The sequence below is a fragment of the Pholcus phalangioides genome, unplaced genomic scaffold, assembly GCF_987345545.1.
Source record: "Pholcus phalangioides strain wild (caught in Gottingen) unplaced genomic scaffold, Ppha-v1.0 ptg000021l_1, whole genome shotgun sequence".
Classification (NCBI taxonomy): domain Eukaryota; kingdom Metazoa; phylum Arthropoda; class Arachnida; order Araneae; family Pholcidae; genus Pholcus; species Pholcus phalangioides.
In genome coordinates, this window is record NW_028301614.1 from 10,460,964 (window position 1) to 10,585,857 (window position 124,894).

Sequence of the window (124,894 nt, forward strand, 5' to 3'; positions counted from 1 at the left end):
GTCCCCCATCGAGGGGTTAGTGCACGAATCTCTCGATGAGTATAAAAAACAAGCCTGCCATTCGGAATCGGCAATAAATTGTAGGTCCCGGTCTAATTAGCCCTCGTGTGCAGAAAATGACCGTGGTGCGACAAAAATGATCAAATGAGAATAAAACAAATTCTTGCAATAATTTTGGGACCCTGTATAATTCAGGTCTTGTTTGCCAATCTGTTACACAATACCACTGTACATTGCATTAAGTCTTTGTGAATCTGTAAAACTAACAAATAATTCTGAATACCACAGTATGACTTGGTGGCCCCACAGGCTTCGTGGGGATTTTTTTTTTTTGTAAATTTAAATTAATGAAACTTAAAATAATTTAAATTTTTTTTTCCTTACAAGTATAATGTACAAGGTGTTTCGAAAAGAATCATCCGATTTTAAAAAATCATAACTATTCAGCCTTTAATCCGTTTTGATCGAATAATGTATAGGTAATTTATCAACCGTATAGACATATGCTGTGCATCCTGAGGTGGACATATTGAGCACCTTTAATTTCGTTTTTAAAAAACTTTGATTTGCCATGTAATATAAAATTAATATTAAGTGTCTATGTGTTCAATATTTTTCGTAATATACAAATTTCAAATCAGGTGATTCTTTTTTAAACACCCTTTTAAACACAAATTGAAGGGTTCAGTAAAATAATGGTCTGTGTGGTTTCTTAAACTTTAGACTAGACACAATAAAAAAACATCACATCATTGAATTAAAACGTTTTTTTCCCCTGGAAAAGTAACATAAACCGTTATTCCATGAAACTCTTATGGCAGTAACATTACTTATGTCATTGTTTTCAGGGATGGAAGCTACATAAAACTTTATTAAGTTAAAAACAGATTTTGCAAAAAATATAATGCAGCTTGTTATTCTGCCAAACTCTTCAATTATGTGTGCATTTTATCTACATAAATACGTTCCTACTTCCATCATTGGTTTTTTTGTCATTTTACTCTTTATTATTATTATTTTTTAAATAATATAAATTTTCTTAAGCTGGGCAGTGAACTCGGCAAAGATCTCGGTCTAAGGGCCTGCTCCGTTATGTGTACACCAAGATTGTTGCAAATTTTTCAGCAAGGCGCTCTATAATGAAATCGTATTGTACAGGTATCTTATATGCAAAAAAGGTTAGCTTCTGATAGAAATCACTGGGATGAAGCAATCAAACATACCTAGTGTATTACAGCCACAAAGACTTGACAAACAGGTGTCAATGTTTTGTGACTTTTTTTAAAACCAGAAGCAATTTTACGACTTTGCTATTCATGGGCTATTTAAATGTTGTTGCCCTTCTAATGTCTAATTTAATGTTCTTGACCACCAATTATTCAAATTTGCCACCCTGGGCTATAGCCCATTTTTAACTCCCCCTGCCAATACGCCAATATCTTCAACTTCAGTAATAATATTTATTCACCTAAAAGTTAAAAAAATATGGTTATATAGACATAATATTTAAAGGTATAAGAAAATAATACATTTAAGAAATCAGATTAAAAACCACAAAACAACTTCAAAAATGCAAAAACTCTGTGACATAATTCTCTCTTTCTTCGCAGTCAGATGTTCATCTCTAATCTTTGAACTCTCTTCAGGAACAGCAAGTGTCTCTTTCTAGCCTGGAGATTTCCAATTTTGTTATCTCTCTCTAATTTTAAATTCTGTATCATGACCTCTATATCTTCAATTCTGTTGAGATTACATCCAACTTCTTCTTTTTCTTCCTCTTCTCGCAATCTATTGAGAAGCTAGAGAAATAATACACTAATCACTCTTCCAAAGAAACAAGTTTCAAATGCAGTGAATTAAATTGATACACAATATTTTACTTGACCATGAATGGATTAAAACAGTATACTACTGATCGTGTGCATGCTTAACACTCTATGGTTCACTCCCGTAAATATGTATTGAAAATATTTTTTTTTAGAAAATACAGATGTAAATGAGTTTTGTTAGAATATTTTTAATTGAAAAGATACGTCAGCACCGAATTTAATTAACTAGATTGGATTTGTAATTAGCCAAAATGGTTAATAAAGGATAAAATATAAAGTTTGCCTTGATTTCAATGTTAGTTACAGATAAAATCTTATTCGGCAAAGTTGAATATAGTTTTGATTGAAATTTATTTTCAATCCTCTCAATTTGGTGTGATTTTATAAATCTCTAAACATGTAGAATTTCAGCAGTTCATAAAAAATGACAAGGAATCAACTGTTTCCAGATATAAAAAGATTGTATTTACATAGCCATATTTTGTACTGAAATGACACTAAAGATGTACTTTTTGAAGTACCAAAAAAATTGAGAAAAGAAGTTGGTATAATGCTTTTTTTTACCATGTGTTTGTCATGCATATTCAAATATGCATGGGCATAGAGGGTTAACTTATTTTTTCAAATGAAAATTTGTCTGGACTCATGCTCATGAACAGATGTGAACATGTGTGTTATTAGAATTCTATACAATTTCTTAGAAACATTGGTAAATAACATGGCAAAAAAAGGAAAAATATTTCTTTTTTTTTAATTATTTTTCCTTGAAAATCATCGCAGTAAAAATTTATGAATGTATAAATTGCAAAGCTATTTGCACTTTCAAAAACAAAATAGCAGGGGCTCACACAATATATCAGAATAATCTTAGGTAAAAGAAAAATTCATTAAATATGAAAAGTATTTATTAAGTATTATATGGGAAAGACCAGTTTTTAAAGCTCCTAACATTAACACTAAACTACAATAGCCCATGGTTAATATACAGTAGACTCGCAATAATCTGGCCCATCCAATAATCCAGCGCTTTTCCTTCAAGCCACAGAAGAGGAAAACATGTCACTGCATATCTGTGCACAGAAGTTTATACAGTGTGTGCAGTTTAATGTGATCACACCAAGACTCAGGAATTTCAGATAACAATAACAGAATGATAACTATATCCGAAAGACATCCAAAAGCAAATACAATGACCATACCTTCAGGTTAACCAAACAAGATGAATGAAAATGGGACTCCAGTTTTTCTTTTCCACAAAACTGGTTGCAAAATGTATTCAATCTTGCCATTTTCTTTTCCATACCGTTCTTAAAACAGGATTTTTGCTTCAAGCTAAAATCCTGTGATTATTAGTATTATTCAGTCATTATGAAGAGTCTGAATGAAATCATCTAATATGTTTTCAGAAAATCATGATGATAATTTTTTTTTAATGTACAGTACATTCCATAGGTAAGCTAAGGAATCGTGGTCGGCTGAAGTTGGTTTTCTGTGGTTCCCAACTTCAAGGCGCAAATGCGATCCGATCTCCCCGTTAAAAAGTCTCGCCACAGAGAGCAACAGTCCTACAACGAAAAATCATTCAATCATAACACTTCACTCATAGTTTGAAAAACTGGTGGCAGATGGCAGCACTACACATAACAATAAAAAATACACATAACGCACACTCCCGCATGTACCGATTCGTTGGGGGTTCCGCGGGGGGTTGTGGGCGGGGTGCATGTGTGGTGTAGCAGTAGTAGGTAGGGCTCGTAGGTAGGGTAAAAAAGGGCTCGGGGATCCATGATGTTCTTAAGTCAGCCACCTCGTTGGGCAATTTGCCTGTTGTGGTGTTGTATTTGTATTTGTATAAGTCTTTTGGCCAAGTAACTGTGAATCTGGTCTACCAAAAGAAAATGACCATGAACTGATGGAAAGGGTTTTTGTTTTTACATTACATTTGTCTCCACTATAATTGGGCCATTGCAAAATGAATTTCATGTGTACACTGATTACAGCGGCTACTACTGACCAAATAGGGCATTTGCAACCGAGTACGAAAACAATTATTGACAAGGAAAGGGTACACCTTCTGACCTCCCACATAGTCTTGCAGGTTGATAATGATGATTTACCAAGAAATAAAGTCTGTTTCAACCTCATCATTAAAATATATAAAACTACTTTTGGCTGGAAAAAAATTGATAACATAAATCGAAATCCTGATAACTATAAATGAATTTCTTCCCATTTTATGATAGTGGTCTATTTCCTATTTTCCAAAAGTCATATTGATACCCAATTGATTCTGATAAGTGGTGTCTCCTGAGTTATTCAGATGGGCTTTTTCATCTAACTATTTTCCACTAATCTGGCACACCCTGGTCTGATATGAGCTGGATCAGTGAAAGTCTACTGTACTTCATATAAGATATTCATAAATCCACCTGTTTTAGCTGCATCAAAATATGACACACCCATAAATCATGCCAGTTTAAATGAAATTTTGAATGCTTACAATGCATGTATGTGTATATCTGCACATGCACTCTTCATTCAGAATTAAAAGGCTGATTTATGGAACAAAAGGTTGAAGATAAAGTCCTTTTTCCTGCCACATCAAGGCACAAAAAAAAGAGATGAAAACACAGGATTCCTTCAAACTTAAAAAAAACTATTAATATTATTTATTAAGGCATATGCATTATACCACTAATAATTGATATGGCTTCAGATATTTGCAAATGCTTAGTTATACAGTGATACTTCGGCTAACAAACACCTCTACTTATGAATTTTCCGTGCTGATGAGAAGATATATGTATATACTATACTACCTGCCTTGACTTTAACGAATACAGATTCAGATAACTACACATTTGTTGATATAGATGCACATGCTAACTTAACACCCTTGTTGTGAGCTGAAATTTTGTCTCAATCATCATAAGAATTTCTGTCACTCAAGCCTGGTTATCCCATGTTCACCTCCATATCTTTTCCAGATGTGCCTCCAATTCTCTTTATAAAAGTTTTTGAGGCATTTCATGTAAAATGAAACATTCAGCTAATAGAAAATGCAATAAAAGAAGAAAAAAAACAGCTTACATTTTCAGAACTTTCGTTTTTTCAGTGCAAGACTCTTAGCATCAAACCAATCAATCTAGACATTCTCTAGGAGCTTATCTTTCCCCTCTGCATGTATCTGACATAGAAATGAGCTGACCAAATCACAAATAGATGGGGACACCTACAAACTCTATTAGGTTGTCTCAATGTTAGGTTGTCTTTAGCAATTTAAAGCTGGTGGTTATGTGCATAGTGTAAAATAAAAAAAAAAGATTTCACCTCATCTTTTTGTAAATTCTCATTTATCCGAGTTTGAAACTGTTCATTTTAGCTTTCGGCCTGTTTTTTCTTTTTTATAGTGCTCCATCATGTTTTAAAAAGTTTTTTCTAAATTTTGGGCAGTGTGTGAACAAATGAGATTATTTTCATAGAAACCTATGGGACATTGCGTTTCAGCTAAATAAAGTTATTCCAGAATGAATTATCTTCTTTAGCTAAAGTATCACTGTACTTTGCATACATACATGGTGAGAAAAATTTGTGACTTACATTCTTGTGGAAAAAGACTTGGTGGTAAGTGAGCTTTTTTTCAGCATATCGAATTTTGACAAATCCAATCCCCACACTATCCCAGACGAATGCATAACTGAGATTCAACATCAAAAAATGGGCCATGTATCCAAGTATCAAGCTGCAATATGGAACACCACAAAGTATCCAGATGAGAAGGCCAAACTTCTGCATTTTATAAAAGCTCCCTTTTTTCAAACGAGTACCTGTTAATAAATTTTGTATTTACAAATTTTCTTTTTACAACAAAAAACAATATGCATATGAATACTGGTTTTAAACTTAGAGAAAACTTCAGAGGCATCAGACATTTCAATCTGTCAATTTTTTTTGGCTTCTCTTGGTTGAGATAACTCAAATTTCAATCTTATCACTAAATAACGATAAGATAATCATACCCTTTCTGTTTTGCATAAATTTCCCTTTAGCTCATCTAATTTTGCAAAAACTTTTAATTTTAAAGTAATTGGAACAGATATATATACACAAGAGCTCAATATAATTTTAATGGTTTCAAAAGTCCCCCTGCTATTTATAAGACCAGTTTTTAAAAATCTGAGCCGATGGAATAGGGATTCTTTGCTAAACTTTCCTGTGTTTAACGTCTTTAACATCATGCTCAAGAAGGGAAGGCATTTAATTTTTTTTACTGGAGGTTTTCCTCCCACCTCCATTCATTTTTTTTTTCTTGGAAGTGATTCATAACTGATTTGTTGAAAGGTATGGACTAGCGTCTGAGAGGGCGGACGATGCCTAATTGACCTTCAGAATAGAAATACAGTTTGAACTTGATAAACAAGACAAGCGAGGGCTTAAATATGCTATTATAAAAAAAATATGTATTCTGCATTCAAGATTGTACATAAGATGTCCACCAACGGAAAAAATCTTACTTTGTAGACAAACAGAAAATCCTGAAAGATTTGGTAAATTCAAATTTGTCCAAAAATTGCTATTTCAAAACAATATGGCATTCCTAGAAAATCTTTGAACACCATTTATGAGACAATTAGAAAAGTTGGTTCATAGTGTGAAGCTTGCAGAGAAGCGTGATCATGCATAACAGATTTCTTTAAATAGTGCTGTATAACATAAGTTGTAATCGTTTCATGACTACATATCTCTTCATTTTTTTAAAATTAAATATCACAACCATTTTGGCACAAATTGTCTGCTTGTTTGCTATTTAAAAAGTTAAAAAAAAAAAATCTTTATAAATTCTAGACTTACCAGCTATTTCTGTGCACAAAACGAAATTTCCTATGTAAGTTACCAGAGTGCACATTTACTTCTGAAATCATGCATATATTTGTTGTTAAATCGCCCCAGTTATAAAGTAACTTTTGTTCGGTTCCTAGAGATGACGCTGTACACTGACGTCTTACTATACTTAATATATACAGAATTTGTAATACATCAAAACTGATCAGCAAATTCAAACATGGAGCTCAAATGCAGCTAATAAAACAGAAATGTCCCTGAGCGGTGGAACACAGATGAGAGTCAAACAAGAAAATTCAATCAACTGTTAGATTCAGATATTTGAGAGTAACCTTTCTTTCAAATACCAAACCTGACTCAGGCTCTATCAACTTTAGTCATCGTCCCTATTAAGGGAAGAGGGGAGAAACTGTGTCGGAGAAAACTTTAATAAATAATTAAATATATACATGAATGTAATACACACACAATGAAGTATATATACAAAATACTGATAGATAAAACTGGGTGCACAAAAACAATGCAAAATACAAAAAGATAAATGGAATATGCCTTGAATATTTCGCATAAATTGAAAAACACTGTTCACAAAAAAAGGGGAAAACTACAAAAATATGTATACATTAGTGTAAATATGTATATATCGGTGCTCTGAACATCTTGCATAAATTGAGGGAACATGGTACACACAAAATGCAAAAACAAAAAAAATATACATAGACATTTCATATAAATTGAGAGATCATGGTACACATAATATATATATATATATACAGTTTACACTTTGAACATTTCTTATAAATTAAGAAGATAGAGCATAGTTTCCCAAACTTTTTGTTCCATCGCCCCCTTTTCAATTTTTTTACCCCTCTCATCGCCCCCAGCTCAATCGAAGCCATAGGATCCTATGTTATACTCGTAGCTTCTACCGCCCCCTTGGACCATTTCATCGCCCACCAGGGGATGATATTGCCCACTTTGGGAAACACTGAGATAGAGTATGCAAAGAAAGCAAAACGACAATGTGCAACTTGTACAACGGTTTCTTAACTGTGGGTCCTGCAAAGCAATTTTCAAGGTGCGAGATGGAAAAAAATTTAAACATGTCAACTGTCTTTTCAGGGAAATTTAAATGATGAGAAGAATTGAATTGACTTTTTTTAATTCTTTGAAGAATATGGATCATACTGAAATTTTGGCACCTCATTTTTTAGATTTTACTTGTCGAAAAAAAAATGAATCATGTATAATTTACATAGGAAAAGTTTCTTTTCACCCAAAATATTTTGTGGTTTGTTTACTTTTCTCACATGTTATTAGCATGCAGCACTCTGATTCAATACTATAGTGAGCACTACTCACGAAAAACATAAAACATTTATCAAGTATTAAAAAAACATACATGTTTGCTCCAGCTAGAATCAATAAGTGAAGAACAATAAATCTTTTACAACATACCTTTTTCTCTCGAATTTCAAAAATGTTAAAAAGTAGGTTATAAAAGAAATTAAAAATGTGTAAAAGAATTCATAAAAACTAATTAATAGATGATTTATGTTATAGATTACAAAATCCTAAATTTTACAACATATGGAAAACAGAAAACACATTATGTAATCAGGGTGAAGGAAAGTGAATTGTATTGCACTGGAGCTGCAGTATTGGAAAAAGATTAATAACCACTGAACTGGTATTTTCTAGCATGCCTGCTAATACAAAGAATACAGTATGAGCATATCCACAGACAAGTTACTGCTTTAAAATTTTGGCAGTAAATAAAATACACAGTTTTTATATACATATATGCAGTAGCGTACACAGGATTACTTTTAACTTTAAAAAACAGTGTTATCTCAGCTCGGGGCACCACCCCCCCCCCCTCCCAAGGCACAAAATATATAGAGATTTCATCTAGAATGATTTTTTTTTCTTCTAATTTTTAAATCATAAAATTTTTTTTGGGAGACCTTGATATTTATATATTTTTACACTCCCTACAATATCATCAAATGGCAGACTAATATATGGTATTTCATATTTCAAAAATAATTTGAAAATCAGTATTTTTAGATTTAGCTTGTAGACTTGGTAGAGAGACTTGTTAGATTTAGCTTGTAGAGAGCAATGTAGGTATGTGTAGTGCTTTCAATGACTTTTTCGCATAGGTTTTTAATGGAGATAATGATATTCAATGTACGGGTGTTGCATGGGGTAATAAAACCCTCAACGATATTCAAGTAGAAGACGTGGAGGTCCTAAATCTTCTAAGAAATGTATGTGCAAGCAAAGCACCAGGACCAGATGATATCTATCCCAGGGTCCTCAGGGAATGTGCTAATGAACTGTTGGGACCAGTCGCACAGATATACAGGAGTAGTGTTGCTGAGGGTATCGTCCCAAGAGATTTGAAACTTGCTAACGTTGTTCCGATATTTAGTAAGGGTAGTAGAGAAGCTGTGTCAAATTATCGTCCAGTGAGTTTGACGAGCTCCCTCTCGAAAATTTTGAAAATTATCATCAAAAGGCAGTTTGTGAAGTGGATAGACGAGTATAATGTATTGTCGGATAATCAGCATGGGTTCAGGAAGGGGAAGTCATGTGTAACTAACCTCCTTTGCTTCTATGATCACGTGACTAAGGTTTTGGGTAAGAGCAAAAATGTAGACATTGTTTACCTTGATTTCCAGAAGGCATTCGATCAGGTCCAACATGGCAAACTCTTGAAGCATTTACACGAGATTGGAATTGGGGGCAACTTGCTGAATTAGATAGAATCGTGGTTAAGAGATAGGTCGCAATGAGTTATGGTGAACGGGGAATTCTCTGGTTGGACAGAAGCCACAAGTGGAGTTCCTCAGGGAAGTGTCCTTGGCCCCATACTTTTTTCACTTTTTATCGATAAACTCGATCAGGGTATCGATGGGATTACTAGCAAATTCGCAGATGATGTCAAGCTAATGGGGGTAATCGGTAATGAAAGCGATAGGGAATTGCTCCAGACCAACTTAAACAGGATTGCAGCATGGGCAAATGAATGGAGCATGACGTTTAGCCTTGATAAGTGCATGGTCGCTCATTTTTGTTCGAACAACCCACGGTTCTCTTACGAGTTGAATCGTGTCTCTATCCCGGATGCAACTAGGGTCACCGATTTGGGAATTCTCATTGACGAGCGACTTAGGTTTTCTGAACATTGTTCAGCGGTGGTCAAAAAAGCAAATAGAATGCTTGGTCTCATTTTCAAAAAGGTCTCTTCGCGTTCTCCTAAAGTCATTCTTCCACTTTTTCGAGGCTTAGTTCGTCCTGGACTGGAGTATGCTGTAAGGCTTTGGAGACCATACCTACAGAGGGACATAGACTTGGTTGAAGGGGTGCAGAGAAGAGCTACGCGTGTCCTTATTGGCACACAGGGCTTGAGTTATGAAGAGAGACTTCATTTTTTGAATATGTTTACATTGGATGAACGCAGGTGTCGAGGAGATATGATCGAAGTGTTCAAAATTTTCAATGGGATGGATAGGATGGACCAACACCGCCAATCGACTGCTTTTACAAGGGAACACCAGTATCGATTGGTGAGGGACAATGCAAGGTTATGGTGTCACAGGGAATTTTTCTCTAATAGGGTTGTTAATAAATGGAATAGCTTACCCCCGGAGGTAGTAAATTGTAACACAATTGACACGTTTAAAAAGAAATACGATAAACATGTTGGGGTAAATCTAGAAGCTATCCATACTTAGAATAAGACAACCATAAGTATTCTTTATGGGCTTTGTATAATATTTTATCATGTGTATATATTGTTTATAATTTGTGTTAATTGCATTTTTAATTGGGTTGCTGTATTTTTGAAATATATGACATCCATATTTTTATGGGCATCTTCTTATCAGCCACCTCGTTGGGCATTTTGCCTGTTGTGGCGTTGTATTTGTACTCATTAGAAAAGTAATTATTTTGCTTGTTTTTGCCGCTGATGCAAGTCTATAAGTTGTGCTTTTGTATTCTTCAGTTTCAAGCATTTTTGAACATTTTATCCTGCTTCTTTTACCAGAATTTACCCATTTTATGTTTAAAATAAGTGTTTCTGTTTGAGTTCACTCTTGACCATTACCTCAGTCTGATTCAATATACTTTGAGATAACTTCTTTTGCTGGGTCCTTCTTAGAATATTTATTAGAAATTCTAAGAAATTGAATAGTGATTAAAAACTGTAAACTTAAAAATGCTTTTTAACTTACCATAGTAGTTTAAACTATAGAATTAAATTATTTTAAATTTAAACTATAGAAAATAATGATTAAGCTATTAGGAATTTAATAGAATGATTCTATTTTCACAAAAAATCCAATCTGAGTACATCTGTTTTCATTCCCTATTTTTTGCTTATTTTGTGACCTTTTTCTTAAGGGAAAATTTTGTTTTTGGCACAAGATGGTGCAGAATTGAAGAATTTCAGCATTTTTGTAGCAGAAAGTTGCAAACAACAAAAATTGTATCAAACGTCGGAAATTGTAGCAGCTTGTAGCAATTGTAGCAGATTTTCCACCCCATTAACTCTTAAAAGAAGTCAAAAAAAGACATGGTGAGCAATAAAAACAAACTGACCAGATACATAATCCCCAAATCCAACAGTTGTAAGGGTAATAAAGCTGTAGTAGCATCCACCCATGAACATCCATTTCTCTGTGTACATGAAAGTGACAGCTGGAATAACTATGAGCCAAATCGACCAACAGAAAACATCCCATAGCTTGAAGACCATTGTAAGCAGGCTCGAATACATAGACAGAATTGCTGGATCATTCAATAGCTGCCTGCACCTTCTGCCATGCAGCTCTGATATGTCAGAAAAAACTGCCATATTCAGTGGTATTCCAAATATGACATAAATCACACTAAATAGAAGACCAGGAGTTGTTGTGGGAGCAAAATTACCATATCCTGAAAAAAATATCATATTCATAATCATTATGAAGATTTTAAATCTATCAAATTTGCATATGTGTACTGATGATGATCTAGATATGAAGTAAGGTAGAAGTAATATGAAACCAAGTAAAAGCATATAAATTATCTTAGATTCTCAGCATGTTCTACAATTTTTGCACCTTTCAGTTTAATCTACAGGAACAGAGATCAATGCATGGCCCACAGGCCATCTGTGCCCCCTACCCATGACCAGTGAATGGTAATCCACCTCCTGTACCCCTGTATCCACCAGTTCACATTCAGTTCTCATTTTTGTGAAAGTTTCAGGGTTGCCGGCAAAAATGGACAAAAAGTGGAAAAAACCAGGCAAAAATTGGTAAAAATTATTCTTCTTATTCAAGACATACCAAGATTGGTTTTTCAATAATAAAATATTCTTTTCAATATAAAAACATATGAAACTTATAAAAGTACATGGTATACAAATGAATATTCAGCAACCAAAAATATGAAAACATTTCCAAATAAAATATGCATCACCCAAATTTGCTATAGAAATATTCATAAGTAAAAGACTTTATTTATAGAACCGAAAACAGATAAATCTCGTATTTTTCAATTCTATGAATTTTTGCCAGGTGGCAGAAATATTTGCTTTATCCCAATAAAATATGCATCATCCAGAATTGCTATAAAAATTCATAAGTAAACTATATATATAAGACTATGTGAGTATTTATTTATAGCAGCGGTTCTCAACCTTTCTTGACCCACAGAAACCTTTCCAGTATATAATTTCAAGAGGCCAATAGCTTTACGAATTTTCTAGAATTGCAGGGTTTTGTACTACTACTAAACCAGACATGCACCTCGTCCATATTCCCGTGCGGAACCTCTAACGAATTGGTACATGTTGGAATGAGCATGTATGTGTAGTGAAACCTGGCATGAAGTTTGTTTCTGTGTGATGCTTGTTATGTGTAGTGCTACCATCTGCCACCAGTTCTTCTAACTATGAGTGAAGTATAATGATTATCGTTTTATTGTTCTAGGCCTGTTGCTTTCTGTGGCGAGACTTTTTAATGAGGAGATCGGCTCAAAGTTGGAAACCACAGGAAATCAACTTCAGAAGACCACCACTGTGGTGACGGTGGGGTTCGAACCCGGATCCTCGCGACGTGAGTCCGTCACTATGACTACTCGACCACCACAGCGGCTAGGTTTTGTACTACTGGATTTAATTTACTGGCATTTATGTTAACTGTCTTTGATTCATCCTGCTTCAAAGTTGAAATTTTACTGAATCCTTGCTATCAAAAAACCATTTACAATTGTTTATTTTATTTTTATTTATTTATTTTATTTATTATTATTTTTTTTTTACATTTCTGCAAGCATAGTCATTCTCTTAATAATGAGAAGACTAATCGGAATTGAACTCCCCTTTGTGGACAAAAAAAACCGATCATAGCTATACTTTCTGATATACTACAAATATGACCATATGGCCCCAACAATGGAGAAAGTTGATAGGGGTCTAGCTGCTTTGCCTCCCCCTGCAAATATGCCTCTGGACAGGGTTGTCTTAAGAGCATTATGGGCCTCTGGGCCAAGTGGTTTTTCTGAGACCCTACCTGGTAAATTCTAGAAAATTTTAACAAGATCTCATTTTTGTGAGGCCTCTCTTTTCCTGAAAACCCCGGGTTGTGCCTGGGTGGGCCCATGCGTTAACTGCCTGATAAAATTGTGCATGTTTTTCTAAAAGCACTGTCAGAATGCAGTCACATCTGTACATTCACGGTTTGTATTTCAATTATTTCAAAATATAATGGTATTGTTCACAGCTTATTCAAAACATGAAAAATTCATCAAAAATTGAAATAAAAAATAAAAGACAGGCATTGGCAGATGGCAGCACTACACATAACAAGCATTACAGAGAAACAACAAAACTTCACGTCAGGTTTCAATACACGTACACGCACATTCCCGCATGTACCGATTCGTTGGGGGGTTCCGCGGGGCGCATGTGTGGTGTAGTAGTAGTAGGTAGGGCCTCCAAAAAATGGCTCAGGGATCCATGATGTTCTTAAGTCAGCCACTTCGTTGGGAAATTTGCCTGTTGTGGCGTTGTATTTGTATTTGTATTGTAAGTGTGTCATCAGAATGACATCGTTAATCTCACAAGGAGTTCAATATATCTTAGAAAATTTCAAAACTCTGTTCAGCAGAACTTGAACTGGAAATGTAAGGGAATAAAATTCTCACCAATAGTAGAAGTAAAAGTCAATGTGAAGAATAAAGCATGGTATAAATCAGATATTTGTTTCTTTTCATTATCGTCACCTCCAAATGCTTCACGTATATCTGATTCTACAGCTATGAAGTCACTTGAATTGAAGTTTTTAGATTCCAGGATATGAATAACATCTGCATGGAAGAAATAAAAAAAAAACATTTGAGATTTACATTTATTAAATATTACACAAAATGTATTCATATTAATTGACAGAAAAAAAGGTAATCAAAACATTTTAAACATATATTGCTCACAGATCACAGGGTTCGTAAATTATTCTACATTTTTTTAAATTGAAAATATCAGATATTTTGATATATATCCAATATTTTCGACAGAATAGTCCACATATTGTTGGGAATCAATGTTTTCAGGTTTGATGTAAACTAATAGTTAGAACATACCCCTTTACTTAAAAACATTCATCTGATGTTTATAATTTTATGTTTTTAGCATTACTTTCACATTCAACATCAAAATAGAATAGTCAAGCTATTGTAGATTATAAATGTTTTCACAAATGGTGTAAACTATAAAATTTAGAGCATTTCCTACTTGACATCAAGATTTACATTTGATAATTATTAAGATATTTCAAATCCTCTTTCACATTTAACTGCAGAAGCAGGTTTTGTAAATATGATATTTTGAAAGTATCTATACTTTTTCTAGATGGAAAATATCAGTTGATTATTGACTGAAAATAGTAAACCATTCTCTATTGAAAATATCAGTCAATTCTCATCAGAAACAATCAGTCCATTCTTGACTAAAAATACCAAACCCTTCTTGACTGAAAATATCAGCCAATTTACAACTGAAAACATGAGACTAAAATATCAGCCCATTCAACTGAAAATATAAAACCATTCTCAATGAAAATATCGTATGATTCTCAACTAAAAAAATAACCATTCTCGATGAAAATATCGCATGATTCTCAACTAAAAAAATAACCATTCTCAACTGAAAATATCAGCTCATTCTTGACTGAATATTTTCATTTTTGAATTGTTTATTTATTTGCAGATGAACTAATTTATGATTGAAGAATTCCTACATCCATGAAAATATCAAATTCTTTTCGACTGAAAATATCAAAAATATCATATGATATTTTGAAAATAAATATCATGATATATATTGACGAACCCTGATAGATCACAAAAAAAATTGGCAAATATGTTCCATCTCAAAAACTAAAAAAAAAAATTCCAATTACACATTTCTTTAATGTCCACTAATCAAAAAAATTGCTTCATTTTTAAAAATTTTGGTTTTAGTAAGCTGGGCTCAAAAGTATAATAGTAGAAATTATGCAGTCACGATTGGATTGCCTATGTTAAATAGAAAGAATGGCATACAGTAGAGTCTCGAAAATCTGTGCCACAAAAGTTCAAGTTTCTGCATAACCCGAGGCACTGAAAATTTTCAATTTACTTTTAAGACTTCTTCTTTCTCTTTTTTTTCTCCAAGACCCAAACTGTTTTTCTTTTAGGAATACTACGGAGTACATATGTATTATACAGTAATTTCAGTTTGAAAGGAACAAGACAGCCCCCAGCTCTATAATGGGTAACTGGCATAATAAAATATTAGACTCCCTTGAATGGACACAGACCATTTTAACTTTTGGGGGGTTGTTAAGAAAGAGGAGCGAGTTTGACCTTTTTCTTCATAATAGTGGGCAATGGCATTGTCCTCTAACTACTAGCATAAAATCATTGGGAAGGCAGTTGAAAGCTATCAACCTCCATGCCAAAACAAATCTCAATTCCTGGCCACTCTTAAAGAGTGGTCTATTGGTTGATGGAGCCTTCAGTCAGTGCTGCCTTAATGTGTGAGCCCACCCAGGTATGGTCTGGGGTCTCAAGAGAAGAGAGGGGCCTCCGAAAAATGAGAAGTTGAATTTTTCGAAAATTTGCCTGGTACGGCCTCAGAAAAATCACGGCGCAGGGGCGCATGATGCTCTTAAGACAGCCCTGCCTTCAATTGCAATAATTGTAAACTATAATGTAATAGAGCCTCTGCCGTGTTCGGTTTGAAAGAAAAAAAAGAAAGTTGAAAAAGCTATAAATGTCTTCGCATCGTTCACCATCCCACCCCCAACTCTTCTCAATCACTCCCTCAGCTTTGTGCCTTTTCATGTTCTTCATTTTTTGAAATATTGTATGACATCTATATCTTATTCAAGAAATAAAAATACAGAAAGGATGCTAGTACTGATTTTGCTTGTCTTTTTTTTTAAAGTAAAACTAACATTTAAAGCATTTTTCATTGTTTTTGGGATAATTCATCCATATCAATGAAAATGTTTGTTAGCCAAATCCATATTCGTTAGCCGAGGCAACAAAATGATGAAAAAACATTTGTTAGCCACTGTATTACTGTATTTGGCTCTAATCTTATTCAGTTAACCCATCAGCTGTGCTGAAACAGTAAAATGTGCATCCATCAAAGTTATATGCTCTTAAATATGTCAAACTTGACAACTCACATCAGTTATAACCAATATTTAAAAATGCTAAAATTGAAAAAAACAATGGCTGAGAATATATATATATATACTCACTGTGAGATATTTTCTCATCGCGTAAATTAAATGGCAACACATGATGCGCCTCCATTACAAAAAATAGCATAGCGCCATATTGCAAGTAGAGTACATAAAGTAAGAAAATATATGTCATAGGACTCTTCATGGTTTCTGAAATGAAAACATTTTTTATTTTTGTTAAATAAGATAGCATAATAAGTGTAACAACTACAAATCTGCTGGTATGCTCAAGCACATGGGAAGTAGACATATATAACGTAATGTGCTACTGAGCCAATTTAAAAATTTGCAGGTCTTTTCCAATTAATCATAACTCAACATCACACAACAGCAAATAACAGAATAATGAGAATATCACAGTTACATACCCAATGGAACATTTGAAGATAACGTGCACACACAATTCAATCACATTTTCTACAATTTTTCTAATGTATCGTACTTCCAGCTTAAGAAGGCTTCATAATAGCAGATAAACTGATGTGCAAAAGGTAAAATGCAATGAATTTTTAAAAAAACCATGCAAAACTATTCTATAGCCAAACTACATGTGTTTAATGTAATCCTTTATTTGGCAGTGTTGCTCTCAAAAAAGAAACATGTTTCTTATATTTTTCAAATGAAGTTATTTTATATTTTGAGCTCGTTTTGGCATTGATGGTTCTAAGCAACTCCTAAATATTAGATTTTTACTTGTGAGCTGTTCACAGAGTTTCTATAATTACACAGGTCTGCGATGAAAAAATTTTCCTAAAACTAATTAGTGTTTTTTTAGTTTTTCGGATGCTAATTACTGGAAAAATTATTTAAAAATTCCATCACCTCTGGTTTTTGAGATAACAGGGAAATTAAATTTCGATAGTAATTCATAGGCAGCAAATAAACTACATTAAAACTGTTCTTATAATAAAATATAGCAAGTTATTTCCAAAAAGATATTTCAGTGATTTTAGAATGATTTTGGGACGCTGATTCTGAATCTCATTGGTTTTGCCATACTGGTTCTACTTTTTGAGGAAAAGTGAAAATTATATTCTAATAGTTATACCATAAGCAGCGTACGAATCACATTGATACTGTGCACTATAAACAAATATAGTGAATCATGTCCAAAGATATTTCAGTGATTTTAGAATGATTTTGGGTACTGATTCCAAATCTGGTATTGGTTTTGTTACATTGGCTCTACTTTCTGAGAGAATGAAAATCAAATTTCAATTGTATACAAATCACATTGAAATTGTTTGTGTTATGAATATATTAAACCATTGCCGAATATATTTTATTGATTTTAGGACCTATCATTATAATGACAGAGCTAGGATATAAATGTGAAGTATGTATTTATGAGGAGATAAAATAATAATAAAAATTCCAAAATATTTGGATTTGAGTCATTTTACCCATAATATGAAATCGTTTTGTAAAAAAACCTTATGTGGTAGGTTTTTCAGCAGCATATTAATCAGCACTGAAATAATATGAAAATCAGTCACCAAAACTAAACCAATTTTTAAGTATTTTTTTTGTAGACCTGTGGCTCCAGAAGAATGGCTGGAAGATACATGCATCTCTTATTTCTTACAAGCCAAGCAAGAATGATTTTTTTACATTTTGGTGGGAAATACTATGCACGGAGGAAACATATTGCTGTGCATTCTTCATCAATCATAGAAAAGTTGGCACACAATAAATGACATTTTTTTAAACTATTCAAATCCATCATCCTATATGTTTTGAATATTGACAAAACATTTTTTTTTTGTCATGTAATAGCATTCAGGGTACTTCATTTGCTAAATATAACCCCCCCCCCCCTCACAATTATTCTTGCCCAGGATTTTTCAATGCTTGCCAATTAAAGGGTAAATTATGTCACATGCATCAATTGCATACTCCATAGTTGAATCCTAAATTTTAATTCAATTTGTTAAATGTTGAATGAGTTAAAACCTGAAACTTTTGGTCCTGAACTTTTTTTGAAACATTTAGGGAAGAATTGTTGATGTATTGGATATAGACGACCATAAAAAAAACTAAATCATGTGATACATACACTGGATCCTGTTTAGAATGTTTTCTGCTAAGTGCAGCTTATTTTTGGTCCCAACTTCAACTAATACTCATCAAGATTTCATGTTTAAAGCATTTTCCTGCTTACATTTTTTTTCACGGCTGTTTTTGAAAAACGTTATAAGTGGGATCCACTATATGTACCTAAAAAAAAAGACTTGTATTAATATACTTCTGGGAATCGTGCCGCAACTGTTAAAAAAATATATTGACCAAGGTCTTGTCATGAAAGAAAATTTGCCACAACAAATATTTGATAACATGAAAATTCATAGGAAAAGTTGCCTGGTGAGAGAAAGAAAATATTATGCTGGTTTCAAATATGAAGACACTGTCTATATCAGCTCCTTTTTTGAGCTTCAGCGTAGCTACATTATGCAATATTTGACTGCACAGCTCATTGAGTAGTGGTTGAGTTTTTTAAATATATATGGACTGGTTCCTGATTTTTTTTCCTCCTTCTCTGTACTGCTATGAGCTGATTGTATGAAGCCATATTCGTTGACATAACTTAAGTGTTTACAGATAACACAACTTATCTTCGGTTCTTTCAAACCGAGCGCAACTCTGATCTATTGACATAGGCAATTCACTACCGAATGAGTTGTGCCGGAAGTGGTTCTTTGTTTTAAAGGTTGATGAAAAGAATGATGTCTGGTTGAAGTTGTGCTAATCATCCTGATTTAGTTTCCTACGTATGTGGTGAGTACACCCTAAAAATATAACAGAAAAGCTGCTATTCCTGATTTAGTTAAAAGAGCTAACCTTGAGTACTTTGCGTTATGCCAGGTGCGACCAAGATGAAATTTGGACCACACACACATGGTGTGTACCTAACATCTAAGACAGTGGACCAATGGAAAGAGGACGAGTCTAAAACTTGGTGTTTCAATGGTTTGGAGGGAATCCATAAATCTTTTTGATGACTGTTATTTTTTTATCGTGAATATTACTGGCATAAACCGAAATAGTTGCAGTATGTGGACATATCCTGATTTAGCCTCTGCAATACCCATTGCTCACTCAACCAAAATGAAAGAATATGATACCATAGGTACCCAAGGTCATGAAGAACATTAACCTTCATGAATATCAATGAGTAATTTGTGTGGACTTAAAAATGGTTAACTTTCTCCTTGGTCAGCAAGGAGACTACACGAAATATCCTTGCTTCTTGTGCCTATGGGATAGCAGAGCCAAATCACTGGATAAGAAAAGAGTGGCCTACACATGGCTGCTGGAGAAATTTCATTCTTGAACCTTCAGTATCATGAGACAATCATCTTGTCTCTACTGCATATGAAGTTAGGATTAATGAAAAGTTCATGAAAGCTCTTGATCAGGAGAGGCCTTACTTTGCATACATGGAACGAAAAATGCCTGGAATAAGTACAGAAAAATTTATAGATGAAAATTTTTATAGTCCTCTCAAAAATCAGAAAGCTCTTAAACAATCCTCATTTCATGGATTCAGAGCAAAAAGCAAGGATCTCATTTGTTCATTACTTGCACAGCAGTTTCCCTGAGATTGTTGGCGATACTAGCGAAAACCAAGGTGAACGATTTCACCAGGACATAAAGACAATGGAGGACCGATACGAGACAAATCGGATACTCATGATGGCAGAGCAAAGAGACTGTATAAACAAAGTTCGCTCAATAATTTCAAATAAAAGCTTTCAGAGTAGAACAGAATAACATATTCTTTGGTTTCTATTTGTGATTCTTCTCATTTCTAATTTTAAATAAGGCTATCATAGATTTACAGAAGCATTGCTGTGCATTTTTTTTTTCAATCAAAATGTTTTACAAAATTTCTTAAGGAATTTTGTTTATCTAACACTTACACTCTGACTTGTAAACGGTTTCCGGGTTATACTTACACTCTAAAGTCTAATTTTATATGTTAGCATAAATAACACACTATAATATCTCACAAACAAGAGCTGATGGGAAAAAAACTAATGTCATATTTGCTTTCAGCCCATGAAATTCACATAAAATCAGTTTAAACAACAGTCACTAAATTATGTGTTGCCCTGCGTAATTAATCTAGAAAACAAACTCCTTCCTGATATACACTGTCTGTCAGCATTATATGAGGTATATACCCTAGCTTCAGTTGTTTCAGCGTAGGATATGCTATACAGCAATGGTTTTAAATCTTTTGCCAACCACGGCTCTCCTTAGAAATACTAAATTTTGATTTTATCAACTAATTTTTCACTTGAGTTCATAAAAATGGGTGTTCACTTCTTTATTATCAAAAATTTAAAATTTTTAAATCAACCTCACACTAAAAAAAAGTTTCATAAAATTTTATTGGCCAACAAACAACACAACAAAGTACATAGTTCCACATATATATATATATATATAACAAAATGCTAAATACTAAGTAGAATACATTGAATGGCAATTGACCATTCACATCGTTTTAACAAGAACACTAAAGTGGTGACGAAAAAGAGCAAATGCAGACTAGTATGACAAGATGTGATAAACATGAATATACTTTACATAAACGCACCGTCAAGAAGGTTCCAAAATACATTACAAAAAACAGCAACAATTACACACAAATTCCAAATGATCATATAGAACAATTAAATTTTATTACAACATGAATTACTCAGGAAAAAAACTAAACTGAAATACTAACAATACGTATAACTGGATGTAAATGATAAACAAATCAAAGTAAATAGAAAAAATGTACATATAATAGAAAAAAAAATTACTCTGACCAAATATAACGAGAATAAACATGATAGACCTACAACGACACCAGGGAGATAGAAATATAGCATATATGAGTATATTAATAATATGTCAGGGTTTTCTTGATGACTATTGAATGTAGTTAATTTCTTGGTAAGAAACTCAAGCGAATGCTTGATGTCTTGAAAAATGTCTGTTAGTAATTTGAGACTTACTGAGCCACTGATGTGAATCAAATAAAGGAGCGTCACGAATTTTCAACAAAATCTTAAAAAGTAATGGTAAGCATTGATTGTTGTACATACACAAAAAAATAATAACTGAAATTTGTCAAATTATACTTCAATGGGGGTCATAAAATAACTATACCAATATATATCAGCCCCCTAGTGGCCACAAAAATCAGTGAATGTGAATGACATTAGAGTATGCTCTTGAGAAGAGAAACAAAAACCTAGCTTTTGCGGTTATGGTTAATCCTAGAATACTAATAAAAAAAGCTAATAAAAACTGCATGTTAGCTACCCATAGGTCTACATTTCTGAGACGTGGAGTTAATATTCTAGAGTTAAGCAAGAGCATTTAGACAAATAAATTCAAATGGCAACACTCACTTTTATACATTGCAAAGTGATCAGTACAGTAAAAAACCCATGACTGCAGTTGGAACAATGCTCATAACATGATAAATGACACACTACTAGATGCAGACAAGCAGGATTAGCGCACAAACCCATTGGTGAGATGGGAGCGATAACTTAGCAATATATAGAAGTGACTGTTGCACATTTAAATTTTTTTAAATTTTGTTTTCTGTGACCATAACAGTGAGAGAACATTATTCTGATAATGCGATAAATTAAATTGCCAAACAACGCCACTTCATTAGAGGAAAAACATTTTTTGGTCCCATAAGGTGAATGATGGCTTAATAAGGCTTCGCTAAACTTATTCAAAGGAATGGTCGTAATTTTACCATTTCATTATTTCTTCAAAAAATCTATCTCAACCCTCACAGTAGGCAATCCACCAAAGTGCAATTGATTTGAACGTTCTTGAATCAGATATATTGTCTTTTAACAGATAATTTGGAAACATACTGAAGTTCTTCACACCAAAAAAAATGTTGACAAACTTGTATCTCAATGTAACTGGTATGACTTGGCACAACTAAAAGAACTTGAAGCTATTTTAACGAATTTCTAAGAGTTATTCAAATAAGCTATCTTACAGTGGGGGAAAAAAATGTTTTTCATAATATTTATTCACTGGGTTCTTTGTTATATACCTCAACCTATGAATGTCTCCTTTTGCTAGCTACAGGAGACAAGTTTTTGCCAAAAATGCACTAAACTGGAAGCAAATATTTAAGTGATCAGCATGAAGAATACAGAAAATAAACTCATTCAACATGGGTGTTTTGAACAACTTAAAATTGACAGCCTTGTTCGTTTGCACTGTGCAGCCTACCGTATTCATCTTACAAGAAAAACTATTTCGATTATGCATAAAATACAATGTTTTTACTGAACCCTGCTAATTCACTTTCAAATAAAAATATTTTGGGGGTTTGAAATGAGAATAATTGGGATCTCTTTTATATTACAGGAAAACTTTACGATGCAAGAAAAATTTCAGGAATGAATTAATCGCTCAAATCAAGGTTCCACTCTATTGGGATTTTATGCTTTGCACTTGTGTACATAAAATAGGTACGTGTACAATCTAAATCAGGGGTATTTAAATTTATAGCAGTAGCAGCTCTTTGCATTTCCAAAATCTGCGCATGCCTTCCACGTGCTTCTTAAATGTGGGAGCACTCTGCTATTTTAGAAAACCCCTGGCACAAATTATTTCTACATATAAAAACAATGTAAACTGCTTTCTTTATCCATAACTCAAATTCAAATAACAAGTGAACATGAAAAAAATGTGGAAATATGTGGTACATACATTCACAATTATACATATTTTTTTAAAAAATTGATAAATATAAATACAATTGCATCAACAACAAAAATTTATGAGGAAGTATAGTATGGGGGGGGGGGATATGCCATGAAATGAGCGTAACTTGCAAATGGTAAAAAAAATCATAACAGTATGATAAAAATATAATCCCATACCTCATAGAATTCGAAAATGTTACAAAATGTGTTCGATTACAATTAATTTTATGTCAACCCCTTTGTCAGAGCTAATGTTTATATAGCCCATGTAATTTTTAATTTGTCTATATACATGAGTTGATTTTTAATAGTGGCAACAGTACTGTAGCAATGCCGTGAAACAGAGCAAGGCCACCATCATTTATACCACAAGAAAGTCAAATGCCTACCCTCCCTAGCAAATGAACTCATTCTCCCCTCAGTGAACCTTGCAGTGAAAACAGGAACAAAGCAGTATGGACAAGCCAGTCGGAAGACTGTCATACTGTTTTCGAAGCAAGAGCACAGACGCTGGTTAAAAATAGGATATGCGAGAGGTTGCAATGCACAACGGTGTCACCAAGGACTACTACTAAGCCACACAAGCACCTTGTCCATATTCCTATATGGAATTTCTAACGATTGAGCACATATTGAATGAGTGTGTATGTGTTGAAGTTTGTCTCTCAAGAGTACTTGTTGTGTGTTGACCTGGTGCTGCCATCTGCCTTCCAAATTTGGATGCAGACTTGTCTCCAAAAGGATTGCCACCTTCATTACTTATAGAACAGTAACAAGGTGGGCAAGAGCCTTCGGAAAGGGACACAAAAATATATTAGGCAATAGATCGTTATCTTCGCACCCATCTGAAGATTAGGATTGGAACCTGAGTCACATGCAGGGTTGTTGCACAGTGCCAACGGTATCCAAAGGCTACCCCACCATTGCTACAGTGGCGGTTGGCTGAAGTTGGTTTTCTGTGGTTCCCAACTTTTAGGTGCATATTGAAACCGATCTCCACATTAAAAAGTCTTGCAACAGAGAGCACAATTATTCAATCATTACAGTTCAGTCATAGTTAGAAAGACTAATGGCAGATGGTAGCACTATACATAACAAGCATTGCACAGAAACAAGATTCACATTGGATTCACAACACATACACACACATTCCAACATATACCAATTCGTTAGAAGTTCTGCAGAGGAATAGGGACGAGGTACATATGTAGTTCATAGTGATATCCAAACGCTTCTGTATTGCTAGGAACACATTACATGCAATACTGGTAGTTAAATCCAAAGCCTTTAAAACTTAGAACCTTATATGAATGCAAAATATCTAGAAAACAAATAGCTGCCACTACCAAAAAAAATCAACCTATGCATAAACATAATTGCTGAATTAATATTCTCCATTAGGAACCATTAGACAAATTAATTTTCCGTGTGTTGACTTACAAGAAATATTGAGAGAACTGTTAAAAATATGTACCATGTATATTTAGAACTATTTCATTAAAAAAACAAATTAAAATTCTATTATTGTTGGAAGTGAAAGGTGGAAAAGATTGATTTAACGCTAGCACAAACTAATAAAATTCCATCACATGCTTTAAAATACAAGCAAGTTTTCACAACAAAAAACATGTTAATAAAAGGTAATTTGGTAGCTTTATTTCTTTCAAATTTCAGTAGTGAATGGCGGCTAGAATTTTGAGGGACCTATACGTGACCTATCAAGCAAATAACTTAAAACTGATAATTCAACTATTTACTGTGGTTGTATATGTATGCTCAAATCTTCATCAAACTACATACTACATAAAAAAAATGCATTCATGTTTATTACTACGTTCATAAATGCATTAATGGATTTCGTATCTTTACACCATTAAAAAAAGAACAGTTGAATACAACTTTTATCTTTGTATTCAAAGAATAATTAATAATATTTGCATGGAATTCAAACCATAAATATTATGAATGAGAAAATTGAAACTGGACAAACATGATTAGCAATCAGTTAAATTTTCTGCATGATTAACACGAAGAGATATACCAGCATTTTCCTACTACATATGTTTCTCTCCACTGAATTCAAAAGAAATCTTTCAATTTTAACATTTTCGAAAGTTCAGCAACAACACCAGCACAAAAAGACAAAGTAGCACTGAAAACTTTGAAAAGAGAGGAAACAACCTTTCCTAAGTGTGACAACTAGTTATTACTCATGAATCCAACAACAGGCGTACAAAAATAGGCTTATATCAATTTTTCGCATATTATATTTATTTATTTATATATCACAAGGACATGTATAGGTTTAATATGACATTGTCCGATTCAATCAATGATAAAGAATGGAGGAAGCTCATATTTTGGCTGATTGGATGGTAAAGATGATTTAGGATTGGAAACTCCTACACAGGGAAGTGGAAAAAAGCTAATAATTGAAAAATCTGTTTCAGCATAATTTGCATATGGTAATAGAGTTTATAATCATAGAATAGAATTTTACAATAGCAAAATACATGGAATTTTTATACAATTTGAGAATAAATAAACATATTCGATAAACACCAGACTTCATGATAAGGATTAACTGGTAATTAAATAACCTTTTCACTCTTTAAGCAGCATTTATGAGATATCTTATCTCCTTAAAAGAACCTTAATTTAGTATTGTGACAAGCCCATATATTTTGTAATGCTAATTTCTAAAAAAAAAAGCAGACACTTTCCCAAGTAGGGATAATGGTTATTTAATAATTTTAAAAACTGGTTTTTAGTACATTGTCTACCATACATAGCTTACAAAAAAATAAATTAATCTAAATAATGAAAATGCAGATAGAGTAGCAATGATATGGCATTTCTCTCTTATTGATAAAATAAGTATAAAATTAAAAAAAAACCAAAATGACACTGTGTTTTAAACTGCATATCTTTATTAAAAAAATCAATAACATTTTATTATACATGCGATACATATGTCCCCTTATCAAAGAAAGACTAAGGTAGTAATTCCAAAAATTATAAATTATACTGTTATTCTTTCTCAATAGACAATTTATTTTTTGCAAGAAAATATATAACTGAGTGGCGTGGTGGTAAGATGCTCGTCTACCACCGTGAAAGTTGCTGTCACGATCCCAGGTTCGAATCAAATGGAGGATATAGATAAGACATTTTCCCTAACGAAATTGAGACGACCACCAATAGACAGTGCCTTCATTTAAAACCCACCTCATTAATGGCAGTAAACTGCAATATAGTGATATGGTCAGAGTTGGTGTTTGGTAAAGTAGTAGGCATGCTGCGAAAAATTTTGCAGACTATTTTGATTGAATTTCAATACAGTGTGTTGTAAAAAGTAGATCATTTTAACCCTAGATAACTAAACATTTGTCTAATAGACTACCTCGTTGATTAGAGTTATTGAGTAACACCGATTTAATTTATCTAGGGTTTAAAAAAATTGCTCAAAACTCCTATCAGCATTTCTAAACCTTTTTCAACACAAGGACCAGTAAATTGTCTCAGAATTTCCTTAGAACCCAGTAACTGTAAAAATGATTTGATAGACCCCAGTATGTGGTCATACGAATGCAATATAGTATGAATATATCCTTAACTGTGTGACAGGGCTGGAAAAATCTGTTGCCTGATTCAGACATGTATTAAGTATTTTAACCCTTAACTGTTCTCATTGTCTATAGATGACGAGCTTAATAGCCTGCTAAAAATTGTTTGTGATATGGGGGGGGGGGGGGTTCTCATTCTTAATTTACGCAGCCAAGGGATTAACTCTCTATGGTTCTGTATATATTTGAATATTCGTCGCAAATATATGGTCAAAAACACAATGTGTACCTATTTTCTCTTCAATTTTTTTTTTTTTTTTTTTTTTTGGTATTTTAAAAAGTACAGGGGCACGATAGCCCAGGTCGTTAAGATGCTCAGCTAAAGTACCGAAGGATGTTTAGAGGTGCTGTAACTTCGATGCCCGATTCGTCCTTGCCAGAAAAATTTTCTGACACAGGGGTACAACAAAAAAACTGCAAAAACCCAATGTACTTTATTTTCTCTTCTAATTTTTCTTTGGTATTTTAAAAAGTACAGGGCACGATAGCCCAGTTCGATAAGATGCTTACATAAAGTACCGAAGGATGTTTAGAGGTGTTGTAACTTCGATACCTGGTTCGTCCTTGTCAGAAAAATTTCCTGACACAGGGTACAATAAAAACGGCGACAAGATTGCAGGAAAAAATTTCTACCACAAGGCGTCCCCCATCGAGGGGTTAGAGCACCAACCCCTTGACAATTATAAAAAACAAGCCGGAATCAGCAATAAAATGTAGGTCCCGGTCCTGATTCTGCCCTCGTGGGCAGAAAATGACAGTGATATGACAAAAAATTATCAAATGATTAAAAAATACACCTTTTAGTGTCATTTCAGTACAAAATACAGCTATATATAATACTTTTTTATCTGGAAAAAGCTGATTCCTTGTTATTTTTTGAAAGCTGCTGAAATTTTACATGTTCAAGATTTATAAAACTCACCAAATTGAGGGAACTGAAATAAATTCAAATTTAAATTATTCAACTTCCCTAAGCAAAATCTTATCTGTTTATGGATAACATTAAAATCAAGGCAAATTGTATATTTTGCCCTCAATCAATCATTTGAGCTGATTGAAAAAATCCACTCTAATCAGATTGCTGTGCTGATGCATTGAGTGTTTCAATTAAAAATACCCTAACAGCATCTAGATCTCGTGTTTTAAAAAAAAAATTAATACGTTTTTATTAGGATGCACCAGCAACATGTGAGAGAAGCAAGTAAAATTTGAGATTTGTCTAGCCTTGCTTTGTGAGAAATATTACTAATAATTGTGACACACAGTTTAATAATTTTAATTTAATTACAATCATATTTTCAAGTCTGACTGCAAGTCAAGAAATGCTGGACTTGATGAATAAGTTCAAAACACAAGGGTCTGACTTAATGACTGACTAAAAAAAAAAGTCAGATAAGATCTGTGCTATTTCCCTATTTAACCAAATATTCTGTGGACATGCAAAAAAAAGCTGTTTATAGTAGAGTCTCAATAATCCGAGGTGAACAGGACAGAGGCCAACTCACATTATTGAAAATCTTGAATTACACAAAAAACAAAAAATGCTTTAAATGTTGGTTTTACTTTAAAAAAGACAAGCAAAAGCAGTACTAGCATACTCACTGTATTTTAATTCTTGAATAAGATATAGATGCCATACATTGTGTTTCTGTGTTTCAAAAAATGAAAAATGTGAAAAAGGATGCAAAGGTGAGTGATTGAGAAAAGTTGGGGGATGGGATTGACAGTGAACAACACTTACGACATTGATCGCTTCCAACTGTCTTCCCAATGATTCTATGCAAGTAGTTAAAGGCCAATACCATTATCTACCATTATGAAGAAAATAGTCAAACTTGCTCCTCTTTCTCAGCGACTCCCAGAAACTTAAAATGGTCTATGTCCATTCAAGATTGGAGTAATCTTTTATTAAACCATGTTACAAATTATAGAGCTGCCTAGTCCCGTTAAAAATGAAATTACTGTTAAAAATGTACGTACTACGTAGTATTCTAGAAAAAAAAAGTAAAGTTGGGTTCCTGGGAGAAAAAAAGGAAAGTCGTAAGAAGGAAATGAAAAAAATTTCAATGCCTTTGATTATCCGAAAACTCAAACTTTTCGGGCTCGGATTTAAGACTCTACTATATATGTTTAAAATATTAATATTTATTTTTTTCAATCTTCTTACCAAAACACATTTTCCACATAAGATTTGATTCAGCCATTTCCAGTCACAATCAAAATCATGTTCTAAATTTCAGTTGCCAGTCAAGTATTAGCAAGACTAGTATTTTCATTTGTGTTGTATTTCTTGAAATAAGCAACAAGTGAACATATGTAAGCGTTTAGAAATCTTTCAAGTTCAACACCATGTGCTGCCCCCTCAGACCACCCTATATATTTTGTTCTAAAAAAAATGTTCTGGCACCTGGATCTTTTTGCAATTTGTCATGCTTTGCTCTAAATAAGTCAATAGACTAGGACAGCTAAAAATCTTGGTCTGTGGGCCTGAAAAAAATTTGGCATAGGGACTATTATGATTTAATGTTACATCAGCTCAATTGAGAGAAATGCGTGATATATATGAACTTACGTTTAACTCATACACTTATTAATCAAAGATCTAAAGTATTTATAAATAATAAATGCTCAAAAGATATTAATTTAAGTCTACTACTGATGTTAAGTGACCAGTATGACTAAAATAATGTTTCAAAGAATACACTTTATTCTTAATTGATAGAGATACATTGGTACGTCACAATTTAGTTAAAATAAGCACACTTCTCCTGTAAGAGGTTCTTAACCTTTTGTATTCAACACACAGACCCTTTGGCAAAATGATCTTCAATACAGATATGAAACCTCTTCAAGGACCCCTGGTTAAGAAACTTGCTCTAGAGCAAATAAATATATTAATCACAATAATTGTAACTAGTTACATAGCTTTCTGATATTGTTATCAGATGTGAGACGCTTTATGCAAGAAAAAAAAATTGCCGAGTGTGACAAAAACTGTTTACTGACAAAAAAAAATTAATTGGAATGGGAGGAAATAGTTCTAGTTTGTGGGTCAACATGCTTTTCGTTTTTCATTTCGTTTGCTAATTTGTTGATAGACAGCTTACAAACTAGTTCTATTAATGTTGTCACTTTCAATCACAAATTCTATTCAATAATTGCAAATAAACAATTTTATGCATTTGTATGTCATGTTTAGTCACCACAGAAGCAGCAGGTAGTTTTCTCAGCCTCTTAAACTAATTGCTTTTATAATTTGGACGTTTCTTTAATTTCACTATTTATTTTCAAAGTTACAAAAACTGAAAAACTGTTTTTTCAAGGCAGCTTATTGAAAAACACAAAAAAAAAAAAAAAAAAAAAAAATGTGGAACTGAACTGTCCCAATTTTTCTTTTCTTTTTGACATAAACATTACAAAAAATTTACAATATCATTACACATCAATAAATGTGATTTATACATACAAATTTCTCATAAGTGAATAAAAAAAATAACTAAAGTTATAAAGAAAAGAAATTTATTTAAAATATTTCAGTGTACGTGTCTTTTATACATATGAGTACAATTTCTTCTTTAAAGACAAAAAATATTGAAATGAATATACTAGGGCAAAACAGTTTGAATGCACAGTCAAGAACAAATTAAGAAATGCAAAAACTATATTTACAACACTGAAAGAGTAAAGAAAGAGAAAGCTGGACTTGCTACGACACTTCGGCATACATATCTGTCTTGAGCAAAAAAAAAAGAATTACAAGGCATTACCACAGGAATCGACATCAATGATGAAAAATATTTATTACACACCACAAAAGAAAAGTCACTTCCCCGCAATCAACTCCATATAGGTTACATAATCCTTTAACGTTGTAATGTTTCATGAAACTGTTTATCACCCAATCAGCAAAATACTTTCATCTTATTTCTTATTTAGGAAGCAGAATAATTATATTCAATGGAGAATATGAATAAATAATTCTGGGTTTTCATCTTGCAAATAGCCAATGTACAAGGATGGAAGGATGCGTGAAATGAACTGAAAAAGTTTGAAAAAAATGAGTGAAGTTACATAAAATCAAAGCAAAACCTACAGCAAAAAAAAAAAAAAAAATTTATTTGTAAATGCAGATATACAATTTTTATGATTATTATTTCATAATAGCATTACTATTTTCATCATTTTGTGAATCAATAATATTTATGAGTTGTTAAGACATCAGGCCTATCATTCATAAATTCTTTGCAATGTAACCCATTATTCTTTTTTCAATATTTTTCACGTCTCCAAGCCTTGTAGTGGATCTTGATACATAGAACCCAGAGAGAGAGATTTGAAGAATTCCTCAATTTAACTTTTTTTTGAAGTCCCAACATATTTTTGCAACTCTCTACATTTTTACAGCCCAATGTAAGTAAATACTTAAGCTAGGGCATGACAAATCCTAGCTACCAGGTCAACCAGAATTTTCTATGTGTGGTAATTAAATTGGAGTCTGGAGACAACAGAAAGTTTTTGGCCTTTATAATCAACATATCTGTCAACATTATACTCAGAGGGGTTCCCTATATCCTGGAAAAAAAGTCAAAATATTATTTTTTAACCCGTTTTTCTCAGGGAAAAAACACACAAGTTCTAAAAAACTGTCCTGGCAGATAGAATTTTTTTTCCCTGATTTGGCAAACATTGACATAATTGTCAATGTTTGATAACTCATAATTGTCTTTTGTAAATTTTACTTTTTCTGTGTGTGCTCCAATCAGTTAGGCCTCAATTTAATGAATAAAAACTGTTTTATTCTATTTGTTAAACTGGGTTTCAACCTTCTTCATATATATATTTTTTCAAATCGTATTTAAATGCTACTTTTCCCTGCTCATAGCTCTAGGATAATTATCCACCACATATAGCAGGGCTTGACAAATCCCAGGTACCACACTGCCATAGCGACTACAAAATCAGTATTGACACACTTAAAATTTTCTATATGTGAAGGAAACATATACATTTCCGAGTTTATCTCGAAATTTTGATAATAATCTCTTCCAGCAATCGGAATAGATAGAGTCCTGGAAAAGTGAAAAAATACATTCGGTAAGACAGTTTTTCATAGTAAAAAAACCCATGCTTGGCTCCTAAGAAATTTGGCTGAAACCTAAATTATTGTTTGATTTGTCAAGCCCGGACATATAGTGCGTTTAGAATTGATCCATTCTACAGAATGAAGAGTACCACCTTTTTTTTTGTTGTGGCGAATTTTCTCGGGGCTATGTTTCTCGGGACTGTTGACTTTGTCAACAATCCCGAGTCAGTCCCAAAGTCAACAGTCATAGTGAAAGTAAGTAGCTATATGCAAGCCTTAGTATTATGCCAAAGGCATGCAGAAACAGGCCTGTCATTTCGGGGGGGGGGGGGCAGAAGGGGGAGCCGTTGCCCATCTGGCTTTTGAAAATACACTAAAAATGGTATATATATATACAAATACACATATGCATACATTGAGTACATGTGCTTTGGCCCCCCCCCCCCCGGAAAAAGTTGAAATGATGGCCCTGTGTGCAGAAAGAAACAAGCCAAAATGCACCAATTTGGTGTCAAAAATGTGTGATATAGTTATAATAGAAAAGTAATTGTATATATACTGTCGAATCCGTTTTAATGAATACCGTTATAGCAAAAATTGCATTGTAACGAAAACTTTTCTAATCCTTAAATAAGTTTACATAGGAACAATGTATTGTGAATTCCAATATTAAGAAATTAAAAATCTATTATAACGAATTCAGAAAACAAGTTTCAGAAAATAAACAAAAGAGTAAAAAAATGATCCCGTAAAATTGGTTTCAGAGAGTTAACTTGCTGAATTGTTGGGTATGAAGGGTTGTTCTTTTATGGCTTGTGGAAATGCTGCAAGAAATTTTAACCGATACAATAAGTGAAAATAGAATAACACCTGTGGTAAGCCAGTGGCTATGTGTTAGGAGTGTTTCATATTTATTCTATTTCAAAATGAGTGACCTCGAACGGAAACAGTTTTCTTCAATTAAAAAAAAAAACTTAAGATCATTTCATTTTTTTTTTTCAAGTTCATGCTGGAGTAAATAAAAACAGTGTGGCATTAAAATACGGCATATCTACTTCTACTCTTTCAACATTTTTGAAAAATCTGACTAAGTTGGAACTTCAAATTCAAACAGCAGCTATAGGACCCCATCGAAAAAAAAATACCAGACTCAAATTTTCAGGATGTGGATGTAGCTGTCTTTACAAGACATACTTCAAGATATTTTTTCAAAAAACATACATGGTTTCAGGACATTTATTCCTGAAATGTGACAGTTGCCAGCCCGTGCCCGAGTGGCATGGTGGTAAGATGCTCGTCTACCATCGTGAAGGTTGTTGTCAGGGTCCCAGGTTCGAACCCAAGGGAGGATATTGATAAGATATTTTCCCTAACGAACTCGAGGCGACCACCGATAGACAGCGCCTTCACTCCCAACCCATCTCACTAATGGCAGTAAATTGCACTATAGCGATATGGCCAGAGTTGGTGTTTGGTAAAGTAGTAGTAGTTGCCAGCCCACTTTGGAAAAGACTTTGGAATTTGCATGCGCTTTTGGATATGAAATCTTTCAAGCATTTGTTTCAAGCATTGCATGCGTTCGAGCACACACATATTTTAGAAGACTTTGTTGCTTCCTTAGCTTCCACAATATTTTTATGAAAAAAAAATTATGGATTATTTCCCTCAAATATGTTAAGTAAAACTTACCCAAAAAAACCCCAATTTCTAACTGATTTAACCCTTTAAGCAGCAATTAGAAATCTCAAAAGCCTCCTTCAAAATGTCACATCTTTTTTAATGAAGTAGGCTATCTTTTGATTTTCAGCAGGTGCAAACCAAGGAGTGCAGGAAAAAGAGTTTCATTGAGAAATCAACTTTTTAAGAAATATCTGGGCTTGTCAATGCTAAAATAAGAGGATTTCATCACAAGGCAAGGTATCTTGTCATTGCCGCTTAAAGGGTTAAGTTGCTTTGAGTTATTTTTGAAATTTAACTTCATTCTTGTCTAGAACGTAAATAAGTAATTTTTTCCTTAGAATCAAATTTTGCTACAAAATTTTTTTAACGAATGTTAAAATTTGTAAAATTGGAAATTCCTTTATAGCAAAATTTTGTTGTAACTAAGAGTTTTCTTCAGTCCATTGGAGTATGCTATACTGGGATTTGACTGTATTGATTCAATATCATATAGAACAATTATATTGATTTTTATCAACAAATAATGTTTCATTCCTTACTTCAACTATCGTTAAATTGAATTTCCCACACAGACTCTATTTCACTATGTACAACAATCAGCTGATCGGGTGATGTTCTTATTATTGACGCATAATTTAATATAATAAATAAGAGCTAGGTATACTGCAGAATTTTCACTTGCTTACCTTAGGAATATCATGCCTAACTGGCATCTGAAAGAGGTGCAAAATCAGAAAACAACTCAGAGCTTCTAGTATCACAAAACAAATCGCTTTCATTAGCCAAATCACTCGGGCTCCACAAATGGACATATTTCTTGTGGCAAACACACTGACACTTGCCAGAAAACGCGTCAATTTTGAGAGAATCTTCAGCAGTACAACTATCCAGTGGAGCTGAATTATTAATATACTTATTGTCACAACCATCATTATGGCACTCACACGTGCATTTTATGAATTTATTCTCTTGGTTTACTGATGACACATTAGCCATGGTTGTTGATTCACCGCCTTCAGACTTCAGGCCCTCTTCAGGAAAGTATACTTTGCCACTACCGTCAGCCTTGGTTTCAAATGTTACCCACTGATTAGGAGATTTGTTATTCCATGGCGACTCGTTTTCTTTGGATTCACCTGCGGGTGCAAAGATGTCCTCCGGCCGACCAAAGTCATCTTTTTTCTGAGCTCTAGGACTGTGCAGAATCTCCTCACAAAAGTCGCTCCAACTTTTCGTAGTATTTTTCTTTGGACTTTTCAGATGGCCAATGAACTGCTCACCGGGTAAGGAAAGTTTAATCTTCTCAACTTTTCTGTCTGAAGAAGGTGACGCGGCACGTATGTATGCTTCAAGTGGGGCTGCATTTATTGGCGTTGTGCTACGAGGCCTTTCCACTGGGATAGTTGTTATATCTGTCCTTGTTTTTGGTCGAGAAACCCTTGCCATTTGGGAAGGAAAAATTGGAATGGGATGGAGTTCACAAGTTGAATCATCATCGATTTCTGAAGAGTCTTGAGGCAGTAATTTTTCCGCCTCAAAGTCAATTTCTTCTTCCTCTTCATCTTTTTTTTGTTCAACTTCTATTTTCAAATCAAATGATAACTCGCATTCAGAAGATTCATGGTCATCTTCAAGGTTCTTCAGTATTGTCTCACACTTATTCAAGGTCTTTTCACAAATTTCATCTACCTGGGAAGAAAAAATGTTGCAGTCTTTCTCGGAAATGTTGAAGTTCTTTCTCGTGATTTTAATTTCACCGGAGGATTTGTTTGGCTTCTCTGAAATGTTATTTGTTTTGTCTAAATCATTCTGTATCTGCATAATGATAGGAGGGTCTTCGCTTTTTGGTTGTTCATTCTCTTTGCCATCTTCGCAATAAAGTTTGGTTGGTGGTGGTTCACTCTTTATTATGTCTACAGCATTCTTCTCCTCTTTTGGTGTGTTCGTAACAGGAATTGAACTTTCAGTTGGCTTATTTCCCTTTTTACCAACTTTGAAGAGCGACAGAAATTTACCTCTTTCTTTCGGTTTTGACTCGTGAGTTTCTTCTTCTTTTGAGGGCTCACTTTTCAATTTTAATGTGTTTTTTCCTCTGCTATCATCACTAGGTCCTTGTTCAGAAATACTTCTTACAGTTGGATTGTGACTACGAAAGATGTCAGTCCACGAGCTTTTACGTTGGCTGTACTCAACATCAATATTTTCATAATTATCTAGAGATGAAGCTGAGCCTTTCTTCTCTCTGACTAATGAGGTATCTTCCTTATTGAGGGAGGACAGGGATCCCGTTCGAAAACCTGAGGATGGAAGAGTTTTACTTTCAACAGGAGTGAGTGTGAAATTTGAATCAAAATCCTTATCGACTTGAGGGGTTGATTGAGCAGAAATGGTCAAGCTATCTAGGGTACTTGAAGATAACAATGTCGAACTTTCTTTGGTTTTTGCATTGCCATTCACTTTGTTTATGTTTTCATCATCTTTTAGAGGCTCAAGATCTTCTGGACTTTCCAGCTCATCAGATGGTAAATCTTCAAAAGATGCCAACGGTGCTGGACCAGCTGGAATTTGTTTAGAGGGATAACTTGTTCGTTTCACTGTTGCCATTGAATTTGAATGAAGATCTGTCATTTTATTTGTGGCATCAACTATGGAAATTTAACTTTCACTAAACTTAATGACCATGATGATGGACTCTCTACACACAACATGATGATGGAATTTACCTATGGTGAAAGAAAATTTTTATTTTTGACCACAAATACACAATTTAAATATGCAAATGTGCAGATAGAATATACTATCCCTCATCATTCCAGAAACATGAATGTGCAAATTTTCACTTTTTGTGTTTATAAGCTGGTTGGATTCATTATTCTGCTATCAGAAACAAGAATTTTTAACACCTGTTGAAACGCATGTTACAAAGCATTTCAGGGAAATGACACTCATAGAATAACATAGGTAGAATAAACATTCAGATGTCATTTCCCACATTTTGGAAATTTGCAAACTCATGCTTCTGGCATGAAAGGTGACGATATATATATTTTTAAAAGCATGAGAAAGCAGAAATGGATGACGGAAGTGAAAATGTTCATAATAAGTTGAAAGGGGTGGGGGGGGGGGAGATAGATGAGAGAGCCATTTAGAAAATATCCAATCATTTATCACATTTTAGTCTTTTAAATCTTTCTTCCTACTGAAACATTTATTCCCTCTTTCTATTTTTTACTAAAAATCACCCATTCTGTAATTGTGACCAGGAATTAATCTAGATATACCATATGTGGGTCATTCCCAAAAAAGTGTACGAACTATTTACGAGACTTTATAATTTTTTTTACAAAATTTCAGAGTAGTACAAAATTTCACACTGGTAGTCATTTTTTTCCAGTTCTTTATTTAATTCTCTTTCATGTGACATTCCTTAATTTGTTTCAGATATTATCTAATTTTTATAAAAAATCATTGTAACAAAACCTAAAAATCTGGCTGTCCTAGCTTCAAAAAGTATCAAACAAAGAGACAGATCTGGAATTTCTTTTAAAACACTTCAAATCACACTTTATGAATGTGCCATAGCTAAACAAAGCTGACAATAAAACTTTGAAAAAAAAAATGTTTTTCTTAGGAAAAACTATTTTTGTGTTAGTATCCTGAAATTTTTCCCATTTTAAAATGTCCACTCTGTTACGGTCATTTGAGAAATATATTTTTGCAACAGGTTAAATCTGATAACACGTTTGAGCTCATTGAAAGGTTCACTTTTAATGCTTGATCAAAAATTTTGGATTTAACTTTTGCAAACCACTTAATATTAACGTTTTGTCTTTAGTACCAGATTTTTGTCTGATGGATGTCCAATCTGTTAAGTCATTATCATAAATAATTATTTTTTTCATATATATCAGCATCAAGTGATAGTACATGGAGATATGCTTTGAAATATAATGAAAGTTTTCATCAATCATTTAAATTTATAATGAAAAAATAATAATTTAGGCTAATTTGTCCACTGTTACGTGTGTTCCCTCTGTTACATATTCCAAAAGCTCAAGAAAAGCAACAGATTGGAGACTATGATTTAAAGCAATGTTTTTATAGTTAAGAGGTTTAAAGTTAAATTTAATAAGTTATTTATTCCTTTTGAACCCTTTAAAACATTCACCGTTTTAAAGGGTTTTAACCCTTTAAACATTTTTCAGTTAAATACAAAAGTAATACAGATCGTCAAAATCACTGCCAGGCACAGATCTAGGGAGATGTCTGGCATAAGGGGCATTTTAGTATGAGTAAAGGTTGTTATTTGACAATATATTCTGCATTTTATGGGACAGAACCATTATTTTCCTTTATTATTTTTGTTTCCAGGCCCAATTGCCTCACCCCTAGTCTACTATGAATCACTAATGTGAAAGGCGTGAATGTGAGTTTTATACCAACATCAAATTACCATTCAATTTTAACAAATATTTTGACGTTAAAGAAAAATCATCCTGATAATATAATATACAAGTCCAGTGTCCACTTTGACCAGATTTTAAACATTTTATCAGACCAAAATTCAAACTATGAGGGATGGGGTGCGTGTTTTTGAATGTTCTCATGGGGTGGAGTTTTTCAAAGATTGAAAGATAGAGGAGAGTCTCTGGGTCATCTATCACATTTTGTATATTATTTTTGAGAAAATAAAAGTCTATTTGCATAGCCTATTTAGAATATTTGAGATATCTTTCTCTCAGTTAAACATTTCTGTGCACACTGTTGCAATTATGTCCACTCTGTTACAATAGTGCTCACAGTGCAGTCTTAAAGCATGGGCCCACTCGGGCACAGCAAGGGGGCCTCAAGTGAAGAGGGACCTCAGAAAAATGAGAAGTAGTTTAATTTTTTGAGAATTCGCCATGTAGGGCCTCATGAAAATCACTTGGCCCGAGGGCCCATGATACTCTTAAGACGGCCCTGGGTGTCTACTCTGTTACGGGAAGCATTATTGCAGTTCACGGCCAAAAAATTTTAGGAATACTTCAAACTAAAATATTAAATTATAAATTACCAACCCATTGTCTGTCAGAAATAAGTTTTGATTTTGAGTAGCTAAACATATGTAAAAAATGAACTTTTCTATGTGCTATTTCGAAAAAATCATAAAAAACCATCGTCAAAATGACAGGAAAAAAAGTCAATTTTTTTTAAAACTGCTTCTTTTCAGCATATATATGTAAGAAATAAGCTTATTTTAAGACATAAAAAGAGCAGAAATAGTGATATTTATTTTTTACAGCCATATTTGTTTAACAGAGTGGACAAAATCCATGACTGTCATAAAATCCAAAAAATAAAATATTATTGCAAAATAAAAGTGGAAAATATTTATAAAATATTAAACTTCACGTCATTGGCTATAATTTTAGATCAATTTCACTTTTTAAATTCAACATTGAACTTTTCATTTCAAAAAAATGGAATGAACACTTTTTTGGGAATGACCCATGTATAAGCTGTACACCTACATATTCCTAAGTTTTTTTTATTAGAAACAACGATTCCTTCATCAGTTAAGACAGTGACTGGAAAACTTTTTTTACGAGTGGGCCAAAAAACTAAAGGAGAAAAAAAATTGGTCAGCCAGACACAGATTCATAATTGGAATTTTTAAGCTTAAGAGTGAAGTACCACTGATTCTATGGCGGGCCAGATAGAATCTCCAAGTGGGATGTAGTTTGCCCCTCACTACGTTACGACAACCCTTCTTTAACTTGACACTCTCAGTGCTTACTAAGACCAGAGATGCCAATGACGCGCTATAGAGCGTCAAATACCCGGAATTTCGGAAAAGGACGCATAAAAATTTGGCTCACGCGGCGTCCTCGCATTCTTTCCTAGTTCCAAGAAAAAAGTAGAGAGAAGAAAACCTCTCTCCAACTCTTTCCCCCCCCCCCTTTCTTTTTTCCGTCTATCATGATTGCGCGACCTTAAAAAAGTGGTTTTACTACTTTGTATACTGTACTGTACACACACATTGAGGTAACTGTATTGTATTAATGTGCACGCGAGTTGAGGATTAGATGACGGATTTCTAATTGCTTCCGTGAATGAGGGGCCATGTACCGAATTTTCAAATTTCGGAGTTTTTATTTCCCTGCGGATTTTCTCCCCTCCGGTTACATACCGAAAATTACGGTACTTTCGCGGGTATCTGCCGGCATTCAAAGACAGCGTCTACACGGCGTAAATTTGCCTTATTCCTACAAGATTGCCAATGCGCATTTTTTTTGAAATGTCGTAAAGGATTTGGAACGCGTGTTCAACATTTCCCGAGATCGTTACAAAAAAAAATCTAAAAACTACCTTGAATATCCAGTTTTGCCTATGTGGTAGTAGTCACCATTTCGCATCGCGAAAATCAGGGGGGGGGGGGAAGTACGCAGAATCGGCTTTTGGCGGAGTACAAGGATTTCTTCCACAGAAGTTGTGGATCAATAAAACTAAAAAAAATTTTAAATTAACATTACAAAAAATATTCTTAATTTTTGATCTGCCCCCCCCCCCCCATTTTCCCTTCGATGAAAATCCGGGTTTGGAGCCCGTGATTGCGCAGTGGTAATCGGCTAAAAATACGATTTTCTAAGGTTAATTTTGAGTTGACTATTCCTTTGAAAAACAGCTCTGGGGTTGCAACAACGATCACACAGAACTACAAGACAAATATGTATACATTAAATTTCAAATCCACGCATTACTAATTTGGAGGATAGATGCAGGGCCACAACTAGGGGAAGGGAGCAGGCGGGTCTGGTGCTCCGGCCTCTGGACTAGAGGGGGGCGCCAAATTCACCCTTTACAAATGCTGCTTCTACAGTACACAGGGGTGCCAAAATGCGTGCTCGCCCCGTTTGAGAAAGTATTTAGCTGCGGCCCTAGATAGATGGCACCACCGACTGAAGACAAAACACGTCAAATGCTGGGCACACACACACAAGCGCACTGTTAAGTTTCACCAACCATATCTAACATAGCTCCCAAGATCGTAGCAGGGGGAGGGACTTGCAGGGTCTGGTCGCCCCCCCCCCCGAAATGTGCGAAGATGACTGAAAAAAGGGGGAAATGATGGCCAAATCTATTCTTCGACCGTTTTTGTCCCCCCCACAAACAAAATTTCTAGCTACGGGCCCGATAGCTCCCATATTCAGGTGTGAAAATATGTGGCAGTTAAATAGCGATAGATCAGAGTGGTGGACCATCAGGGAGGAAAAAGAAAATCATTCCACCAGGAAATCGCTTCGAAAGGATTTATATGAATAGAAAATCAGAAGATGAGTGTCTGATATAGTGTGTACTGAGAGAGAGAATCTCATTTGCTTCGAATTTAATCAGAAGACATCATATTGAAAGAGCTAAGATTTTTTTCAAAGAAATCGAAAATCAATCAGAAGAGAATTCATTTTGATTGATTTATAAGTAAATACATAAACGTGTGCGTCTAACTTACATTACAGTAGATCCTGCTTGTGATGTTTTTCATAAAATCGTCATAAAAAAAATATATGATGGTTTTAAGCAGGAAAACACTTTAAACGGGAAATCTTAATGAGAATCACTTAGTATGACTTATTTGCCTAGTCCCAACTCTAAGGCCGAACACATACTGGGGATGTGAGCGGAGAGGTACGAAATAGCGGCGAAAACAAATGTACTGTTTTGTTCTGCGCCTCACATACTCGGGCAGCGAGACAAGGAGGAGAAAGAGGCGGCTCAAGAGGTACGCGATTCTTTCAAGCCGGTTTGTTTTCATCGCGAGGTAGAATCAGACGCTATTTGGGGATTGGTCAGTTTTCTCCCCTTTTTTTTTCTCCTCACTCTCTTGGAAAAAAAAGAGAACTTCTGAGGGGGGATCATCATCATCATCACCACCCATTTGGTTTGGAGGGAGTGCTTCGGATTTTTTTCCACTTTTGGCGCTCTCTCTTCTTTTCGATTGTGCTTAACCCAATCTATCCTAATTTAAAAGTTTGACGATTGTTGTGGTAGCATTTTACGGATTAATTACCCCGTCATTTTTTTAGACGTGAATATTTTTCAAAATCTTACTGGGACTACGAGATAGCATAGATATTTCGCAAATTTTCGCCCATCCCATTGCGCTTTTTGCATGGAAAACTACACTATGTGCAACAGGACTTCCTTCTGACGAACGAACAGTGCTGCAACTAGGAAGGGAGCGGGAGGGGGTGTGGTTTCCCGGGCGTAGTATCAGAAGGGGCGCAAATTCCATCCCTTAAATTTCATCTTTTCAATTGTCCCTGAATAGTTTTTAATAACAAACGTACTGCCATGGGACATAGGCACCAGAACATGGCGGGGGGGGGGGGGGCTATTTCAACCCCCCAATAAATTTTGTGTTAGGGGGCTGAGAACCCCCTTCCCAATTAATGAATAAATAATGCGGGGCACTGCACCCTTCTACATATGGGCTCGAGGCTCACCACGGAACGATTGGCAACTTTCAGCCCTCTCAATGTTTTTCATGCCCACGCCTTTGCCCTGGGCTGCAAAATGTAAAGGGTGGCAAATTTTTGTCGGAATCTGGAAAACCACTAAAAGATCATAAGTTATATACCACTATAAATCATTATGCAGTCGCTGGGGCGGAAAAATCATTTCTTCCCCACAAAGACATCAAAAATCTTTTACAAAGAAAACTATCTATGTACTGTCTATACCAGCGGTTCTCAACCAGTGCTCCACGTGCACTGGTTGAGGGGGGGCTCCGCGTTCACTCGATGAAAGAAAATGAACCAGTAAATTTTATGACCAAATGAAAAAAAAACAAAAACGTAGCGTACGGGGCTCCGTCGTAGAAATTATATACTAAAAAGGGCTCCGTGACTCAGAAAAAAGGTTGAGAATTGCTGGTCGACACTAATTTTCTACTCAATACTGAACATGTTCTTAGAATTTCAACGAAAATTTGTGGAGATTTTTCCAGGAACGTCATTTCAACGTTTTCCAGGGAAGGGGGCAGGCAAAGAACATGAACTCCATGTATGAGTTTTGAGGTTGGGAAATCGGTTACGATTTTAGGTCAAGTATTCATTTAACTCTAGCATATTCGGGACCCATTTAACCCATCGGAACCAAGTTACGTGCATTTACGGAGAGGTTCCCACATCCTACAGTAGGGCGCCTAGACTGGAATAGATGGCGAGCCCCCAAACCAGCTTTTCAGGGGCCCTCTATGGTTAATTTATAGTGTGAAAAATCAAAAAGTGATAAGAATCGTTCCGGCCCCTGTCAGCCCTGCCCTTGTGTGGGGGGGGGGGCATGTCGAGAGGTATAATATACATATAACACCAGTGCTCCCAACACACAGGGTCGGGGTATCCGGGGGATTGCACGTATACCTTAATGGGGAAGTTAAAAGGTTTGATTTCCAGGGCCCTCCTTTGATGGATCTCGTTGTTTTCTTGCTGCTTTAACATTGAAAAATTTGCGATAGCGGAAGCCCAAGATATATCCAGTCTGGGGACCCCATAAAATTTGCGAATTCGGTCACGGGTAACTGAGGGGGGGGGGGCTGGAATTTATTCGTTGGTAAAATGAATACAAATGAACATTTGCCATGGCACTCACAGGGGGATGTATGACAAGCTCCGAGTCAGAGGACCGTTTCATTTTGGGAGCCTGGATGAATCTCATTTTTTTTCTGTTATTTAACATTTTAGAATTTGCAACAGCGAAAGCCCGAGATAAAGCCAATCTGGGGGCCCCCACTAAAAGTATGCGAACTGGTGTCCCAGGTAATTGGTTGGGGGCCTTGGACTTTATTCGTTGGTAAAATGAATACAAATGAAAATTTTTCATGGCACTTGCAGCGGGGAATGACCAACAAGCTTCCAAGTCGGGGCCCCATGTTTACAGGTTTCATTTTGGGGGCCCTGGATGAATCTCATTCTTTTCTGTCGTTTAACATTGTGAAATTTGCAACACATCGATAGCCCGAGATAAATCCAGTCTGGGCCCCGCTAAAATTCAGCGAATTGGAGTCTGGGGACCCCATAGGCAAGTTTTCTGGGGGTACTTGATGAATCACATTTGTTTTATGTTGTTTTATTATTGTAAAATTCGCTTGTTCAGTAAGCTGGTGCTTTCACATGTCCCTTTCCATAACGCTGATGAAGTGGGACGAAATAAACAAGACATGTTGTGATGAGAAGGGGTGGGTGGCCGCCATAGGCTGCAGGGGCACAGAGCCCCTAGTATATATATATTTGTATGTACATATAAAATTTTTATTGTATTTTCAAAAGCTCCCCTCCCTCGAATGGCGCCCCTTGATTTGTCAATACGTTGATGGATTAGCAGGGGTTCTCAAACTGTGCGCGCCAACCTTCGTCAGGGGTGCAGCTTCGCAGTGGTCTTGACAAAGGTTTTTCAAAGAAATGCTTTGCTTACAACTGTTCTTCACATAGACGTACGTACGGCAGAATTTTCTCGGGGAGGGGGGTTCAAATTTGTTTTTCCTTCTGGGGGTTTTACGTTTTTTCCGGCAAAATAACACTATAATCTTGGCTTAGGTGGGGGGGGGGGTTAGAACCCCAAATCCCCCCTTTGCGTATGCCAATGGCTCTTCATAAGGGAAATGGGTGACGCGGGTGGAAAATGTTTGAGATCCCGTTTTTTAGGAAAACGAATAAACACCGTGATGATTGCTCATCGCTTACTAACATTGTCGAAACATGGTTTCTGTTTTTTCTCTTTTATTTGATTATACTGAATACTGTATCTATTATTTCCGTGGATTTGAATTGGAATGTCGTGTGTTATGAAAGAGACACAAGATTTTTTTCTGATGCAAATAATGAACATCTCACACACAATACATATTTCTGTATTTCTTAAAAAATCGAAACCAGTTGATTGCAGCATCCGTGCGTTCATTGAGATTGGTTATGCACAGAACATGCCGGTTATAAGCAGTGCCGTCGTAAGGCATGGGCCCACCAGGGCAAGGACCGTGGGACCTCAAGATAAAAAAGGCTTCACAAAAGTGAGATGTGGTTGAGATTTTCGGGAATTTGCCTTGTAGGGCCTCAGAAAAATCCTTTGGCCCTTGGGCCCATGATGCTCTTAAGACGGCCCTGCATATAGGAGGAATCTGTAATTCTGGGATTTCATAAATAATGGATCCACACTGATAATTTGTGCTTAACCACCACGTATACATTTATCGCTAATAACAATCATTTTCATAATGATACGCTGGCCATAAAAAAATTACGGTTTCATCATCGAGGTGTATGGATAACTTCATCTCATTAACGGTGATATTTTCTTTTGAAAGTATCGAAATTAGCTTCTGCGGATTGTAGGCATGTAGTGTCTAACTAATTGTATTGTCTCTCTATCTTGATTGAAGTATAATTATTTCAATCTTTATACATATTGTGCAATAATATTCGAAACAACGGTTTGATACAAGAAGTCATTAAAAACATATATAAACAGGACTTGTAGTCTTTTGGGGATTAACGCGTTTATTGCAGCGCATCTCAACCTTTTTTGACCCACGGCCCTTTTCCGGTATGTAATTTCTATGGCGGAGCCCCAGACGCCTATTTTTTTTATTTATTCATCAAAGTTTCTGACTTATTTTTATTATTCAAAAATATTAATTATTTTTTTCAAATTTACTGTTTTTTTTATTTATTTTCCTCGAGTGGCCACGGAACCCCTGGCAGTTTGCACGGAGCCCTAAGGGATCTGCGGGGCACTGGTTGAGAACCGCTGGTTTATCGGAATCCTCCAATATTGCCAAACTGATTGATTTGGCATGAACAGGCTGGTAGGGTTACTAGTTGGCGAGATGTCATGTTTCCCGCTCAAAGGCTTTTCTTCTTTACCCTTCAGAACGCCTGCGGTCATTTTCGCTCTCCTCTGCCTCCTCAGTATGTTACGGGACATCGATGCTGATCTCGATGTATTTTCTCTTTTGAAATCGCTCTCTTTGTCGTCTCCCCAGTATGTGTTCGGCCTAGTGGAAAATTCTAAATGGTAACGTCATAAGCGCGATCGAATGTATATTTGTTAAATTCTCAGTATGTTGAGTGTGTGTTAATGGGTTTCTTTGCAAGATTTTCCTACTAATAGACACAATGAAAGTAAATGAACCTTTGGATGGAACATGTTTTTAGAAATGAATTATTCGATTCACAGAGATACCTCCTACGGGCCATTCAAGTCTTACGTCAGCATCGATGTGGGAGGGGGTTCTGATTTGCTGAGTTTGAATGCTGTTTACGTCATCAACCACGCTTTATTAAAAATATGAAATATTCTTCATGGCATATTACTCGGTGCGTCAAAAAAGGAGATAACCTAGTTTGTGGGCACCTGAACTAACATTCCCCTTATCAATAAGACCCATACAGAGCCACTTTAGTTATCTCCAAATGTTTCGCGAATCCAAGTGATCTGGAAATGTGTCGCGGGCCGCTTAAGTCCTCTGAACCTAAACCACGCATCACTCAAGTGATCCGTAATTATGCCGCGGATAACTTGAGTGATGTAAAACCGCACTGGGTCCGCCTAAGTGATCTAAAACTGTGACACATGTCACTCAAGGGACCTCTAAATGTGCCACGGATCACTTAAGCAATCCATAAATGCGCCGCTTAGTTGATTTTTACAAAATTAGGTTTGCTGGGGCAGGCCACAGATAACCCCAAGGGCTACATTTGGTCCACGGATTTACCATGTATCACTTTCTTGTAAAAAATGTATCACACCATGTAAAAAATTTCTTTAAAAAAATTTGAGTTCTAAACCTTCAAATAGCATTGAAATTAGCAGAAATTGATTATAATACATATGAAGGTATTTTCTTTGGAAATTTTAATTTAAAATATTATATATATAATATTTTGCATTAAAAAAATAAATTTTTGATAATCTGGGAGAGGGAGTAGCACGTGCCTCCCTATATACCCCCCCCCCTGCGTACGTCTATGACCCAACCAATACTCATTAGGAGGAGGGGGGGGAGTGCTGACGAAAATTTGCTGACAAGGGGTGGGGGGGGGGTCAAAAATGGCTTAAAATTCGCTGACGTAATAATACTTGAACGGCCCCTAACCAGAAGATAGCCAGCCGCTCTGTCTCAACAAAGAGATATAAGCACGTGATAAAAGACCTGGGGCATGCTGGAAAAAAATTCAGACACCAGTAAATTATGGGGGGGGGGGGCATACTTTATTTAAGGTAATTTTTTTTGGAGAGGGACCCACTTTCACTCAAGAAGAACCCAGATTTTTCGAATACAGGTAAATTAGAGTGTAGCGGCATCTCTGAAGACACTCAAAAGTGAACCACAGAACACTGATATGGTTCATTGTAGGCTCTTTTGAAAGCTGTTGCAATGAACAAGTTTTTGGTAAGTTATTGCTAAAAGGGTATTTGTGAAATTAGCGACAATTCGATTTTGAATTCTGCCAATCTTTCAATGCCCGTGGCTCGTCAATGAATCCAGATATATCGATGAAAATGGTGACATCATATAGCATTTTTCTTGCTCTTTCCAAATATGTACTTAGTTTGCATATAAGTATTTCAGAAACCAGGCCCGTCATTTAGGGGGGGGGGCCTGGCTTTTGAAAATACACAACAAATGTACATATATATATATATATATATATGCGTACCTTTAGTACATGCTCTTTGCCCCCCCCCCCCCCGGGAAAAGTTGAAATGACGGAACTGTGTCAGAAATCTCACAAGTTAGGGGTTTTTTTTTCAGATTTGTATTTTTTTGCTCCATAATCAATTATAAACTCGAAGAGACAGAGTTGGTACAGTACCGTCTTAACGCATGGGCGCGGCTCGGAAGCCTCAGGAGAAGAGGGGCCTCACAAAAATGAGATCCGGTGAAAGTTTCTAGAATTTACAAGGGCCTCAGAAAAACCACTTGGCCCGGGGACCCATGATGCTTCTTAAGACAGCCCTGAGTTGGTAGGGTGTTTTATGTTCCACTTGGGCTCGATTGTCACTTCCTTTCATTTGGCAGAACAGGTCACGTTCACCCTGCTGTTGACAATGGTGCTTGCACCAAAAAAAGAGAAGTTGAGGACAAAAAGAGTTAAGTCAGGGTTCCCAGTAAAATCATATATATAATTATTATTCATTAATCATAAAATTTTAATTATTTCCATGCCCGAAACTCAAAAACTCACCTGACTTTCCTGACCAAAAATTCAAAAAGAAAGAAATATAATTCATAAACCTTAACCCTTCTCTTCCGAATCTTGAATTTTTTGTTTTTTTGAGAGTTTCAGTCTCCCTCCCTTCACACAGAATTTTTCCCTGACTTGTGTGTGTGTGTGAAAAGCCCCTAACGCAACTATCCCAAAACGGAATAGTTGCGATTTTCTGTGTCGATTTTTTTGAAAAAAATGCCCCAGTTTGGGAGGTTTAGTATAATAAAAAATAATCACTCAAAAATTTAATTTTTTTAAATTTTAATTCAAAGTTCATTAAATACAGCACCTCAGTGGCACTGGAACCTAGAGGGCTCAGACAACATGAGCCCCACCTCCCGAAACAACGTTCCGAAGTCGCCGAGTCCCTTAATAATTCATGAATATTCAATGCAATCCCGACCTCCATACACCCTTGTTGGTCGTATATACGGACGTCTAGCAACCCTAGAGCCTTCATCCCCATTTTCTTCGCATCAGAGCTCCTACGGCATCTACGACGAAACATTCTTTCCGACATACAGGGTGATTATAAAAAAACTATCCCGACATATGGGCCCCTAACTATCATACCATTCACAGAAACTGAATGAAATTTTGGCATAAGGTATTTTGAGGTATGCGCTCAAGAATGATATGGAAAACAACAGTGTCACTCTAACAGTTACGGTTACAGTGAGAAAATTTCGAAAATATCAAATGGCAACACCAAGTTTTTTGTATTGGAATGTGATCTCCATTGTGAAAAACCCTAAATAGCGTTCGAACGACAACTGTAGCATGAAAATCACCGGCGGTAGATAGGCTAAAAGTGAGGACAACCAATAAGGACAGAGAAGAAGCATAAAATAAAGCATTTTATTGTGTTTCCACAAATTTTCCACATGACCTTGTGGAGGACTAATCAGGCTGGGATCTCAGCCGAAGAAACGGTGTGACGAATGAAACGAACATTAATGCTCTGGTGCACGGCAAAGTCCTTTTTACTTTTTCCTTGCCTAGCTCCGGGGATTTTCGTGCTACAGGTGCCATTCCAACGCTATTTAGTGTTTTTCAGTATGGAGATCGCATTCCAATACAAAAAACTTGGTGTTGCCATTTGATATTTTCGAAATTTTCTCACCGTAACTGTTAGAGTGACACTGTTGTTTTCCATATCATTCTTGAGCGCATACCTCAAAATACCTTATGCCAAAATTTCATTCAGTTTCTGTGAATGGTATGATAGTTAGGGGCCCATATGTCGGGATAGTTTTTTTATAATCACCCCGTATATATCGTGAGCTGGACTATGCACTATGCAAATGAAGCCGGGTCCGGACCCGCCGCGCTGAACCATTGAAAAACCTGCATGCAATGACTATAGGTGAAATGGGCGACTTCGCACGAAGCGCGTGTCGTCACTGGAGACTTTCTGTTATACAAGGTGTTGGTACAGCGGTGGTCTTAGACGTGGATTTACAGATTGCCTTCTGCGCATAGACCAAACAGATCGGCTTCGAGCTTGTCTTCCCTGGAACTCTCACATGCGTATACGAATTCATCATTACAATAAAGAACGATGCAATTTTATAAAAATAAGTGAAACACCACAAAAAACTGAAAGACCGGATTTTTTTTAAACCGATTTCCGTAGTATTTGAGTATTTTGATATATCTCCCGTAGCTTTTTCCGTAGTTCATTGCGGCCATCCGTAGAAACTACGGACAATCTGTAGCAGTTGGCAACTCTGGAGTAGCCATTTCAGATGGACAATAAGTATGGACATTATGACATAGTGCCAACAGCCCCCATGAAAAATTGCACATGCATATATGCCCCTAGACATACAATAGTTAAGATCTACCACTAACACTTAACCATAAATTGCACCTGGTAAACATTCCTCTGGGGAATTTCTAATGGATTTGTATATGCCGGAATGCGTCTTGTGAGTGTATGTGTGGTCCGAATGTATTTATGTTGTCAGAGTTATGCATGTCACACATGGGGGGGGGGGGGGGGGGGCTCCCACTAAAAAAATGAGAAAGAGTAGGACGGGGGAGGGTACCCCCCTTGGACGACACAATCATAGCATAATAAAAAAAACACTAAAAATTTTTTTGAAATTTTTTTAAATTATTTTTTTTATAGCAATATTTCAGTATCCTGTAAGATTGACTTGAGCCAAAGCAAAATGATATAGAAATGACTTTGTAACAAAATTTTTTTTTTCACATCCAAAATAGGGTAACAACCACAGATAATCCTTTTTTGTCTCTCCTCACAATATATATTACATTCTTTTTTTTTTTTTTTTTTGGAGTCTTCCACAGTCTGTCAACTCTCTTCGACAATGCACACAGCAAATTATGAAGACGTATAAGTTTTTTGAGAATGCACACTTAATGTGCTACTACTTTACCACACACCAACTCGTCATTATAAATCAATTTTCTTACTAAATGAGTTGGGTTGAAAATGAAGACACCACATATCATGGCAGCATCATGTATTGGAGACACTGTTAAGTTGTTATAAGTGAAATTTCTGCATGATTTCTTCCATATTTATCAAACTTACCGAGGCCATTTGAGAAGCATGTATTATCATGGTGATAAATGCAATGAAATTTATCAGACTTAGCAAGATAATTGGTAATTACGCATAATTACAGATTTATCACACTTACCCTAACATATATATATCATGTTGAGGGTCTGCCAGCTCTAAACGGGGAGATTTTTTCAAATATGAGACCACTACACATTAGTCAGGGTCTACTAAATTGAAATATAACTAAAAATATAATGTGATGAGTTAAAAGACAACAAAAACATCTGTCAGCATTTATCAAATTATGGCGTCTTCAACTACAGTGGTAATGATAGTTTTATACTGACAGATAATTATTCTTAAATGCAGATAGAAACTTTCCATTCACGTACCCAACAATATAGGAATGAATTATATCAAAGTGTGTTTGGTTATAAAATACTCAAAATAAGTGGGTAAAGGGAATGGTACCCAATTTAACTCTTTCAGACTCTGGTGCCACAAATGTATGGGAGAATTTTTTCTTTTGACCTCAGGGAGCTAAGCCCTGACTTAAAGGATTGTGTAACTTTTTTTTGAGTTAGAAATATGGTGAACATGAACTCTGGAGTCTTTCATCAGAGGGCAGCACTTAAAGCTGAACTTTCAAGGATTTTTTAGGATGGCTTCCAGGAGTAAGTGCCTTTGGGAAAAGGGTGGTTTATTAAATAGAATTTAGCAATAAAATTCTGTAAAAAATTGTACATGAAGATGAATGCACCCTGCATCATCTTGGCTGAAAAAATAAAGATTTGATGACATTTATGTTTTTGATGCATTTTTGGGTATCAAAAAGGCAAAACACCTTGAAAATTCTAAAAAATGAATGCTTGGGTCTGAAAGGAATATACAGCAGGGCTAGACAAATTTCAAACACCAGGTCACTATGACAACAACAAAAATAGCATAGGTGCCTTAAATTTTAGATGAGGTAGTGATTTCTAACATGATTGAAACATTTAAAAAGAAATATGATAAACATATTAGAGTAAATCGAAAAGCTATCCAAACTTAGATAAGGCAACCATAAATATTTTGTATGGCATTGTATTATATTCTACATAGTCCTGTTTTTACGATTGCATTTTTAATTGGGTTGTTGTATTTCAGAAATACATGACATCCATATTTGTTATGGACACCTTTCTTTCAGCCACCTTGTAACGCATTTTGCCTGTTGTGGCTTTGTATTTACAAAAACGGACTCGTGAATAGAATATTGACTTATTTCAAACAGGTTCACATGAAAGATACAGTTTATTTAATTCGAAGCCAATGTAATTGATAAACATTGCAAATAGTACTCTGGAATAACAATTTCTTGTGTAGATCTTATCTCCATTATAATATTTAAAGGATAGCGTTCAGTATACTTATAGTCCTTACACCCATCCATATATATAAACAAACCTGCCTGCCAACCTTCAGAAAATGAAAATCCTGTAACTTCCTTACAATAATAATCCTGTAACTTCCTTACAATAATAATCCTGCAATTTACTTAAAAACCAGGCAAAGGTACAAATACAACGCCACAACAGGCAAAATGCCCAACGAGATGGCTGAGAAAAAGGCGCCCATAACAAATATGGATGTCATGTATTTCAAAAAAACAGCAACCCAATTGAAAATGCAATTAAAAAAACTAGAAACGCCAGTGGAAGTGATAAACTTAGGGAAATCCATCAAACTTACCAAAATGCTCGGTGATTATGCATAATGGACCGGTTATTATGCATAACAACCAAATGTGTCACATTTACCATAACACGTATGTCTAAAAAAATTTGCTATTTTCTTTAAGGTGTTGAACATGTTTATAAGGTACAAGCATCTGACCAATACCACGTTAAAGTTAGGAGTTTGCATCCCTTCGACATGTTCAAAAGCCGATTTACAGGATATACTAAACACTGGTAAAATAATCATTCAATAAAATAAATGATGATGAAAAATAATGGAAATTGATTGAGGTGATCATTATCCTTCATATATGCTTTGGTATGTTTCAGAGGGACTCAATCCCTGGGAAAACTTGATGTTGTATATTGTGAAGATGGAAAGCGCGATGACATGACTACGGAGCAGTATGTAATATTGTAAGTGATTATTAATTTTTTCTGATGAATTGAATACAATTTCATTAATTTAGTGATTTTATGGAAACTTCGGGGGGGGGGGGGCATATTTCTTTTATATGAACATGAATTTCATTCTTGTTGTTTTCTGAACAACAATAGAAATTCTGCTTTGGCGAATCGAAAAGAATTCATACTTTGCATGTCAAATTTTTTTAATAATACGAATAAACGCCATAATACGAACCAACTTAAGAATTGATACATAAAATGACCATATAACCCACATTTTACAGGAGGTTCCAACATGTTTCATTATATCATTTACTCTTTAACTATTCTGAAGTAAGGGTCTTCAACCCGTTGACCACAGATGGCATTTTAGTGGGCTGCCAAGACACAAAATTACTGAAAAATTAAATCAGCATTCCACTATCTGAAACTATGATAGTAATTCTTATGGTGCTGCCAAAAATAATTATCATTCTGGCTAATAATTACATAAATGGCTCTTAAAGACTCCATTCATTGGATGTTTGTCAATTAAATTCTAATGACGTCATATCCTAAACACCTGTCATTTTGGCGACATTCCCTGTATTGTATGAAAAATTGGTATACCTAGAGAAATATCAAATTTTTGACCAGAATTCTTTCCGACTAGTTTCCACTTTGAAGCAATAAAAGAGTTCCAGAAAATTTAATTACAGAAAAGCAATAACAGAAAATTTTCTGAATTATGCATCAGAAATTTTTTTATCAATAGCGGTTGAGGGGAAAAACCTTGGATAAATTTGTTAAGGAACTTACTGTTCCAAGATAAAAGTTTTTTTTTAATATCAAACTGATAGTCCTGGGTATTATTGGACAAAAGTCTGAGTAAGCGAGCTCTGTATTTGTCAAATTAATGAAAAATTACCTAATAATTAATGTTAATTAATTATTGATAATTAAAATTTACAATAAAGTCTGGTTCGCAGGCTGCAGTCCTGTCAGCCCCTCGCAAGGCCATGATCATGATCCCAGGACTATGATGTCAACATTCATTATAACGATCATTATGAATTATTACGAAAGGTTCTAAATTTTCTTCTCATTTCTGCCATGCTATTTTTATCCAATATAAATATAACAGGTAAATTTACTCTATAATATAAAATCACAAACTCAAAAAATGCCAGTTTCTATGCAACGGATATCGGTTACGATTTTGGGTCTTTTCATTTAACTCTTGAATAAATCGGTAACCATTTGACCCATCAGGACCAAGTTATAGGTATGTACCAGGAGGCATGGCTCCCTAGGCTGGGATAGTTGACGGGCCCCCAAACCAGCTTTTTCACGGACTCCTCTGTGGTTAATTTATAGTGTGAATCAAAAAAATATTAATCATATACATACATCACCAGTGCTCCCAACACACAGGGTTGGGGCATTGCATATATAACTTTCATGAGGAGGTAAAAATGTTTCGTTTCCAGGGGCCGTTGATGGATCTCATTGTTTTCTTGCTGATTTAACATTGAGAAATTTACAATAGGGGAAGCCCAAGATATAACCAGAGGCTCCATAAAAATCTGCGAATTGGGTCCTGGGGTGACCCTGGATTTTATTTGTTGGTAAAATGAATACAGTTGTTAAAATGAAAAAAAAAAACAATACACGAAAAATTTTCGTGGCACTTGTGGGAGGGAAGGATGTCCGACAAGCTTCCAAGTTGGGAGCCCCACGTGGAAATTGACAGGTTTTATTCTGGGGGTCCTGGATGAATCTCACTGGTTTTTTTTTGGTTTTTTTTGTTTAACATTGTAGAATTTGCAACAACAGAATCCAGTCTGGGTCCTCACTAAACATCTGTGTATTGGGTGCCTGCTACTGGATGTGGGGCCCTGGATTTTATTCATTGCAAAATTAATGAAAATTAACATTTTTCGTGGCCCTCATAGGAATGGAGATGTCTGACAAGGCTCCAGGTAGGACCCCCCATGGAAAAGTTAACAAGTTTCGTTTTGGGGTCCCTGGATGAATCTCACTGACTTTTCGTTGCTTAATATTGTAAAATTTGAACATCAGTAGCCCAAGATAAAACCAGTCTTGGGCCCCCCACTAAAAGTATGCCAATTGGGTCCCGGGTGATTGTTGGGGGCCCTGGATTTTATTCATTGGTAAAATGAATACAAATGAAAATTTTTCGTGGCCCTCACAAAGGGGATGTCCAACAAGCTTCCAGGTCGAGGGGCCCCCATGTGGAAGTTGACAGATTGTTTCATTTTGGGAGCCCTGGGTGAATCTTTTTTATTTTTTTTACCATAAAATTTGCAACAGTAGAAGCCCGAAGTAAATCCAGTATGGGGGACAATAAAATTCTGCAAATTGGGTCCCGGGTCCTTGATTTTATTTGTTGTCCCCCTTGTTTGGGGGCCCTAGAATTTATTTATAGGTAAAATTAATACATGTGAAAATTTTTCGTTAAAATTTGTCAGTAAGCTGGTTCTTTCACATGTCACTTTTCATAGTACTCTGATAAAGTGGGACAAAATAAACAAGATATATTGTGAAGAGAAAAGGGGGTTGGCCTCCAAAGGCGGTGAGGCAGAGAGCTCTTCCCCCCCCCCCCCCCCCAGTATCATATAATCCATTAGAATGTCCAATTTCAGCTCCCATTTTTTTTTTTTATAATCCAAATTTTTTTTTGTCCATCGAGTGTAGTGTTTGACTTTAACCTTTGATGCTTAGAGAAAAAAAGATAAAGGTGTTCTCCCTTCTGAGCCTCAAAGCAAAACGTTTTGCAACGATTGCAATGAGCCCTTAGCTGACTGAAAATTTTCAACAGTAAAAAAAATCCCCATATACAGTAGTATTTCCTCATTCAATTTTTCTTAAAACTGTTCTGTAACGTACGTTAATTGCAGATTTCGGCATATTCTGCTTTGGGGCATCTACAGAAAACCCTGTGGTTAAGTAGTGCCTTCTGTTTTATTTTCTGACTAGTGGCTCATTCCCACATGGTCGATTTCTCTTTATTTCTCAATGGGAGATATACAGGCAAGTGAATTTATGTTCCCATTCTGAAAATTATTCATTCGACATTTCTGTCTTAAATAAATGGAGGAGGCATATCTTAAGATCTCAAATCAGAAGTTGACCAGAAATTAATGTGGAAAGCCGAAATAACTGAATCACCGAATATTGCAAAGAGTACTTTGTTCACCATAATTAAAAACCGTGATTCAAAAGAGAAGCTAAATTTTATGAAGCACAATATAATGTACGTTTTCCGTGAAATGAAAGGGGTCGTAATAACGAGAGCCGACTGTACTACTCAACCCTACATGTATCTCGTACATATTTCCATGCTACAGTTGCGCTAGTTTCGTGTTTTTGCCAGTGCCGCCATCTGCTTCACATATTTTGAAGTGAAGATGGTAAATGTTTGAATTTTTGTGTCATGTAAGTTCTGTGTTGGAGTTCGGTCAGTTCTCTGCAGAAAGACTTTTTCAAATGAGAGCCCGCTTGAATTAACATCTCGAAGCTGGGAAACCATAGAAAATAAACTTCAGTGGACCACCACTGTTCCGTGAACAGGGTTCGAACCTGAATCCTCACGATGCCCACACAAATGCACAGTGGTTGATCCTAGAGCCACTACTTCTATTACTTAAGCATACATGCACCTTGTACACATTACGATGCGGAATTTCTAACAAATCAGGACATGATGGAATGCGTGTTCTGAGTGTATGTGTGCCCCTATCATATCCATGTAGTCAAGCATGTCCCCGCTTCCCCACATTCTGCAGCAGGGTCCTAGGACTGTGATCTATGGTGGGTGTCCAGGTAAGATTTTCACAGGTCTCTTGCAGTGAATTTATACTATGAAAAAAAAAATGTGAGAATTGTCTCAGGCCTCCAAGCAGGAGCCCTGCCAGTCCCACCCTTGTGAGGGCCATAGGTCAGAGTTGTGCTTGTTTCACATTTTTGCTGGTGCTTGCTGTCTACCTCCCATATACAAAGTCCGGTGCTTCGTATCACTGGTAACGGTAACCTTCCATATCTTGAATGCTCTGAGAGTATGCATGGCCTGTAACGTATTTATGTTGTTAGAGTTATAGGCCTACTTGTTTTATGTCTCTGTTGCAGCCATCAGGCTATCTTCTATTTTTTTGAAATTAAAGTGGTAAATGCTTAAATTTTTATGTTACATAAGTATCATGTTGTTGGCAGGACCATCTTAAGAGTATCATGGGCCCCCAGGCCAGGTGATTCATCTGATGCCCTATTTTCAAAAAATTCAATTACTTCTTGTTTCTCTCTCTCTCTGAGGCTCCCCTCTTCTCTTGAGGCTTCGGGGCCGTGCCTGAGTAGACCCATGCGTTAAGGCAGCACTGGTTGTTGGTCGACCTGCTCTCTGTTGACTATCAAATCATTTTTTTTTGTTTTTGTAGACTTTCAGATATTCTCATTTGAAAAAGTCTCTCAAATGAGAGGCCAGCGCGCATTCACGCCTCAGTTTTGGATACCCTAATTATCACAAGATATGTAAAGTTTGTCAAATGGGCCCGAATGGAAGATAGTGAGCCATCAGTACAGGCAAGGTCCGACCCTGGATCGTCATGATGAGAGTCCAGCACAATGACCAAGGACTGAAAGGGTAGGGACCATATGGAATGCACGAGCCCATCCTGGCACGGCCCAGGAACCTCCCAAAAAATGTGATCTGGTTGAAATTTTTGAGAATTTCCCAGGTAGGGCTTTAGAAAAATTCGACCCAGGGGCTCGTGATGCTTGTAAGATGGCCCTGCATATGGAACAAGGTTGAGAGCCACTGTTCTTTAATATTAAGCAACTTCAGTAAACATTTACATCAGTAAAGAAGGGCAAGAACAGTCGAACTGTTTATGCTCAAAACAGGAATTATACACAATTTAAGCACAAAAACGGGAAAATAAAAATAAATCACAAGCACGTGTAGAACGAACACGCATCTAATTCGAACTACGCACGAATGAGAATTCATCGATCTTGATTATAACATGCCAAGATTTTGAATACCGAATGAAATCTTTAAAGATCATACATTTTAACAAAATGAAATTTAAAAAAAAAAAATCAATAGAGGAAAAGCAATACTGAATTTAATGCAAAGAAAATGCCCACGGAACCTTATTTACATACTAAAAGAACGGATCATATAAAGCTGATTCAATAAATAACATCCTAAATACGTAGAGATTGTATTGTTAGACACTGATCTCAGTGAAACACATTAATGCATTTTAAAAAATATGTAAATATAATTTACGTGTAAATTAAATAAATCATTAACGTTTACACTCACATTATGCGACCTTGAAAACGCAAATTACCAATTGATAGCGCGGCACTCACCGTGGGAACCACTAAAATATATTCGTTCCTCTAGTTACAGTTCGTGAGATAGAGGAGGCCTCTTGAGTAATTTAAGGACTTGTTTCTACTAAATGATGTTATTTTGTAAATTTTATTATTTTTTTTTTTTAATTTTATATCATAATTGATAGAAATCATTAAAATATTTGAATTTTTTTAAATATTGTTTTTTAATGTTGATAGGGGAGGGGAGAAAAGAGTGATTACAGTTTTATTTCCTCCTGCTGCTGACATCTTGAACTTTACATCAGTTTCACTTTTTTTTTTTTTTGCTATATTCGATTAGATTGTGATGGCTCTAGTTTCCCCCCAGTGATTGTTTTTATGTTATTGGGAAATTTTTTTTCCTTATTATTAATTGAATGAGGAATTGTATTTTGTATTTTTTGTTTCAAATTAATATTGTTGATCCGAGTTTAGATGAATTACATTGTCCTTTACCAAGATTCAGCTAAAATCTCTTGTCAATCTTATCTCTTGTGTATGTTTCGCGATAGTATTTTCGAGTGATGGCGAATCATTCCGCTGCTGACTAATGGTATAACATTGACTGTATTTTACTGATTTGTCTAAAATTTTAGCTCTTGTTGAAAGTAAAATACGAAGTTATGTACGAAATCATACCGGAGTAGTGACTTTCTTTTGTATACGAAACAATTTCAACCCCCACCCCCTCGTATATTAATAAGCAGATTGTATAGGCAGTGAATCAATGTTTTGGTTTCATTTGTGTTGATTGTTGTTCATTATTATTACTTACAGTTGTTGCGATGAAAAAAAAAGTATTTTTTTTTTATTCTCAAGAAATTGTTATTTGTCAAGTTTGAAGTTGGGTTTTTAGATGTATTGACTTAGAGTTATTGGAAATATTGAATGTACGGTGATACCTTGGCTCATGAATTTTTCAGCTAATGAAGATTTTCATGATTTTTGGCCTCTGCTTACAAATACAGATTTGGCTAGTGAACATTTGATTTGATATAGATTCACTCGCTAACGTAAAACTGCCACATTGTAGGCTGAATTTTGTCTCCAATTATCATCAGAATCATTGTCACTCAAGCCTGATTAGCTCCTGTTCACCTCAGAATCTTTTTCCAGATGTGTACCTTCATTTTGATTGGTGCTATCAAAATATATATATTTGGAATGATTGGCACATTTTTAAAGGCTTTTGGGTGTGCCTGAGAGGATGATGTCAACATACCACTGTTTTTGCTTAGTTTGAAACTTGGTGACAAAAAGCTATACCGTATATTAGAAATCAACCAGAAAAATGCATTGAAAAAAAGGAGTCTATGTTTTCAGAGGAAGCATTCTTTCAGTGCAAGACTTAGCATCAAACTGAACAGTCTGGGCACATTCAAGAGATTTTTTTTCTACTTGAATGTATCAGACTCAGAAATGAGCAGACCAAATAATAAATGGCTGGGGACACCTAAAAACTTGATTGGGTTGTGTCAACGTCAGTATACTTGAAGCCTATAATGGTTGTGTACATAGTGTAAGTGTATAATACAATGATCTCTCTCAACAGTACCTTAACTTTTAATGAATTCCGATGTATCTAGTTTTGAAGCGGTTCATTTTAGCCTTTGATCAATTTTTGGCTTTTTATACCATGTTCCTTTAGTGTTCTATAAGCTTTTGTCTTCATATTTTAAGCCGAATCTAGAATGAATTGATTTTCCATGGAAACATATAGAAAATCATGTTTTGGCTTACAAAGATTTCGGCTAACAAACATGATTCCAAAGTTAAATATCTTCATTAGCCAAGGGATGACTGTACAATGTTGATGAAGAAGATGATTTGTCCAGCCTTGCTATAGGCTAATATGGTTTCTTTGTGGTGACATTTTGTTTTGGCATTAAAATAATTATTTTCGATAAATCACCAAACGTAAAAGACAAACAATGGTGGAATAGAATAGGGCTGGACAAATCCCAGGTTGTCAAGGTCATTAAAAAATTGGTGTTCGCACCTAAAATTTTCTTTGTGCAGACTGAGAGCAGCCCGAAACATCTGGAATTTGTAGTAGCATAGCTACCAACATGAAAGAATGTCACTATGCCCTGAAAAAATCAAAAGAAATATTATTTTGGATCTTTTTTGTCCAGTCCTGGAATAAAATAGAAGATTCAAAACAATATGAAAACATAGAATGAAACCATTCTCTTGACTGGATAAGTGTTCATGTCAAGTGACAAGTCTTCATGTCTCTCTCATATACTCTAAGTCCACTGAAGCAGAATATTTTGCATTGCTCTGTGACATGTCCTCGGCTGACTGGAAATGTTCTGCAGTAAAAATTCTGATAATAGTGGTTTTTTTTTATATATTTTTTAAAAATTCCTCTAAATCGTTCTGCAGTAGAAGATTTCGGTATATTCTGCTTCAAAGCTCCAAGTATACAAGAAACTTTCACTGGGAAGTGCGAGCTCAAGTATTATGTTTACATTTCTAAATTTAAAGAACTATTTGCCCAGTATTTTAGTAGAGATTCGAAAAAAAAATGGCTAAACTTCATTGTGAACACTGACTTATGGCTATATAGTTTATGTAAGCATCAAAGAAATTAATTGTTTTTTCCCTCGCTCTGCAATGTGTTATACAACTGCCACAATAGGCAAATTGCTCAGCAAGGTGGTGGTGTAATTGTTGATTTATGATCAGAATTGAATGTATCATGTGTGGAAAAAAAAATTAAGTCGCGTAATATGTTAATGTAAAATTTGACACAAATTCTCACACTTAGGAATTTCTTCGTTACGTGTGCTGTGCTCCAATGGGAACATCTGCAGTGAAAGGCGACTTTACAGTGTTACAAGCAAACAACACCAGGTGGTCAAATATGTCTTGCGAATTTTGCAATCTGAAATTCAATATCTTCAGGCATAAGGTAATTATTGTTTCGATCTGTTATACTGAATTTTAAAACTGATGATTTCTTTCATATTTGGGGAGATATGATTGGTGTTCAAAATTGTCGACAGTATGGATAGGATGGAACATGATTTATTAATTCGTTATCAATCGACTGCTTTTATAAGGGGACACCAATATCATTTGGTAAGGGACAATTCTAGGTTATGATGTCGCAGGGAATTTTTCTCTAATAGCTTACCCCTGGAGTTGACACATTTAAAAAGAAATACAATAAAAATGTTGGAGTAAATCTCAAGAAGCTATCCATACTTAGAATAAGACAACCATAAATGCATTTTATGGGCATTGTATAATATTTTCTCATGTATATATATATATATATATATATTGTTTATAATTTTTGTGATTGCATTTTTAATTGGATTGCTGTATATTAGAAATATGACGTCCATACTTGTTATGGGCATCTTTTTCTCAGACACCTCGTTGGGCATTTTGCCTGTTATGGCCTTGCATTTGGATATTCATTTTAGAAACCTGTTTCATTTTTGATTTTGGCTTAAAAATTGCCAAGAAAAAAAATCTCTTTGGATTTAAGAGAAAAAAATAATTAAGTTCCTGACTGAAAGCAGAAAAAATAAGCACACTCATGTTAGTAAAATCACAACTCTAAAAGAATTGTGCAAAGGAAAAGATTTGAACATTAAGAAAATGAAAAGCACGGTATGACACAAAAATTATGAAAATGACTGAACTTGTCCTATTCAGCACAAGCGTCATGAGCAAACTACTATTCTATCATGAAAATAAGAGGCTGTTGAGGAGCCAAACAGGTTGCTTGTGATGTTAACTTAAGAGTCACTAATGTCCATATCAAAAGGGAAAAGGGGAGGGGGCTGTATAAACCAGTGGTTCTCAACCTTGGGAACCCCATTATTTCATTTTTGTGAGTGGATGTTTCAGCCATACACACAGCTAATGTGAAATTAATTTGTAATAGTGAACATGGCTCAGTTTGACTGATGTCAGGGCCCGGTGGTTTAGAAACACTGGTATAAACGATCTTCAGAATTTGAACTATGACCAATGATGTGGATAATGATTTTCATACCATGAACTTGCTTCTGAAGGGTACAAACGCTATGATTGTGATGTGTAAAACCTGTTAATTGACATAAATAAAATGGAAGGAGGGAGGATTTTTCGTTGTACCATAGAATGTGATATGTGATGGTTAAAGCCCAGAAGTTCAGGCAAAATGCCATAAATGCCCTTTTTTTCCCTATTTTCAAGCTTTTCTGTAAAAATATATATTTTTTAAACTTTTTCTGCCATAAATGCCTATTTTATCATAGTTTTAACCCATTAATGCCTTTCTTTGTACACATATAGCAAAAGACATAAAATTTGCTAGGAAAATAGTAAAAAAATTCTTATGGGCAAATTTTAATTTTTATGTTAAAAATTATAAACGTCCCTAAAAAGGGACAGTAGGTATTAAAAGTACATGTTTTTTCCGTGTGTCAAAAATTGTTTTAATAAAACAAAATAATTTTCTACACAAAAGCATACAATAAAAATAATCAAAAAACGATTAAGATATAAATAAGTACAAGTTAATAACTTTTTACAGAAATTAGTGTTAGAAATGTATTTAAATCCTGTTCAGATAATATATTGAAAGCACTTATCGTGTAAACCAATCATGCATTTGTTACATTTTCTGTAAACCTTTTTATTACAGTAAGCACATCTTACTTGTGTCTTATTGTTGACAACTATGTAATGTGTCTAATGATGTGCTTTCCGTCATATATCTCTCAAATTCAGAAACTCTTGGTTTAAGAGCCTTTTGAGCTGGTCGTCCAATTTCGCATGATTTTACCTCCAAGTATTGCATAATTTGTTCAAAATGATTCCTACACATTGCAGAGCTACTCAAATGTTCTGTACATCAGTTGAATATGACCAGTAAAGTCGCCACTGCAGTATAAACTGCCATAACCACTGGTTAGTAGCATTGCAAAAAATAGATGCGACTTTTCATTGGTAACAGAGTAATTTGTATTACCCTCTTAATGGGCATGCAAAATACTCTGTTCTTCATTTGATACAAATTCTTCAAATATATACACAGGAGACCAATGGGTTTCCGAATACTTTGCATATTGGACCTCCCATGAAAGATTTGTTTTCTTTTCTCTCGGTAAATTTTTAAAACTCAATTGTCATTCAGATTTTTTTTTCCAGGTCATTTTTCTATGTCTTATAGATGGCTCCTTGAATGATTGTTCACTACCACTTGGAAAAAAACCCTTGGTACATTATCTGTCTTGGTTCACTTTTCTGACTAAGTGTAGCAGCAGCCTGTAGTTGTTTCTCGGAAAAAAGGTCTTCAATTACTTGATCTTTGGCACTTCTGTCTTCATAAGTAATATCTTTCTCATTTGAGGGGAAAAAAATACAAACATCCGCATCCTTGTGAATCCCTCATCAGATAAATCATCTATCAATGCTAGTACCTCTTCAACATTCAGACTGTTATAAAATGAACTAACCTAAATTAATATGGATTTTTTTGTAACTAAATTTTTTTATCTTCGACTTGACTAACAAAAATGACTTTTTTAATGCAAAAGAATAAAATTTTTGAAAATGACAAAAATTGCAAATTGAAGTAATTAAAATATAACTTGAAAAGATAAAATTTACACTCGATAAAAAAAAACCCCTTAAGAATACAACAAGAAGCATATATTTAACTTACCAATAATGAAATAAATGTAATTATTTATTGAAGTTATAAATGCTTATTGCCATCATTTAACAAAGTTATCTTTCCTCTATGAAAGCAAAAAAAAAGTATCTTGATGGGCAATAAAAAGTGCACTGTTCTAAATATTTATCATGTGAATCCAGTTATGGTAATGTAAATAAGATTCCATACATAAAAACCGAATGAAAAACAGAATTACTTCTCATGAACATATATGGAGGCCATTCGTGCCTAGCGTCCCTTTTTAGACACATTTTACAAATGCAAAAAATTCTGTCTTAATATGTTAATATATCTACTAAATATAAAAAAACATGTAAACTAAAAAAGTGTATGAACTGTATTATATATCAGATTTGGAAAATTTCAAAAACATATAACGTAATATCTAGCCTCTTAACGCAATTTTGATCACACTTTTTCTGGAAGAATGCTAATGTTCAAAGGTGTTTTCTCAAAGTATTATTAAGGGGTCATTCAAGTATTACGTCAGCATCGAGGGGGGAGAGATTTGGGATTTGCTGACTTTTAATGACGGGGGGGGGGGGATTTGAAGGTTGCTTATGCCATCAACCACCCCTTTTTGAAGATATGAAATATTCTAAGCTGCTGACGGGGGAGGGGGGTCAGTGTTTTTCTGACTTTTGCTGACAAGAGGGAGAGGGTGGTCAAAAAATGGCTGAAAATCTGCTTACATAATATTTGAATGGCCCCTAAGTTTATGCTGCTGTCTAGTGCCGATTAAGTAATATAAAGGCTAAAAATATTTCTGTGCAATTTTTGAATCAAAATAATAATTTGTGTAAAATGAATAGCATATTTTCATAAAAAGGGACAGGCATTAATTTAATGGGTCAAGTTTATTGGTGTATTTCTGAGACCATAATATGCGAAACTTGGATATTTTGAGCATGGAGAACAAAAGAAATATTTTTTTAAAATTTTCCAACTCTCAGTTTTAATTTTCATCAGAAAGTTCCCTGTCCCCCAGCTCCATTTAAACATAAGTGATCTGAAAGATAGGGAACATGGCGTTGCCATGAGTAAACTTTGCTTTGACCGGATATTATTAGCATGGCCCCCACATCCTGCAGCAAGGCTCCTAGGCTGAGATCTTTGGTGGGGCCCTCTTGTCAGAAGTTTTACGGCCCCAAAGTAATGAATTTGTTGCATGAAAAGAAAAAAATGGCAAGAATCGTCCCTGGCTCTCAGGCTGGAGCTCTGTCAGTCCTACCCTTGTGAGAGCCATGGGTGTTAGACATGGTGTTTCAGATGAACGCAGCCCATGTTAGAAAAACGGAGGAAAATTAGACATTTTTTTCTTCTCCACATGTTTCACAATTTATGTCTCGCTCAGGCATTGTATAGCTGACCGATGACTGTCCCAAGAGGTCATCAGTTGACGTTATAACTCACCAGCAGGTGGGGTAGAGAAGACAGTGCTCTGGGAGCTCATGTTTTTATATTGTTTTTCACACCATAAATGCACATATTTCCTTCCTTCCATAAATTATAAATGCTTTTTTTTAGTGCCTATTTTAGGTATTTATAGTGCTTTTTTGCCTGTCTATTTCGGCCATTTTTTGTGCCTAAACTTCTGCGCTCTAGTGATGGTACTATGGTCTGAAGGGGCATCTTATTATTATAAGGCAGTGATAAGCCATTCAGCTTTTTGGGTAATAACACTGCATCAGATCACTCTTACAGTTCTAGTTCCATGATTTGATGGTGCATACTATGTAGGGGGCTGCAGGCAAGCACAGTGCCATCTTAACGCATAGGCCCACCCAGGCACGGCACAGGGCCTCAAGAGAAGAGGGGCGTCACAAAAATGAGACCCGGTTGAAATTTACAAAGTAAGGCTTCAGAAAAACCACTTGGCACTAGGGTCCCATGATGTTCTTAAGATGGCCCTGGGCAAGCATCACAATTTTCTCACTGATACATGCAATGAGTTCAATTCGTAAAATGTGTTACACATGTTCTAACTTGGACTATCACTGCTGCAGATGTATTAGGTCATTTCAAGGAGAGCATCAAACAATGCGTGTCTTGTTGTGAGTAGGTAATTGCATGTTATTCACAAGATTGTCATGTTTGAATTCTCTTGTCAATTGTGAATTGCAAGTGCTCTCAACTATAACTGAGAAGAAGTTGCTGTAGTTATATCTTTTAAGTTTGAAATCTCTAGCACTATATTTTAACTGAATAGTTGTAGTACCTGTGCACCTCTTTGCCACTTTAGATATTGCGGAATTTCACACAACAATCCATTATCACAATGCTACCAGAAATGACAACCGTTTTTAGACAGCACAGACACTACTTCTTGATCCTCAGATGTGCTAATTTCCGAGTGTGTCTGAAATATGGTCTATTGGCAGGTGGTCTAACATTCGTACAGATACCGTACCAATAAACTGCAGATAGAAGCAGGTTGACAAGTTATTTCTTTTTCTTTCATGATTGAAGTTATACTGACCTGAAACTTCTAATAACGTGTACTGCATTACATCATTACTTCATTTTTGATTCAATTGAAGTCACCACTTTTTAATGACTAAATCTCTGTAAAAAAAGCCATAGCTCATAAGGTTATATTACATGGTTAAGTCTTATGACATTTAACCATACAATTTATGTATGTGTCTTGTTATAATTTATTTTCCCATTCACAGTTTCCAAGTTTCTGGATTTAGACTGGCAATGTCAGATTTTGCAACATTTACAGAAAAGGATTATGAACTTTTATTGCCTGTTTTCAGGTATTGCTGTCCTTATAAAAAGAAACTAAAAAAAAGAAATGTTGAGTTAGTTGTTTTTCCTCTGTGAGTGGTTCCTGTTCTTTAAGAAGGCAACCCTCTCTTTTTTTACACCATTGCACTACCTGGACCATGGCCCACTCAATTCAATATCGTACATGAACAATGGTCAAAATTGTGAAAATTATGTTACAACCTGTTCTCACTTTTAAAGAGGTTTTTTTTTTTCATATTTGTTTGATCCTAGAGCGGCTGGAATGGATAATTTCATCACCCTATTTTCTTCCACATTTAATTGCAAAATTTATGGAAATTTTCGCCGCCTGGCAGTCCAGTGCTTAAGGAGCTAGCTTCTGACTGCAGATCTGGGTTCGAATCCCGGATCGGGCATGGATGTCTACTAACACTAACAAATTCCCTGGATAGATCCTAATTATCTCTTGGGAATGCGTGCTGATCACGTTATTTATTTAAATTGGAATCTATATACCAGAAAATATATACAAAGTGATTCACAATTCATGGGACAAATTTTAAGAGGTGATATAATACTCCTAAACAAGCATTTTTAGTCATAGAGTGTGTTGTTGAATCAATGGCAAAGGTGTTGTGTTTTTAGAGAGCGCACAACAGCCCTTCACTAAAAGTTTCAAATATTATATTTTTCTGAGACGGATTTAAATTTCTCATCACTTCCATCTGTTACATCGCAATCAGCTACATCAACTACTTCATTATCATCAGGGTTCCTCTCACCAGAAATTTTGATGATTTCCCTTTCATATTTTTGGGGGGGGGGAAATTTATCCTAACTCCTGAAAAATTGGCTGGAACTTAAATTTTCTTTCAAGTTGTAAAAATCTTCTTGGGAACATGTTATGGTTTCTTGTTGATGTGCTTCTATTTCACATACACATTGATAGTTTATTTTTGTATTGTTAAATGTATTTGAAAGTGTTTGTTGTCAGTGTTTTCTTTCCTAACAATGCTTTTTGAAAATTAAAAATTTGATTTTTTTTTTTCTTGAATTCATACACTAAATTTGAAAATGAACATTAGCATAGGACTGCTTGTTTCCCACTTCTTCATATGAACTGGTTTTAATAATTCCTAATGTTATGGATTCAGAGTCACAAGAGATTGTTTGTTGCAATGATGCTAATCAAATTGATTCATTACAGAAAACTTGTCGCGAATGTGGGCATAACTTCTGCATGTCATGCATAAGAAAGATGAAAGGATGTGAGAAACCTCTGCAGTGTCATCGGTGTATAGTCTTGAGAGCAGTGCCGCTCAATCGTGAAGCTGTGATGGGACTAAGAGTCAGAGACTTGCGTTGGTTCCTGGATTCCAACAAGATTCCCATTGATGGATGCAAGGAGAAGAGTGAATTGGTGGACTTAGTGATACATCATGCTACGTTGCGCAATGCTGCATCAGCGTATCCCCAGAACTATGAGAAGCACACAATCAGGCCAGAGGCAGAAGCACCTATTGTTGAAGACATTTTACCGAATGTACCTTCACATGAAGCCACTAGAACTGGTTTGTTCACTCGTCAGAGCTTTTCAGAACAAACAAGTCCACCTGTAATTGATGTAACTGCTGAAGTACAGGTAAGATTCACCTGCCCTATCAGATAGTGGAGTTAATTGTATTTTTTTTCACATATTTATAATGCAGATTCTACATGTGAAAACTTGTTTTCTCTGCCCTTTACACATCATGCATCAAAATTATGGAAGTATCTTATTTTTAATTATAAATGAATAAATTTATTTTTACAGTAAAACCCTCCTTTCACGAACACTCGCGGGACAAAACAATTTGTCCGTAGAAGAGGGGTAATTGTATTTGAGTGGGTTTTAGTTGAAACTGTAAAATAACAGTATTAACAAAAACTGAAATGGTTCATTACTTAAAAATGAAAAAAATTCTGATAATATAAGATGTGTTTAAAGTCATGAAAGTACATAATTATTGCAATGATATGCAATTAAAATAACAAAAGAAAAATGTTATACAAAGAAGTTTAACACTAACAAATTTCCTGGACAGATTATATTTATCTCTTGGGAATATGTGAAGATCACATTCAAAAAAGTTTGCATATACTGGATTTATATCTTTTTAAAAAACTGATTAATGGATGTTTGGTGGGCTTTCCTGATTATTCCAATTCCAAAATATATTTTAAGTGAGATTAAATCCAATGTCTTTGAAAAGTGTTAATTTGTTGGGAAATGGAAAATGTATTTGATCCTTCCAGTACTTTAGTAAATGTTATTGTACCATCTTGCAGTGCTTCAAAAACCGAATCGTTTTTGACACTGCTTTCTTGCTCCTCGCATTCTACTTCTTTCATGTCATCTTATCCTTCAGATGACTCTGACATTGCTATATATTGCCAAAGTTGAGGGCTTCTAATGTGTGTTTTTCCTTACCCCAGACCCTCCACACATCCCCCAAAGGGTTTACGGAAAACCCATCAACAACAATTCATTGCTAGGAAAATTTGTTGTCGGAAAATCCACAGACAAAGTTCAATGCGAGGGAGTGAGCGATTGAGTGAGTGAATGAGCTACTGAAGTCAATGAGTGACCTAGTAAGTAAGTGATCCTAAAGATATGGCAGAAAGTTTTAATAATGACTTTATTAGAAAAAATTTAGATGATACGGAAGAAATTAAAAATTGCTGTTGCGCAATACAAGAGAGTATATTCAACAATTCCATTAACTATGTTTTACTCAGAAGCTTCTAACGAAACATTAAAAGAAATAATAACAGAATTAAAATATAATAAAGTAAGTGGATAAGCGATAAACTAACCCCCTTAAAATGCTTGAAATCATCTCCTGTTATCACTTTGATATTATAAAAAAACATCGCTGGTTATCAGTAACCAATGGATTTTTTTATGATGAACTAGCAGTTACCAGCGACTTCACTGATGTGGACTCGGCAATCTCAAATTTACTCAGCGAAGATCCCCCCCCCCCCCATGCCACTTGAACACCCCATGAGTGATGAACTTTCAGAAATCCTGTCTTATTAAGTGGGTATCTATATACTGTATATAAAATAACATGTCCTGAACTGATTTATCATCGCCAAGCCAAGACTGATGAAGCTATAAATATCAAATTTTGTGAATAGTTTTGTTTCACGACGTGAAAACTCACTATGAAAGGTTTTCCCATATTTGAGGGGGTTCAATAATGAAAGGGTCATTCGTTGGAATCACTCTGAGCCAAAATCGCTGAAGCTATAGATATGCCATTAGGTCAATATTGTAATATATACAATATAATATAGAACAATCAGATTTTTAATCATTTGTGACACGACTAGGTTAAAAACTAACTGACTAATTCACTCACTCCCTTACTCACTAGGTCACTCGCTCAATCACTTAATCACTCACATACTCACTAGGTCACTCACTCTCTCGCTCACAGACTCAGTAGATTGCTCACTCATTTCCTCTTTCACTGACTCAGTAACTCAATCTCTCACTGACTCAGTAACTCAATCTCTCACTGACTCAGTAACTCAATCTCTCACTGACTCAGTAACTCAATCTCTCACTGACTCAGTAACTCAATCTCTCACTGACTCAGTAACTCAATCTCTCACTGACTCAGTAACTCAATCTCTCACTGACTCAGTAACTCAATCACTCACTCCCTTGCTAACTGACTCGCATTGAACTGTTGCCTTTGAATTTTCTGGCGATGAATTTTCCTAATCTTTGTTCGTTCTAACTTGGATCCTGATGTAAATAAAAGCATGTGTGCGATGCCCAAAATGATTGGTTGAAGAACATTTGACCTTTTCTTACTGTGCAACACAGCCAAAAATATAGTTCTTTGTCTTTGCCCCTCATACCATAAAATACCTTATAATTTTTATTTCTTTTTAATATTTATTCCATATTATTTCAAAGTTATCTGTAAGACGAGAAAAAATATTTTTTAAAGATTGGTCAAAGCGTTTTTGCTGCTATGTCTTCAGGATGGGTGTTGACAGGATACGCCTTTCTCACTCAAACATTACCGTCCCCTTTTTAAAGGGAAGTTTCATTTTATTATTATGACTTCTATTCGCAAACAGATTTGATATACACTTGTATACGCTTCTTCAAGAGGTTTCGCAAGAAAAAGAGCTTTCTTCTTTATCGTTTGATGACATAAATGAAATATGCGTGTCTATCTTGTTTGGCAGAGCCATTTGAAAATTCATTTCTTTGCAGCTGCTCTGACTCCTATGAACAAAGTTGCTGCCAATAAGATTTTTTTTCTCTCCCACACGCTTTGACATACACGGGAGACGGTTGGGGGGGGGGGGTCACTTATCATTCGTGGTGAATATATGCATTTCTGGAGAATTCCCTCTTCTACTTGAGCAGCTTGTTGGGAGGAAGTAATATTTTTTTTGTCGAAGACGGCGAGCCGAAAAAGTCTGAGGATTATCATGAAGACATGAAGGTAAAGTTTTGAAAATCTGGTTCGAAAGAGTAATGCTCATTTTTGATTCAGTTAGCCTCATTATGACAGACACTATAGATCCCGTAAGAAAGCCTGGCCCGGGGGCCCATTAAAGATCCCAGTCCGGGGGCTCCTGCTATTGGATGTTGGGGTCATGGCTCGCAACCTACGCACGGATAAAAAACGGAAATTGTCTTGACCAAAAAACAGGATATCAACAACAGGTTGAAGTAAAGAAACAAAATAATGTGGATGACTCTCTCTCGTCAAATTGGAACTGCTACAGCCCATGGATTATTATGAAATATTTAGTTATACAGACCGCAAGAAAAATAAAAAGCGGCAACACAGCGGTAAGTTGTTGATAATTTGTTTCACGTTATAATTGGTAGCATATTTGGCCCAGGAAAATCATATGGCTTAAATTAGCTCAGAAATAAAATTGTAAAATTCTGAAGAAAAAAAAAGTAATAAGGAAGAGTTAGGATTTTTTTTCTCACTATCTGCCGTAAAATAATAAACAACTCGCACAAGCTTTTGTAACGACCTTGGCCCCACATCCTGCCGCAAGACCCCCAGACTGTGATCTTTAGTGGCACTTCAGACCAACCTTTCAACAGCCCTTCTATATAGTAAACTTTTAGCGTAAAAAAAATAACAAGAATTGTTGCAGGCAATGTCCGAGCTGGAGCCCCCTGTCATCCCAACTCTTGAGACGTGTGCCATGATAACGACAGAATACCTTATTGAATTTTTTTTTTGGGAGATATATACCTCTTTCTATTTTAATTAGTGTTATCAACAGTTTTTATTTCAACAAAATTTGGAGAGCAGTGAAAAAAAAAATTTCAGGAAAATTCTTCGTAACAAATTTACAATCTCATGTTTGAGGAAAAAACGCACGTGTTCGGAACACGTAATGAAGGGGCGGGTAAAATTACAACCAATAGAGATAAAGGATGCAGAGTGATATCGAAAATTGGTACAGCGGTTTATTTACATCAGGAGCCAAGTTGGAGCGAACAGAGTATAGCGGTGAATTGTTGGTCTGTGAATTTTCCGCACACGCCCTCTAAGTGGACCCTGTGTTCGAGATTACCTTGTAGTTAGTATGTGAAAGATTACCTTGTAGTTAGTATGTGAAAGATTACCTTGTAGTTAGTATGTGAAAGATTACCTTGTAGTTAGTATGTGAAAGATTACCTTGTAGTTAGTATGTGAAAGATTACCTTGTAGTTAGTATGTGAAAGATTACCTTGTAGTTAGTATGTGAAAGATTACCTTGTAGGTAGTATGTGAAAGATTACCTTGCAGTTGTTTCATGAACTATTGATAAAGAATTAAAACACTGAGATTTTATGTGTGTGTGTAAAATTGATGTGCAGTAGTTCTTTTGTGACGAAAAGTTAACTAATCTAGCAGTTGCTCTGATTAGTCTAAATTAAAAAAATTATTAGTATAAACCAAACTGCACCAGTATATATTTTAGCACAATAAGTTAAGTAATAAGAGCTCTAAAAAGGTAAAAACAATTTTTACTTTTGCAATCTATGAATTAAAATTACAATATTAATAAAATTTATAGATTGCAAAAGAAAAAATTGTTTTTACCTTTTTAGAGCTCTTATTACTTATCTTATTGTGCTAAAATATACTGGTGCACTGATTTTCACTGTATTTTTGCATACAGTTGTTAAAAGTGGTGTCATTATTGTTAACGGGAGCCCTATTCATATATTGTTTCATTTTTTTCATTTCACCAACATACAAATGTCTTGGTTTATTAAATCTAATCATCCCTCTGATGAAATCTTTCCAAATGCCGTGATCGAATTAATTCATAAATTTACGAATACTTCATGTCATCTGCGAATTTGCTGACAATCCCATCGATAAAGTAACATAACATTTATTAAAATATGAATTAAAATTACAATATTAATAAAATTTATATTTTAATAAATGTTATATTGCTTTATCGATGGGATTGTTAGCAAATTCGCAGATGACGTGAAGCTAATGGGGGGTAATCGGGAATCAAAGTGATAGGGAGTTGATGCAGACCAACTTAAACAGGATTGCAGCATAGGCAAATGAATGGAGCATGACGTTTAGCGTTGATAAGTGCATGGTTGTGTACCATGAACTGTATCTGTCGAACTGTGGCCGTCGCATCTCTGCTTTCAAACCTATATCCTTCCTGTACTCTCATATGCCTGTGAAATCTGAGACCCCCCATACTCTCTCCAATATAGATAAACTAGAATCTATTCAAAATAAATCTGCTCGCTTCATTTTGAACTGTTGGTAGTCTTCCGTCTCCATTACTGAACTCAAGCGCCAACAGCTTTCCACCTGTAGACATATCTCTCGATTAACTTCCCTTTTCAAAATCCTTCATGGCCATTTTCACATCGACACGAGCTTCATACTTTTTCAATTTATGGGGATGGTTAATAGAACTAACCATCCCCATAAATTGAAACCCATCTTTGCATCCACTGATTGTTTCAAATTTAGTTTCTTTCCTCGAACAATAACCGATTGGAACAACCTCCCACCAAACATTATTGGTTGTACAACAGTTTCCAATTTCTTTTGTAACATCAACCATCTCTTCTGTCAAACTTCACCGCATTCCCTTGTATAGGCCTTGGCCAAACAATATTGAATGAATAAATAAATGAATGATGAAAATGGTGTCCGTGGTCGTATTTAAGAGTGACCATTAAGCCGGGGTGCAAAATACATCATTTAAATTTTTATTTGACCATAAAACAGGAGTGACTGTTAAGAGGGGCTTCATATGTTTTTGATTTTTTTTTTGGTTTTGTATGATTTTGTTCCCATGGAAACTCCTGTATAACAATACTCAAGGGACTAGAGAAAAGTATTGTTATATAGATTTTTTTTTTTCTGCCATAGATGAAATGTGCTAACACTACAAAAAGTGCATCAGGATCAAAAGTAATATTGTTATATAGGATTTTCACTGTATTTTTGCATACAGTTGTTAAAAGTGGTGTCACGGGGGCCCTATTCATATATTGTTTCATTTTTTTCATTTCACCAACATACAAATGTCTTGGTTTATTAAATCTAATCATCCCTCTGATGAAATCTTTCCAAATGCTGTGATCGAATTAATTCATAAATTTACGAATTTTATGCTCTATAAATTCACCTTGCGCTGTGTAACGAAAGTCAATAACCACAGGCTCGTGTGAATGATAAGTCGAAGGAAACAAAGATAAAATAGTTAATTAATCTTTAATAATTAGGCTACTCTAAAATTATGACAACATATATGAATGTACATTAAAAGTTAGGATACTGCATTACATTATACGAGTAACATGGAGAGTGAATGTTAAATATTTGGTTTATATTTGGTTTATATTTTTTCGGAAGAGTGGCTTACCCCAATTCCGGTGAAGATCAACTTCACTCTTTTATGAGTGCCCATCTCACACCTATCTTGTGGACTTCGAGAAACTATCCTGAATCACTCTACGCACTTTCTCACTCTCTCAGTCTCTGAGTTGTTCTCCTTTTCCTATACTCTTCGTGTCCACACTTCTCAAACTTCATATATATATTTGTCCTTGGCTATCCACCTACTTCTACCTATATTCCATAAACTTCATCTCATTCTCTAATTCCGATTTTCTTTCCTAAATTTTCTTTACCAAACTTCTTTTCACTTTACATTATTGGATAACATTTTCCTATGGACATGGGTTTCATTGGCTACTGCTATTATCCCTTTGGTTCGGTTGACGTTCCTGTGGGAACTATTCCCGGAATTCGCAAATCTTCTTTCACGTAATACCATCTACTCTAACCCTGGACTTTCTCATGCTTTTACGTATGTACAAAATTCTGACCAGCTGCAAATATCATTGAAATATAAGCGCGGCCGCTGAATTTTATTACCATATTCTTCTTATACAACTTATACCGATTTCTTTCATAATGTCCTGCACCCTTTATACGATTCATTTCAGTCCCCATATTTATAGATCTGTTTATCATTACTTTTCATGCTACTTCTTCGATTCTGTATTCCTTACGTGTTACGCGCCAAATTTATAGGTTTCTTTCATGATTCATATTCTTTGGGACTCTTAACTTCTAATACCTGGCTGGTATGGCTTTGAAATACATAATTTCAAAGTCCATCCTTTCATACCATTATCCCTTGAACGATACTATTATGTAACTTTGCTAATTCCTTTACAGTATAACATCTTTAAAGGATCTTCTCATTGAATGGGATGCCCTCTAAACCAGTGATTCTTAACTTGGGGGGTCCATTGAGTCCTTGGATAAAATATTTCATTACCTCATTTATTATGAAAAATTTTTTTTAGTGGTTATTCGATTAAATTAAATTACAATTAAAACAGCCATCCAAATTCACTGGAAACTACTCATTTTTATGAATTCGAGTAGACTTACTAAACAATTATTTAACTGATTTAGTATTCAAAATTCCAAGACTTTTTCCCTTTGAGATATGAAGTGGTACCATATTATCAGGATAATTTTTTTGAAAAATCAAACTAAGATAAGCAATGGTGGTACATAAAAACAATTAGCATCTGATTTTTCTGACTTGGTTTTAAAGAATTCATTTCTAGATAATCACATGAGAAAAGTTAGTAAATATATGTAGATTGTTCGGGCCATGTTATTGAAATGATATCGAAGAATAGAACAGAAGATATCTGCAACAGCACATTGTTAGCTTTCCAGTTTGTTAATACAGTGAAACCTGTCTAAGACGGACACTATACGAGAAAGAAACCACCTGTCTTAAACGGAATCAAAATATGGTCCATTCAATTATTAGTGCTTTGATTTGCACCTTTATAAAATGGAAATCTGTCTAAAACTTAACATTATTTCAGTCTATTGAAGTTTTGTTTTGTACAGGTTTCACTGTAGCAGGCTTGTAACCAGGACTTTTAGGTACAAAGATAGTGTGTGCTAGTTTCTGATTGGGCAAGTTGGTGCTGTTATGGATTGGTTAAAATCTTGAATTTCATGTCTCCAATCCATAACAGAGCAAAATTGCAGAAGCTGAAACTAGTGTGCACTATGTTTGTACCTTTTGTTAGGAAGGAGGGGGAAAACATGACTTTGCCATCCCTCTCCATTGAGATTTGATAATTTCACTAGTTTTTTGTATTCCCTAAATGTTGCCAGCGGAGCATATACCCCCCCCCCCCCCAATCACTAGTTCCAGCCCTGGTTAATACAGTAAAAACAAAGTTTCAGTTGTATATAATACCACCAGGTCTGAGTCTGAACGGCTTGAATGTTGTTCTTTTGGAGCAACATGCTTGCTTAGAATGTTGTTCTTGTGGTTTACTTACCTTGTGAAATAAACATTAGCGTGGTTGTGCTGCTTGGTTGGCGGGATGTTGGTCCCGGCCGGCTTGAGTTTTTTTCCGGCACGCCCACGATCTCGCGATCAATGATCTTATATCGCAAAAGCAACAGAGCCTGGGCGTGCTCGGTTCTATACTAATACTAATAAACATTAGCTGGTGCTCCAAGTTAATACATGACAAGTAAACTTGCCATAAGATTTTAATCCTGAAATTAGAATTCTAATAAATATTTTTTCCCCCTTTTCTTATTATGTTGTTCATATGATCTCTAGGTTTGACAAATTTTTGGTCTACTGAAAGAAAAATTATATTATAGAGTACATTTTATGTTTTTGACATTTAAAAGTGTTACTGATGCAATTCTTTTGTAATACAAGGTTCACGAGTCAGAAAACGATGGATTCACAGTATTTTCGTTACATGATGATGTGGGAGAGGAAAATGATGTTCATGATGAAAATGGAGATGATGAAGATGACATTGAAGAAGTCATTCCCATGGACATAGATAGTGCAAGACAAGATTCAACAAGTTGTAGAAATAAAACCACAGAAAAGGTTAGAATTATTTATACAGTCGGACTCACTTATAACGAACATAGATGTTAAGAATTTTCACATATGTTTTCCCATGTCCTTTGTGTTTTATATTTGTTGCTTATTTTAGTTGCTTATAATGAACACCACTTTCAACAAAGTACACATATAACAAATTTAGTTGTAATCTTGTCTAAATCTTCTTTTCTGAAAGTTCACCTTTCTACAATGAGCAGCTACTCTGTTCCTTCCCCATTTTTTTTCCTGGAAGACATTTTATTAGCGAGTTTTTTTTTTACCATTGAGTCCTATTTTGCTTGTAGAAAACCTTATTGGGAAGAAAAGAAAGGTTATTTAGTCCAAAGACCTCCAAAGCAACTTAACACATATTTGCTACTCTTTGACTAGATTCAATCATTGGTTGTGGTGGTGTTATCAGGTTCAAGTTGATTTTCAGAGTATCCAAACATTAAAGCTATCTGTTGCTTCAGAAATTTGAAGCTATATAGTGTGTTTAAGACAGTAGTAATTAACCAGGAGTTCCCACACTTCTGAGGTTGTAGGAAAGCATTTTTGAGGGGTGTGAGATGTCAAAAAAATTTAGTTAACATGTTGAATGATTATTCAGAAAAATTGAAATGATAGGAAATTGTAATTTTTCAATTATTTAAAAAGTACCAATCATATTGACATTTTGACGCTTCGTCTTTAGGCTTCCACTCACAGAAATGTGTTTTGCTCAGAATTTGAATGCTTCCAATATAGAAGAAACACTTTTATATGCAGTTTTCAGATGATTTTGCAAAAGGTTCTTTTTCTGTTAGCAATACTTGATTTGGGGATTTTTTTTTATCTTTATTCTATGAATGATGGTAATTTAATGAAAGATGATTTTATTGTGAAATGCAAGCCCATGCACATATTTAATGTAATTTCAAAATTCTGATTTAGAAAAAATTCGAGTGATTCATTTCCTAAACTAAAGAAGACAGTTTTGCATCTATTCTTACCTTGACAAAATGGTGTTGTCATTAGAGCCGGACAAATCTCGAAAAATGTACATGCCCAACTTTTAAAATAATACATCTGAATCAGGGTTGGCAAGGTTTTGTACAGTATGGTAAATACCATGGTTTCTACCGTACTATCCAAAACCTGCTATTTATAACTTTAAGTAAAAAACTTTGCAATTTGAAGAGGTAACTTCTGTAATCAAATATTAAACTTTTAAAATTATATATTATTAATTACATTAAATATAATAAAATTTTTAAATTCAAAACAGTATGTAAAGGGTTGTATGACTGATATCAGGTTATTAAACAGTTGAAAACAACTGTCTTGAGGTTAGATATTAGATTTATTAAAACATAAAAGATACAAGACAAGAATGGGATAAAAATTTGTCACATGAAAATTAGAAAAAAACAATAGATATGACTACAGAATGAAATTAAACTTACGTAATCATCAAGCGCAGCTGCGCCTTTTAACATTCAATAACACATAACTAATTTAGCTGCCCTAGCTGTGCCAAGATGATTTCTAAGATAACAAAATTTGAAAATATTCTTTCAATTGATACATAACTTGGGGGGGACATGAAAAAAAAACCAATGTGTTAAAGGCAGTCTTTTGATAAGCCTTCTTCCAGTGTTTTCGTATTGCTTCCCCCCATGCGATAGAATTGTAAATATGGCTTGAATTTATTCGGTGAAATATTAGCTTCTAGCCTCATAAGTGCAGCAATTTAAATATAACAGAAACTTTGGGTCTTGAAGTCTTTTATCATATAGGCATAATCAGTGTTTGTAAAATTGTGTTCTGTTAGTCATGAGTAGGTGCTACATAGTGTCCTTATTTTCTTCAGATATTTTCCTTTATTTATAACTAGTTTACCTGTCGCACGGTGCTGCGATCTCAGAAAAAAAGGAAATTCAAGGAAGCTCGTTATGATAACATTCAATTCACATCGTGTCATTTTTATTGAAACTTATTCATTTTCATATGAAAAACATTTCAAAGCGTTGTTTTAATTCTATTTATTTATTAGAGTGCTTATGGATACACTATATTTTTTGTTTTTCCATCTGGTGCATACATGAATAAATCAGTTGTCCATGTGAGAAGCACGGATTCTCCAAATCTAGCCCACACACTTGCAGCGGTTGTCCTTGTGCTTTGTTGGTAGTCATTGCAAAAGCGAGTCGCACCGGAAACTGTAAAAGTTTGAATTCAAATGGCATATCTGTTGGGATCATTGGAATACGTGGCAACAATAAAAAAAAATACATCTTCCCCCTTGAATTTCCCATTCAAAATTGTAGCTTCTCGATGACATTGTTGATCATTTTTACCGAAAGTCTTCTACTGTTGCGAAGTCGTGGTGGATTGATGTTTCGGAGAAGAATGATAGACACGCCAATTTTTAATGTTAAAATGTGTGGTGGCATACCTGGCAAATCGAGTGAATTCAAGAATTCCGTTGGGTAATTGACAACTTCATCCTGATTCATCATAGTATCAATGGACTTATACATTGTCGCTTCGCTTGGCATTCTGTTTTAAATGCTGAAATTGATGGCATTGACATCGTTGTTTCTAGCTGCTAATATAGCACGTGCACTGAGCCACTGATGATTTTTGTAATTCCGCGCGATATTTGGGAAAACCTTTTGAATCAATTCGTCTTTGGTTGGTGTTATCTTACAAAATGTTGATTGCTGTCTTCCCACATTCCCAATATCCAGCAATTGCGAAACGTTCGCAATCGTTCATTGTTTTGCAAAACGTTCGGCGGATGCATCATTTTGTAGTTGTACACACATACTGGTTTTCAAAGTCAATTTCTTTACATGTTGCCATAGAACTGATGATTTGACACATGCATTAAGTTCATCAGCAGGTGTTTTTTTAAAAATAAATCAATGTTTAATTTAATAAAAAAATGATTTTTAATATTAATCACCGTTGTCTAGCACCCGCTAATCAACTATGCCCGAAACCTTCAACACACGCGCCACTTACGATAGATGTACTATGCCAGAAACCTTCGCGGGAGTGTACTCAACAATTTCCTTAAGTATCATGGGGATCGGATGAATAGTATAGTAATGCATAAAGGACAAACAGACAGACATACATTCGTTTTTATATATGTAGATTAGTTTTTAAAAATTGAGAATGTAAAATAGAAACATCAATTTAAAATTTAAAGAAAAAGTTTTAAAAGTCAAAATAGAACAATTTGCATCAATTAAACACTACACCATTGATATATATTCACATCATTATTATTGCTATCTAATAAAAAAATAATATTTATGTTGAGTTTCTCAATAATGCAATGATTATAACTGACTATGCATATGGTACCTTCAATATTAATGTATTTTTTAAAGAAACGTGTTTGGAGAGATTCGCGTGGCAGGGTTTTGGACAAACACCGTCTTAAATACAGTACCTGCTTCATAATCATACATAAAAAATAAAATGTGAATTAGAAATAACATTTACAACAAACTAAAAAATTGAAAACTGTATTTATTTAAACATTCATATGAGTGATATTAATGTACTATCGGATTTCCAGCTTAAAACCATCAATTTGGTGAAACAATTAACTTAGAAAAAAAAATCAAAATGACACCTTTTTGAAATATTTTTGATTTAGTTAGTTTTATTTTCTGCTAGTATTTTTTTTAATATGTTGGTATCATGAAAAAAAAAAAATCCAAAGGTTTCCACATAACATTTTGAAACTTATCCCACGTGTTCTGTCCAAAAGGACATCCAAAACCCCAACCCTGGCCTGAATAAATATTTAATATGTTACCATTGGGCATATATAGTTGAAAAAAAAATACATGCCCAGTCTCAAAAATTTTACATATTCCAGGTGTTTCCGGCTGTAGATTCATCCAGCCGTGGTTCTCATCACTTGTAATGATGAAAAAAAAAACAGAAATCTCTTGAGTTTGAGTAGTGATACGTGAGTAGCCCCCCTTCCCCGCAGAAAAAACCTGTCTCAAAATATTATGAAAAAAATAATAGTAACAAATTAATAAAAATTAAAATGCAATTTTAATTTTGTTGCGTTCAATTGCTTGTAATATGCCTTTGTGTGTTTTTTCTTCTATAAATTATTTTGCAATTTGGATCATTAATGCTAAGAATTAATTGTAAAGAACTAAATTTTCTAACAAATGGACACCACATTATTCACTGGGGTGCTGGGAAGTAAATTGAATCGCATTGGGGGTTCAAGATGATAAAAAGGGTAAGAAGAACTGGTTTAAAGTGAAAAATGGGAGAAAAGGGCATATCAGAGAAATCTTTACTCGAAGTTTGTTGTACACAATTTTGAAGAGCAAAGAGGAAGAACGATTCTAATTGAGAGGGAATAAGAATTCAATATTGATGTAGAAGCAACCCCTTTTTAAATGGTTTTAAGAAGTGAGACAATAAAATATCATAGCTGCCAATTCTCCTGAATTTTAGCTTCATCTCTCGACCTCCTGAAAAGTGCTTAAATCTCTCGAATTTTTACAAAAATCCCCAATTGTCCCTAAAAGTCCCCTACTCATGCCTGCCAACTTTCCCGATTTAGGCGGGAGACTCCGGATTTTTCATCCTTCCTCCCGCTCTCCGGATTTATTAAAATTTCTCCGGATTTTGGCAGAAAATTAGATTTTACGCGAGCTTTCACGTTGCCGTGGCATCAATGATTACCGTCGTCGTTATAGAAAACACCCATAGAGGACAGTCGTGGTCATTTCTATCGAGCAGCCTTAAAAAAGTCTCTGTGACTGCATTTAAGCAACTGGCAAAGACGCGACTTCGTTTTCATAGCGTTTATCGGCAATCATTTATCAGGGGCATGACCTTGGTTGCCGAAATTCCTGTATAATCATTATTGTATTCCATTAACAGCCATGCGGTCAACGCGTTTTTTCGTCGACAGCTTTGTAATTTGAGTTTTTTTTTTAAATTGTTTATTCCGATTAAACGTTTTCAGAAAGAAAATATAAAACTTAAAGCTATAATAAAGCTAAAATATAAAGCTTTCACAAGTTCATATACCCAAGATAGAATCGCTGATAGCATTCACGAAAGGAAACACATATTTTATGAACAGTATGTACATGTGATTTCTCTATTCTGCTCAGGGGCAATGCAGAACCTGCCTTGGGGGGGGGGGGGGGGGAATGTAACTTTTTCTTAATTGATTTAAAAAAAAAAATTCGAAATTTTTTTTTTTCTTTTGTGAATTTTTTTTGATCGAGTCTGTGAGTGCTGGGGGGGAGGGGGGTCTCCGGATCCCCCTCGGGAGAAGCTCCGGATTTTTGGATTTCAAAAGTTGGCACGTCTGCCTACTTCATTTAAAAAGAATCCCCGCTTCTGAAAACAATCCCTGAGTAATTTCTTGTGGGGCAAAAAGTCTTTTGCCTCTGTTTTTTTTCCATTTCGGAATGACGTAATGCATCGTAAATGAGGGAATAGTGGGAAATTTCTTTTTTAAGGAAGTTTTACAAACCCTTTGATGGTAACAAGAAAAGTTGTTTGTCTTATTGTGCAGGGAAATAGCTTAGCAGCCAATAGTCCTGGATAATAATTGATGATTATAGTGACGCTCATGTGGCCACAACTTCCTCTTTTGTTGAAGTTGCATACTTGCAATAACAAAACATAATTACTGATAAGCAAAAAATATTTAATCAATTTTAAAGGTACTTATTCCCCCGATGAATTTTCTTTCATCAAACGTTAAAGAAAAGGGCAGACTTTTTCTTTTTGTATAAATTGTGTTACAGACATAAACATCGGTCATGGTGGAAAGGCATCATCACCCATGTGAAATCAAAAAACATCAAGCAAGTGTCACAAAAAAGTCAGTGTTCTTCAAAAATTGACGCTTTTTCCCTTCACCTTCATCTTCCGATGATTTTGGGGTCATTCGCGCAGAATGTTTGTTCACATCGTTTCTGATTGAACACAATATATATTTTTTTTTACATCACCATTGAAGTTTTGGCCTCCAATTTCACTTTTTTTTTTTTTTTTGTGTAGAGATTTTATTCCTAAGGGTTTAAAATCCATGTGTGTAAAATCCATCGAGAAGAAATACAGTAAAACCTCAATAAGTCGTCACCTCAAGTTATCGAAAAATTATGACGGCTTAAGCGGAGTGACGACTTAAGCAGAGTTTCGTCAGATTTAATGTGCAATGTTATGAAAATCGTATAAATTTAAAGTAATGTGACATTTATTAAAGTATAAATCAAAATAACAATATTAATAAAATTTATAGATTACGAAAGAAAAACTAATAGCAATTTTTTATCTTTTTTCTCTCTTATTACTTAAAATATTGTGGTCTACACTTTGATTTATACTAGTAATTTTTAATTTATAGACTAACAGAGCAACTGTTTGAATAAGTAGCTTTTCTTCATAATAGTCATTGCACATTAATTTTACATATACATCAAATTTAATTTTAGTGTTTGAGTTCTTCATCAGTAGTTCATGATGCAACTGGGAAGTAATCTCGTACACTTTTGACTTGGTGGAGGGGCCCTGGGCAGGGAAAAGTAAACAGAAGACCTTTACTTGGAAAAGAATGTCTAATTTTTTTCAACAAAGATATTTTGTTTAAATTTCAAGCCCTAAATTAGTAGAGCCCATGCTTTCTATGATTATTTATTATCCGTGCCCGCGCACGTTTCACTTTGACTTAAACTTGATTCTTCGATTTACATAAATTTTGATTTCCTTGCACTATATGTAATCTTTGACATATCAATAAATTTTGGTTTTGCCAAAAGTGCTAAGCAAGGGCAAAGGGGCAGGGGCAAAGTGCTTACGTTGCTTCTTGCGACAGAGCTTGGGTGTCTCGCGGTTTCTCCGGTTTCTCCAATAGAGCCCAGGCAGAAATGAGGTCTAGCCTGAACAGTCCCCAGTGTTCTAAAAACTTTATTCGGCAATTGAACTTCTCCAGCGTAACTTTCGTTACTTAAACTGTTGCGTTTGGGTATATAGGATTTTATGGTGACTTTTAAGCATATGGCAATGCTGTTAACAAGCTCTTTTTTTAATGGGAGCCATAAAAATAGTCTGTTCCTCTTTCTCAAACTTTTTCATAGTGACGACTTAACCGAAATTAGCGACGAGTAAACGAGGGTTTAATAACGTTGTGGTCTATGAGAGCTGGAAGCGTCTAAAGAAAAATGACGACTTAACAGGAGCGACGACTTATCAGGGTGACGACTTAACGAGGTTTTACTGTATATCTATTTCTCCTCTAAGGTAAAATCCCTATTTTGACTTCAGTTTTTGAGTAGGGATTTTATTCCCTACACTTTAACTTTTATGAGTGAAAAATCCTTATTTTATTTGGAAAAAATTCCTTTTGTATTTATTAGGAAGTAATTATTGTATAAAATATGGGTCCGTGCGAAAATCTCTCTAATTTTCATTTTCAAAAGTTGGCAGCTATGAAATATTAACACAAAACATTTAATATCCACAATGATATCAAGAAAAAAATAATATGATAATAATACCAGGGCCCGGATGTTGATGACATTTGTATTTTTGCATCTTTTGGCATTTTTAGGATACTTTTCACTTTTCTAAAAAAAATTTTCAGAGTAAAAAGTGAAAGAAATTAAATATATGTGTGTGGTAATTACATTGAGTGATATTATCAAAAATATCATTTATAAAATTTTTGAATCAAACCGCTTTTTAAGCAAATTACGACTTCGGGTCGTGATAAAGGAATTCAATTTAAACAAAAAGTAAAGGAGCACATTACAAAAAAATATCTCCATCCAAATGTGGGAACCAGACAGAAGAGAGCATGGTTTATAATTTGGCTGCAGTCATGGAGTGAAAAATAAAACAACAGATAGCATTGGTATATGAACTTGAAAAGTCTTTCGCTAAAGATAAGAAGTCGGTTAAGCCCGTTCATCTGCAAGCGAAAGCAAAGGAAAAGAAGTGTTGGATTATAAAATTAATGCATCGAAATGGAAATAAAAACGTAGCCCACTACTTGAAAAGAGCTCTCTTGAAAAGATGATAGGTACCTCTTGAGCAGCAACATATTTTCCTAGAGATAAATTAGAGTACAAGTGATGATAACTTGAAAATTTTCTCAAGCTTTTGCACTGAAGCTTATGTGCTGAATGAGGATTGCTGAATTTTGAATAATCCCCAGAAAGTAAACCATCTATATTTTGTCTCTTACAAAAGCTAGTTATAGAATTTGGTTAGGATGTTTTTCTACTGATCAGATCATTTTGTTTTGCAAAGTGTGTAAAAATAAAGTTGCTGCTGAAAAGAAATTAACTGTCACACAGCATATTGAAAGGAATAAGCATAAAAAGGGAATTGAGCATTCAAGAAAAAGTCTTAATCATTTCAACTCCTCTTTGAACAGTGTAAGTAGTCTACATCAGTGGTTCTCAACCGGGGGCCTATGGCCACCTAGTGGTACTGGGATACTTCAAAGGGCCACGACATGTGGTTTGGAGGACTGCAGAGAACTGAGAAGAAAAATTAAGGTGTAAAAAAATAAAGCTTTCATATTAGTGACTATACACTTACAGAATCCAACAAAACCACTCATAAAACCAGGGGCATCGGCCATCGTAGAGCATGGACCCACCTGAGCCTCACCGCCTACATTTCGCAGCAGGTTCCCTAGAATGGGGTTTTTCACAGACCCCTTTATATTAAATTTTATAGTGTGAAAAAACAAAAAATGAGATGAAAATCCTATCAGACCTTCCCCCTCCCCCCGGGCTGCAGCTCTGTCAGTCCCACTCTTGTGAGGTGGGTCATGCCTGGGAATCTCATGTCCATAAGTGACCCCACCTCACGATATTTTGTATAGTACAATAAATTTTGAAAATAAGTAGGCTGTTTATTTCCAGCTAAGTATGGGACTACCATAGCATCACTTTGCCTGAGGGGTCCCCATGATGTCAGACGGCCCTGAATAGAACTCACACTACCGGGAAGCTCAATAAATTCTAGCACAGTAGTCTGGAGGCTAGTCTTATTTGCAAAATTTCCGTTCATTATGAATTCACTGAAAAAATTTGTTTCAATAGATGAAACAACTGATGCTGAAGCCCTCCCTGTTGCTAATGTCGTCATAGGAATTCTCGGGCTGGATCATGTTTTCTATTAAATTCTGATATTCTAGAAAAAGTCAATCATTCCACTTCTGTCAACTTTTTTGACAAAAGCATGAATGTTTTATGGCCAAATGGTGTGGGTGCACAATAATATTTTACTTTTCTTGACCAATGCTACTCCATATATGATAAAAGCAGGGCTAGCAATCAGAAGCTTCTATCCAAAAGTTGTACATGTAACTTGCCTTGCTCATACAATGCATAGCATTTGTGAAGAAATTTGATCACGTTATTCGAATGTTGACATTCTTTCCAATGTGAAGTTTTTGTGAAATAGATACCATAGAAACTTGGTAAATTTCAAAAGCCAAGCCAAAGCTCCTACATTAGTTCTGCCTCTAAAGCTCGTTATTAGGCGATAGAGAACATGGCTAAATGTTTGCATACTCAACAGTAAAAATTTTCAAATAGTCTCAAATCCACACTAAATGAATTTAATAAGGATGGCATAGTATCACTGCAGATCTGAAGATGTGTTACAAACTATTCCACCAAATGGTTTATCTATCATTGGGAGAACCTTTCTTCAAAATAATGGACAAACGAACCAACTTCATTAGTTTCAAATAAAAGTGCCAACAGCCAGAAGAGATAGCTTTTTCCATGGGTACAGATGCCTTGCTGCGAGAATCTGGAAGTCTGCCATCAGGACTTGTATGTGCATACTACGCAAGGTTTGCTCCTGCTGTTGAAGATTTCGACCTGGCTCCATATGCGAAGTGCTTTTTCTACTAATTTTATTTATTTATTATCACTCTTCTAGTGTAATTGCAATTCATGACTTCTGGGGTGGTTGTAAATTAATATCAATGGCATACAATTGAATTATTTTCTTTCACAGTAATATCCTGATTTACGTTACCCAGAGAGAGTTACATGAACTCAGAGTTATATGATTGAATTTTTTTTTTTTGTGAAAAATGCACATTTCTCAAATTCAAACATAGTCAAAGGATAATTTCTGAATTGGTAGAGATTATTAAGTTATATTCAAGTAAGAATTGCTTGGTTGATCAGAACAGTATATGTGATGAACTAAGCTAATTTTTTAGAGGCCACAGTATAAGCTGGGAAAGTTGTTGAAGATGAAAACTTTGCTATGATTTTGTAGAAATGTTATTCCAAGCCTTTGTGTGTGGCATTTGCCATTTTTGCAGACTGGCCACAATTTCATACCTAAAATCCAACAATATTGCCAGCCTTAAAAAAATTAGGTTAATGTGATGCTCATCAAAGATAATTTACCGGGTCTGCACCTCTCAATTGATTTCCACTCATGAGTGAAAGTTTTTTCATGCTTCCGAAACCAAGGTTTTATGAATCTGGACCTTGTTACAGATTGGTTTCAACAGCAGAAAACCATTAAGGGTGCTATTGCCATTAGTAAATATAGAAAGGGGTTTTTTTTTTCTGTGAATATTGAAAGAACTTTTGTCAACATTCAATTTTGATTTAAATTTCATTTTACATTTATAGGTTCTGGTCGGAGAACAATCACCAAAGCCTGTTTCAATCAACAGTATCACTAACAAAGAACAAATATTAGATCTCACTGTCATGGAACTCAAACTCATCCTGACAAGGAATTTTGTGAGCTTCAAAGGTTGCTGTGAGAAAAGAGATTTGCAAGACAAAGTTGTACAGTTGTGGCAACAGAAGCAAGGCTCAAAAGATATAGGTACAAATATTTGTTTTCTGGTGCTATATACAATGGAGTTAACATGAGAAAAATTATTACATTAAAAAATTTTCAGAGTAAAATCAATTAAAAATTGGCATTTCTAGTACAAATTTTAATATACACTGTACAGCCATCAGTCAGTGGACACTTAAGAGTTCAGAGATTATTTAAAATTTCTAGAAAAATACTTAGTGAATTGTTCTGTAAACCCTGTACTTGTACTCACTATTTCCGGTGAAAATTTAGTCACGAGTGCATTTATAAGGAAACCCACAAAAAGTTGAATAAAAAATGTTTTTGATCAACCCTTTATTATGGTAAGTGATTTTTAACCTTCACAAAATATGCTATTTTCAATATTTGTATGCGTTTTGTGAAAATTGCACTTATTTTCACAAAGATATAATTTTCATTTTTTCAATTTTCATAATACAATAAAACCTGTCTTTAACAGAACCTGTATTAAGCAAAAACCTGTCTTCAACAGAAAAAAATTGTTCCGTTATTTCAATGCCAAAATACGCATTAAGAAACCTGAATTAAATGGAACCTGTCTAACACAGAAATGGAAAGGAAAATTGTACCCTTTAATGGAAAATTTCACATAAACACTGAGTGTTTGGTGACCAATAGACCAAAGGATCATACAAAATGTTAAAGTGCTCCACCGAAATTTTTTACGCAATCTATGCTTGGAAATGTGAGTTCTACATCATCCACCCTTAGATTAGCAAAAATCTGTTTCTGTGCTTGATGCTGGGGCTTTGATAAGTCATATGTAGTAAAGCAGTTGCTTTCTGAAACTGACAAAATTTTTCGGAAAAGCAGGCCTTTCCACAGGAGAAATCAGTGTAAGGGTTGAATTTTCGAATGATATGCAAGACTTACAAAATGCAAGCTGGGTGCATTCAGTGATCGCAAGGCTGACCAGGGCTAGAATTAATCAGAGGCAAAGGGGACAATTGCTCTAAAGGCAAAATTTAGGTGGGAATAAAAACATTGGTATAAAATCATTGAATTTTACAGTGGTAGGGGCAGCAAAATTATATTGCTCTCCATCTTTCCCTCACAAAATTCTTAGTTATGGCCTTGATGCTGTGGATTACATAGGCGATAATAGAGAAATCCAGGCTTTCGTACTTCGTATAGACGAAATGTACAGACTGAATCAAACTCGACAGATATTGACACCCTAATTGAAAATTTTTGAGGAAGTTAAAAAGGACATAGATATTATTTTAGAATAAAAACAGTGTAGGTTGGAATTTTATATGGACGATGTCAAAACCTAAATACCTAAAATTAGTAATTATTGACTAATTATTTATTTACTTTTTTTAATTGTTTACTTTATCTTAAATTTTTTTTTATATTTTATTTCAATCACACATGAGATCGTCACATAATTTTACAAATTTTTTCAATTGAACCTTTATTAAGCGGAAACCAATGGAAAAAATCTTGGTTCTTTGTGATTCCTTTGAAGACTGGTTTTACTGTATATTTTTTGCTTATAACAAGCGGAGTTTCTAACCAAATTTCACAAAACTCATAGAACACCTGACAACATAAAAATTACACATTATGCTGGAATTTGAAGTGAAAACATTTGATATTCATGAGATATAAGCATTTAAAGAAACAGATATAAGTATTTCTTCATTAAGCATGCACGAAATATATCAATTTTTCATACTTAGGTTGAAATTATATAGAGCAACTTTTATGAAAAAAATTAGTTAAATATCATGAGAAAACAAAGATATAGGCAATGGAGTGAGCTGTATTTAAGTTGTTCAAAATAACTGGATGATGTGGGATTTTCCACAAATGAATATTTTGATTAATTCTGTCAAAAACTGGTTCAAACCGTCAAAACTATCAAAACCTAAATGAATGCTTTTGGATAATATTTTGAACACAATTAGTATATAACATGATGAGAAACTTTTTTTTGTATATTTTATTTTAGTTTTAAACATTAAGTTATATTAAAATAATTTTTAAAAAAAATTATAATTTGCAATTTTAATTTTTTCAACATACGAAAAGTGTAGATAATATATAATTTTATGGTCCATTTTATCTAAATTACTGATTACTCATGTTCAATTTAATAAGCAAAATAGAGCTGTTTATTCTAAATATACGCAATAGAGCATCAGGGTTAGGTTTTTACCTCCGAAATTAGCTCAGTCAAAAACTTACTGTCAGTGTTAAATAGTTTTAATTTTTTTTTACCTAATGGATATTTTAAGTAACAAAACACTTTTATGTAGGTTAACACGTTTTTATATTTTGAATTGTAACTACTGAGAAGAATTACCTGTTTTGATATTTTAAATTTTTTGATCTGCCCAGAGTTTTAAAGAGTATTTTCAATAAAAGCAGAACTTGATACCCAAAATATTGTTTTGCACATTTAGATGCAGCTTGAATTGAAGAACCATTGTATTATGAATGCTAAATATACTTCACCATATCATAGTCAAAAACTTGACCATTCTTACTTCTGCACAAAGAATAAGTTATGGGAGTTTCATAAGCATCATATATACAAGCCAGCACTGCCAAATTAAAGGACATTTTAGTCCTACAATTCAGTATGAATTTTGATTGCTAGATATATTTTAATGTTATACACTATACGGGTATTTTTTTAAGTATCAGCGATTATCTTGATAATTTAACAACAGAAATCGGCATTACATATATCTGGTGTAAAAGATATTTTTAAACACCCACCTGTTATAAAAAGTGTACAGTAGATGTTTATATCTATATATAAGCAGTTAAAGAAATTTTGAAGGTCAAGAATCATCTTGAATTGAAGAATATCAAATAATTTCAGTTTTTCCTTCAGCTTTTATGCTATGCTTTATTCAAATTGTATATTTTATTAGAAAAAAAAAAACATAGTCCAAAATAATTCTGTATAGAGTAGAAAATTATTTTACATTCATATTAAGTATTTATTCTTTGTAATAACAGTCACTTTAAACATAAAATGCAATTAATGTGTGTATCTCCAATGGGAATTTTTATATGGAAAAGCAATATTTGAGGTTTTTGATGGAGGGATTTTGACGTGACAGTGTAAACCGTCAAAAACTGGCATGCATTAGAAACCTGCCAACCCTGAGCAATATATATTTGGGTGCCATAATAGCCATTATGATTCCTTGTGCATGTACTGCTGCTTTTTATTTAGTTTCTTTCCCATAGTGAAGGCATGTTTAAGGTAAAAAAAATTGCCCTTTTCAGTTTATGGTCAATTTCTTTCAACTAACCACATTCACATTTCCTCGCTCAGAAAACTTTCACAATGAAATCTATGGAACATACCATATATTATAAAAAATACCATAATTTGTATAATACACTTATTATGACAGTTCCATTCTAACTCTTTGCAATTTCTGAATTTAAAAAAAAATTATTTTAGCTTGACGGGAAAATCCTGCTTTAGAACAATTGAAAAAAAAAAATTATTTGACATTTTAAAAGTAGTTATATGGGAAAAAAAAGTTATCCTGTCTCCCCATATACCATGTTCGACCAAGCAAAACACGATTGTCGCACATACAACCTGAATTTTCTTTAGATATACAATAGAACCTCTCCTTTAAGGATGAATTTTTTTGTCCCACTGGTGTCCACAAAAGAGAAGTTTTATGGTATTCATCAATCAGTTATTGATATCAGGAAACAGGAGTCCTGTTTTGATCATTGTGACATGAACTGTATATTGAAAATGATTGTGAGTGAGATATAACACGATAGTTTCAAAATCTCTTCAAAAATAATGTTTTAGAGGGATTTGTCATTGTATAAAGGATATTATTATATTAAGAGAAATTTAACACCTGCTAAAATACCATTTTGAAGTTTATATTAGATTCTGCAGTTTATGGGGAAGTGGGGTTGTACTGTATATGATTGACATGAAATTGAAATTGATCTATTTATGCCTGGATATTTTTTCCCTCAGTCAATTTATTTGCATGTGAAGGTAAATTAAAAAAACCTACAATTTAGAATGAATTTCAATTACATGGGGAGCAGAGCATGGTGATGTTTGTCTAACCAAAGGCATCCATGTTCAAGTCTGGACCTCTCCCTGTCAAATTGCAGGCTATGAGATGGCTTTTTCATTCTATTTAAATATTTTTAAAAGATTTTTGTGAACATTTTATTAAATTGAAATCTTTAATATTAAAATCTTTTTCTTTTCTTTCTTTTCTAGGTAACATGGCTGATGAGAACTTGTGCAAGATATGTTTCGAAGCTCCTGCTGACTCTGTACTGTTGGACTGTGGACATGTTGTGACTTGTACAGAGTGTGGAAAGCAGCTACATGAATGCCCCATCTGTCGGCAGTACGTTGTGCGAGTTGTGCATATTTTCAAAGCGTGAATTATTCAATCAAATTGTTTGTTGATGGCCAAATATATTTTTCATTTTGAGAAGAAAAAAAAATGTAATGTATATATATCAGAATAAAATGAATTTGACTAAGCATTTTCCCCCTCTTTTCATGAAAATTTTTCTTTTTCATTGTTTTTTAATCATAGTTTGAGAAAGCTTTGTATTTACAAGTGAAATCAAACTGGAAATTGAGTGATGGCCATAGTATGTATTAATAAATACACTTTAGCCAATGTTATCTATCTTTGTTTTTATACAATGTTTCTTGGGTACATTTTGAATGAAATGGCCAAAACGTCATTGCATATGCAGTATTTTGTTTTTACAAAATAATTTTCTGTTCTCAAACAATATGTAAAATGTCTTTTCTTTCCCATTTATAAACTTTCATTACAGAATTGTTCAAGTTCATAAAAATAAGCATTGGATATGACTGAAAAAAAATATTGGAACAGTGAAAATCTCATTAAATGGTATTCTAGGTAGGACCTTTTTTAACCCTACACCTGCAAACCAGCTAGACAGGAGTAGAAACTTAGTATTTTCTGTTTTGGTAAAGTAGTGTATAGTATTTTATTTAAATTTGATGTTTATAAAATAATTTTTAGTTGCTAACATCTACTGCCTAGTTATAAAATTTTTTATTTCATTACCACTCAGGGTTGGTAAAAAAACCGGGTTTTTTTGTTTTAAATAGTATTAACATTAAAAACAATGAAATTTCTGAAAAATCATTCAAACTTCTAATAACTAACTAAAATAAAATGTTTATTAATGTAATTAACACTATTCCCATGCTAATTAATCAATAAATATTTATTACATTTTAACAAAAACTAACTTTTGCAATTTAATTATTTTTTGCTTAACTCAATGGATTACTGTGTGTTTGAAAATTCTTTTAATGCTATTATTAATCATTTAATATACAAAGGTTTTTCTCCAGTTACTTTCAGTATACTTAATTAGGAAGCTATTTCGCAAAAAGTAATAAAAATTATGTGAATATAATGTATTTAATGAAGCATAAATAATGCAGATTAATTAGCAATGATTTACGATATACAGTACAGGGTGATTATAACTAAGGTTCTGATTTCAAAACACTGTAAAAAAAGAAAGATTGTCAGAATGACTTGAAAATTGACATGAATATTCCTGAAAAAATTTAATTTTATTTGATAAAAGGGAAAAAATACTTAAAAATGTAAAATTAATGACATCATGTGGGAAATTTGCTCGCAGAATGGAAACGATAGCCAGTCGTGGCAGAATGATACATGATTTCATAATTCATGGAAACATCACAAAAACGAAGTAATTGAACAAATAACTACAACTTCCTTAAGAAATGTTAAATATGTTGACCACCGCGTGTTCTGGCTATGAGGTTGAAAGCACAAAAATTCTTGTTCAACAACAGAATCTGAGTATGCCATGGTCATAATGTGGTTGTGCTTGCAATTCAGCTTTATTAAACCAAACGCGACCCCCCACACCCCCATTAATATTCCTGAGGAACTTTAACATATAGGGAATGTGCTGGAGATTGCAATTCACCAAAGTTTGCAATCTGGCCACTGTTTATAACATTTTGAGATACCCCCACAGCCAGAAGTTGCAAGGGTTAAGGTACATCCTGTCAAAATGGGTCTTTAGCAGCTGCTTTGCTGGTATTGCAATGTGCATCTTGATAGAAGTTCTATCCACACACTGATGCTGTGGAAGTGCAGAAATGATGTGGTTGCACAAAATAGATTGTACTGCTGGCCAAGTACAGCATCATCTACTTGCACTTTTTTCTTTTGCGAAAGAAACGTCCATTGCTTCAGGAGTATCCATGCAAATTTTCAAGTCATTCTGATCAGTACTTATTGTATAGTTTTGGAATCAAAACTTAAATTATAATCACCCTGTATATAGCTGATTATTTTTCATAAATCTGTTACTACTATACAGTAGAACCTTGATTAATCGGGCTTAACAGTGTGTGTGTGAAAGTATAAAAAAAAACAACTATTGAAGACTGGGAGATATACAGTAGGAGATGTGCTACTTCTTATGGGAAAGAAAATGAAAATGTATATGAGGTAATGTAGCTACTAGTACACTAGTCTTTGTCCTTTAAAGACAGCTGGTGTCTTTATTGGATTATAGGACCACCTGCCCCTAGCATGATGGTGTCACTACTGTAGCTGCTTCTTCCTGAAGGGAAAAAGAAACCCTGTGAGATAATACACCATTACATTTAGATGTGTGATGCAATCCTTATTCATGAATTTGCTAAAGATAGAGCATCAGAATGTAGCCAAAGGTTAGAAAATATTGTAAGAATGAGAAATTTTGGCTTTTATATATAACTTTAAATAACTCAGATACTTCATATGAAAAAAAAATATATTCTGGCCACTTTTATGAGACTTTTTTGAAAAAAACCACTTATAAAATCTTATGTCATTTAAAGATATACCATCAGAATGTACGCCAAGGATATAAAATGTGGTAAAAATGAAACATTTTGGCTAATAATGAACCGATATGATATTTTTCAAGGAAAAAAATATTTAGGCAACTTTTATTTGATTTTTTTAAAAAAACCACTTGTTTAAAACCAACGTTTAAACCAGTGTTTCCCAAAGTGGGCAATATCGCCCCTCGGTGGGCAATGGAATGGTCCAAGGGGGCGATAGAACCTACTGATTTAACATTGGATCCTATGGGTTTACTTGAGTTGGTGGGGGGGGGGGGCGATGAGAGGAAAAAATTTCTGATGAAGGGGGCAATGGTTTAAACCAAACAACCCTGTTACCACTACCTACTTAATCGTCATACACATTCCTCTTCAGAATTTCTAAATCGGTACATGCCCAAATATGTATTCTGAGTATATGTGTAGCCCCTAATGCTGGGCTGGACAAAACCCAGGTCGCAGCCTAATTTTTTTTTGTTGTTTGATAGCTGAATTTGAAGTCTCGTGATCACAAAATTTTCTGAAATAATGTCAGCCTATCTGCTAGCATGGAAAGGGATCCTGTAGAAGTCACAGAATACAATATTAGGATCAATTTTGTTGTGGAAAAAAATTTTGCTTGCACAAATATTTTCCCTCTTTGTTAATCCCTAAAATATTTGTCATAGTTGTGTTCTTATTGGTGCTGCCATCTGGCTTCCATATTTTGAAGTGGAGATGGTAACTGCACTTGAATTTTCATGTAATGTAAGGTCTGCCTGCTCTCTGCTGAGACTTTTTCGAATGTTATACATGTTACTGCAGTATTGTTTTCTAAGAAACAAAGCACTGCATCTATTAGATGTCAATCTTCTCTTTTGATTTTATTACTGGCATATTTGAAGTCTTTTTGTGAAAATAGGTGTTGAAAAACATCCTGCTCAAGTTTAGTGATGTGACAAAGTGCCGCATTGATAATATAAGGGTTGCATGATTCTGAGTAAAATTTTCTGGTCTGTGACCCACTGGTTGGAGAACATAGCTCTAATAAACAGACTGTCTGTGGACTTTAGAACTTTGGTTTTGATTTTGCAAAACAAAGGATAGATACATTCCTTACATTTCAGCTACTGAAGAGTTATAAAAGGGAATCTCTTGATTTATGTAATGACTAGCTATAATACCCGGCGCTGCCCGGGTTTTCTTTAATGAGGCTTTTTGGTATCACGTGATATCTCCCTCTTTCTTTGAGAGACATGCAAATAATGTCTAAGTTAACCAATATGACAACTTCCTGAGCGACTCATGAAATAAACAAATGTAAAGAAACGTAGAAATGAATATATATTTTTTTCATTTTTTAAGCGGCACTAAGTATTTCAATTCCCCCCCCCCCCTGAACTTCAAGTTATCCATCTGCCTATTTTAGCTTCCAAAAGTGCTTAATTAAAGCTGTGGAATTTTTTCGATGTACTTTTTACAGGCCTATAATTAATTTTAAAATATCAACCCACATGAATTTATGCAGTTGAGTATTAAAAGACAATACGGAGGCATTAATTTTCATGCTTGAGAAGATATAAATAAAAAGTTGAAATCAATTATTGCATGGATATCCAACTGAAAAGTAGGTCTGGCTAATTACTTCATATTTAATCTCCTGGGCTTCGTATGTCTCTAAGCGAACTCAATATTTCAAAAATCGAGAATTCAATACAGTTTTTAAAATTATTGATGTGACAGAAAACCCCACCGAATTTCCACATTTCTACATTAAAATTGATAATTGATTTCTACGGGGATCATCCTTTGCCTGACCCTCAGAGTAATGCTGATGATGATTCTGACGTGTATTCAAAAAGCCTCATTACTTGGAGGATTGAAAAAGTGCAAACCATTATAAAGGAATAAACTATTATAAATATATACTGGCAGCGTTAAAGAAGTGACAAACCATTGTAAAGGCATATACATGTCTGAAACGCATTGTTGGGAATCACGGTAACCAAAGTAAACGTTCCGAAAGTGATTGTTGAGGCCCCAAAATCATTGTTGCTCTATGGTTTTTTGCCCATTTGGGGCATTTGCCCTCCTCTGACAAAATTTTAAAGTAGCCTATCGTTCAAGTCTGGTCCCATTTGGTATAAATGCAAAATTTGGTGACGATCAATCTAAAATTGTAGATTTATATAGAGAACATACACACACAGACAGAAAATCAATTTTATATATATATAGATCAGACAAGTAACTAATATGCCTCTACTTACAATTTGTCTGTTATGGATATAGGAGAAACTTCGATTGTTCAATGATTGGGATGAGCCTATGTTAGGTAATTAAAATCTCAATACAGTGAAATATGCATCAATTTAAAAGGATCAGTATCAGCTGTACTAAATTATAATTGAATATGCATTCAACAAACATATAGGCAATTTAATGATCAACCCTAAATGATTCAGAGGAAAGAGCATGGACATAGTCTCAATTCCAAATTCCTTGAATAGTGTAGTAGTATAGACTTGTAGAATCAAAGTGAATGAAATTTTGTTAACTGTTATCAAAATACTAAATGATTAGAATCCCTCTGGTGGTCATCTTCAAAGTTCAAAGAAAAATACATGTACAAAAATTCATGTTCTTAGCTGGTCCGATGGGATTTCCTGCTTGTTTGGAAAAAATTTCACTCTATTCATGTAGCTGCTACATAATTTCAGATGTGTAATAAATAAAATACAGTCTACATACTCGTTTCTGTTTTAGCATTAGCTAATCAAAGAATTATTTCTCTCATTTATATGCTTTTTGTTGGTCTTGAAACTATTCATACTTAAGAACTTTCTTTACTGTTCTGCAAATTACCTCTATTTATTTATTTTTGTTATTTTTTTTTTTACCAGTCCTTGAATAATTTTTCCTAATTGCACTATTCTGTGGAATTGTTCAACTACATTCTTGAATATGTTTACATTGGATGAACAGAGGTGTCAGGGAGATATGATAGAAGTGTTCAAAATTTTCAACGCGATGGATAGGATGGCCCATGAATTATTAGTACACCGTCAATTGACTGCTTTTACAAGGGGACACCAGTATCAATTGGCAGCCACTTTAGTGGTCGAATGGTCATAATGACAGACTTGCATCACAAGGATCCGAGTTCAAACCCCACTGTCGCCACAGTGGTAGTGGGCTAAAGTTGGTTTTCTGCAGTTCCCAACTTTGAGGCGCGAATGTGAGCTGATCTCACCGATAAAACGTCACCACAGAGAGCAACAGGCGTACAACATTACAATTATTCATTCATAACACTTCACTCATTAAGAGTTGAGAAAAAAACTCATAGTTTACAAAAATGATTGCAGATGGCAGCACTACACATAACAAGCATTACACAAAAACAAACTTCACGGAAGGTTCACTATACATGCTATCAAATTCCAACATGTACCAATTCGTTAGAAGTTCCGCAGAGGAATATGGACGAGGTGCATGTCTGGTTTATTAGTAGTAGTATCAATTGGCAAGGAACAATTCTAGGTTATGGTGTCGCAGAGAATTTTTCCTTCAATAGGGTTGTCAATAAATGGAATAGCTTACCCCGGAAGTAGTAAATTCTAACACAATTGACACATTTAAAAAGAAATACGATGAACATGTTAGGATAAATCGAGAAGCTACCCATACTTAGAATAAGACAACCATAAGTATTTTTTATAGGCATTGTGTAATATTTCATCATGTATATATATTGTTTGCAATTGCATTTTTAATTGGGTTGCTGTATTTTTGAAATATATGATATCCATCTTTGTTATGAGCATCTTTTTCTCAGCCACCTCGTTGGGCATTTTGCCTGTTGTGGGGTTGTATTTGTATGCCCCTTCACTAGTCCGCAAGTGTATGAATGTTGAAGTACACTGTGCTATACTACCCACTTGACCCATTCTTAGATGATTTGCCAACTTTTTGGCAATTTTGGGAGGTTACTAGTTTGTTTTTTAATGGAAACTTAAATTTATAACTATGTGTGTATTATAGTTAGTTTTCAATAAAAATTTGATTCATCTAAACCCCTGAGCTTAAAGGGGGTTTTGTTAATGAACTCCGACAAGTTAGTAGCTCTTGAAAAAAAAACCACTTAAAATGCATTTTAATGTCATTTTCCTGTCTCTACAATCAGAAGTTATCACAACTATTTGAATTGGTCATAATATTGTACACCTATTGTGCACTACAGGAGCAGCAGGCAATTCTTTTCCTTGAGACCTTGTGGCTTGCAGCATTTCCAAGTGTGATCCATGTTTTCTTTCCATCTGCCACTGAGGTAATGTGCTGTTCCAGTTTTCTGGTGGTCCATCACGATATTGCCACACATCATTCGCTCTTGCTGCATCGTGTCGAAGCTTCTTTCTTTCTAATTCACTTTCTATCACTCTTTCCTAAATGAGAAACTAGAGATGTAAAATTCTCGAGAATAATCTTTTGAAGGAGAATATTCGAGAATACTCTCTGGTAGAACTAGTATTATAAATAACTTGAGAATATTCTTATAAGTTCTTAATGAGAATATTCTTATAAGTTCTTAATGAGAATATTGTCCTGTTATGTATAATATATATACATGAGTTACATATAATATCCTTGAGAATAATCTCTGTGGAAGGACTACTTTCATAAATTACTGGGGAATATTCTTATATAAAATAATAAGAATTATTCTGAAGTTATTAATAATAGTCCTTCCAGAGAATATTCTTCAGTTACCGAAATCTTTCTAGAGAGTATTCTCAAGAATATACAATGTATGTAATAACATGTATTATAATAAATAGGCTAATCTCGATAAATAACTTGAGAATAATTATTATTTTCGATAAGAATATTCTCTAGTAATTTATAATAGTAGTCCTTTGAGAGAATATTCTCAGTTCCCGTCTCTCTTCCCGTCAAGATGATGGGAATATTGAAGTTTGTAGACCACAATATTAAAGTTTGAAAGCAAGAAAATTAAACCAACAGGGCTGAATTGCACAACTTTTAAAGAAATGTGTGTGATACAGAATTTAAGTATATGTGCATTGAAGAAAACAACAGTTCTGTATGTTAGAATGAAGGTGAATATATAAGAATAGCTTCCTTTATCAATCAACTTTGGTTTAATTTCTTTTGTTTTGAACTTATTTCTGAAAATGTATCTAATTTAAAATAATTTTTAAATGTTAAGGTTTCAATATAAAGGTTTCCAAAAAATCTTTATAACCAAACTTTTAAAACCTCTCATCCTGACCTGGAGAATATTCTCGAACTAAAAGTTGTCATTGGGGGTGATTACACCAAAAATTGTTTTGTTGTAAATGTTTCAGGCAATGAAAACTGATTTATATTTCACAATATAAGCAAAATTAGTAAAAAAAATTTAAATTATTTAAAAGAAACATTAATATTCTTGATTGTTCTCTAGTTTTTACATCCAGGAGAATATTCTCGCTCTCCAAAGAATATTCTCACCTCACATCTTTATGAGAAACAAACCCTTTTAAACTAATCCGCATTAATCAATGAACACAAGTGAACTTCAACTCAATTTCAATCTATAAATCATTATGATTCACAGATTACATAATCACCATATCGAATAACTAAAAAATTATTTTATCCAATTATTGTTTGTGAGGCAGCTGGAAAGACTGCCTTTCACAGGCTAAAAAAAGTTGGATTACTACCCAAAACTAATTTCACTTGGCAATTGCAGGGATCGTTGCATGTTTTTGTGACGAAAGCCACCATATGCATCTAGTTGTGGCCCTGGCCACAACTAGATGCTTGGTCACCCGGGGCAAGAGCACATTTTGTCCCCCCCCCCCTTGTAATATTGAAGAAGAGGTTTCAGAATGAAATTTGCGCCCCCTTGGGTCTAGCGCCCTGGGCACGAAACCCGCCTGCTCTCTCCCCCCCCCCCCCACTCCCAGTTGCGGCCCTGACCATATGGTATCCTCAATAGTTAAACACAAATATGAATTTTTCAAAAATTAATAACAGAGATAAAAAATGTTAAGATTGATATGAACATAAACGTACAAGATCTTCAAGATTTTTTGTCTTCCTAAATTTTTTACAATTTTCATAATCCAGCTTCCACTGAGTACAGTCTTGAGTTTCACCATTAATGAAATACTGATGAAATCTGGCTCTTATACCTAGAAATATAATTTTTATAAGCATAGTAAACTATAGCATTCAATACAATTGAATAATCAACGTTAGATATACCCAAAATTTTCACAATTCCATTTTTTTTGGAATTTTGGGTATATCTAACGTCGATTATTCAATTGTATTATCAAACCCAAAAGGTTATTCATTTCTATAGCATTAATTTTTTTTAATTTTAATAACTATAAAACCCCTTGAAACATGAATGACATATCTGAGTACTACACATTATTTGGAAACTTTTTCTTATAGAAAAATACCTTTAGGATACAAAATTCACAAACTGAGAAAGGAGATAGGAAGTGGCTACAGGCTCCAGGATGTGGGAGGGGACAGATAACAGTTGATGTGCACAATGAAGGGGGACATCTACCTTCACCCACCCAACTATGCCAATATAATTTTTCTAATGAATGATGGAGGGTGGGGAAGGGTGCCCCCTTCCCCGTGAACCTACTGATTGTAGATGCAAGCTGTGAAGCTGTGAAATATTCCGTAATAAGGAGTTATTGATCAATATTTGAAGGGGAGTATTTTGAAGGAGGCTTACAAGAATCTGAATTGTATTTCACTAGGGCTTTCTTTCAAACTGAACACAACTCCAGTCTATCGCCATGGGCAATTTACTACCGAATGAGTTGCGCTGGAAGCGTGAATATATGTACCTAACAGTCCGAGTGCATCTATAGTGAGGAGTCTGATTTTTCAGTGCTGCCATCAGAAGTGAATGAAGTGTAATGATTGAATATTTGCGCTGTTTGAAGGCCTTTCGCTCTATGTGGTGAGACTTTTTAACGGGGAGATCGGCTTGTAGTTCATAAGGGCTGCAGCTTGATAAAAAGGTAAAGAACGACTGTAATAAACTCCTACATCGAAATCCCAGGCCAAACTTTTTACGGACCTAATGCAGCGAATTTATAGTGCGGGAAAAAAAAAGAGAAACATCTCGAGCCCTGCCAGCCCTACACTTGAGGGAGACGGGGACATGGTTATAAATCATGTGTCAAGCAATTCAAGTCAAAGTGTTATTAATCAAAATCTCTCACTCTTGCAGTCTTTATACTCGTCTTGGTACCACTGGCAAGGTCTTACCTACGACAAAAGAGGTAATGGGGAGAAATGCTCAATTTATATAAATACAAAGAAATAAATCAACGACGAGTCTAAATAATGATAAAATATGAGAAATAAGCACTCATGATTACGAGGTATGATTGTTCCGGTGCATCTTCGATTTCATGAATAGACGCTTCGAATGTTTCCTTCGATTCAAATTTGCCCGGTTTCATTATTCACTATGTAAACAAATCACGGGAATCGGTGATGATGTAAACATGCTTATTATACGCAAACATGGCGTTGAAAATCATTGGTTTTAGCGCCATGTAATAAAGGTCAAAAGACGAATCTGATCATGGAGATATTTTTCCGAAATTATGAAGAGTAAAAGTTTCTTTATGTGGTTTTCGTGATGAATTCCCATCTGTTTTCTTATTTTAGAAAAATTTTCGAACTTTCATTTTAAATGTAAATATGAACATCATCATCATCATCATCATTACAATTCCCATTTGGGCTGGGACGATCGATCATATGATCATTTGCTTTGTTTTGTGAAATTCATATAGACATATTTTCCATATTGTTCTGTGGTTAAATTAGTAGATAATTGAAAGAGATGAAGGAAATTCTGTTTAACGTAGATAATGGATATCTCGAAGGTCTTGTTAGGGGATTCAAGTGCGGGATATTAAAGACTACGGACTACCACAACCTTGTCCAGTGCGAAACTCTTGAAGGTAGCAATGAATAATTCTATTTATATATCCAGGGCCCCCCCCCCCACATCTTTCAGGTCAGAATGAATTTTTCATGGGGGGCCCCCCGTTTTGTGAATTTAAATAATAATCCTCTGTCTTTTAACACAGCAGCTTTCCTTTATATCGAAAGGGGGATGATTTATACCCTATAAATTGATGAGGGCTTGATTCAAGTTGTAATGATGACTATTAATGCATGCATCAGCTTTTATTTTATTGTGTGACTTCAGCGATATTGTGTGACCATGTATTGTATTTAGAAACATGAACTGCATAAAAATTTTCCACATCAAATTGTGTCACTATCACAATGAAATCCAAATATAACAATACTGTACGAAGATGTCACTCTCCACTATTACTATAAAGGTTTTACCAGCTGCCTGATGCGAAGATAAATCCAGGAAAGAAAATTCAGCTGGTCTTGCAGGGAATCGAACCCATATCCTCTAGTGGTTTAGGTTGCTCACCCAGCAAGTGAGAGAACATTTCTTTGATTCCCCACAAGGCCAGTTGAATTTTCTTTCGTAGATTTATCTTCGCATCAACGAGCTGTCAAAATCCTCATAGTAATTGTGGAGAGTGACATTGTCTTCGGATAAGTCGCCTGAGTTAAGTCTGGCTCTCCATGTGCTGCTCTGTTTTGCAAGCACGAGCTCTAAAGAAAGAGGATTCATCAGCTTTGTAGGGTAGGACACTCCATATGCGTACACAGAATTTTCTCATGGTTGGGGGGGGGGGGTGTTTAAGTTTTTTCCTGCAAAATAACACTATAGTCTCGGCTTGAGGGAGCGATTAGAACCCCAACCCCCTTTTGTGTATGCCAATGGGACACTCGCCCTGCAAGTGAGAGGATGTGGGTTCGATTCCCTGCTAGGCCAGATGAATTTTCTTTCCTAGATTTATTTTCACATCCAGCTGTTGAAACCTTTGTGATGATACTGTGTTGGCCAAAAAATATATATCTTTGTAGAGGTGGCAGTTTAACATGAGACTAAGAAATTCCAAATGAGATTCGAAAAAATGTCTTGAGGGATTTATTGGTATATTGAGTATCGCTATAGTGAAGTTTCACTGTCAAATGTTTGTTGATGTGTTTATAAACAACTTCAAACTCCTAATCATATTTGAAACGACAATATTGAAAAAAAAAAAAACCATTGAACAATAGATCAAAAAAAATTTAACAACCTAGACCAGATACGGAATTGAAAATAATAAAAATCAAGACTCTCTTTTAAATAATACATCAGTCAGGGCAAGAAAGGCTCTGGGTTCAAAAAAAGCACAATTGCGGGAACTGTAATGGCTAGTGTGTAAAAATTAATGAAAGATGATTGCTTGGTCTGAGAGAAAACAAATCCAAAGCATGATATTCAAGCATGAAAAACAATGTAACCTGATGGAAAATGATATATGCAGAGTGTCCTATTAGTGATAATATGGCCTTTATCTTATCAACCGTCCATTGTAGCGGTATGATTCTAATTTAGAAAGTGCTCAAGATGTGTTCAAAAATTACCCTGTGCCAGTTTTGCTAGTGAAAATAGTGTCTAACAAAATAAAAAAATCTAAAATCTTATACTGTCCCCCTTATCCTCTAAGTATCTCCAGAGACGAACAGAAAAATTCCATGTTTCTAAGTGCAATATTTGCCAAGATATTCAAATTTAAAAATCTGAGAAAAGTTATGAGAGAACAGCAAAAACTAAGGGACAATGCTCATTTATGCTGTTCTTTCCCAATTTTTCTCCGATTTTTGAATTCGTATATCTCAGCGAATATTGCTACTGCACTTAGAAACATAGAATTTTTTCTATTGACCTGAAGAGATACAGGGCAACAACTTTCTAATGAAAGTTAGAGGACTGGGGCCATATAAAAATTTAGATTTGTCATTTTGTTCAACACTGTATTCTCACTCTTAAAAGTGGTACAGGGTAATTTTTGAATGTTTTTTGAGCATTTTTTAGACTAAAACTATACGATGGACAGTTGATGAGATGAAGGCTGCATCAGCACTTACAGGACACCCAGTCTGATATAACGAGATGAACAAAAAAAAAAAAGTAAGCTCCAAAATGCTAACCGACTTACAATTGATTCAAACGATACATTTTATACAAAAGCCAGTTATTACTTACAAATCTCTAGGGGGGTGACTTCACCTTCAGATGATGACAAACAGGAAGAAGTGAATCATTAGAATAGCCAACAGCAAAAAAATGCCAGAGGAACATCACTACAACAGGAACAACTGTATAGTTTTTCTTTTCTAACTTGTTGCTGCTGTTATTCCTGGTCGGCCATTTTGTTCCTCTGGCATTTTGTCACGTGAATGTTTGTCCATGTGTTCCTGACCATAGCGGGATTCTATAAATACTGCCAATTCATGTTCAACCAAATTATGGAATATGTCTTAATATTTGTGGCACATTATAAGAAGTTGGTACTGCTGCATCAGAAGTGCACTGCACGGAGCTGATTCATATGTGTTCATGAAAAGTTATTTGTTAATGGCACTGAAAGTTGAAAATCAATACTCATTTTCAGTCAGTCCATTCATTCAAAGTGTTTGGATGTTAAAATGCAGTCAAACCTATGTATGCCTATACATACGTTTTTTTAATAATGTCACTCTCATCATGTCTCATTTCCCATTTTTCTCTTCATACAATCTCAAATCTTTTGATTAGTACTCTATTTTTAAAGTTCTGTGAGTTATAGATTATCTTGAGGTGTCTAAGACGAGGTTGTCTCAGCCACCTCATTGGGCATTTTTCCTGTTGTGGCGTTGTATTTGTATGTTACAAATAGATTTGACCAAAAAAGAATCTCATGAGTAGGGCTCAGATTTTTATGCCCTAAAGAAACGTCATTGCTGATAAGTTAAAAAAACCTGAATTTATCTATCGGCAATGGCATTTTATCTTTAGGAGCATAAAATTCTGAGCTCTACTCATGAGTCACAATTCCAACAAGATTGAAATCTGTCTGGCTCAAACTTTTAATTATTTAGAACTAAAAATCTCCCATTTATTTCAGACTTGAAGGTTCATCTGCAGAGCACTGATTATGGAAATTTTCTGGCCAATGAACCAAGTCCTTTGTCTGTGAGCACCATCGAGGATAAGATGAGAGAAAGACTTGTTATAGAATTCAACCATTTGAGAAATCAAGCTGTACCCCCTCTATCTACATTCATGGATTACATCACGTAAGGTTTTCTTTCGATAAAGGTCATTTATTTTTTTAACCCTTACAACGTCAATGACGAGATATCTCTTTTAACTTAGTTCACTTTATTTCCACAATCCTGATATATATTACCCAAAATATTTTGGGTTCCTAAAACCCTCTCATTTCTGCAATCCGGAGCCCAACTACTGTGTCGAACTTGTTTCCACAGTTTCCTACCACCCCAACCTGTCAATCAACTGCCAGTAGGCAGATTCAGCTTTTATTCAAAGTCTGATAACAGGAGAGAGAGAAAATGCTTTTCCTTTCCCCGTCAGTAGTATATGATTATGTGTAAAGCATAAATAATAGAAAATGATTTTTTTCTCTTATTTTTTTAAATATTTTTTTTAATTATTTTGAGTATTGGGGGGGGGGCATTTATCAGCTCACATGATCAGGAAAACATATTCGTCTTGAAAATAGATGGAACTTTCTAGAAGGTTAGTGATTAACACTGCTACAGTTATAATACGGATCAGGAAAATTTTAAAAATCACTTAAAGGGTTTAAAAATGGTTTAAATTGTGTGAATGAAAAAAATAGTGATCTTTTTCTCTTATATACTCTGGTGCTTTTATATTTCTTTTACTTATAAGATGATTTTCTGCACTCCCAGTCAAAGATATAACATAATAATAATGCTATTCACTTATATCCTTCTCTCACTTATACAGTATATCTTTTCTTTTTATTCCCGTGCACCAGTGTATAAGTGAGAGATCACTGTAATGTATTTTACTATTTTTTATGAAAAGTCTATGTGGTTAATAGAACCTGTTATATTAAAAAGGAATTAAGCTATTTTATTAAAAAAAAACTTCATTTTTTTTATTACCCTTCTTTGATTTTTTGTGATTTGGGTAAGTCAGTAATTTAGAGCCTATTATAAGTTTAATAAGTCAATGCTATTTTTATTTTCATGCATGTTACTCCATCTTACGTAAATAAGAGGAAGATGTTGAGGATTTTGGGAAAAACAGTTGAGGATTTGACAGATTTAGTACAACATTTTATAGTAAAGGAAATTAAAATAGAAAACGTGAATTTAAAATCGAAAATGAAATGTCATATAAATGAGCTGTAAACCAAGAGCAGAAGAAACAACATAGAGAATGGAATCCAGAAGATGACAAATGAAAATTTTAGCGACATACTCCACAAAGTAGAAAGCATCCTAGTATATCAAGGACATTACAGAAATAGAAAAGCTCACACAGAGTACCTACAAGAAACAGCAACAAACCTAAACCAATTGTTGTGCAATTTCAAAAGAAGACTGAAAACATATGGCTTCAAAAGGCAAAAAGTCATTACAACCTAACAACTGAAAAATAAATCCAATTTTCAAAGACACCAAAATATATATAAATGAACACCTGGCAATGCAAAACAAGATCCTCTTCCATATGGTAAGCCAAATGGAAATCAAGCTGAATTACAAGTTTGCTTTGGGTGAAAAAAACCGGATATTCGTTCGGGGGGGTGAGAACTTAAAAATAATGGAAATAAGTAATCAAGAGCTACTTCACATATTACAGGCAAGCCTACATGGAGATGAACATTGAAAACCTAATTGATAACCGGGAACAACAGCCTCTGGGTGAACTTAAAGAAGTAAAAACTTTTTTAAATATACCTAAAACAACAAACAAGGTACAGACATTCCTGATATCAAACATACAAAACCTGAAAAAGTTTGACTATTTAAGAACTATTTAGGAATTATAATACAGGATGATCTTAAATGGAATCTGCAGTTTAAAAAAATATTTTATAAAAAATTTGAATCTATGTGTCAATCTATATATGTAAAATTGATTTTCTGTGTGTGTGTGTGTGTGTGTGTATGTTTTCTATACAAATCTACAATTTTAGATCGATCGTCGCCAAATTTTGCATATATACCAAATGGGACCCGACTTGAACGATAGGCTACTTTAAAATTTCGCCAGACCAGGGCAAATGCCCTAAACGGGCAAAAAACTGTCCGGCAACAATGGTTTTTGGGCCTCAACAATCACTTTCCGAACGTTTACTTTGGTTACCGTGGTTCCCTAGCAATGCGTTTCAGACGTGTATATGCCTTTACAACGGTTTGTCACTTCTTTAATCCTGTTAGTATATGTATAATAGTTTATGCCTTTATAATGGTTTGTCACATTTTCAATATACTCTCAGTAATGAGGCTTTTTGAATAGACGTCATAATCATCATCAGCATTGCTTTGAGAGTCAGGAAAAGGGTGATCCTCATAGAAATCAGTGTTAAAATTGTCGATTTTACTGTAGAAATGCGGAAATTAGTGGGATTTTCCGCCCCATCAATAATTTTAAAAAGTGTATTGAATTCTCGATTTTTAAAATATTCAGTTCGCTTAGAGATATACGAAGCCCAGGAGATTAAATATGAAGTAATTAGCCAAACCTATACTTTTGAGTTGGATATTCGAGCAATATCATTGATTTCATTTATATCTTCTCAAGTATGAAAATTAATGTCTCCATATTGTCTCTTTTGATATTTATTTGCATAAATTCATGTGGGTTAGGATATTTTAAAATTAGTTATGAGCCCGTGAAAAGTGCATCGAGAAAATTCCACAGCTTTAACTAAGGATTTTTGGAAGCTGGAACAGACAGATGGATAACTTGAAGTTCAGGGAGTGGGGCGGGGGGCGGGATCGAAATACCTAGCGCCCCCTTAAAAAAAAAAAATTTATATTCATTTCTACGTTTCTGTGTAAATCTATATTTGTTTATTTCATGAATCGCGCAGGTCGCCACATTGGTTAACTTGGACACGGTTTGTATGTCCCTCAAGAAAAATAGAGGGAGATATCACGTGATCCAAAAAAGCCTCATTGAAGAAAACCCGGGCAGTGCCGGGTATTATAGCTAGTCTTATATAAACTTACAAAAACACAATTGGTAAAAACTTTCTAAAGGGCATCTTTTATGCATGGACTTATTCAATAATTACATATGGAATTTGTGCCTGGGGTGGAGCATATGATATAAATATACAAGGTCAACTAGCACTAATAATAAAAGAAATTCTAAAAACAATAGAATGAAATGTCACAAATTAAACATAAAACAAATCTATATATAGAATGACAAAATGAAATAATACAATGAAAACAATAGAGCATCTACTGAATAATGGAATATTTATCAAGTGCCAGGAGTAAATAAAACATTATTTGAAAAGAGTTTGTTACATATTGCCCTTAAAATACTAAATATCTTTCATACGATGAAACCATATGAATAGTAATATGCTCTCAAATTTCAGCATTTACCCATTTTCAAAAGATATTAACTGTGAAGAAATTGTGCAATAAGTACAGATACAAATACAACGCCACAACAGGCAAAATGCCCAACCAGGTGGTTGAGAAAAAGATGCCCATAACAAATATGGATGTCATATATATTTCAAAAGTACAATCACAAACAATATATATATATACATGATAAAATATTATACAATGCCCCATAAAGAATATTATGGTTGTCTTATTCTAAGTATGGATAGCTTCTCGATTTACCCCAACATGTTTATCACATTTATTTTTAAACGTGTCAATTGTATTAGAATTTACTACCTCCTGGGAGTAAACTATTCTATTTATTAACAACCTTATAGAGAAAAATTCCATGCGACACCATAACCTAGAATTGTCCCTTACCAATCGATACTGGTGCTCCCTTGTAAAAACAGTCAATTAACGGTGCACTAATAATTCATGGTCCACCCTAACCATCCCATTGAAAATTTTGAACAATTCAATCATATATCCCGACACCTGCGTTCATCCAATCTAAACATATTCAAAAAAAATGAATTCCTTGTATCTCCGCCCATGCCCTCAGCAACACTACTATCTGTGTGATTGGTCCCAACAATTCATTAGCACATTCCCTGAGGACCATGGGGTAGATATCATCTGGTGCTTTGCTTGCACATACATTTCTTAGAAGATTTAGGACCTCCACTTGAATATAGTTGAGGGTTTTATTACCCCATGCAACACCATTATCTCCATTAAAAACCGATGCAAAAAAGTCATTGAAAGCAATACACATGCCTACATTGCTCTCTAACCTATACTCTCCTATAGAGAGAGAGAGCCAACTCTCCCTTTAGATCCATTATTGACGTATCGAAAAAATTATTTTGGGTCAGAGCCAATGTTATCTGCCAACCTAAATTCAACTTCTTTTTTACTATCCCTTATCGCTTTTTTCAACACTCAATTACATGATTGATAACAATAACAAAAGCTGATGTAATTTTTTGACAGTATTGATGAATATAGTTTTGATTAGTATCAAAAAAGTTTTTTATTCTTTCTAAATTGATTTTTTTATTTATTATATATTGCAAGGAATTAGCTTTTTGGAATTTGACCATTTTGTGTATACATTCTGAAGTTCATCTTTCAATCACTTCACAGTGAAAATATAAATGTGTTATTAGTTTGTTCTTTTTCTTTTCTTTTTTTTTTTTGTATGTTCTTGCACGAATGTATTTCAAACTTTATATATTGTTAAAAAAAGGGGGGGGGCAAAAAAGGAAAATGGGTATGTAATACCGATTGCACTAATAAGACAATGTAAATGTACACATAACTTGCTATTAACTTATTCATTGTGCTACTTTATATTAAAATAAAAAAAGGTAAAAGATTATTTTAATAATAGCATAAGTTAAAAAATTCCTTGAAAAATGAATGATGCTTTGCCATGTGCCAACAAACAATGGATTATTTTTTGTAGACCTACTGAAAGGGTTCCCTAGTCCCTTGGGGTCACAGAGTGAATTTTCCTAATCTATGTGTTTATATTTGTTTTCTGTTTTTGTCTTTTGTATCAGTTTGTAATTGTGTTTTTATGGGGGGAAAAGTGAAGTCAAATTCTCTTACAGTTACAGCTACATGATTGACAACATAATTTTATTGATCACCGGAACTCTTCATCAGAGATCTATTGGCGAGCTAATTCCGAAATGCCACCCTTTGGGCAGTTTTGATCAGATGGAAGCTATACATATCGCCACGACTCCAGCAGAATTGTATGATGCAGCACTAGTAGATACACCTTTAGGTATAACTTTGGTGTTTTTTTTTTAGTTATATCACCATAAATCACTCAGTCATACTAACTGTCTAGGACTAATCATCAATGTATTTTTTTTACCTTCTACAAGATTCTTCAAATAAGTAGTCTATGGAAGATTTATTGTTTTTACTGACTAAAGGTTTTATGCTTAAGTTATGTAGGCCTATGTATATTTTTCTTGAGCATAAGCATGCTTCTCTGTGTTTCACTTTTAAATCATTCAATATGAAGGACTAACATTTAAAAGGAAAACTTTCAAATAGACCAATTATTATTTCTTCCGGTGTATTTTCAAATTTGATTAAACATGAATGGTCCTTTTTAAATCTTAAGTTTGTTATAGGACATCCTGCCACTGTGTTGTCATGCAGGCATCATGCTGGACTCTCATCATAAGGATTCAGTGTGGAGCCTAGTTGGCGATACAAACAATGGTCGTTGGCTGAAGTTGGTTTTTTTCGGTTTTCTAATTTCTAAGTGCAAATATGCAAGCCGATCTCCCACTCAAAAAGTCTCTCTGCCGAGAGCAGGCAGACCTTCAACATGATACTTACATAACATGAAAATTCAAACATTTACCATCTCCACTTAAAAATATGCGAGACAGATGGCAGCATCAGCAGAACACTAAACAAGCACAACGTAGGCAACATAAAAATATATTGGGCACACATTCCATCATGTACTGATTCATTAAAAATTTCACAAAGGAATGTGTACGAGGTGCATGTATGGTTAAGTAGTCATAATAAGACATCCTATGTGTAAATAATTTTTTAATTTTGTTATATATTATGAATTAATTTTAAAAAAATTATGAGAGAATAATAGAAGATTCTGTGCTTCCCTAGCTCCTTTCTTTGTGGACTGCATCTGTGAAACTGATTTAGATGAGATGAACATTGAAATTATTAGGAATACTCTGTACAAAGTATGATTTTTTTTTTTTTCTTACAATTTTCTGCTTTTGTTTTTCTTTGTTAGTTAAAAACAAATCATAAAAAACAAGGTTTGCTTCATTCTTCCTTTCAATAGTACTATACTTGCATTGTATGTTATGATATTTTGCATTTCAGGTTTTTTAGCCTATTTACTTTCTCTAAATTATTTAAAAAAAGCAAATGAAACCAGGCTTTTTTAATACTTTGAACATTTTTATACAGAATTAGCAGGATAACTTTACTCATTTTCTTTTTTTAAAAAGTATAAGAAAGATAATAACAGGAAAGTTGTTGCTTTCTTATCAGTATATTGGTACTTTTTAAAATCTGAAACATCTAGTTTTAAAAACATTTACTTTTTGATGATATTTTTCTTAGTTGTTTAACCTTCTCAGCGGCATTTATAAGATATCTCAACTTGATGCTTTGTGTTTTGGCAAATACCAGATATCTTGCCTCTTTAGAACCCTCTTATTTTGGCAATGACAAGCCCAGATAATTTGTAACTTTGCTTCTTCTAAGGACATGTTATTGCACACATCCCCAACCTGTTAGATCAAGTGCCAGTGGGCGGAGCCAGCTCTTGTGTAAATTTTGATAACAGAAGGAGAAGGGAAATAGGTGCAAAATATACATTTTTTTTTCTTTGTCTTTGGGTATTATAGGAATGCATGTACAGCATAAATAATGGAAAAATATACAGTTTATTATTTAGTTACCATTTATTGTTCTTGAAGTTAGGGTGGGTTGGGAAGCACTTTCACAAAGCACAAAATCGGAAAAAGTCTACTTCAAAAGAGATGTGGCATTCTATAGAGGGTTTGTTTATTTTCACTGTGCCAGTTCTTATGCAGATGAATGAAATTTATGAAACTGTGGGGAGGGTTAAAATGATTAAATATGAGCCTTTCAAGGACACTGAAGCAAGTTTTTTGAACTGATTAAACTGCTGTTTTTAATAATCCCCAGTTTCTTACATTTATCTTTACAATCATTATTGACTATCAAGTAAAATCTTGACAATAATATCACAACTGGTTGAACTTACTTTGAACCTCTTCTTTTTTCTTGGATTGTTCTTTGAAACCCTATTGTAAATATGATTACACGTATTGCTTTCAACCGACTTAACTTTCTTTTATACATCAGTGATTATTTTTATGATTTCTAGGCATATCTTGAGGCATTCTATAATTTTTGCAAGGAACTCGGTGGCACCACTGCTGAAGTTATGTGTGAAATTCTCGCTGTATGTAAAAATTCTCTATTTACAATGAACTTTTTTTTTGTGGTTAAAGAGAAGGAAAAAATCAATGTTGAGGAGAAAAGTGTAGGTTTTATGTACTTCGCAAGAACTGTCTGGTTGTACCAACCATCCATATTCAGATCTGGGTTTGACTCCAACCTTGTGTACAGGTTACTATATGTTATACCAAACCATTCAGAATCAGCTCTAAACTGTAATTAAATTATGCCAGAATGTATAAATGGCAATAGTGCAACAAGATAAATGAGCACCATAGAATCAGATTGGCTCTCATTTTTGAGATAAAGTGAAAATTAAAATTCACTGATAATACATAAGCATCACATAAAAATCCCATTGAAACTGTGCTATTCCATAAATACAATAATTCATTGGCAAAGACATTTCAGTGATTTTAGGGCATCGAATCCTTTTTTTTTTAAGTTGTGTAGTTATATAATTTAGACACAAGGTTTGGGAATCCCGTATCTACATACTTGGCATGGCAATTTTTCCGAAGGAATAGGACAGCATTTCTTTTAATGGTCATTAGTATTTGCGATATTAAGTTATAAACTAAAATTGCTTTTGATTCTTATGGGGAATTAATGCAAGGCTTAACCTCTTCCCTGATGTGGATGAGAGCTGCTAATCTAGTTGGAAGTAATGTATATAAGTCCCCTTCTACTGCAAACTTATGATGCTCAAGGTTAATTTATTAAAAAAATAAATTTTTTCTCCATTCATCTTAGTCATCGTTTCTGGTGAGAAGAGAGTGGAGTAGAACAAGTGAAAATGCATGGGTCTGTCCAGCTGAAATTTAGGTCTGTTTTCCAGACAGGGTTTAATCTAGATAAAAAAATTCCTTTAGCAAAAAGTGAAAACGGCGAAAATAACTAGCAAAATGCTAATGATTGATGGATGGATGTCTATTCATTTCGTACCTCCTGTACACATTTTTGCAAAAGTGGCTACTACTTTCACATTTTGCGAAAAATGTGACCATAGCTTCAACCGTTTCCAGACTTTTCACAGAATTGCGGATCTGAAAAATGCCGAAACTTGGCAAAATAAAAATTCATGAAACCATAGGTACGACATTTAGTTTCTTTTATAAAAAATTAACTAGATTGTTTCAGTTTTTCCACAAAATTACTTACTTTTCAAAAAAATTAAGGATCATTAACATTTCTTATGCAGGCAATTTTCAAATAGTGAAACTTGTATCATTTCCTTTAGGTGTAGTGCTGGCGCAATATATTGCAACCGTGTCAGCAGTCTGGTTCTGCTTTTTCTCTCCTATTTTATATTACCAACTTGAATTAGACAAGAAGTTAGGGACAAAAGATCTAACACCATTTCCCCTCCCCCTTTTATTTTGGAAATATAACAAAGGATTCCACACGTTGCAACTTTCTGCAACTGAAGAATGAGTAATTAATGTAATTTTGTATTCCAGTCAGACAAAGTTACACTGAGATCTCAGTCCCCATTTGCTATGTGTTAAGTATTGTCACAAAAATACGAGACATTCCCATAAAAACAGGACACTACAAAAAAGGCTGGACAGACCCTCTGTAATGGCTCGAAATGAAGGAAGGTTGGCCGACTGCCAGGATAGTTGAAGTTAATGTGAAAAAAAAATACTTTACTCCCATCTCTTCCTGGTATTTCCTGAATAGTCTGCTTAGAAAATTTTCCTTGGACCTAACCCTTATTTGCTCATCGTCCTAATTTATTTTCAAAGAAGGAGTTAAAATTAGAATTTTATTTTTTTTCTTTCCTCCTAGCCAGAATTTAACACTATGGCTCTGATATTTTATAAATTCTTCTTGAATTTTTTATAACATCTTGAAATAATTGATTCCAAATTTCATTAACTGTTAATATGATTGACCTGAATAGTATTTCCGCTTTGCAGTTCGAAGCTGACAGAAGAGCCTTTGTTATAACTGTGAATTCCTTCGGCACTGAACTGACCAAAGATGACAGAACCAAGCTTTATCCTCATTGTGGTAAATTAAATCCAGATGGATTGTCTGCTTTGTCCAAAACCGATGAATATGAGCAAGTGAAAGCTGTTGCTGAGTATTATGCTGTAAGTTTCATATAATTTTCTATTGTGTTTCTTGATGTAGTTCCTCCTAATTTCTTTTTTCTAGTTGCTGGTCTGCGGTAGTGGGGAAAGGTTGTGCATCTCTGCTTGAACTCCTCTGCCGCCTGGCAGTCCAGTGGTTAGGGAGCTAGCTTCTGACTGTGCAGGTCTGGGTTCGAATCCCGGTTTGGGCATGAATATCTACTAACGCACTAACAAATTCCTTGGACAGATCGTAAAGATCTCTTGGGAATACGTGGTGATCACATTATCATTAATTTTAAAAAAAACAATAGAACTTAATTATTGTTTGGCCATAAAAGAGGTGTTTCACTGTACTTGTAATAAATTATAACTATATTGTCTTCAATGTAAGCCCTAAATGTCAAGAGTCATCCAATATAAATACTAAAATATGAAAAATAGTCTTTTATTTGGCTCATTTTAAAATTTAAATATCTCATGCATACTATGATTTAAGGGGGGAACTTGACCTCTATCTGTAACAACAGCTGTGTAACATAAGAATGAAATCTTGAAGTAGTAAATTCAACAAAAATTACATAGTTATGCCACATGTGGTTGAGAAAATAAGATGAATTAGGACGATGAAGATCAATAAAATGTTTGAATATGTTTCATTTTAATTCCTAGGAATACAAAGCTCTGTTCGAAGGTGCTGGAACTGACCCAGGAGAAAAAGCATTGGAAGACAAATTCTTTGAACGTGAGGTATGATATCATACACAATCATATTCAGAATTTAAAGTCATAAAATTATTTCATATTGGTTCCTTTCATATTAACTCTTGTGTTTTGAGTACAATTTATTTTACAATTTTCATTGAAATTTTTTAGTCAAAGTGATTGTTTTGTTAAAAGGTTTATACATAAGATCTTTGAAACTACTACCCCTGGCAAAAATTGCTTGATCATCCACAAAGGCACTGGCAATGTGTGCGTTTATAATTCAGAAAATAAAAATAATTCTCTGGGAATGAAAATTTTTGGTGAAAAAAATCAAATTTATTGCAATTGACTTTAAAATCAGTTCATGAACTGGCAACACAGGGGGGGAAAAAGTGTTCAGTCAGCATTTTCTTAGGAAATAAGTGTTTGATCACTTTAAAATATATATATATTTGTTTGAGATGTATGAGTTAAATGTTTGCGCAGTTGCAAGGTACAAAAAATTAATGCAACAGGGTTTTCATAATTATAATTTCTTTCTGAAGTGCTAAGAGATAGCTGTAAGAAAATGTTTTTCTGATGATCTCAAAAGCTAATAATTTATATGTTGGAAGATGAAGTTCCTCAAAGGGAACAGCTAGAAAATGGATGACTGGAAAAAGATGCCTCAACTAACTGTCAAGTAACAGCTTGAAAACTAGAGATGGCTATGATAAATCCGCATGGAAAATAGGAAAACAGCTTAATGGTAAGTGCATTGATAAAAAAAAAATAAAGCCGTGTCTTCTAACATTGAAGTTATCAGCTTTTCAAGATCATCAGAAAGATATCTAGTGCTTTAGAAAGTTTATAACGATGAAAAACACCTGTCACATCCATTTTTTTTGCACATTTTTTGGTTACCCTAAAACTATGCAAACATTATTTCATTTATGTACTTAGAGCCAATACATAATTTTTAAAAAGTGATTAAACACTTCCCATGAAAATGCTGATCAAAATTTTTCCCCCAGGTGTTGCTAGTAAATTCATTTCAAGGTTTTATATTTTTCATTTATTTTGTAAACTTTTCAACGTAATCTTGTTTCCATCTCAGACTGGTGCTCATTTTGGCATATGCCTATCAACCTGTATGAAAGTTTTCTTGAGAACTCTTTCACACAGAAAATCAATTTTATATACACTCAGTGGCCAAAAAATTAAGAACACCTCACTCAAACTTTGAATTGTCCATGCAGCACGTGTGCTGATGTAATAAACCAGATTTGCTGATAAAAAGCCTTCTCTTGGTCAAAAACACCAATTAGTGTTGCAATTTTCCTGTTCATGGGAAAAACAAGATTTGAGTAACTTGGAATGTAGCATGATTTTTGTCGCCAGAAGGGACAGTTCCAGTATTTCTGAAGCCATTAATCTTGGCTTTTCTGGTGCAACAGTATCTCAAGTCTTCAAAGAATGGCAACTAAGCCAAAAACTTCTAGCGGAAATAGCTTGTGAACGGAAAAGGTGCCAGGCGGACTGACACGCATTGTGTGCAAGCAACAGAACAGCTAAAACACAACAAATTGTAGCACAACAACTAATCCGGATCATCGCAAAGCATATCTGTATGCTCTACAAGACATCTGGAAACGAATTGGTTTTAATAGCTGGCGACCAACAAGAGTCCCTTTGATTTCACTGCAAAACCGAATAAAACAGTTTTTGTGAGTTAAAGAACGCGAAAATCGAACACTAGATGAATAGAAGGTGGTTGCTGGTCTGACAAGTTAAGATTTCTTCATGATATTGATGCCAGGATCCATGTGTAGTGCAAGCAGCATGAACCCAGCATACCACATGACAACTTTTCAAATGGATGGCTGCGGAATCATGGTCTCTAGAGAACCTGGTATAGTCTTGATCCCTTATTTTCATTGGAAATGTCAGCACCTACTTCCACATTGTTGCTGACCATGTGCACTGGTTTATGGCCATAATGTTTCCTGATGATGATGGCTATTTCCAGCAGGACAATGCACCCTCCCACAGGGCTGGAATTATCTCAGATTGCTTTGAAAAATATAATTCAGAGTTTCATTTCCCCCTCAGTCAACCAATTGAGCATTTGTGGGATGAGGTTGAGAGGTCTGTTAAAAACTCTGAAACACCACCTTCTAATCTGAGGGAATTAAGAGCTGCCGTTTTGTTAGCATGGGCTAATGCTCCTCAACGGTTTCAGCAACTTGTAGAGTCCATGTCTAGAAGAATATCTGCTGTCATCTAAACCAGAGGAGGTCCTACACGATATTAGTGGTGAGTAGCAAGGTGTTCCTAAATTTTTCACTCAAACTTTTTTTTAATTAAACATACTATTGCTAGTACATGACCACACTTTTTAGCAGGGGTGGTATCAGCCTGATGAGAATTTTAGACAATGTGATGATTATTCTGTGAATGTTCTACTTTTTTTAAATTCATGATTTTCAAAATCTAAATTATTTTAATTTTGTTAATTTCTAATAGTAACATATTTTATTTTCTTTGGTATTCACATCAGGTTCAACTGAATACCAATGCATTCTTGAATCAATTCCATTTTGGTGTTTTCTACTCTTACATCAAACTGAGAGAGCAAGAAATCAGGAACATAGTATGGATTGCCGAATGTGTGGCTCAACATCACAGAGCCAAAATCGACAATTACATTCCTATCTTCTAAAGGATTTTCGCGAAAGATGTCAGAATTTCAGGAGATAAATAGATGTTCAGTAAATGTGTATTCTTAGCCAAGATGTACTCTAAAGAGTAATGATGAATATATATATATATACGGTTAATATATTGATATTTATTTAGATGAATTATCATTTTTATCCTCATTCCAAAGATCTTGAGTTCTCCTACATCGAATTAAGGTGTCAAGTATTCATTGTAATTCAAGAGAGAGACTTCCGTAGTTAGATTTTGTTGTTTATGCATTAATTTTTGTAAATAAAATTTTATGGGTGTTGAAAAACTTAATTATACTGTTTCAAATTTCTTATGCACAAGTTTTGCTCAGACAAAGTGGAAAATTTTGTGTCCAAAGTTTTTTTTATAAAAAAAGTGATTTCATTTTTAATTTTAGAAATTGAACTAGTTTAACAAAAGGAATCTGATAACTTTCTTATAGTGAAATTTGAATATAATGATACTCTGCAGGGGAAATAAATTGTTTAGGAATTGTTATATTGATATAAAATTTATGCTGTTGACATTCTCTTCTAAATCTGTTAGTACCACTAATGTGCTTATAATTTTTTTTGTAATAAATATTTATAGTTGGTTAATATACAGTAAAAGTTCTGTTTTGCTGTCACCGACAGAACAAAAAAAAATTCGTCTGTAAAACCTGGGCAACCGTTAATCAGGGATTTGAAATGCATACCTTTATATATGGGGAAATTATTTGGCCATAAAATAGATGTGACCGCAACTGAGGAATGTCAATTAAGGGTTTTGCTATAATTTGGCTATTTTATCCCAGCAAAGAGTTTACAGTATTAAACTTTTGTATTATACAGAAAGTAGCAATACTGTAAACTTTTATATTCTTGGCAGGGCTGCCTTTATCAGACATGGAACGCGATGCAAAAAAATTCTGGGGTTCCTTATATAGCCCAAATTTTATATATTTTTGGGGGGGCAAAGAATTAGGCATCCAAAGATTCTTGTGCATTATTACAGAATATACAGGAATGCTGAAAAATATCTATCACCAAGTTTCTGAAGTCAAAATCCTAACCCTGTGATATCCTGTCAAACAGCTCTATTTCTCAGTAAATTTAACACAGGTAATCGGTAGTTTAGATAAAATGTACCATAAAATTATATATTATCTGCTCTATCCTGTCTGTTGTAAAATTGCAAATTACAATTAATATTTTGTTTTAATTATAATAAACTAGCTAATACCCGGCGACGTTGCTCGCCCGTAAAAAATTAATATATGTATAGCTTATTATTTCTTAAAAAAATTTCTGCATCAAGTAAGAAAAAATTACTTTTATTTTTAAATATTTTAATTACAAACTTCAGGCAATCGCTTGTGGTTACACAATATTTTTTTGTTTTTCCATCTGGTGTGTAGATGTACAAATTTTTGGGATTACGAACAGGCGACTAAAAGCTGTCCGTGGGAAAAACAGGGCTCAAGTAGGTTGATACCTGCCACTGCTAACGACTGGCCTTGCGCTTTGTTGATTGTCATGGCAAAAACTAAACGAATCGGGAACTGTCATTGCTTGAAAGTGAACAGCATTTCTTCAGTGATAATTGTAATGCGTGGAATGAAGACATCTTCTCCTTTGGCACATCCAATTAGAATCATTGCTTCAATGATGTAATTGTGAAATTTCTTCACGCAGAGTCTGGTGCCATTGCAGAGCCTTGGTGTCTCCAAATTTCTTAAAAGCATTATAGGTGCTCCGACTTTGAGGGTCAAGTTGTGTGGTGGCACACCCAGAACATCCAAAGAGTACAGAACTGTCTGCGCTGAGTCTGTGACAGTGTTTTGTGACCCGATTTGTAAGATGTGGAGTCTCCTGGAATAATTTTTAGGATTTTTTCGTTGATCTTGTTCGCACTGTCATTTTTCGGTACCAGAATCACTCTCTCACAAAGCCACTCATGGTTTTGGTGATTTTGTTGAATGTTTGGGAAGTTCTTGAACTGAATTTAACAACTGGCAAAATCCATTTGGGAATGTAATCAGTCCAGTGCTTGGGCCTACGGGAATTCTTCCATTGCTAAGTTTGATCAACTGATGTGAAAATGATAGCAGTGCGGAGTCATTGTGCAGTTGAACTTGCATGTTGGTGGATAATAATTTTTTAACTTTGTGCCAGAGTGTTGATGATTTGAGACAAGCATTGAGTTCATCAGCTGGCGTTGAACATTTTTATTCCCAGTTTTGTTGTCGTAGTTGTTGTTAGCGACGTCATACGTCCAGCTTGTGCAGCGAATATTATTCAAACGCCTTTAAAGCATTTTTTAAATTGAAAACTATACCTTTACGATGAACGGTTGATGAGAGAAAGGCTGCATTAGCACTTACAGGACACCCTGTATATAGGCTAGCAGAAATACCCGGCGCTTCCCGGGTTTTCTTCAATTACTGGGAGGATTGGAAAAGTGAAAAACTGTTATAATGACAGAAGTAAAGGTGTATATGCATGCCTGAAACGCATTGTGGAACAGATGCAGTATGGTCCGCCACAACTTTGGCGACTTTTTTCTCGCGATAAGTCGCCAAGATCGTCATAATGCTTCTCTGGGTTGTCGTATTTTTCAACACTTTCCCGGTTTCGTTTGGTGATACTAGATGGCGCTAGCTTCGCCAAACAGGATTTTTTTTTTTTTGTTCACCGTGTTTTTTCAAAAATTCTAAGCAGCCGTTGTTCCATTTCCAGCGCGTCTCTCTCTATTTATTATTCCTCCCTTCTGTAGCTTACGTCATTACAGATTATTATCTACTGCTCAGGTTGTATCATACCGTTTTATTATTTCGTTGTATTTATTAGTTATTCATCCATTGCCATGTCTTCCGTTTTATCGGTTTATTATTTAAAATGAACCTACAGAATTTTTCATGCCCGGATACGTTTATTAAAAAAAGGGTCCAGGTTTTAGTTTTAACACATAGAATATTTATGCCCGGAATTCCTTATGCCCGATCTTTTTATTATTAAAAAAATGGACCAGGTGTAATTTTTTTTAACGCATTGTTGGTAACCAAAGTAAACATTCCGAAAGTAGTTGTTGGAGCCCCAAAACCATTGTTACCCAGCTCTGACACTTTTAAAGTAGCGTACGGTTCAATACCGGACCTGTTTTAAATATGTGCAAAATCTGGCGACGATCGGCCTAAAACTGTAGATTTGTATAAAGAACATACATGCTTTCACATTTATATATAAGATTAGTGTTTAAAAAAAACAATACATAAAAAATTAAGTTACTCATAATGTTATCAACCTATTGTGTTCAAAATATTATCAAAAACCATCCGTTTAGGTTTAAACTAGTTTCTGACACTTGTGTCAAAAACCTAACCCTGATAGATATGTATATAATTTTCACTTTTACGATAAGTGCTGGGTTTGATGTGACCACAGCTGTCGCACACCCCCTAAGGGCAGCTCTGATTCCAGGAAAAAGATTTTCTGGATATTATGTTGAGGCAAACTTTGATGTCTCTGCCAGAAATCGAACCCAATTTCTCTTGCAATCAAGGCAAATGAGTTAACCAATAACACCATGGAAGGGACAACAAATTCTTTCAAAAGTGCTCCAGATATGTTGTAGGATGGAAAAAAATCTATCAACACTTTTGGTGACTAGGTGGAAACAAAAACGAATTTCAAACAAGATTTCAGAAATTACAATTGTAGAGAGATTTCAATGTAATGGCGACAACTTAGCAAATCAGATGAAGTTGTGGTCTAAATGGGGGGGGGGGGGAGAGGTTGACAAATGTTCACATTGGAAAATAGACTACCGGTATTTGACAAATTAAACTTTTTAATTCACTCATTAAATGCCATGAGATTTGGAACAAAAGTGACCGGCAATGGTTATCACAAGAAAGCATTACAGAATTGTTTTTAATTCTACGTCTCCAATGGAACTTTAACGAAATTTCCTTTTCTAAAATTTTTTTTTACAAATGTAAAGCACAGAATGCAAATTAAAGACTCAATATAGAAGTTTCTATAGACTATTAGTTTTCTAGGATCGCGCGCATATCCTATAAAGTACACAAAAATTCTAGCAATTTGACCTTCACGTGCATAGTTTTCCATATATGCTACAGGTCCTTTAACACTTTCGGCTCTAAGCCCGAGCCTGACTCGGGATGCTGTTTTTGTTCAAGGGAACTAAGCACGAGTCAGACTCGGGCTTAACTTTTAACTCTAATAGCTATGAAATGGCTGAATAATGTTCCCAATGTTTTTAAACTTAATCTATAAATCTTCTTAGTTCCAAAATAAAAATATATATATAGATGGCAGCAGCCAATGGATGTAGCTTTATGAAATGATGTAGAAGTAAGTATAGTTGAAACACATTTGTCTTCCTCTTCCTAGCCATGTTTGTTTACAAGATGATTTTTTTAATGAAAACCAATTTTAGATATTTATACAACATTTGGATAAGTTTTTATCCACAATTGTTTGAAATTTTGTTAAAAAATTTTCTCATGCTGAACTTTTTTTCAAATTATTTCTCATTAAATATTAATTATTAGTACCTTTAAATAACTGCTGTATCATGAAAGAAAAGAGTTTGAAATTTCTAGCTAAAAAAAACTGTTGAGATGTATATATTTCAAGTATTTTTAAAAAATCATGAAAAGTGCCAAAAACCCTCAGTCCACAGGGACTAACATAGTTTAAATAGCTCAGACCCGAAAGCGTTAAACATACATTACTGCAGCTAATTCAAAGATAAAAATTCAGAATTGCTCTTGCAAATAAGACAGGGCTGGACAAATCCGAGGTCGCCATGACAAAAAATTTGTATTGGAGCCCAAAATTTTCTTTGTGTACTTTAAATAAATTACAAGCTAATAGCCGCACAAAATGTTTGAAATTTATAGCAGTATATCTGCCAACATGTAAGAGGGTCACCATGCTCTTAAAAAGTCAAAGGAAGCATTATTTTGACAATAAATATTTTTTTCTGGCACCTAGATTTTTTTGTGATTTGTTAAGCCCTGACATGAGGTGAGGTTATATTCTTTCTATTATATATTTAGAATTTGCTGGTACATGCCTCCAATTAACGACAACTCTTTGTCGCAGAGCACGTGTGGCTACGATTTCGCTGATTTGTTAATGTTTTGTTTGCATTTCTTTCCTTTTACCTTGAAGTTTGTAATTAAAATTTTCTTACTATAGTTTGAATCACAAAGAAGCATAGGCATCAGAACCTAGGGGCTAAAGCCACACATTTGAGTCCCCCTCCCCAATGGTTTCTGAAAAAACAGCACAATGCACCTTCCCTCTCTTGCGTACACACTTGAGTCCTGTATATGTAGGGCAATTAGCAACTTTCAGCCCTCCTAATGTTTTCTTGACAGTGCCTCTGCAAAGAAAATAGTTATAAGTTTGAAGTAAATATATTCAATATATTTACTTTATATGCAATATTTTTAAGGCCCTGTATAAGCCGTACAATTCAAAATAAATTTTTTCAAATGTTTTTCCCAACTTTAAAAAAAAACATGTCATTAACTATGAAAAAAATTATCATACAGTTCTTCAATCTCTGATTTTGTATGTAGCATTAATCATCGCCTATGTTAAATCCCATCACTGCACCCTCTTTTATAGGCCTTGGCCAAACAATATTGTATAAATAAATCAGCTAGAAAAAAAAAATTGGCCGGTTATGGAATGCATTTTGATTTTTTATAAATTTGCAACCTTATTCACTGGGCTCCAACATCGCATGGTTTGATGCACTATTTTTGCTTTTCTATGTTTCAATATTCGATTTAAAAACTCATTGATCATTTTTGTTGCACCATGGCCATTGTTTAAAAGAACTCATATAATTTATCATGCAACTTATAAATTCCCTACCCCCACCCTTTAATGAATTTTTTCCCCTCCAACTGTTATTCAAATTCTCATAGGAGCTTGTAGTATATGTTGTATTAGTGTTAATTTCACTTAATTTTCAATACATCACAAAATCAAGAGTCTTATTTATCGATATAATACTAAACCACACATGCACCTCGTCCACATTCCTCTGCGGAACTTCTAATGGATTGGTGCATGTTGGAATGTGTGCGTACGTATGTATTTTGAACCTGACTTGAAGTTTGTTATTGTGTAATGCTTGCTATATATATATATATATATATAGTGTTGTCATCAATTTTTTTCTGTGAGTGAAGTACAATGATTGAATAATTGTATGACTGTGGTGCAACAAAAATGATCAATTGTCCCGTTACAGGCAT

General features: G+C 34.5%; 4 protein-coding genes across 7 annotated transcripts; 2 read left to right on the forward strand and 2 right to left on the reverse strand.

The window, feature by feature from the left end:
• Positions 1 to 1,476: 1,476 nt before the first annotated feature.
• On the reverse strand, positions 1,477 to 58,052 carry LOC149070596 (potassium channel subfamily K member 2-like). 3 transcript variants are annotated; one of them, XM_089248987.1, is made up of 6 exons: positions 57,838 to 58,052; positions 16,478 to 16,612; positions 13,875 to 14,036; positions 11,283 to 11,618; positions 5,430 to 5,656; positions 1,477 to 1,799 (listed from the first exon to the last, which is right to left on the reverse strand). In XM_089248987.1, the coding sequence occupies exons 2-6, from the start codon at positions 16,605 to 16,607 to the stop codon at positions 1,611 to 1,613; spliced, it is 1,044 nt and encodes a 347-aa protein (XP_089105113.1). In that variant the 5' UTR covers positions 16,608 to 16,612; positions 57,838 to 58,052; the 3' UTR covers positions 1,477 to 1,610. The 3 variants fall into 3 exon arrangements, with proteins under 3 accessions (XP_089105113.1, XP_089105114.1, XP_089105112.1); XM_089248988.1 differs by lacking the exon at positions 57,838 to 58,052 and adding an exon at positions 18,519 to 18,673; XM_089248986.1 differs by lacking the exons at positions 1,477 to 1,799; positions 5,430 to 5,656; positions 11,283 to 11,618; positions 13,875 to 14,036; positions 16,478 to 16,612 and adding exons at positions 20,838 to 30,869; positions 34,281 to 36,317 and having other exon boundaries at positions 57,838 to 57,932.
• Positions 58,053 to 58,136: 84 nt separating this feature from the next.
• On the forward strand, positions 58,137 to 92,169 carry LOC149070597 (E3 ubiquitin-protein ligase RNF34-like). 2 transcript variants are annotated; one of them, XM_089248989.1, is made up of 6 exons: positions 58,137 to 58,446; positions 60,667 to 60,810; positions 67,517 to 67,951; positions 76,600 to 76,779; positions 87,444 to 87,645; positions 91,895 to 92,169. In XM_089248989.1, the coding sequence occupies exons 1-6, from the start codon at positions 58,444 to 58,446 to the stop codon at positions 92,062 to 92,064; spliced, it is 1,134 nt and encodes a 377-aa protein (XP_089105115.1). In that variant the 5' UTR covers positions 58,137 to 58,443; the 3' UTR covers positions 92,065 to 92,169. The 2 variants fall into 2 exon arrangements, with proteins under 2 accessions (XP_089105115.1, XP_089105116.1); XM_089248990.1 differs by having other exon boundaries at positions 58,188 to 60,470.
• Positions 92,170 to 98,663: 6,494 nt separating this feature from the next.
• Positions 98,664 to 102,088, reverse strand: LOC149070598 (synaptic plasticity regulator PANTS). The gene is made up of 4 exons (XM_089249183.1): positions 101,950 to 102,088; positions 101,791 to 101,836; positions 100,610 to 100,728; positions 98,664 to 98,970 (listed from the first exon to the last, which is right to left on the reverse strand). Exons 1-4 carry the CDS (start codon positions 102,031 to 102,033, stop codon positions 98,737 to 98,739), a joined length of 483 nt encoding a protein of 160 aa, XP_089105309.1. The 5' UTR covers positions 102,034 to 102,088; the 3' UTR covers positions 98,664 to 98,736.
• A 115-nt stretch (positions 102,089 to 102,203) lies between these two features.
• Positions 102,204 to 118,897, forward strand: VhaAC39-1 (V-type proton ATPase subunit VhaAC39-1). Its single transcript, XM_089249182.1, has 8 exons — positions 102,204 to 102,543; positions 105,610 to 105,781; positions 110,734 to 110,912; positions 111,779 to 111,858; positions 113,040 to 113,117; positions 115,036 to 115,212; positions 115,864 to 115,941; positions 118,439 to 118,897. Exons 1-8 carry the CDS (start codon positions 102,423 to 102,425, stop codon positions 118,598 to 118,600), a joined length of 1,047 nt encoding a protein of 348 aa, XP_089105308.1. The 5' UTR covers positions 102,204 to 102,422; the 3' UTR covers positions 118,601 to 118,897.
• Positions 118,898 to 124,894: the final 5,997 nt, after the last annotated feature.

Excerpts from the sequence above, each read along its gene's own strand:
- LOC149070596 (XM_089248986.1), bottom strand. The coding sequence starts at position 36,222 with ATGACAGATCTTCATTCAAATTCAATGGCAACAGTGAAACGAACAAGT.
- LOC149070597 (XM_089248989.1), top strand. Across the intron at positions 60,811-67,516 it reads TCAATATCTTCAGGCATAAG|AAAACTTGTCGCGAATGTGG; the intron begins GTAATTATTGTT and ends GATTCATTACAG. Across the intron at positions 76,780-87,443 it reads GAAATAAAACCACAGAAAAG|GTTCTGGTCGGAGAACAATC; the intron begins GTTAGAATTATT and ends TTACATTTATAG.
- VhaAC39-1 (XM_089249182.1), top strand. The coding sequence starts at position 102,423 with ATGAAGGAAATTCTGTTTAACGTAGATAATGGATATCTCGAAGGTCTT. Across the intron at positions 111,859-113,039 it reads TTAGGAATACTCTGTACAAA|GCATATCTTGAGGCATTCTA; the intron begins GTATGATTTTTT and ends TATGATTTCTAG. Across the intron at positions 115,213-115,863 it reads CTGTTGCTGAGTATTATGCT|GAATACAAAGCTCTGTTCGA; the intron begins GTAAGTTTCATA and ends TTTAATTCCTAG.
- LOC149070598 (XM_089249183.1), bottom strand. The coding sequence starts at position 102,033 with ATGAAACCGGGCAAATTTGAATCGAAGGAAACATTCGAAGCGTCTATT. Across the intron at positions 101,837-101,949 it reads CACCGGAACAATCATACCTC|GTAAGACCTTGCCAGTGGTA; the intron begins GTAATCATGAGT and ends CTTTTGTCGTAG. Across the intron at positions 100,729-101,790 it reads CGAGTATAAAGACTGCAAGA|GTATAAGAGCCAGATTTCAT; the intron begins GTGAGAGATTTT and ends TTATATTTCTAG.